The sequence below is a fragment of the Chionomys nivalis genome, chromosome 7 (genome assembly GCF_950005125.1).
Source record: "Chionomys nivalis chromosome 7, mChiNiv1.1, whole genome shotgun sequence".
NCBI classification, from domain to species: domain Eukaryota; kingdom Metazoa; phylum Chordata; class Mammalia; order Rodentia; family Cricetidae; genus Chionomys; species Chionomys nivalis.
In genome coordinates this window covers 85,890,914-86,035,092 of record NC_080092.1, presented here as the reverse complement: position 1 = coordinate 86,035,092, position 144,179 = coordinate 85,890,914, and the positions used below count along the sequence as shown (strand labels likewise).

General features: G+C 47.3%; 1 protein-coding gene across 1 annotated transcript; it reads left to right on the top strand.

The window, feature by feature from the left end:
- Nucleotides 1–46,110: 46,110 nt before the first annotated feature.
- Nucleotides 46,111–138,859, top strand: Marchf10 (membrane associated ring-CH-type finger 10). Its single transcript, XM_057773331.1, has 11 exons — nt 46,111–46,129; nt 52,108–52,214; nt 65,549–65,665; nt 91,558–91,729; nt 103,087–103,239; nt 110,599–111,955; nt 116,800–116,969; nt 120,018–120,127; nt 128,677–128,790; nt 135,222–135,264; nt 138,499–138,859. The coding sequence occupies exons 2-11, from the start codon at nt 52,125–52,127 to the stop codon at nt 138,552–138,554; spliced, it is 2,382 nt and encodes a 793-aa protein (XP_057629314.1). The 5' UTR covers nt 46,111–46,129; nt 52,108–52,124; the 3' UTR covers nt 138,555–138,859.
- Nucleotides 138,860–144,179: the final 5,320 nt, after the last annotated feature.

The following is a 144,179-nucleotide window of genomic DNA, read 5'->3' as shown; positions in this document are numbered from 1 at the left end:
AAGCCACGTGGTGCGCCTTGACTGAGAGCCGAGCACATCCTTGAGAATCTTGTGCATATAGTCACCTGAAATACACTGACTGGGGACAGTGTTCAGAGCAAGCCTGCTGTAACTCAGCAGTGCCGGCACTGGGCCATCTGGTTTACCTCCAGCATCATCTGGTCCCAAGGCTATCTCAGAGCAGAGATGGGGAGGGGAAAATGAGAACAGAGACATCCTAGTCTGAAGGGCACCTGGAGAGGAAGCAGCTCATAGCACATGGGCTCGATTTCCCTCAAAGCTCATAATATAACTGTCAAAAATGGCGTGGTGAACCTAAATTATAAGATAATTATGTTCAGTCCCAACTTCAACACAATAAAGGTTATTTGCTCTTCAGCCCTAGCAACCATCTCATAGAGGAGAGAAAAATACCATACAAAAACAAAATGTAAACCCTCAAAGCAGTAATAAAACCAGCACACAACTATTCATTTCAAGTCTATTTTGAAAAGCCTTTGATAATACCAGTAATTCCCTATAAAGCCATTCTCTTGCCACAATTCCCTTCTGAAGATAGAAAAGGGTTTTTCTGTTCTACAGCCATTCCTTTTAGGGAGATAAAGTCCACTTTATTTTTCCCTATTTTAAATGTTTGCCATTCTTTGTGAAGAGAAAAAGAAATTTTAAAAAAAAAATGAAGAAAGGAAGAAACCACCGATCACCTATTTCCAGCTAAGCCTACAGCATAGGTAGGGGCTTAGTGGGCAATAGCAATGAGAATTCTCCCTGCTTTGCATGACAGGATTCATTTAGTAGCCTTAATAATGTGCTTAAATGTAGCCCAAGAGCATTGTCCAAAAGATCCTGAAACAGCCCACTGTAAAGTACAAAGTACAATGGTCCATTCTTTCCAGATATTTTGATGCTTCCTAGCATGCCCCTGGGTATTAACTATCTGATAGCCTGACTCAGCGTCACCTGGGTACCACTGGGCAGGCCTACCACAACAGAACTAAGAATATAGGCGCTCGGGACTCCTTTGGTTGCAACTGAAATCTACTTAGATGAATCACATAAGTATGGGGTGGTTCCTAAGAACCCCCACGGACTCCACGAAGAAGTCCTTGTGTAGCCTTGTTTGGGAAGAGTGGGAAAGCAGGCCGCCGCTGTTGCTATGGGGGAAAGGGATGTGGTAGAAAGGGGCTGTGTGCAGGGGTACTCACACCTAGAAGAAAATGGGTGTGTGCACAATGGCTAGTCTCTCTAATGCAGTATGGCAGAGAAAACAGGAGGCTAGGTGGAGAAAGAAGTAAGATAAGGAGCAAAAGCAGGGGTTGGGCGATACCTCAGCAGGAGGAATGCGCACCTTGTAAGCACAGGTCCTGAGTTGGATCCCCGGGGCCCATGTGAAAAAGGCTGGGCCTGATGATTCACACTCTAATCCCAGCACTGGAGGAGCAGATTCCTGGGACTTGCTAGCCAGCCAGCCTTAACCTGCTTGCTAAGCCTAGGCCCATGACAGACCCTGTCTCCAACAACAAAGAGAATGGCTCCTGAGGAATAACATCCAAGGCTGCTCTCTGATTTCCACTTGCATACGCAGACACGCATCCACACCTGCACTCGCGTATGCGTGCACACAAACATGTATGCACACGCGTAAGATAAAATAAAAATTAAATGACATAGAGAAAAGAGGAAGCAGGTAGGGAAGCTGGAGAGCCACGGGATATCATTAGACTTTGTAGCCATCAGCAACTCCCTGGCATTGAAGATGGTCGCACCGTGCTGTGTAACCCGGCCTGTGTAATGTTGAGAGGTTTTAAACACAGCCTTTGGCTAATTTCTCGAATTGGTCATTCTGGGTTTGCACGGCACTGGGGACTGTTTTTATTTGAAGAGATAAAATTATATTCACTGAATGGAGATATACATGACCTTAATAGCAAGCTCAAGAAAGTCTGTGCTCTTTTTATACTTTCAAAACTTTAATAACATGGCTTATATATATGATAGAAATAATCTCTACTTGAATTTTGGACATTTAGATGTGTTTAGTTTGAGTCATCGGGTTTGTGTTCACTTTTCTTGAGCAAAGAAATAGAGCCTGAACTTCATAAATCAGTTCTGTATTTCCACTTTCATTTGTTATCAGAAAATGTTCCCTGCATACCTATGAGGGTGAAGACACTGGGGAAAGCGCTTGTGAGTTGACCTGAATAAGACAGAGGCTTCTTTCTCTCTGTATGGAATTTATAAGAGGGCTCAGGGAAATTGAACGGCATTAGACAATGGTACCACTTGTTTGGGCATAAAGGCTTGCATCTGTATCGATGCAAGCTGTTCCTGGGATCCGTCTCAGCATTGATAACATCTCTTCTAGACACACACACACACACACACACACCGCAGTTTCCACCTGAATCCTACCCATCCTTTCCATTCTACCCACTCCATAACCACATGGTCTGATCAGATTCTTTCCACAGCATGTGACTGCTTTGGAATCTCTTCAGGCTCTTAAATTCACGGAATAGACATCCTGACTACTAGCTAAGTGGGACCTGTGTGCCGTCCTAAGTCAACTAGCCCGGTGGAAACTTCTCAGAAAGACTATGGGCACTGACAGCTGCCTGAGCTACGGTGGACCTGGATCTCTCGTCCCACTCAGACACTTGCCCACTGTATTCTCATGTGGGACTCCATTAGGAACTTTGTGATGCAGCGTGTGTGTGTGTGTGTGTGTGTGTGTGTGTGTGTACACCACAGCAGGAAGATAACTCTAGTGGGCTAGCCAGCCCTCCTTCCTTCTCTTGCCTCCATGTTTCTTCTCAGTGCCCAGGTGGGAGACCACTATGTGCCATGCAGGTCGACAGGACTGTCTGAAATTTTTCCCACCAGTCCTCTCCTAGGATATTGTCTTAGTGCCAAGGACCGATGTGACTCGGTGGCTATGAAGTTGCTCCAGAGCTGACCTTAGAGTCATGCCAGACTTCTGTCGCCGGTTTAGTAGCTCCTACCTCAATTCCCTCCGCTCTGACTTCCAGTGGCAAGGGAGGCTGAATCTCCAGGAGGATCCTGGCAGGCAGCTGCCAGGGTTAGTTCTTGTCTCTTACCCATAGGTCCTCACCAGACATTTCTGGGCTATGGCCCAAGTGCTGTGTGTAGTGGTAGTCATAACCTGCTCTTAGATTTTAGATGACAGACACTTACCATAGCAGCTGATTTTCATGGTCCTCCCGCTGAGGGAGGTCGCTCAGGTCCAGCTTTGTTTAAAATTCTTTCTGTCACTGCTGCGTGAGTTCTGGGATTACAGGCCCTCAACCATCATGCCCTAGCTAAAGCATCGCTTAGTCGTTTCTTTTTGTTTGTTTGTTTCAAGACAGGGTTTCTCTGTGTAATAGCCCTGACAGTCCTCGAACTCACTTTGTAGACCAGGCTGGCCTTGAACTCACAGAGATCCTCCCAAGCGCTGGGTGTGTGCTACCACGCTGGGCTTTGCATCTGTTTCTTATCAGAGGCAAGGGAGACAGGCTTTACCCTAGTTCCTATCACCAGTTCTCAAAATCTAATTCATGTACTCCTTTATTCTAGGGTTCTGCCCTATTCTTAGGAAAAGTCAAGTGTCTCCTTCTGCAATGACTGGAGACATCACAGAGTGGTCTCAGGTGTGTACACAGAGCCCATTTGAGGTGGGCTCCTCAACTATGGCAGCTTGTCTGTAACTGAGAGGTTTCCTTGGTACCTGCAGCATTAAGCCCAGGAAACACCCAGGTAAGGCAGACCAAGTTGATCATACTAGCTAGAACTGAACACTGACCTCTTAGACCAACTCATGGGACCCTGTGTTCAAGAGACATAAAGAACTGAGTTTGAAGCAATAACAGCCTGTAGCTCTCCTTTGCCTTGTTCAGAGTGCTTGCTATATGAGTTGGGTGCAGTGGCACACACTATAATCCCAGCACTCAGTAGGATGAGGCAGCACATCACTGAGTTCTGGGCTAAAGAGCGAAAATCTATCTCAAAAAGATCCAAAACGAACATGCTCAGTTCCTGTACAACACGGGCCAATAGTTTGCCCCAGTTTTGACCTCCTCTGAGCATGAGAAGAGTGGGGCGAGAGTGGGGGAGGAAGGGGGGACCCACCTGTCCTGGAAGCCGCCATAGGACTGATGGTCAGTAACCTTGAGCTTCAGTGTCCTGAAAGACCTTTGTGATTGACAGCAACACACTTAATTCCTGATTCCTCACCTGTAAAATTGTTTGGGCTAACCTTTGGAGATTAAAGTTTCCTCTAACTTTATTATCCATCTCTCTCTCTTCTCCCTTCCTTTTCTACACACACACACACACACACAAACACACACACACACACACAATTCCACTTTGTTTTTTTTTGATTTTTCTCTTAGCACCATGCCAGTCCACATTGAAGCCTAAGGTAGAAGAGAAACCAGTTAACATTGGGCCTCATTTTATTGAAAATACTAACATTTTATAACATCAAGCAATTTGCATTGATTTAGGTTTTTAAGCAATGCAGAGAAATATTAATCTTTGGTACCCACTTAAACCGTGAGCATCAGCCTCACTCTCTTTCCCCTTATCCCAAGTCTAGCCTTCTTAGCCTTGCTCTGCACTGAGATGAGTCTAGCAAGAAGAAATGAGGAAGTCCCCCAGAGAGTCAGGAAAGAAACTAAAGTCACTGAGTTTGCAGAATCGCCTACGGTTGGTCATAATGGTAATTTTATGAACAACAAGCTACCTAAAATTTATAGTTGTTTTTGTATGTTGGTTTATCTCTGCCTGGATCAATATAGGGCCCCTCGTGTCTGGGGAATTTTATTTATTTAATTAATTTATTTATTTAATTAATTAATTATTTTGTTTGTTTTTGAGACAGGGTTTCTCTGAGTAGCCCTGGCTGTCCTGGAACTCACTCTAAGACTGGCTAGCCTCGAACTCAGGGAAATCCGTGGGCCTTTGCCTCCTGACTGCTGGGATTAAAGACGTACACCACCACTGCCTGGTATCTGGACTCGGGCTGGTATTTAGAACTCATGCTTCTCCTGTCAAGTGCCCAGGACTAAGCCACGTGCTGAATTTTTTCCAATAAAAGGGCAGGAGACAGCGAATCCTAGATCTCAGACCCTGCTCTGCTCTTGATCCTCCAAACAGCAGCTATTCATCACTTAAAAGAGGGGTTTTGTTTGTTTGTTTGTTTGTTTGAACTTCAGACAACAAAACATAAGCACCTGGAAAACCAGAAGAACCAAGCAGTTGTTTGGTGAAGCCTAGCAGATAATGGAAAAGGAATCTGTATTTGCTCTTTTGCCCCTACCCCACCCCCGGATTCCAGAGGAGCAGGGGGAGGTGTGACCTAGACAAACAATCCTAGCTGGCCTAGCTGGGTGCAACACAGCAGAGGATGCTTGTCTGCAGCGGGATCTGGGAGAAAATGCTCTCAGACCTGGGCTTGGGATGGGAGCAAAGGAGGCGATATGCAAATGTCACCGTGGAAGAATTCTGGTTTTAGAGGACAGTTCCAGCGAGCCACATTGCTTTCAATTAGATGCCTTAATAAAGACTAATAGCTAGAAAATGGATTCATGCTGTAGTCCTCGCTGGCAAGCCTTTATCAAGTTAATAAGCGAGAACTGGTGTTGGGACGCTGGTGCAAGCGAGGGAAGGCGCTGGCCGGGACTCTTCTCATCTGACCCCTAACTGGCTGTTGCCCTTGAGAGAATCATTTAACCCTCCCCACGCTTCCTTTTCCTCATCTTCAAAAGAGGATCCCTTCTGCCTCTGATGTGATCTTTCTACAGCGAGGCCTGGGGCTGATGTTTCTAAATGTCCCCTCCCTGCTAAGTAAGCCCTGTGACCTTTTTTCTATCCACATAGGGACTGTCACGATGTTAATTAGTAGGTTTCAATCCCTGCTGACTGCAGAGCTTTTATGTAGATTTGGGAAGACTGAAGGTTTCCCCTTCAGCTTGCTGAGGGTTCTAACTGAAGCGAGTCACACCCCCACATAAAGGAAATAGAAGCAGGAAGAATCCTGAAAATCTGGGACTCGGTTGCGAGCAAAGAAAGAGCGTCGTGTTGGTATTTTTAAAACGCTCTCCACGCCACGCGCAACACCTTTGTGCCTCCTTCATGGGTCGCTCCCTCCTTTTAGCTCTACAATGCGCTATTTTAGGATGCCGCTTGCCTTCGGTACAGCCGTGCAGTTGAGAGAGGCAATTTAATTGTCATCGCTCGTTTTCTTAGTCTTCCAAGACCTTTTGTTATGGTGAAATAATTTTAGGCATTCCAAGCACAAATCCATTAAATTCTTGCCTTACTTTACTAATGAACTACTGTGGGTGGGAAAATTAATTTTATTCCACCCATGATACATATCTAATAAATTTCTAGAGTGGAGAGATGGAGCTTGCAAATACCAATGGTCGAATGCAACTCTGAAAAACAAACTTTGTGTTACTAATGCCAAGGTGGAGCAGAAAAGAAGTCCTCAAAAATAGTTCACGAAGGGCTGGAGAGATGGCTCACCAGTTAGGAGCACTGGCTCTTTCAGAGGACCTGGGTTCAATTCCCAGCACCCACACGGCAGCTCACAACTAACTGTCTGTAACCCTCACACAGACATCCATACAGGCCAAACACCAATGCACATAAAAATGCTAAAATAAAATAATTCTGTTTAAAAACAGTTTGCAAAATAAAAGCGGTTCAAGAGGTCCCATCTCAGGTTGATACTGGGAGGAAATTTACAGGTTGCATATGGCTAGAGACTCAGGGGACCCTGCGTTAATGAACTGGAGGGACCGTGTTGAGATTGGATATTAACACATGTTGAAAGCATGGTGTTATCAGAGGTGCAGCTTGGAGGGAAAGCCCTTGCTTAGCATACACAGTACCCACAGTATGGACGATCTCGAGCCTATGGCTCAACCGATGTTGCTTACTCCACCACTCAGGCTGTAGCCATGACATGTTTCTGCTGGGTTACATACCTCTAAGCAGGGAGAGCAAGTGGGAAGGCTGTGCACGGGCTATGTTAACCAGGGACAGCTCTGTGGCATTGTGCTTTGGACAGGAAACCAGGCATCATCTCCCTCACACGGGGAGACAGGAGGCTGTGCTATGAAAAAGGAAAAGAAGGCAGTTCAAATGAAAGGGCTCTCGTTAGGGAGATGGGCAGACGTCATAAGCCTAGAAAGGTCAGAGTCCTGTCCCTAAAGACAAAAAGGCTTCCCAGTCACTGAGGACGCTGATGAGTGTGAGGACGCTGATGAGTGTGGAATTCAGACCGACTATTCCGTGCTTCCTCACTTCACTCAGTCCCTTTCAGAGCCAACTCATATTTACTTCCATTCACGTCAGTGCATTAGGTAGGAAAGTAGCCTGCTGATTTTCCTTCGGTCAAATTTAATTCCAATGTCTGCCCCCTTTTTTTTTTTTTTTTTTGTTTTTTGTTTTTTGGTTTTTCTCAAGACAGGGTTTCTCTGTGGCTTTGGAGCCTGTCCTGGAATTCCCTTTGTAGACCAGGCTGGCCTCGAACTCACAGAGATCCGCCTGCCTCTGCCTCCCGAGTGCTGGGATTAAAGACGTGCACCACCACCGCCCGGCTCAATGTCTGCCTCTAAATGTTTTCAAACTGCTCTAAAGAGTTCTCGGAGCCTGATGCTTTAACCTTCTGCTCAGTACCTTCATCTCATTTAAAAAAGAAAAAAAGAAAAAAAAACTCCTTTTTCATTTCTTCTCTTTCAAAACCCCAACCAGCAGCTAGATCAGAGGATACAATCCATGCGCGAAGGATGATTACTGAGAATTGTTCAACGGAGTTCACGTTACGGCCAAGTTTATGGCTTACTGTGAGGAGGAAGACCAGTGACACACTTTAAGAATTGGTGAGTAGCCGGGCGGTGGTGGCGCACGCCTTTAATCCCAGCACTCGGGAGGCAGAGGCAGGCGGATCTCTGTGAGTTCGAGACCAGCCTGGTCTACAGAACTAGTTCCAGGACAGGCTCCAAAAAACCACAGAGAAACCCTGTCTCGAAAAACCAAAAAAAAAAAAAAAAAAGAATTGGTGAGTAAGGGGAAATGATGAAGAAGCAGATGCATGTTTTCAGTCTATAAAATTATCATTGTATTTCTCTACACAGTGACACACACTCACGTGTGCATGTGCATGCAACCTGATCACCCCTCCTCCCCCATGAAATGGCAGCGAGCCATGAAAAACTGCAGAGAATTATAAGCGGAGTCTGGGTTTAAAAAAAGAAAAAAAGATCTCTCTCCTCAAGTGACAGAAAGTTGGATAAACGCTATTTTTAGATGAAATATATCTAATGTCCAGATGTGATTTCCCACATGAAGAGAAAAACAAAGCTATCTAAAGCCCCGCACAGCACTCGGAGACGTTGTGTAAAAGTTTGCTGGTGATAATGATTTATCATGGAAAGAGTGAGGCACGTGATCCTGGCCATCAGCCTCTGCCCTGGTTCCCTTGGGAACGGCATCTGCACACGTGGCTCCAGCGTGGAGATGATCTTGAGGTTTACATTCCTGAGGTAATTGCTGCTAACTCTCTAGGCTTGCAGCTTTTCTTTCTTTCTTTCTTTCTTTCTTTCTTTCTTTCTTTCTTTCTTTCTTTCTTTCTTTCTTTCTTTACACCACATTTCCTCAGGCAAAGAGAAAGAACAAGACACCAGGACCGCCATGCTAAGTCAGTCAGTTCTCGAGTGGATGTCACCTTGAGAGGTCACCTGCTCACCCAGGTAATCCTGCTCTGACAATTGGGAAGTCCCCCTACTGCTCAAGAAATAAGCACCTACGATGCCCCTGCTCTCTTTTCCATGTGAGCATCAAGTGACGAGCCCAGCAAATGTCGTCTCCTGGAATTTAGAGTCTAGTTTATAAATTACAGGAGAAAATCAATCCTCTTCCTTAAGTGACACGACTAATGGCGTCGTGTTTGATCACAGCCTCCACCACTGTCCCCGCCCTGACTAATGTCTAGCCATTAGGAAAAAGTCAATCCCTGAAACGCAGTTACAGAAGGTAATCAACATAATGTGATACAGGCTTAAAGAGAAGAGTCACGGACCAGATGACTGAGCCATGATGTCATCGCTGGAATAAAGGCATGGCTTCTTCAAGTGGCTCTGGAGTGTGTGCTTCTTGAAGGGCATCACTCACAGTAGCAGCAGTCACATGAGGCTTGGAGGAAGCGGTGAGGAGAGGGAGTGTCAGGAAACTAGAGGCAGCAAGTCTAATCCAAGTCCAGGCAGGTGCTAAAAGCTGGGGCTAAGGAGGGAGTGACCTTCCCAGGAGAGAGAGGATCACAAGAGAGAAACTTTACAAGAGCTGAGCCCAGATGGCTGGAGAATCTTGGCCACGTTACACAGGAGGATCCATCCAAGAGCTACACTGGGAAGAGCAGAAACTTGTCATGTAGCACCCAACCCCAGGGGAATAGAGATGTCCAGGCTACGCCAAGGAGCCTAGCTGCTAGTTGCTGGACGAGTGGTTTGTGTCTCCAGGAGTCCGAGCGGGAAGGAGCTGAGGAGCCTGTTCATAGTTCCAGGCAGAAACTAGCTCCCAATCTCTTGGTAGAAGTAATCACAGCTGTTTTAAAAACCTTCCAAATATAGAAGATGTGTTAGGAATCTGCTCCTCCTATGCCCCAAGAAGGGGAGGAAACTCGAGGATAACCATGAAGTCATTGCTATCCATTTTTAAGGATCAAGATGGAACAGAAATCAGGACTTTACTTGGCACTACTTCTTCTTAGAGTTTATTTATTTTAATTTTATGTATATTAGCGTTTATCTGAATGTAAGTCTGTGTACCAAGTGTGTGCAGTGTCTGTGGAGGCCAGAAGAGGGCGTTGCATACCATGACCTCCAATCACAGTCAGTTGTGAGCCACCCTGTGGATGCAGGGAATCTAACCCAGGGCCTCTAGCAAGCAGCCAGTGCTCTTCACAACTGGGCCATCTCTCTGGCCCGACTTGGCATTGTTTCATGGTCGTTTCTCAACTATCCAGCCGCCATCTGAACGTGCATGGCCAGGAAGGGATTCCCCCTTCCATGGTCAACAAGCTGCTCACACCGCTACGACTCTATTTGAGTATTGCACATGGATTTGCGAGTAGCCCTACAGACTGTCCTCCTCTCGATCCTTCATAAACAGCCAGTCTGGAGAGATGTTTAGCTATAGTCTGCGTGTGCCTCGTAGGTTTGATGTGGAGCTTATGGAGCTGTTATAAACATTGCTGCCTGGGCTCATCCACACTCGTCCATAAAACTGAACCAGCCACGAGCCAATGTTTCCTCCTTTCCCAGCTCAACAGTCCCCGGGAAGACAGTCTTTAGGCCTAGTCAGTCAGACATGCCCATCAGACGCCCACCTGATGCCAACCTGCTTGCCCCATTCTTTTGTTTCTAACTGTCAAGCTCTTCGTTTCTTTTATTTTGAGACAAGATCTCACTAAATGACCCAGGCTTGGCTTTGTTTATTCTATCCTCCAGGCTGACCTACAGGCATGTGGCCTCTTTATTTTTTAACTTTGTTTCCTCCACCAATCTTCATGTAATATTTTGTTTAATAAAACCACAGGAGCCGGGCGGTGGTGGCGCACGCCTTTAATCCCAGCACTTGGGAGGCAGAGGCAGGCGGATCTTTGTGAGTTCGAGACCAGCCTGGTCTACAAGAGCTAGTTCCAGGACAGGCTCCAAAACCACAGAGAAACCCTGTCTCAAAAAACCAAAAAAAAATAAATAAAACTACAGGGCCGGGCTAAGGGACGTTCTGCTTCCATCTTCCTACGTGTCTATCTAGACTGTGCTGTTCTAGGCCAACAGCTGCAGCCGTTTTAGCCACATGTGAATTCAACAGAGCTAGGTAACGGTAAGGAGAAACCTCACATGCCTGGCCTATTAAGCGCAAGGTGGAAAACTGGGAAACAGGAAAAGTAGTGAGAGAAAGGATATTAAAAAGTCAAAGAAAGGAGATCTGCTGTGGGACAAGGGTCTTCTGTCCTGTCACTTGTGTTATTTTTAATAAAACGCTGATTGGCCAGTAGCCAGGCAGGAAGTATAGGCAGGGAAACCAGGCAGGAAGTTAAGGGGGGCAACGAGAATTCTGGGAAGAGGGAAGTTTCAGCCTGCAGTCATGACCCAGATGCAGAGGACGCAAAATGTGACTGCCTGGCCGAGAAAGGTAGCAAGCCACGAGGCTACCACAGACAAGAATTATGGGCTAATATAAGTTATAAGTGTTAACAAGAAGCCCGAGATACTAGACCGATCAATTTATAATAAATGTAGACCTCTGTGTGATTTCTTTGGAATTTAACAACTGTGGGAACTGGGCAGGACAGAAACCTCAGTCAACAAAGATCAATGGTGGGAGTCTTTTGTCCAGAAACATGTGTGCCTATGTGGTCATTGAGTGCTTCGCAATTGGTCTGAGGAGCCTTTGGACACAAAGGTACCGGTGGTGTTATGATGGGGGGGACACGACACCCTGACCACACTGGACAGGACAGAATATGCCATACACACAGAGGTTGAGTGTGGAGTTTATTGAGAGGAGAAGAGAGGAGAGGAGGGTAGGGGGAGGGAAGGAAGAAAGAGACTGAGAGAGGGGGTAAGGGAAAGAGGCAGAGACCTGCTTGCCTCAGCAGAAGAGAGAGATTGGGAGTGGGCGGAGCTTGTCTCTTAAAGGGACCTTTGCACTGCATACAGTCAGGGAACTGTTTACCATGTGCAGAGCCAGATTCCCAAGGGGGTGCCTGGCTGCTCACAGGTGGAGGCTAGAGAGCTGGCACAATGGTTAAGAGCACTGACTGCTCTTTCAGAAGACTTGGATTCAATTCCCAGCATCCACAGGACAGCTCCCAACTGTCTCTAACGCTAAGATCTGACACCCTCACACAGACACAGGCAAAACACCAAGGCAAATGAAATAAAAATAAATATTTTTTTTTTTAAAAAAGGTTTAGGTAGGGACCTACATAGTAAAACATCACCCATCAATTCACAGCAGCGCCCCAACCTGCCGATGATTTAGGATCCATCATGAAGGTGAACATTTAGGTTCTTAAAATGTTTTTCAACACTTTCCAAATTTGCTTTTCAGTGGGACAAAGTTTGCTATTTGTGAGACAGAGTCTGGCCATGTAGCAGACTGGCCTTGAACTCAAGATCCTCTGGGATGAAGGCACTGAAGGCAGTCACCACCACATCCAGCTCACAGCCAAAGTTTTAAACATGAACCTTCAAATATTTTCATTTCCAACAAATGTTCTCCTTAATGTAATTAATAGCTGCTATTGGCTAATCTCCAATCCATATCTTGAGCTCTGTAATCAGAACAAGTCATATAATTGTCAGTTATAGATCGAGACCACCATTTGCCAAGTAGTTGCAAGGACAGTCTTGTTAATGGTTACTCAGGGGAGCTCTGGCACTTAGGTTTTTGCTGGAGACGTCCAAAATCATTTGGTTATTTTTATGTTCATAACCCTTAGCAAAGGCCTCCGGGTGTCATTCTTAATCCCCTGACACCTCCTGAGTCTCTCACTATTGACACTGAAACTGTTAATCAACCCTCTATTTAGAACCTTAAAACCAAGTAATCCGCCATGTCTCATAATCCTGTCATGCTTGATCATTGCCCAAAATAACCGTTGCCTTTCGGGCCATCCATCCTCTCTTGTACCAACAAAATACAGTTTAATTACAACGCAGATTTCCTTCCGACTTCTGGTGTCCCAGGTCCAGCATCTTCCTAAATCATCTCTCTGTGTGTTCTTAAGACCCTGTCGGCCAACGTGCTGAGATTGGACCCCTGCCTTACCTGCACCCACGTTGTACACACGGATGCTTAAAACAAAGGTCTCCGGCTTTTTCTTTCTTTCTTCTTGCCTGACACATTCAAAAGATTTTCAGATCTTTTATTTCTTCATTGTTAAGGGTTTAATTAAGGTCGTCTTCATCTTTCACCTTTAACCCCTGCCTTGTCTGTCAGTTTCCCGTCAGCGACCTTTCGAAGTTACAAACCCCACCTCCTAACTACTTCTGCCTAAAATCTGTCAATAGCCGTCTTTAGCTTTCAGAATTGGACCCAGGTTCCTAGCTTGGAATTCAAGACTCATCTTGGTGTTTCTCCCCTCCCCACCTCCCACCCCCAGGCCAACACTCAAAGACTGGGCCAGCAAACCCTGGGCTGTTCCTCTGGAGATGGCTCCCCTCTTGGTTAACACTAATTCATTCCCCAGAGCGCTGTTTTGGACCCTGACACGTCTAATAGTGTTTCTAATCCTCCCAAGAATCCTGTGAGACTTGTAGGAACTCCTGCGTCTGCCCAGGTTAATAGTTAGCCAGAGTAAGTACACTCAGACCCAGGCTTGCTGGACCCTGGGAGCCTACATTCTTTCCCTGAAGCCAAACTGCTTTACCTCAGATGCCCACTCACGTGTCTTCTTTCCCAGGGGCCCTCCCTGACCCCTCACCCTGCTGTTTTCAGAGCATCCAGCCTGGCTTTCCTCATTCATCCCCTCAGCCTCAGGCACAAGCTACCGTGCCAGTGTCTGTGTGTGTGTCACAGGCTGGGAGCATCTACCAGACAGATGTTGGTCCTTTTAATGGCCTGAGTAACACCTGTTCACAGACATTAAAGCTCCAATAATATATAAGGGCACAAGTAGCCTCCAGCACTAGTCCAACGTCGCGGTAGCCCCTGTTAACCAGTTCTTAGAGAAACATCCAGAAATGTTTATGAGTATGGAACTGTGTATCCATTATAGATTGTCGCCTTCACAGATGGGCTCAAATTACACACACTTGCCTGTGACGAATTCTTCTCCAGATGATATCTTAGACTTGTTTTTGTTTTGTTTGATTCAGTAAATGTAAATCTATTGCAATTTTGGTAGAAATAAATCTCTTTGTGTTATTTTCCCACAACCCATCTAAATGAATAAAGCTTATTGCTTTAAGACTATTATGTCAATCCGGGTGGGAAAATAGCTACCTGTTATGTGTAAAAGAAACACCCAAAACATGATAAAAATGATAAGACAGATTAAAAAGCCACAGGACTCACTGAGTAAGATAAGAATCCATGTGTCTATTTCCTTCTGTCTCTGGGTATTTGTGGAGAGAGTGAGAGAGACAGAGAAAGATGTGAACGTGTAAATAAGTAAACAAAAGGAGGTACGAGAGAAAACGGAGCCTTATAGGAGATCTAATGAAGAAAAGAAATGGGACACTGGAAGCAAGAAAAGGCCACGTGGCTCCCAGAGTATTAAATGATTCAGGCAAGAGTCACTACGTTCTGTTAAACCAAACAGCAAGGCCTTGAGGAATGATGGGATACTGGCAATAATTTCAAGATACATATACATAAGGGAGATAACGAATTGAGGAACTGCAAGGGGAGACAGAAGAGCTCTGCAGTGAAGCCACGGCCGCGACTAGGGGATCTCAATCAATACAGTAATTACTAGAACACAGCACCACCTGTGATACACCCAGAAGGACATGGCCCTGCTTCCTGAGCATCTCCGGCAGGGAGCAGAAGCTGCATTTAACCATGAGGGATCATCAGACAAGCCAGATCAAGGGGCCTTATGCAGAGAAACCAGGCTCCACCATGAGGGATCATCAGACAAGCCAGATCAAGGGGCCTTATGCAGAGAAACCAGGCTCCGCGGAATGTCGAGCTCATGCAAGACAATGCTCCAAGAAGGCGTCTCGAATGGAAAGTGACTAAGCAGAGGTGACAGTCGAGTGTAGCCTGTAATTGGGGACTTTCTTTGGCTACTAAGGATATTTTGGGTACAAATCCCAATGACCTTTCAGAATTACAAGTCTGGTCTTGTAGCCACTTCTACTAAACAATCCATCCACAGACACATTTTGCCTTCAAAATACAACCAAATCCTCAGCATGGGATTCAGTGTTCTTCTAAGCAGTCCTATCTGTCAAAACCATAGTACCTATGCCGAGACTTGCAAACTCTTTCCTGTTTGTCGGTTTTATTGTTGTTGTGGGTTTCTTGTTGTTGTTTATCTGTTTTGAGGCTGGGTCTTACTGTGTTGCCCAGGCTAGTCTCAAGCCCCTGAGATCAATTGATTTCTCCTGCCTCAGGCTCCTGAGTACTTAAGATTACAGGTAGGGGCCATTTCACAAGAGGTAGGACTATCATTGTTATTGTTATCTTTTCATAGCCTCATCTACTCCTTCCCAGACCCCTAACTTCCCGGTAACCACTAATCAATTTCTGTAATTTTCATTCCAAGAATATTGCAGAGATCTGAGTGTGGTAAGTCTCGTTATATTAGTAAATCTCAGCTAGTTACTCAGGAGGTAGGGAAGGGCCAACCACCTAAGTCCAGGAGTTCGAACCTAACCTAGGCAATAAAGAAACTCCAGTTCTTCCAACTTCTTCCCTCCCTCCCCTTCTCCTTCCTTTTTAAAATTTTCAAATTATAATTTATCTACTTATTTATCCCATGTGCTTGCATGAGGGTGGGGCACACATGTGCGGGTCAGAGGACAGCTTGCTGAAGTCACTTCTGTCCTTTCAACATGTGGATCCCAAAGACTGAACTCAGGCTTGATTGCAAGTGCCTTTACCTACTGACCAGTCCCTCTGGCCCAAGACTGTCCTTTAAGAAAAAGAACAAAACCAACAAGGAGAGGGAAAAAGTCAAACTATACAATATTTGTAACGATTTTATTCACGAAGCTCATAGCTCAGAGGAGTCATCCAGGGACTATTGGGTTTATCAACAACTTCTTTTGAAAAAGGACATAAAAGGTGAGATTAATTCTGTGGACAGAGCACTTATTCCACATGTAAAAGCCCTGGCCAGGCTCCAGGATCCAGCAGCACATGCTTGTGATTCCAGTACTCAGCAGGCAGAAGCAGGAGGACAAAAAGTGTGTCATCCTCGCTACATAGTGAGTTCTAATCCACCAAGACTACATGAGCCTCTGTCTCAAAAAAAGGGGGGCCGGGCAGTGATGGTGCACGCCTTTAATCCCAGCACTCGGGAGGCAGAGGAAGGCCGATCTCTGTGAGTTCGAGGCCAGCCTGGTCTACAAGAGCTAGTTCCAGGACAGGAACCAAAAAGCTACGGAGAAACCCTGTCTCAAAAAATCAAAAAAAAGGGGGGGGGGGCAGGGGAATTAATTATTTTCAATGTTCAGCCATGTTTGCGATATATTACTTGGTTTAGTTATCCATGAAAGCCATGTGGTTTTTCTCAGTGTTGCCTACTGTGAATAAGGCTATGATTAGCATTCATGTACAAGACTTTGTGTGAATACGGTCTTCATTTGGGAGGAATAAATGTCCAAGAGTCGTTGTTGGGTCGTGTGGTAGTTGTGTGTTCAGTGTTTAAAGAAACAAACAGATTGTTTTCCAGAGTGGCTGCATGCTATACTTTGGCCAGTCGCTAAGAGCAATCCAGTTCTTGTTCTTGCTGATCTCTGGTATTATCACCACTTTTTGTTTAACTCTTTATGATATGCATGCAATGGCATCTCATGTGCGCTTCCATTTCTACCCCCCAGTGGCTATAGCACTGAGCATCTGCCCTCTTCCGGTGCTGATCTGCCCATGTCTGTCTTTTCACTCTCGCTGGTGGAACCTCTGCTTGTTTTTCTCCTGAGTTTTGTGAATTATTGATATATTCTAGATCCCAGCTCCGTGTCAGGTACGGGCCTCCCAGGTATTTTTCTATGTGGATATATGCACAGAATGTATATATCTAACCCTCCTAAGGGGACCTTTTTAGGACAAAAGCTCTGAGGTAGTAAGATGACTCACTGAGTAGAGGTGTTTGCTGGCAAGCCTGGTGGCCTGAGTTTGGTCCCTAGAACTTACACGGTAAAAGGAGAGAACCGATGCCCTTAAGTCTTCCTCTGACCTCCATCCATGTGCTGTGGCATATACACATGTATATACACACACACACACATAAAAATAAATAAATACAATTTAAATTTTTCAAGACATAAGTTTCTAAACTGCTAACATTCAGTTTGCCAATTTTCCCAATATGGATGATACTGGGTGCCAATTTAAGAGCTCTTTGCACAGTCCTAATTTCAAAGATTTTCCTTCTTTTTTATTTTTAAAAATATATCATTTTATACTTCATGTTTCAGTTCCAGATCCTTTGCGAGTTAAATTTGCTATAAAATATGAAACTCAGGCTGAGCTTCTTTTTCTTTTGGAGCCTGTGGTGTCCAACACCCCCAGCATCATAAGCTGAAAAGACAAACCTCAACAATCAATGAGCGCCAGGTGTAGTGGTGCATACCTGTAATCCCAGCACTCAGGAGCTGAGGCAGGAGGATTGCTGTGCAATTAAGGCTGGTGTAGGCTACAGAGTGAGGCTTTGTCTTTAAGTAAATCAATACCAAAATACAGTTTTGTGTATATATTTTCTGTCTGTGGCTTGCTTTTGGGATAGGGCAGTCTTTCTCAATGTGGGTTACAACACCTTTGGGCAATCCTTTAAACAGGTTGCATACCAGATATTTACATTACAATTCATAACATTAGCAAAATTACAGTTATTAAGTAGCAACAAAATAATTTTATGGCTGTGGTCACCACAACATGAGAAACTCTATTAAAGGGTCATTGCATTAGGAAGGTTGAGAGCCACTGGTATAGGATAGTGCCAGCATTACAAAATGACCTGGGGTATATTGATCCCTTTTCTATTTTCTGGATGAGATGATATAGAATTGGTGCTTTAACTATTTGACCCAAGTCTCCAGTGAAGTGCTTTGGACCTGGACATTTATTTTTGGAGAGATTTTTTTTTTTAATTACAAAGTCTATTTCCCTTTTCCTTAAAAGTTATTTAAATGATATTTCCTATTGGGCAAGTTGTGGCACTTCTGTATTTTCATGAATTTATCTATTTCATCAAACCTGTCAAATTCACGTTGTTGTCTGCATTATGCCTTACTAGCCTTTTGATGTCTGTAGGGTCTGTGGTTTTCTGTTTTGCTTTTGACAGTGATGATTTAAATCTTCATTTTCTGGCTTTCTCCATCTCACTACAGGTCATCAATTTTATGTTGTTGTGTTTTATTTTTCCAAAGACATGGTTCCTTGGTTCCGTAATTGTTTCTGCATCAAATTTGTTTTTCTTTCTTATTGTGAATTTATTTTTCTCTTCTTCATCAAGTCTCTAAGGTGAGCACTTTGGAACATCTTCCTTTTTCTAATGCATGCATTTAATAGTCTTTCCTTTCCCAAATTGCTTTCTCTGTGTCCCATCAATTTTGACACATTGTATTTTCATTTTCATTAAGGTTAGTATATTTTTAAATTTCCCTTGAGACTTCCTTTTTCATTTATGTCATATTTTGTAGATATATTTTTTTTTTAATTTACAACTGGTTGGAAATTTTTCCTATTATTTTCCTGTTACTGGTTAGTTTGGCAATCTCAATTCCATTTTTGTTTATTTAGAAAACTTAGATCTGTTCTATTTTATGTGTGTCTATTGTTTGCTTCTATGTATATATACCATGTGCATGCCTGGAGCTGGAGGAGGTCACAAGAGAGTGTCTGATCCCCTGATACTGCAGTTACAAATGGTTGTGAGCCACCAAGTGGGGGCTGGAAATTACCCAGATCCTCTGTAGGAACAAGTGTCCTTAAGCTCCAAGCCATCTCTCTGGCCTCTCAATTATTTTTAATTAATGTATATAAACTACTCAAACTGTGATTGCTTGTGATTGTTTGATATATTAAGACTTACGTCTGCTAATTTAGTTTTGCTTTCTGCTCCATTTCATTTCTATTTTCTTTTTTCCTGTTTTTCATGTGTATCTTTTTTTTTTTTTTTTTTTTGGATTCCATCTTGACTTATCATACTATACTGTGTTAGAGTAAGGCTAAGGCTTTCCTACTGATTATCTGGATATTACCCTGCATGTCCATAACTCATCACAGTCTATTGGTGTTATTATTTTTCCAGTTCAAGAGAAATAGAGAGAAATTATCTTCTGGAGTTGGAGAGATGGTTCAGTTAGGAGTGCTTGCTGCTCTTCCAGAGGACTCAAGTTCAGTTCCCAGCACCCACTTCAGGTGGCTCATAACTTCCTATAACTCCAGTTCCAGGGAATTTAATGCTCTCTTCTGGCCTCCACAGACACCTGCACACATGTGTTACAGCCTCATACAGACACACAAAAGAAAAGGAAAAGGGAAATGATCTCCAAGGCTGGGTGTGATGGTATATATCTGTAATCTTAGTACCTGAATGGCTGAGGCAGAAGGATGGCAAGTTTGAAGACAGCCTCACCTGCATGGCAAGAACTGTGTGCCTAACTAAATAAACAAACATTATTGTCCTTTGCAGTCTTTTATCTCTTATCAGCCTCCATCTGTAATGCAACAGTCTGACTATTGTTCCTCTAGGCATCTGAAACCAAAGGTGAAACATCATTTTTATCTTCAGTATCAAATATAGTTTTAGAAATTGAACGATAGATGCAAAGGCTGTTTATTTACCAAATTTTTGTTCTTTATTGTTTCTCCACATACATTCCTTCTGTTCTTGCCCTTCTCTTTAGAGAACTTTCTTTAATCATCTTTTTAAACGGTTTTTCTGGGGGTAGAGTCTTATTTTTCCCTCATCTGAGAATGTCCGTTTTCTCTTTTTTGGAAGGATACACTCGCTGGCATGGGATTCTAGATTGGCATTCCTTTTCTTTCGGCACTTAAACATACTGCACACAGTAATGATGCACAGCTATGATGTCAGAGCTCAGGAGGCCGAGGCAAGAATAACGCCATGAGTCTGAGGTCATCCTGGGCTACATATATACATACATGTGTGTGTGTGTGTGCGCGCGTGCATGTGTGTGTATGCATGTGTGCGTGTGTGTATGCATGTGTGCATGTGTGTGTTTGAGTGCATGTGTGTGTTTGTATGTGTGTGAGTAGCAGTAGTATTAGTAGCCAGGACAAAGCTAGCCAGGGATGGATAGATAGATAGATAGATAGATAGATAGATAGATAGATAGATAGATAGACAGACAGACAGATAGACAGATAGGTTATAGATGATAGATAGATAGATAGATAGATAGATAGATAGATAGATAGATAGATAGATAGACAGACAGATGGAATATATGTGTGTATATCCTGCAGAAGGAGGAGGAGAGAAAACCACAACAAAACAGAAATGCTGATCCTCTTTCCTGAGCCCTTCCCCATCCGTAGTTTTTGGTGAGAAGTTCGTTGTTACTCAAGTCCCTGTTTTTCTCCAGCTACTTGGCAGAATCTTCTCTTGGTCTCCATCTTCAGAAATTTAACTATGCTGTACCTTGATGTGAATGTCTCTGGGCTTTTCTCCTGTTTGAGATTCTGTTAGTCTCCTGACTCTCCAGACTTGAGTCTTTCGCCAAAGTTTAGGATGTCGCGGCCACTGCTTAGGACCGTTCAGCCCTCTTTGCTCCTTCCATTCTCCTGGGACTTCAGTGACAAATCTGAGTTATTTCTTGTAGTCCACCAGACCTTGATTCTGTTCCTTTTCCCTATTAGGTTGGTTCTTGGTCTGCTGTCAGGACCGAGTCATTTCTGTTATTCTGTCTTCTATCCGTCTTCTCCCTGCCCTCCGTTCTGCTGCTCCATCTAGCCACTTCAGTCGATCTATCTTTAAACCTGAAGCTCCCTTTAGCCTCTTTGTTTCCCGGGGGCTGTTTACTTTTGCATTTATTTATAATTACAACATCCCCGTCAGCCGAACGTTGGCATCTAGTGATGGCTGCTTCTTTTTCCATTTAGTTTGAGATTGTCTTGCTGCTTGGAATGATGTGGGATCTTTGATAAGAACCTGGGCATTTGAATATTACGTTAAGACAATATGTATCTTACTATAACTCGGTGTCATCTGGCACCTCACGGTTTTCCAGCAGGGAAAGAGGTACCACTGCTTTGCTGCCAGGGGAAGGCAGAAGTCCTGGCCTTGCATTCAGTCCCGTTGACCTCTGAGCAGCAATTCTCACTGCTCCTGACGGAGGGAAGTCCGGGCTCCGCAGGCAGTCTCCACTGATGCAGAGGTAGAAGTTGCCTTGTTACCACGGGAGGATGTCAAAGTCCAGACTCTCCAGCCGGAATGAGAAAAGACCGGTCAGTTCTGCCGATTAATTGTAGGCGTCTAAGTTTTCCACTCTGTTCTCTAGGGCACCGGCACCGCGGGAGGTTTGGAGGACTCCGGCCTCTCTGACACTGCTGCTTAGTGAGTTGCCTCCCGCCCTCACAGTGTGGAATTAGAGGCTCCACACTCGGTCTTTGCCAGCACCGGGGAGGCAATGTCTCTGCTCTGGTGCTTGGCTGAGATAAAACAGTAATTGTCTGTGCCACTCAGATTGGGCCCTTGCTGCTCACAGTTCTGGGAGTTGGGGAAATGGTTGAGATGTTAGTCAATTTAGTCCCCAGGGAGGGCTCTCTTCCTGGATGTGATGGATGTGATGTAGGTAGCACTTTCTTTTTTTCTTTCTTTTTTTTTTAAACACCATCATCAAGGAAGGGCATCTCGGGCTTCTCTCCATCCTGAAGCTCTACCTGCGTTTATTATACCAAACATCTCTTATCCCCCTAGGTACCCCAAGGTGGATACCTCATTAATATTCTCTTTCTGGGGGAAAGGTAGCACTTTCTCACTGTGTCCTCATGTGTCAGGGAGTAAATGATATGCCTCTACTTATTCTTTAAATATTTATTTACCTATTTACTATCTGTGTGTGTGTGTGTGTGTGTGTGTGTGCCTGCACATGTCTTTGTGCAAGTGCAGCAGAAGCCAGAGCAACTGGAATTGCAGGTAGTTCTGAGCTACCTCATATGGTTGCTGGGAACTGAACTCCAGTCCTTTCCAAGAGTAGCAGTGTGCACTCTGTTGAAATAAGAGCGACGGGGATGTGTCCCCGGCACCTGGCCGCCCACATGGCTAGCTTATGCCCCGAAATAATTACACGGAAACTGTATATTTTTAATTACTGCCTGGCCCATTAGTTCCAGCCTCTTATTGGCTAGCTCTTACATATTGATCTAACCCATTTCTAATATTCTGTGTAGTACCACGAGCTGGCTTACCAGGAAAGATCTTAACCTGCGTCTGTCTGGAGTGGGAGAATCATGGCGACTCACTGACTCAGCTTCTTTCTCCCAGCATTTTGTTCTGTCTATTCCGCCTACCTAATTTTTTGTCCTATTAAAGGGCTAAGGCAGTTTCTTTATTTAACCAATGAAATTAACTCTTCCATCACACTCTGAACTGCCAAGTCATCTCTCCAGCCCATCTTCCAAAGCCACTAATCTCACGGTGAGAACCTCACACCCATGACTTCACTCAACTGCAATCGTTTTCCCAAGGCCTCACCTCCAAACAGCATCACAGTGGGGATTGGCTATCCACTGTAGAAATTTTGAGGAGACAGAATTCAGTCTATAGCATTACCAAAAATTTCCCATCTTGCTCAGCTGCTTTTTTCTTGGTCTTTTAGCTAGAGAGAACAGGTTTTTGATAAGGCTCTTTGTTTTTTAACCTTTGTTGACATTTCCTGGTGGCTTGCTTCTTCAATTACAAGTCAGAGAATCAAAAAGAAAAGCCACAAAAGATGGTAATGGTGGCCCTTGAGTCCCTTGGTCTCCAGACAGTCTTCCTTCTTTCTCCACCTCCAGGAGCCTTCTTATGATTGTTTTGTATGTAACACTGGCATTTATAATAGAAATAGAAAAAATTGTGTTGTGTGTCTGTCTATGTGTGTGTGTTCTATGTCTATGGTATGTGTATAATGTGTGTGTGTGTGTGTGTGTGAGAGAGAGAGAGAGAGAGAGAGAGAGACCCACTACTGAGCACCATCTACCAAATTTTGGTCCCAAGTGTTTCTCTGTGGCTCATAAACTTTAGTTGATGCATTTGTACACCTTTACATAACACACTAAATTTTTGAAAAATAAAATTATATTCTGTCAAGAATCACAGGGTAGGGCATAAACAAAATTGAGTCTGCTCAGTGAATGAGAACACCATCTTCGGTGTATGACATTCTTATGTACTCTGCAAATCCTTTCCACAGAAAACTAAATTGGCATTTCACATTTGGGAAACTCAGATTCTTTGTTCTATTTAATCTTACCAAGGTTTGAACTAAATAGGGTGGCCTTATTTGCCCTAGAACAGTGGTTCTCACTGGTCTCCATGAATCTCGGGTGTGTGCTCATAAATTAAAGCCATTTTCACAATAATAAGATATGGCATGTCTCACCCCTGTGTTACATTTGCACTGATACCATAGAATGATGGGTAAAAGTGCTGATCCCTAGCCGGGCAGTGGTGGTGCACACCTTTAATTCTAGCATTTGGGAGCCCCAGGCAGGAAGATCTCTGTGAGTTCGAGACCAGTCTGGTCTAAAGAGCTAGTTCCAGGACAACCAGTGCTGTTACACAGAGAAACCTTGTCTCAATGAAAGAAAGGAAGGGAGGAAGGGAGGGAGGGAGGGAAGGAGGGACTGAGGGAGGGAGGGAGGGAGGGAGGGAGGGAGGGAGGGAGGGAGAAAGGGAGAAAACGAGGGAGGAAAGGAGGGAAGGAAGGAAAAAGGGAGGGAGGGAAGAAGGGAAGGAGGGAAGGAAGGAAGAAAGAAAAGTGCTGATGCCTTAGCATAAATCAAACACTGTAGTACAAACCCATATACAATGTGTACGAAAGACCACTGGTTTAAATGAATTGAAGACAAGCCCCAGTCTGGGAAAATACTTGCAAAACACAAATCTTATGAAGTGTTAGTGCCACGAATATACAAAGGACTCTTAAAACCCAATAATAATGCAATTAAATATGGATGAAAGATGTAAATAAACGTCATGCAATATGAAGCTTATATGAATGATCCATTGATTTAAACAAATCAAAGCCACAGGCTGACAGGAAATATTTATAAACATACATCTCATAAAGTACTGGTACCAAATATGCAAAGAACTCTCAAAACTTTACAATGAATATAACCCACTTAAATAATGGGCAAAAATCATTAGTAAACACTGCATTCCTTTGAGGCAGGGTCTCCCACTGAACCTGGAACTAGGGTGCCTTCTGTCCTCTGTCCCCCCACAGTGCTGGGGTTGTGTGAGTGTGTGTGTGTGTGTGTGGCCACACCTGGCTGGCAGTTTATACCCTGACAAAGTAACTTAAGGGAGAGGGGATTTACCCTAAGGTGCAGTCCTTCATAGCAGGGAAGTCACAGCCAAGGGAGTGTCAGGCAGCTGGCCACATTGCCTCCACTGTGAGGAAGCAGACAGTGAGGAAGGCTGGTACTCCACTCACCTTCTCCAGGACCGCAGCTCTGAGAATCTCATCACCCACAGTGTATGTGGGGTCTTCCTACCCCAACCGACCTAATTAAAATAATCACCCACTAGCGTGCCCAGAGACCCGCCGTCTCCCAGGTGATTTGCGATGCCATCAAAATGACAGCTGAAGTGAAATCTCACACCATGAATCTGCACATCAGGAGGAAAGAAGCCTAAGGTGAACCGTGGGCTTTAATTGATGATACTGTGTTAATATTGGCCCATCAGCTGTAACAAATGCAGCGCAATAACCATGTGTAGCTGGCTTGGTGGGAAAGGCCTGCACTCCAACTCTCAGAAATAAGGAAGGTCTGTGGTCAGCCAAGGCTACGTCATTAGTTCAAGGCCAGTCTTGGCTACAACCGAATGGTAGGGAGAGGGGACAAGAAGGCTCAATGGGTAAAGGCACTTGCCACCACATCTAAGGACCTGCATCTGATCCCTGGAACCCATATGGTGCTGAAAGAGCTGACTCAGGAAGTCTGACCTCACATGCATGCCACGCATGAGTGCACCCAGCTCCTCTGCCAAGTAAATAAATGAAGTAAACAAAATTAAATCCCCACATAACATCTCAGACTTCACACTGTTCCTAACCTTTAAGAAACTACCACTAGTTGAAATTTGGTTGGAAATTCAAAAAGAATATTCGTAGTTTTAAAGGACATTACAACACTATTGTTCCCAACCACATGGCTCCGTAGGGGCAGATTTTCTCCCTATGGCCAAAGCAGTGTACTATAACAGATTAAATGAAAATGCGGACAAGAGAATCCAACTGTCTTCTGTTAAGTTAAAACCTAAAACGACGCTCTTCCCTCATGAAACCATTTGTTTCAGAAGGTACAGTTGTGTTTCAATGTTATTAGCATGTAATGGGTTATGACTATTTTTAAAGGAGCCAATAAATGAACATTTAAAAATATCTTGGTTTTCATTTCTGCTGTTTTCTTTGTTTTGAGACAGTGTCTCACTATCCAGCCCCGCTGGCCTTACATGTGCAGTGGTCTTTCTGCTTCAGCCTCCTGAGTGCTGGGATTACAGGTGTGAGCCACCACACCTAACTTCTTAACTTTATGTGCTCGCTCTCTCTCTCTCTCTCTCTTTCTCTCTCTCTCTCTCTCTTGTGTGTGTATGTGTATGTTTATATGTGTGCAGGTGCACACGTGTGTACATACATGTAAACACCAAATGCAGGCATCATTCCTCAGGGGCTATCCACCTTGTATTTTGAGATGGACTCTTCTACTAGGACCTGGGTTTGCTAAGGAACCCACCTATCTTCACTTCCCCAGTGTTAGGATTATAAGTGTATGCCGTGTGCCTGGCTCTCACTATGTAGCTCTGCCTGTCCTGCAACTCACAGAGATCCACCTGCCTCTGCAGACATGACTACACCCTGCTGTGCCTGGCTTTTTTTTTTCATGTGGGTTCTGAAAATCAAACTCCAGCCTTCACGTTTGCATAGCGATCTCTTTACCCACTGAGCTGTATTCCCAAGCCCCCTAATTTCATCTACAGGAAACACAGATAGACAGAATCCACATGAACAAAAGACTTTTATAGTCTTCCAAATGTTTTGAGCATAAAGGGATACTGAGATCAACAAGTTTGGGAACCACTGCCGTAGGTGGTTGGGGTCAGTTAGACTTTAATCTTTAGGTCCCTTTTTAGACACTATATCGAGTGAGCCCCTAATAGCAACTGCATCCACCCAGCAGAGAAGCTGCCACTATTCAGAAAGTGGCCATCAGGTTGTCCCCCATGCATCTCAGCATTTTCTTTTTCAAGTATGAATCTGGAATTTGTTCAATTTTCATTCTTCTGTTATCTCCTTTTAAAACGAAACAGTTCAAAAATATAATAAAACATGAAGGTAAATAAAAGACAGTGAAGTTAAATTTATGGTGTGGGAACATAAGGCTTGCTATTACAGCTTTTAATGGCAGATAGTTTACAATAAACATTGGGCTTAGCCTGGTAGAAAATAGTCAGACAGGAGGTAATTACATGTCCATCTCCAAGCGCCAGAAACCCTGGACTCCCTCCAGCTGAATAATTCAGATCTGCCAACTGTCACTCATTGCTTTTTGTTGTTGTTGTTTTAATTAAATTGAAAGAGGGGAAAAAAGGGGAACAAGAGCTAACCCTCTCTTTGAAAAGCATCAAAATGCCATGGAAGGATAAATCCTTGACCTACCTTTTACAGTGTCTTTATCAGCCCTGAGTAGGCGCAAATGGAATGTATACGTACGGGCCGCGAGGGCCCGCTGCCAACAGATCTGAATATTACCGGGGTTCTATAAAGAGTGAGAGGAGAGAGGCTCCATCCCCATGCACATCGGCGTGCAGATGGACCTCTTAACCGGCCTTGCATCATCTCCGACGAAATAATAAATACACCCAAATAGAGAGAAAGAGAGGAGCAAAATTATGCAAAAATTCTGCTGTTAAGATATGTGGGCAGAGCAGCTCAAAATAGAAACCCAACAGCTTTCCAAAGACTTGAAGGGTTTAGATAAAGAAAATATAATCGCTCTAATTCTTGTTTAATCCTCCTTCCTCCAGCATTCTTTGCGTAATTTTGGTCAGAAACTGTTAGCCGTCTCTGCTTATTCGATGGCGGAGGGACTGCTCTGAGAGATACCTGAATTAGAGTCTCGCCAGTGTGCGTTCTAATTTTAGAGTCTTTGCATTTAGAAAAAGAACCGTGGCAGAACTCAAGGTCATGCATGGGGAGAGAAAGCTGACACTCACAGTGTATACTGTGCATCCCTAGTGTGGTTCGAGAATGATTGTTGTTTATCCTTGCTATATACGCGTTCCAGATTAAGAGGTGATTAGGCACCGGCTCCAGCTGTTAACTAAGAAGGTTTACCTGTGATTTATTGATACCTTAGATTATTTCGCATCAAGGGCTCTCGGTGGCATGCTGGGTGCTTACTTATACAGTGTGTTCCTTGCTGAAACAAACAACGCATGGAATTCTTCTTTTGATGTCTTCATTGTTTCCCTGGCTAAGGGGCTGTGTTTGGAACCACAGTGGAAACTTCCGCTTTATCGTACAGTAGTGTATGAAAACAGGTTTTCTTTACAGCTCTGTTTTAGCAAAGCCAGCATCTATTCCACAGTGATGTTAGCAAATCTGACTCATTTAATGCTCAGAAGGAACTTAAAAATAAATTAAACGACATTTCAGGAACTGCAGCAAGGTTTCGCCCTAACTTCCTTAGGAAAATGCATGGTGCATCATAAGGCCTGCCCCCAGCAGACAATGATAACGTGGGGAGTGAGGAGATGGATAAGCTTCCGGGAACTGAGGCATGGCGTTGCTGTGTGGCTTCCTTCCGGTGCTAATGCTCACGCACATCTGTCAGCCTCACAGGGCCTAGCGCAGGCGTGGATCTGATGGTATCTGGTCAGTATTTCAGAAACCAGCGAGATTCAGTGACAGGGCTGGGGAGACGGTACGGTCAGCAAGCGCTTGCCACACAAACATGAGGAACTGCTTTGATTCCCTAGAACCCACGTAAAAAAATTAAATGAAAAGATAAAAACAAAAAGCTCGGTGTAGTGGTGCAGGCTTCTAATCCCAGTGCTGAGGAGGCAGAAACAGCCAGATCCTGGATCTTGCTAGCGGCCAGGTTAGCCTAATCAGCGAGCCATCAGCAAACCCAGGCCAGGCTGACCCAGAGGCCCTATCTAAAACAAGCATTCAAGCAAAAGACTCCAAGGTAGTGGCTTTTGAAGATGATACCCAAGGTTTCTGGTCTCTACACACGCTTGTACACACAGGCACCCGTAGAGAAATGAACACACACAGCCCTCGGCGACGAATATGAAGAAGTCTTAGAATGTAGAATATAGTTCATAAGGTCTACTTTCTTTGACCCTTACAGCTTTTTCCTAAAAATTGAAAAACTTCACACAACACAATATTTCAGAAACAAAAGCAACCAAGGGATCTAAATTTGTACCTTCTCCACACTTCTGGAAGATCTAGCCACTCTAGACCTGCCATGGTTCACTAAATGTCTAGAGGGAGGAGAACTGACCAGACTGCTCTGCTCTCTGAGACACTCAGCTAGCCCTCACCTAGCCTGCCTTTCTGTACATGATATCCACAGGGTTCCCTGGTGGAACGGCCCAAGATGGAAAAATTCACTGCGCTGCTTCTCTGAAGGACAGGTGGACTAAAAGTGTCCAGGACCAGGCCTGCTCTACCTCACCCCTGCGTAGGGCCAATGTGTCTGACTCTTTGAGAGGAAATGCAGGCATCAGTACATTCCAAATATTTGCTAAAAGACCCTAACACACTGAGAGGGGAAAGGCATGATTTAATATGATCACAGAGATTCCTTTCCCCTCCCCCAATTCTCTGATCTTCATAACTTGAGACAAGTGCCAGGAAACTAGGAATATCTGTTCACACTGGGAACAGCTTATCTGTCAGAATGCCAGCGGGGACGGGCATTTCTGTCCCCACCCCATCTCTTCCAGAAAGGGCGTGGCACGGTTCTCACCTTTCATCATTTTTTTTTTCTTATTGTTCATGGCTGCTTACACCAAGTTATCTGGCCCACACGTTTCCAGCAATTCTCCTGTCTCTGCTTCCCATCTCCTGTGGAGCACGGAGGGATTACAGAGCCATGCACTACCACATCCAGCTTTTTGTCTGGGTTCTGGGATCCAAAACTCAGGTCACCAGGCTGGTTGCAGCCAATGCATTTCCCATTGAACCGTTTTCCCAGCCTCTGAAACAAATGCTTGCTCTGTAGTCCAATCTGATCTCAAGCTCCCAATGTAGCTCAGGCTAGCATGGACCTCACAGGGGTTCTCTAGCCTCTGCTTCTGGAGTGCTGGAATTACAGGCATGCAAACCGCCGTGTCTTATTTTTTTTTCCTTCCATGTACTTTAAACCATCTGTAGCCTTCATATGATACCTAGTGTGTAAGTGTTATAGAAACAGCTGCCAAGAGGTGCTGGTTCAGGAATGATTACAAGAAAACTGTCTACATGTTCAGTACGGATACGTCAAAAAATGTTTTCTATCTGGGGCCGTATGGAGCTCAATAACTTGGCAGAGTGCTTGCCTAAGAAACAGGAGGCCCTGGACTTAATTTCCAGTACCGTGGAAACCTAGCATGGTGGCATACACTGATAATACCAGCACTCTAATGAGAGAAGGATTAGAAGTTCAAGATCACCTTCAGCTACATAGCAAGTTCAAGGCCAGCCTTGAACTTTGAGACAATATTTTTTGTCTCAAAAAATATATATGTATAATGCATATTCAAACACAGACACACACACACACACACACACATATATATATATATATATTGTGTATATGTGTTTGGGGGAGTTTGGAGGGTGGACTTCCTTTGACCTGCCTAGACACTCCTGCATACTCAAACAAAGCCCCGAGGAAGGGGTGGGGGGCACCACAAGACACAATGAAGTGGACGACCACACACCAATCTCAGGGGCAACTGCGAGGAAGAGCGTGCGTTTCTCCCTTCTTTCCACCACCCTGGAGTGTGACTTCAGCACAGCTACCTGCTTTCACACTTCCCACACGCACAGGCTCCCTTCGCCAGTCCTGTCCCTAAATAGGAACCCACAAACGCTGAACAAAGAGCTAAATTAGAGGATTGCCTTTGGAGACGACAGCATCTAATTGTGTCTTCCAGCAACTGCATTGTCGCTGGTGCTCTCCAAGGCTTCAAAGCAGTTGTTTCTCCAGCCCTGGGGGAGATTTAAGTCAGGCAGTTAGGTTAGCAGCCCCCACCCTGGCCTTATCGGGGGCCGGGAGGGAACAGCCTGTTGGGCTGAGCTCTGTGGAAACAGGGCCAGTTCCAAGGACAGAAGAAAGTCGGCTACAGGCCAGGATGTGTGGATCAGGAATGGCAGGAGCCCCCAGCTCTCCCAGGAGCTCTCCTCCCTAAGCCAAAAGAGCTATAGATACCCTGATGTATGCGCATGCTCCCGGTGCACCCCAGAATCCGTCACCATTTTCTTACTACAAATACTGCCTAGTTTCAGATCAACTCCACTTCATAAACATGAGCTGACTACGTGTGGCTGCCCTAGGCGGCTTTTGATAAAAATGTTTGGAGGCTTCCTCCAGACAGGGCGGGGAAGGAACACGTGAGGAGGAGGAAGTGGGTGCAAAGGCTGGCAGAGATGGAGACTAACGCCACCCAGGTCATGGTCTAGCCAGTGTCTGGCACTGCGGAGAAATATTTCCACGGGAAGGGAACTGCCCACCAGCAGGCACTGGGGCAGGCCTGGAGCAACCCTTAGAGGTCTGTCTGCTGTCCGCTGCACCGTGAGAACCTTCCCGTTGGTCCTGCCTCCCCCAGTCCCACACCTACCTCTATTGTAGAGCGGACTCCAGTCTTGTTTATCTACCTTCCGCCCCCGCAAGCACAAAGGCTACGTCTTAGTCCTCTGGGAGCCTAGCCCTCGGCCCCTAAGTGCTTGTAAACACTTGGTGAACGATCACAACCATAGGCCTTCCCTTCGTGTTTGGGGGTACCAAAATAATGTCACCCCATCATGGCAGGCAAGTGAAGGAGGTTGCAAGTTTCTGCTTCAAAATCTAGATATGTTTTAAACAAAGATGAAGGAGAAGAGGTGCAGGACATGTCGAGACAGGAAGATATTACCACCCGTGTACACACATACCCTTTTAGAGGCTGCCAGGATGCTTTTTGGCCCCTGCCTGTGGGCTTGTGTGCCCGCCTCACCGTTTTACCCTCAGAACCAGGGGTCTCTGTGAAAAAGATCATTAGAATAACTTGTTTTCCTCTAAAATACAGAAAAAGCAAAACTATCAGAGGGTTATCATTTTTTTAAAAAACAAAATGACCCGTCAGTGCTTCCCAGCATTGGCGATAGCGCCGCAAATGTGTGCCAGGCAATCAGAAAGCTCAGGGTTCCAGCAGCAGTTGTGCGCCCTTGGGTAAGGAGTACAGGGAGACTCTTTGTCCTCTGGCTGCTTCAGGGTAAGAGGGAGAGATAATGGTATATTCAATGGGTATGAAAAAGCTCACCATTCGTCTGCACGGAGCTCTTTGAAATGCACGAAGGGCGTCACAGAGCCTCAGTTCCAACACTCATCCTAACGTCCACTCAGAGCCTTTTCTGGGCATGTGTAAAAAATAAAAATCTCTGCATGGAGGTGGTGTATACACATACACACACACACATTTTAATCGGCATAATTGCTTTTAAAATTTTTCGGTAAACACATTGGAATGGTTATGAGGCATCTGTGCCGCGTTCTGACTGCAAGTCTGCCATGATAAGAGCTGTTTGAGAAATGAAATCGCATCAATGAAAGAATAGCAATGAGTCAATTGATGTAAGATTGAATTAGCTGTGGCCTCTGACCCCCATGATGCCAACCAAATGCTTTTTCCTTTCTCTGTAATTTAATCATATTTTCAATTAGATTAATTTCTTAAAAACCACGCAGATAAGCCACTTGTGTTACACACGTGCGCACACGCGCGAGCACACACACACACACTGGGATATAGATAAAATAAAGGACAGACTACAGCTATGTCTGACTTTCGATTGCTTTATTATGGAAATGAGTACTATCTCGGTTATTTCCCCCATCTAACAAGACTTTTTCCAAAACTTATTAAAGTATGAAGTCAAGGAGCGCCCCCTCCCCCTCCCCCCAAAATAACCCCTGATGGCAGAGACCCAGCTACCACAACACGAAAGCATGAAAACACAGCTAAGAGGCTCCACAGTACGGCCGCTGGACATGCTGACTGGCTGTCTCACTGCAGACTAACCAGCTGGAAGGTGGTTTGGGGAGGGCAGCTGGATGACAAGCCCGCCCCACATGCCTGGCTTGCTGGGAGAGCGCGCTCCGCACACATCCAGGAATTTGTTTGAGGATGGAGCATGGTTAAGTCATGTTTTAAGAATGTTCTCTCATTATCCTGACTCAGAGGGTGCAGTGAGCCACAGGAGAGATGCTGTACAGTGATACCTTGGGTTGTGTCTGGCTTTCAAGAACTGCCTTTCCCGCGTCACTCACCGGGGTTACCTCATTCACGGAAGTTAACCCTGGGGCGTCTCTGTCACAAGCTGGAGGAAGACTGCTTTCCCAGACTCCTTTAAGCCCCTGACCTGGGGGGGGGTTACACTGAGGAGGGTGGGTAGAGGGGAGAAGAGAGTTGGGAAGAGACGAAAGAAACCTCAGTGGAAGGAGAAAACCAATCACAAAAGTCTACAAAACTGGCCAAGAAATTTGTTTGGGAAAGAGAAATCTAAGATCTGTGGTTTGGCAAGTAACACTGACTTGTGATGAGAAAGGCAGAAAAGGAAAGGGAAACAGGAATGAGGAGGTGGGGGAGGGGTAAAGAGGCAGGCAGGCGAGGCAGAGATGACCACAGCATCTCATAAAGGGACACGGAAGGTTGGAAGGACAGTTGGGTCAGTAAAGGGCTCTGTGCAACCATGAGGACCTGAGTTCAGATCCCCAGCAATCATGTAAAAACAAACAAACAAACAAAAAACTTCAGCAGGCAATGAGTGCCTGTAATCCCAGCTTTGGGGATGTGATACAGGAAGATACCTGGGCTCATTGTCTGCTTTAGCTGAATCACTAAACTCGAGGCTCAGTGAAGGACCAATCTCAACAAGACCCAATGATGTCTGGCCTTGTGCGCTTACGTGTGTGTGTGTGTGTGTGTGTATGTGTGTGTACGCACACACACACAACAAGGAAATCCACGGTAAGGGGAGACTCGGGGAAAAAACTCAGGATATAGCAGCCACAATGCAGGACATAAGGTTGTGTGTCCGCGTCCAGGAGCTAGGAGAAGCATCTAATTATTTATTCTTGCTTGTCTTTTCTCGTATCAACCAAGACACACTTGGCTCGAATGACAATTTGAAGTTTCCTTTAAATACTAGACTAGGAGTCATTAGTGCATAACTACCATTTCTGGTGACGAACGTCCTTGGAGAACTCAACAAAATACTCCCCAGGAAGTACACACTTGTGTGCACACATGCATGCACTCAGATGCTGAGGAACACAAACAGTTAAACATCATGGCATGGAGAAGGGAAGAGAAATAAACATCGCATGAATAGTTAGGGATGTAACTCAGTGGTGGAGTGCTTTCCTAGTGAGTAAAAGGTGTGAGTTTGATGCCTAACCCAAGCCTGATGACCAGAGTTCGAACCCTTAGCCCCATAGGGTAGAAAGAGAAAACCAACTCTTGAAAGTGGTCCTCTGACTTCCACACCTAGATGCTATGATATACATCTACCCGTGTGTGTGTGCACTAGAACACAGACACTAAAGAAACAAATAAATGTAATATTTTTAAAAAATAAGCAAAACAAACAAACTCAAACCTCTCCTGTGGCTTTCTGTGGTACTTATAATAATAAAATCCAACCTCATCTCTCAGAAGAGCCCTTGTCACTTTTCCTTCCCAACCATCCTCCCAGCGGTCCTCCAGCAGTCCTCCTCCTCCAGCGGTCCTCCTCCTCCTCCAACAGTCCTCCAGCAGTCCTCCAGCAGTCCTCCAGCAGTCCTCCTCCTCCAGCGGTCCTCCTCCTCCAGCAGTCCTCCAGCAGTCCTCCCAGCAGTCCTCCAGCGGTCCTCCTCCTCCAGCGGTCCTCCTCCTCCAACAGTCCTCCAGCAGTCCTCCCAGCAGTCCTCCAGCGGTCCTCCTCCTCCAGCAGTCCTCCTCCTCCTCCAGCCGTTCTCCTCCTCTAGCAGTCCTCCTCCTCCTCCAGCAGTCCTCCAGCAGTCCTCCCAGCAGTCCTCCAGCGGTCCTCCTCCTCCAGCGGTCCTCCTCCTCCAACAGTCCTCCAGCAGTCCTCCCAGCAGTCCTCCAGCGGTCCTCCTCCTCCAGCAGTCCTCCTCCTCCTCCAGCCGTTCTCCTCCTCTAGCAGTCCTCCTCCTCCTCCAGCAGTCCTCCAGCAGCAAGGCTTCCCTCTTTTGCCTGAAGGCTTTCCCAATCTGATCATCTCCGTCCCTGGAGTCCTCCTCATCTTTTAGCTCTGAGAGAGAGAGAGAGAGAGAGAGAGAGAGAGAGAGAGAGAGAGAGAGAGAGAGAACATTTTCCACCACTGAGTCGAAATAGCTTCCCACCCTCCCTGCTCCCATTACCCCCTGTCACTGCACCCTGTTAATGAATGCTGTTTACCACCTGTTGGTATTTATTGATTTTGTCTAGGCATAAATTGTCTTTGACACTTAGAGCCATTCAATAATTATTTGCCAATTAAACAAACACATTTGGTATCCACAGCTTTGGACACTGGCAGCAGGCTCCAATAATCCATCTTTATTATGTCTCCTCCGGCTCCTGGCTACCCTAGGTCTAGTTCCCACCTGTACCTGGGAGACATCTGTGAGGCCTGCAAACACCTAAGCCCAGGTAAGGGGAGGAGAACAGCTGCGCTCAGGTGGGGCCGAAGTGAAGCATTAAAGAGAGAAATTGCAATGAGTCATCCGGTGTCATCTGTCACATACAGACACAGAAAGAGAACCACTAAAAAAAGATGTCTGGGCTGGAGCAGGGATGGAAGCCGGTAAAATCACTTGTTGGGCAAGCATGAGGATCAGAGTCTGACTCTCCAGAGCCCATGTAAAGCCTGACACAGTAATGTACATCTATAAACTAAGATGAAATAGGAGGCAGAGACAGAGGAATGCTGGGAAACTTGGGCCAGCTAGCCTGGTGCACTAGAAGCAAACAATAAAGAGTTTGTTTCAAACAAGATGGAAAGTGAGGACCGATACCCAAGGTTGTTCTTTGACCTCCACACACGGGCCATGGCACATGTGTGTCTTACACTCACACAAGACAATACATTACATACATATGTGCGCGTACATCATGAAATAATAATGGTGATAATAAAAAGACAAGAGGGCCGGGCAGTGGTGGCGCACGCCTTTAATCCCAGCACTCGGGAGGCAGAGGCAGGCGGATCTCTGGGAGTTCGAGGCCAGCCTGGTCTACAAGAGCTAGTTCCAGGACAGGCTCCAAAGCTACAGAGAAACCCTGTCTCGAAAAACCAAAAAGAAAAAAAAAAGACAAGACGGCAAGCATAAGAGATGCTTTGTGTCAGGGATATATATCCATCTATGTGTTTGGTCCCTACTCCATCCCTGGGAGAGTAGAGGGCACGCCACAGACCCAAAGCTTCATGAAGCAAACATTTCAAGACAGGTGCTTAGAAAGAAGGCTACCCACCCTGTTTTCCTCTGTCCTGCCTGCTTTTTGCAGCTCTGGTCTTCTCTTGCTCTGCACTTTTGCATGAATAAAATGCCATAGTATCATTCACGATAGGCCAAGACACACTTGGCGTCTGTGTTCCCAGCCTTCTTGATAAAGGTCTCCTTTGTTTGGCTTGGCCTGAGTACTATTTGTTCAGAAACATATTTCATACTCATGTGATATTCTTTCTTTTCTTTTTCCCCACACAGTTATGAAGATGTAACCCAAGAACTTGAACACACTAGGCAAGTCGCCTACTGCTGAGCTACACCACTATTCCCCATGTGGGATTCTTGATGCTCTCTTAGCTTCTGAAGGGAAGGCTGAGCCCTATGCAGTCAGGACTTGAATATCAATCCACAACTTGCACTCTTGGCAAAACATGTATGGCCAGAGTTTATCCAAAGTCCAAACAAATCAAATACTCCTTCTGGACGGAAGCCAAATCCTTTGGTAACCATTTTTCAGAAATTAAAAAAAGTAATATATTCTCTCAGAGTTTTATAATCATATCCAATCTTACATCAGAGACATTAATTGCCATAATGAAAGATTCTGAATACTCCAACTCTTCCAAAGCAGATAAAGCAATAAAAGCTTGATGGAACTTCTGAGAAGCATTTCAGCACTGGGGGACCTACGCCCTCTTTTGAATCCTTTTCCTCTTTGTAAAACAGAGCGACAGAGCAGCTACGAGTCCAAAGGAGGGAAATTCTGAGAGCCCGCCGAAACGACATGCTTTGTTAAGAAACCAATTGTCGGGAGTCTGACAATCTCTAACAGAGTCTACTTTATCCCACAGAATAACTGGATCTGGACCGTCTGATCTTCAGAAACCCAGCCAGCTTTACTGAGTTCCATATCGTTCACGGATGGCTGCAAGCTCCAAACAAGAGCCACCCTCATTGTTAGAGGTGAGATCCTAAACTGGGTCTCTGAAATGCAACCTAAAAATCAGCCACAACGGTGGTAGCAATGTTCTTTGAAGTTGTGGATGATGTACACTTGGGTGTCCTCAGACTTCGAGGGGAATGAAATGTACACATGTAATGTGATCAAGGCTGGTACGTACCATGTGTTGAGCGGTAGTGACTGCTTTGGAGGCTCAGCCCCAGAAACTCTGCCTTCATTGTTTCATCCACTCTCGCAGCATGCTGTTTGGGAGCCTCTGATTAGTCTCGTTCTCATTATGGGGATTTTAAGGTCTGAAACGTGATAAGAAGCTGTTTGTTATCACACAGCAAATGCCACTGCTGGAATTTAACCTAAGTCTTCTTGAAGCCATGCTAGGCTGCTAATAGAATAAATGGAGGAGGAACGGCCCCCATGAATCTGAGCAGGAGGGGACCTAACTGAAGCATGATGTTGCAATGTCTCCAGAAGCTCCGAGAGGAATCAACCAAATCAATCATCAGATGGCGAAAGTCCCTGGCTAGGAGGAAGGCTATTCCTCAAGGTCTCCCTCATCCTGCAGGGTAAATCTCTTAAGAACACACAATTCCCTTAAACCTAACTCTATATGCACCAAGCCTTCTGATCTTTAATTCAGTCTCCTGGGAGATGCCTTTCCACAGGAGAGAATGCCTTGTGTACCTAGCAAGGGTCAGTCTACCAGCTTTATTCTCGGGGGAGAAAAACATAAGTTGATAGTAAAATTACTGAGAATCAGTTCCTAAAACGATTGGTTCTGAGTTAACAAAAATAGATGCCTGGGACTAGGGAGATGGCTCTGTCAATAAAGTGGAGATCTGAGTTCAGCTCTCCAGACCCCATATTGAAAAGCAGAGCACAGTGGTCCATGTTTGTCCCAGCGATGGCGAGACAGAAGAAGACGGGTGAATCCCTGGAGTTTGCTGGCCAGCTAGGCTTACCTACCTGGCAAAGGTGTAGGCAGTGAGAGACATGATTTCACATAAAATGTGGATGGGACCTGAAGAATGACACCTGAAGGGGCTGGAGAGATGGCTCAGTGGTTAAGAGCAATGACTGCTCTTCCAGAGGACCCGGGTTCAATTCCCAGCACCCACATGGCAGCTCACAACTGTCTGAAGATTCAGTTGCAGGGGATCTGACACCTTCACACCAATGCACATAAAATAAAAGTTAAATAAACTCTAAAAAAAAATATTAAAAAAAAAAAGAATGACACCTGAAGTTATTCTCTGACTTACGCACTCTTGGGTCCCACCCGACTTATTCCTCCACACTTGGAGGGAGAGGTGAGGATTAAGAAATAGACAGGAGACAACAGATAGAATCGGGAGAGCATCCAGTGAATACTGTGATCTGCCCTAAGTTTACTACTCAAAGTTCTTAAATACTCAAATCCAAAAAGGAGGAAGGCAAAAGACTTCGTTACCATGATACAAAGAACAAATAAATATAATTACCTTCTCACATCTCAGAACATTAAGAAACCACACCCTAGGTCAAAATATCTTTTTATCTAGGCAAAACATCCTGTAGCCATGCCTTAGGTCAAGCATCTCATCATATAACCTCGAAGGAGCAAGAATAGGTATGAACTCTCTGATCTTTAGACAAGGTGGAACAGATTCATTTCTAAGGACCTCCACAATGCACACAATTGTACATAGGTTCATACACACACACACACACACACACAACTGTAGAAGGCATGAGGCGCTTGTGCTCACAGATAAGCATTAGGGAAATCAGGAATGTTAAACATGCAGGCTTGTCTCTTCGACAGGAAGGATAGCCTGGTGTCTTAGTTGGTATCGTTTACTGTGAAGAGACACCATGACCATGGCAACTCATATAAAGGAAAACATTTAATTGGGGCTGCCTTACAGTTTCAGAGGTGTAGTCCATTATCTTCATGGTGGGAAACATGGCATTGTGCAGGCAGACATGGTGCTGGAGACTCCAGGTAGCTGAGAGTTCTACATCTTGACCAACGACAACAAGAAGTAGTCTGGGATACTGGGTGTTGCTTGAGCAGCTATGAAACCTCAAAGCCCACCACCACAATGACACACTTCCTCCAACAAGACCATACCTACTAAAATAAAGCAACACCTCCCCAAAGTGCCTCTCCCTATGAGCTACGGCAACCAATTACATTCAAACTATCACACTTCTGACCTGTGCCATCTGTAGGGTCCGGTCACACCTGAATCCCCCAAATTAGTGTGTTTATTCCAGACTCTTCCTCTTTTGTTTTGAGCATTGTTTCTCAGTCAATAGGACCCACCTTTAGAGAGACGTCACACATATTTGGGGTTTAGTGACCTCTGAACCCCACCTGGTTCTCCCCTAGGCACTGAAGCCACAGAACCAATCTTTATGGAAGAGGTTACATGGACTTTGCAGGAAAGTTTTGATACAGTCACACCTTAAGCTCTGTTGTGCACAAGAGACTGAGATAATTGTTACCAGGAACCTTTTTTCTCAAAACTGGAGTGTGCTTAAGTGCCTAAAAATATAAACTTCTCGGTATCGGACTCTAGAAGTTTGAACCAACACCAGCTACTAAGTAATTTTGAACCTGATTTCCTTCTTGCCTCTCTCAGATCCTTCCTCTGCTGGCCTTGGAGTTTGCAGGGACCCCATGAACAAACGTATTCCTGATCTTATAAAACCTGAATCTTCAAATACCTACTAGGTACTCCACTCGTGTGTTTGTGTATGTGTGTAGTGTATGTACGTGTGTGTGTGAGTGCTGGACACACGCCTGTGTATGCTCACAGACGTCAAGGCCTGGGGTGGATCCCTGTATCTTCCTTGATCATTCTACTGCCTTGTCTTTGGAGACAGGGTGTCTCACTGAAACCAGAGTTGAGAGATTGGCTAGACTGGCTGATAAGTGAGTTCCGGGGATCTACTTGTCTTCACACTGTACCTGGTCCCATCTTCTCATCATGCTAAGTTACAGATGCTTGTGACCATGCCTAGCTTTGCACACGTGTACTCGGGAAGCTAACTCAGGCCTGCATGCTTGCACAGAAGGCCATTTGCCAACTGAGCAAGAAGGGACTTGCTCTATCCGATCCCTTCTAATCGTCTACCTTTAATGGGTGACATTAACACATTGCCACGATGGCACCTGTCTAATGAAACATGGCTATAGGGTGAAAGAAGACTATCACAACAGCCCATAACACTCTTTGTCATTATCTAGTTCTAAAATTTATTCAGGGACTGGTAAGATGGTCCAGCTGGCAAAGCCGCCAAACTTGGTGACCAAAGTCTGATCCCTGGAACCCACATGATGGAAAAATAGAACAGACTCCCCCAAATTGTCCTCCAGTCTCCCGACACACACTATGGCGCATGCTCCCCACCACACACAAAATAACAAAGTAAAAACCATTTTTAAATTAATCAGTTTACTTCCCAAGGAATTCTAAAAGCCTAAAGTCCCCACAGTCCCATTCCGGGAAAGCTTCTCCTAAAGGCATTTTTCTTTGTTTGGTGATTGTTAATTAATTTTTTTATTTATCTGTATTTGTGTGTTTACATGCTGTGTGTTTGTGGGTGCTCTAATAGGCAGAAGACGCTGTCAGATCCCCAGAGCTGGAGTTAGAAGGACATGTGAGCTGTTTGACATGAGTATCGGGAACTGATCTGGGGTCCTCTGGAAGAGCAGCAAGTGCTCTTAACCATTGAGTCATCTCTCCAGGCCCCTGTTTGCTTATTTTCTGAGACAGGGTCTCATTATGTAGCTCAGGCTGGCCATGAATCTTACAGTCTTCCTGCCTCCACCTCCAGAGTGCTGGGATTACAAGGGTGCACTGCCACACCCAGGCTAGAGGGATTATTTTTGTTTTCTTACAAACAAACAGGCATAGTTCATGCCAGGCATGAATGAAGGCAACACCAACACAATGACCTCAGCTGATGAGAACAGGAACTCATTAGTCATGGGAGGCTCAAGGCAAAATGACCCTGTCTAAGCCCTTGCGAGGGAGGCCACTTGGCACCAAGCTCCGTGGCCTGTAGGAGTGCCTGATTGTATACTGACAAGGACCTAATTACTCAGTAGTCTCTCTCTCTCTCTCTCTCTCTCTCTCTCTCTCTCTCTCTCTCTCTCTCTCTCTCTCTCTCTCTGTGTGTGTGTGTGTGTGTGTGTATGTGTGTGTGTGTGTGTGTGTGTGTGTGTTGAGGGTTGGCTATTTTAATGCCATTGAGTACCTGGACCAAGCGTCCATGGAGACCCTGTGTCCTAGAAGAGCCACACCCCTCCGAACAGTTTATATTTTGCACTGAATTAAATACTTTTAGGTTGTTTTTAAAACTTCATAGGCTTCACCTGCAATGTTGCCCCTTGCAGAACTCTTAAAAAATTTCTTGGGGGCTTATTTGCAAACACAGGACATCTCAACCCATGCCTACTTCAGCCTTTTTCTTCTTCAACTCCTCGTTTACCAAGGACATCGGGCAAAAGATAATGGGAGACTAGGAAGCTTCCTTCGGCGGAAATTGTTTCTTCTTCCCTGCTTTCGCGTTTCTCTTCGGTAGCGCTTTGCTTTTTAGTGCTGGCAACGATCTGCTTTGTAATCTCCATGTCAAGGTTAAGTTTACCCATGAATCGCTGATGGTGGGACTGCTTTGTAGCTTTTTTTTTTTTTTGAGCTGAACTTTGGCACCATCACTTTCTTTCAAGGGCACACCACCTTATTTTCACGGAACTGAACTTGCCAAAACCACGACAGAAGGGATCAGGCGTGTTAGTGCCTGTAACCCTAGTACTGGGGAGGAAGAGGTAGGATCATCATGAATTTACAGTTAGCCTGAGCTATGCAGGGATGACACACCACCCTCCCCCGTCTAAAAAGTGCAAAATAACAACAAAAAGTATGCGAAACGGAGGCAAGTTTCAAACTGGGATGAGCAACTTCTCCAAGCCTCCTTTAAAATTTAAAGTGCTCAGCATTTGCACCGGTTTGTGCTGTCGTAGTAAACTATGCCTTGGAAAACAAAACCACCAAGTGATGTTTTGTCTTCTCTCACTTAAACCCTGCAACAGTCTTATGAGGCAGAGTATTTTTTCTATAGCTCTTAAACTAGACAAATCAAACACCCACCCCTAATATGTGCCGATATGTTTCTTCTTGCTATTGGGCAGCATCAAGTCGTTGGGAATGGGAGTCTTGCCTCTGAGCTCTGGGTCTGTTCCTGTGTCATTCCTGTCTGGCCATGTCGCTTAGGCTTCAATGTCCTTCTTTGTTAATCAGTAATAATTATCATTTTGAGGTAAGGCCTCAAGCTCACTATCATTTTACTACTACAGAGTTTCAATACCCCCACCCCCAGGGTTAGAAAGTTTCAGTAGTCTCGCGCCTCTGTTTCCTCTAAGCACTGGGATTTCAGGAGTGTTTCATGCCCACTTTATGTGGTGCTAAGGTTAAAATCCAGAACCCCGTCCATGCCAGGCAGGCACTGAGCGAAATCTCCAGTGTCTCAAATTTGGCATCCTTAATGGTATATATCCCTTAAAGGCAACGTCCACGGAGAGAGGTTCCGTTTTATGTCCTTACAGTTAGTTAATGGTTTCATAGAGAATATTTGATAGCCAGCTGAGAAGAACAGAATGTGATATTACAAGATGGCTCAGCAGGTGAAAAGTCCCTGTCACCAAACCAGACAACCTGAGTTTGGTCACTGGAACCCACATGGTAGGAGAGAACAGACTCCATCAAATTGTCCTCTGACTGCCTCATGCATGCACTGTGGTGAGGTTGTCCTCACACACATCCAATAAAAACACAAAGGGGTAAAAGTCTTTGTTTAAAAAAAAATACTAGAATATGGATGGAAAGGGGAATGTTGTGAAGGTCAGATGAGAAAGAGCCCAAAACAAAGACTTCCCTGGAGCGTACTTTGTCTAGACTCTGTGCTGCTCAGGATATGTCTTAGGAATCAGTGTAAAAATAGAGAACGGGGCTCAGCATGTGATAGAGGAGTTCAGCATGTGATAGAGGGGTTCAGAATGTGATAGAGGCCCGTCTGGGGAGGGATGACTCAAGAGAATGAATAGGGACAGCCACATTCGAGTCTGGGGCTCACTTCTCAGACAGGGAGGAGTCTCGGAGAGCTTCTTGTTGGTAACCGAGCACACTTGGACCTAGGCTGCTTCTGTGACAGGGGAAGCAGTCAGGCTAGGGAATGGCCCACAGGGGCTCAGAGTGTCGTTGCAAGGTCCATTCATTAATCCAGTTCAGAGACCATGGCATCCCAAATTAGGGGCCTTGGTGATAAGAGGAGGAAGAAAAGGTGCCATACCGCCGACGAACAGCCACCACCTGAATGCGGGGGCTGCCCAGGACCACGCTTGGACGCTGGACATAGGGAGACTGGACACTGGTGAAAGTTTCAAGAATTTCTATTTTCTTTGCTCTCCACCCAGTTTAAAATGCCTTTAGGTGACATCAGTCAGCAAGTCACTGAGTGCCTAAATACACAGAAGAAACAGAAGAACCTCAGAGGGAAAGAAACCCAGGCCAGGGACAGTGAAGTGAGCCAAGGACCTGGTGGGCACTGGCCTAATCCTCCAAGCACCTCTTTCCTGGAGAAACAGTAATGACCACTGCTAACTAAGAGGCCGGCTTCCGGTCTCCCTTCTGACGGGTGCCTCTCTTAATCATTTATTCCTTCTCTTATGTAGAACTGGGACATTTTACTTGAAGATCCCTGTACATCAACCATCTCAAGAAACGCAGTATCTTTTCTTCTTTCTATGTACTGCCTTTAATATTTTATTCAATCGATTTTTCCCCCTACCGATCTCCTTTTAAGAAACAGCAAGGCATCTGGGCGTGAACACATGGATAAAATCAGCGTGCCTCTTCCAAGCCAGCCGCCATCGCTGCTTTCCTTTCCCAACTGTATCCCTTTTCGTTCCCACGGCAACCAGTGGGCCCGCCCACGTGTGGACTCAGGACCCCGGGGGGCCGCAGCCCTGCCCCACCCCCACGATCCACGCTCGCGGCTAGCGGCCCAGGCTTCGCGCGAGGAAGGCGGCCCGGTTGCCAAGGAAACGGGAAGACGCCAAGCAGCCGCCCCCACCGTCTCCGCCCCGAGTAAGGCCGGTGGCCGCGGCGGACAGCTGCCTCCAGGAGGAGAAGGAAGAGGGGCCGCAAGTGGGAGGGAAGACGTGAGACGTGGGGGAGGAAGAGGAGCCCAGGACCGGCCCCACGCACGATTGATGGGCGGTTCCTCTGCTGTGGGCCTGCCCACCCGCTCCGCCCCGCGGCCCCTTTAGCCCTTGGCAAGGGGCGAAAGTGCTGATCCCAAAGGTAACGGGCCACGCCCCAGCTTTTCCAGGACTGAGGGTCAACTTAACCTTTTAAACTTAAAAGATTCTAGAGGGAAATCAGGCCTGGAGCTTGGTGGCCAGTCTCTCTCTTCCTCCGGCTGACCCCAGCTCCAGTTCATTGCTGCCTCAAAGGAATAGATTAAAGAGGAGTCTGGTCATTTTTTGCGCATTGACCCTCGCACAGCTGTGTTTCTTCTCCGTATTTGCAGTTGGGCTTTAAGTCCAGGAAACAGCTTTTGAGTGTGAAAAGATGATATTACTAATGCTAGAAGCCAATGGCTTGTCAAACTTGTGGTGGTCTTGCCCGTTTCCCATTACAACCTCTCTTCTGGGCTTAGTGGTCAGTATTTGTTAGCCAGGCCTCTCGCGCCCCCCACCTGCATTTCCTAAATTAAATTGGAAGAGGCAGAGCCTCTCCACCCTGCCTCAAGCCCTCTCAGCCTCTGAAGTATAAAATGGGCCTCGTCACTAAACTATACTCAACACAAGTTTGTGAAGTGGGATTTTTTTAAAAATCTCAATTTTTTTTCCTCAAGCTAAAATGGAAATAAATCATGGAATCCTTGTCATTACAAATTAATTCATCGTGGAAAGGTTGAATTAAAGGTTTCTCAAATCCTTCTTCCAAGCACCCAATCTCAGAAAAGGAGGAATTTATAACCCTGACTGTCAGGCAGAAACACAGCTACTTAAAATTTTGTTTCAAATGAAGCTTCATTCTAAAGAGGTTAAATTTACATTTTGCTTATTTGCCAAAACCAAGGCAGTATCGTTTTAGCGAAACTTCACAGAGAAAGCACAGCGAGAAAATGGTAAGTTTAGCTTAAAGCATTCCTTTCAGATCAGGGTTTTTCGTGGTTTTGTGGGTTTTTTGTTTTTGTTTGTTTTTGTTTTGTTTTGGACAATTATGGACATAGAAAAGGAGAGAGCGTGTGCACATGAAGGTAGTCTGCATTTGTATGTGCACATGTGTGGTATCTTTAGGGGATGGAAAGAAACGTAGTCTCCCATTGAGTCCTGTTCTTCTTAGTCAGGGTACCTCACCCTGAATTCCCTGGAAATTTTCAACAGAGAGGAATTCATATGTCACAGAGTTCTTAGAATATTCCTCATGGAAATTTCACAGATGTGTAGAATTTTGAGGCCTGGCAGAAGCACTCACTTCCTCTCCTCCTCTCCACACCTCCTCATCCTGGCCCTCTCCCTCTCCTGAACATGGCTTCTCACTCTGATTTCTAAAGCAAACCCGGTCCAGTGCTTTGTCACTAGAGGCTCCCAACAGACGTGTGCATGACCATGTGCGAATTTCAGAGTGGGAAGCGGTTCAAAGGTGAGAACGGAGGACAATGCAGGCTGCTATTTTAGAATCGCGCCTTGCCCACGCTTTATTGTCTGCCCCCACACGGCACCCCAGCAATGGCTTATATCTGCTGGGGGGTGGGGGAAGAAAGCCCTTGGCTTCAAATGGAGTAAGCCCACAAAATGGAACTCTGAGAATGAAGCATCATTATCTCTTGTGAATTTATTCCCATACACTTATTTCTGTTTCCTGTCCACTCTGGTCAGTTTGTCAAACTTGCCATGCAGAGTAAAATCCAAGTTCGTGTGGAGACTGTTTTCCTAAGCTGAGATAACCGCCTGGCTCCTTGGTCAGACACCAAGGAAACAGATTGTTCGATCTCATAAGGTCTTGATATATTTAAATAAGGAGCTACACATGGCACTTCGGTGCTGGAGATTTTTATTTTACAGTCAAATGTAGGGTGACAGGGGCTTATGGTGGGTGGGAGAGGGTCTCCTGCGAGCGAAGTCCTTTGTTTTGAAGGCGATTGTGAAGTCAGTGAGCGCCTAGAAAGTTTTTCAGTGGTGTTGGTTCTACCCTTCAAGCCCGGTTATTTCAGGCCTCCTGACTAAGAACCTTCCTTCCGTTATACCACCCTGAAGTCATGCTAGAGCAACGGGCTTTGCTGTACACCTGCAATGTTTCATCCCGCTGGGCTGTGGGCTGTGCGCTTTTGTGGCCATCAACATAATCTGGTTATGAATCCTGGTGTTCCTGCCTGATTAATACTGAGACAGGCTTCTTTCTCTTCCCAACAGGAGCAGCGGGGGTCCATCTTTCTGTTTTTAACCCCACCGTTTTCTGAAAAGGGGGGAACAGACATCATTCTATGCAGGTACAAACTTATATGAAAAGTTAAAAATGATACTTTTAAATATGGTCCATTAATGTCTGTTGAAATGCACACACAAACACACACACACACGCACACTATGATGACTTGCCTTAGGTATTTGTTACAGTCATAGAAAACTAATACAGTTGTGGGTAAATGTATGAAGAAAAATAAAAACAGGTAATGAGGGTGTAGCCCTATGCTGTGCAAATGCATGATGGGAAAGTGCTAACCCAACCATCCTGGGCCAAGTGATAGCAATGCCCTGAGTAGTCAAGAGTGTGGTGTGTGAGGTGGTGGAAGGGTTCCATGGAGCTGGATCAAGTTGATCTTACAGGACAAAGGTTGGCGTGTCAACCTGACTCTTATAACAAGGAGAATTAGGGAATAGCTTAAGACGGGAGAAGCACGATCCTGGTTAGGTGTTTTACCAGCTATAGAACTATATATTGTAGCTTCAGATCCTAACTCACCAAAGACCCACCGTCTACCTTGAGAGAAAACAGTCCTCCCAGGGACCAGGAAGTTCCCCCAAGTTGCTCAAGGGTAGACAGAAAACCTTGCAAGATTTTATAACCCCTAGACCAGACACTGGGTCACCGTGAGTCAGGGACAAGCTGAATGTCAGTATCTACACACACGAGAAAAGCAGAGGATGGAAGAAAGCCACGGGGCACACACACCTGAGGGTTTGGTTGGTGACTGTGGCCTCTGCCGTTTCTGAGAAGCTGAGAACATGCCGTAGTCACTAAGAGTATATGCAGCAATCTATGAAAGAGCTTCGGTCAACAATGAGCTGGAATCGATTGTGTGGACTTTGATGATCTGTTGATGAGATCTGACAGTCTTTGCATGCTATAATATTGTGGTCATAAATTAGACTGTACCAACCAAGTCTAATGTATTGAAGTCAAGACGGGTTTGCACAGCTAACACAGTGGAACAGCAGCCCTGTTGGTCCCATTCCTGCCCTTGCTAAGGGTATTCACAGCCTCCTCCTGGAGACTTCCCTTCAGCATCTGGACCGGCCATCCACTAGGCTTCCCTCCTGCCTCTGAAATCTTTTTCTGAGCTCCTCTCCAACTGCCTCTTCCTTACATTTTATTATTAATGAGTTTGTTCCATGTTCGTTTTCTCTGTTTAGTGCCCATTTTTGCTTCAACTTCAGTTGTTAGCAATACGCCAGTAATGGCCAAATCTTTACCTGTCCAATCAGCTCAGAGTCTTGCACATCTCTGTAGCGGTCTGTCCTGTCCCTTTAAGAGACAAGACACACACACCCCTCCTCTGAGGCAAGCTGATCTTCAGCTTCCAGCTTGAGTCTCTTCCTTTTCCATCTACCTCTTGAAGAGGCAGCTTCTGCCTCTCCCCACTTCTCCCCTTTCCCCCCTTCTGTCTCTCCCTTCTCCCCCCCCCTGCCTCTCTGCTTTTCTCCCTTTCTTCCTTTCCCCTCCATAACCCACTAAATAAATATCCAACCTCACTCTGCATGGCATGCCTATCAGTCTTTCTCTCACCCACTGTCTGGGACCAGCTGCCTTCGGAGACCTGTGGCATGGTCCCGTGGCATGCCCATGGGTCTGTTTTCCTTGTGGCCTACTGCAGTCACTTGGGGAACTGCACCATCCCTGCCTGGGCCTGGCTGCTCTCGGGACCTGCTGTTTGCTGCCTGCTGCCACATGGCCTACTGCCGCCGCTTGGGGACTTGCAGCGTTTCTGCTGCTGCAGCCGCCGGGATCCTCAGCAATTTTGCTTTTACCATTACAGTCTCCATTTGAGTATGAGACAAGAATGGTGTCTAAAGTGTTTACAGTTCTGCACTTCAATCTCCACATTCTCGTCTCAAAAGCTGCCCTTCCTGACTCCAGGCAGGCAAAGTGTCAAGGACCGGCCTCGACAAAATCACCTCTTGCCAGGGTAGGGGCGTGGGAACTGAAGAAATATAAGTAAAGAATATGAAGACACATAAAAATAATAAGACAGAAAACATAGACTGGGAGGTATTCCAGTGATTACTGAAATCACCTGTGTTTGTTTTTCCACAGCTTTTATACCCAATGTAAAGGGGAGGGGGGAAGGTAACAAAAGACTTTATTAACATGATACAAAGGTTAACTAACACAATCGCTTTGTCACTCTGAGACATCAAATCATTAGCATTCTGTTGTCTAGGTAGCAAAGGTGCTCTAGGTCAGATGTGCTGAAGACTGCCCTTCCCCAGGTAACCTCACAGTTACATAGGAAGGAGCAGAAGTGCATTTACATATCCTGACCATCTGTCAGGTGGCATGGAGCTGTCTTAATATCAAAAGAACCAAGCAATCACATCCTGAGTGGGACGTGCAACTATGCTTGTCAATCTCCAAACTCTCTGACCGGCAGACAAGGTGGAAATGGGCCTGCATTTTTCGGCCCCCACAGCAAAGCATTAGATTGGAGGTGTACTGTGAAGGAGCCTTAGTTGGGGATATGCCTCCATGAGATCCTGCTGTAAGGCATTTTCTCAATGATCAATGTGGGGAGGGCCCAGCCCATTGTAGGTGGTGCTGTCCTTGGGCTGGTGGTCCCAGGTTCTATAAAAAGGCAGTCTGAGCAAGCCATGAGGAGCAAGCCGGTAAGCAGCACCCCTCCATGGCCTCTGCATCAGCTCCTGCCTCCAAGATCCTGCCCTGTTTGACTTCCTGTCCTGACTTCCTTCAGTGGTGAACAGCAATGTGGAAGTATAAGACAAATAAACCCTTTCCTCCCTAACTTGCTTTGTGGTCCTGGTGTTTTGTAGCGATAGAAACCCTAACTAAGAAATTGGTACCAGCGTAGTGGGGTATTGCTGAGACAGACCTGACCATGGTTTTGGTAGAATTGTGGAAGGACTTTGGAACTTTTGGGTTAGAAGAACCATTGAGTGTTAAGAGCTGTGTGGGATGTTCTGTGGTATCTTGGAAGATAAGAATATTGAATATGAAGTTTCAGAAGGAAGATAAAGACTCTTATCGGGGTCATTTATTATTTAAGATTCCGTGATTCTGGTGAGCTTGGGCTGAAGAATCAGCTGCCATTAACAAGAGTCCAGAACTACTGAAGTGACACTTCGCTTTACTGGGACACTTGATGGTCAGCTGGAGCTAGGAAATTAGCAGTGATTAAGAAGAAACCAGCAGCCTGGTGGTGGTGGCTCACGCCTTTAATCCCAGCACTCAGGAGGCAGAGGCAGGTGGATCTCTGTGAGTTCAAGGCCAGCCTGGTCTACAGAGTGAGTTCCAGGACAGCTAAGACTACACAGAGAAAAAAAACCCTGTCTTGAAGAATGAGAGAAAGAGAGAGAGAGAGAGAGAGAGAGGAAGAAGAAGAAGAAGAAGAAGAAGAAGAAGAAGAAGAAGAAGAAGAAGAAGAAGAAGAAGAAGAAGAAGAAGAAGAAGAAGAAGAAGAGAGAGAAGAGAGAGAGGAGAGAGCGCAGCATCACTGAGGTGAAATCTTCTGGGAAGTGTTTCCTCAGAGCACAAAGAAGCTGTCTTCCAGAGGCGGCCGCCCTTGCTGGCAGCTGGCCGTGGCAATGTGTAGGCATCACCCAGGTGACTCTTTGAAGGCATGAAGGGGTCATGGAGAGCGGCTGAGGTTTGGCGCTGAAGAGGTCAGGAGAGGCCATTCATGAAAGTCAACCTCAGTGGCAGTCGAAGGCCCAGGACTGAAGGGGTCATGCAGAGGAGCAGAGGCTTGGCACCATGATAAGAACTTATGAGAGGCTGTTGGTGAAGAGGGTGGCCCAGTCACAGCAGAAGACCCCGGTGTTTTGGAGATGTCAGCACCATGGGGCGACCACCATGAACAGCAGCCGCAGTGGAGTGGAGTCAGCTGGAGCCTAGAAGACGCAGCTGGAGAAGTGACCCGGGCCCTGGGAGGGGTCCAGAAGATCGTGAGTAGAATCCAGACACTGGACTGCTGGAATTTTGTTTTGCTTTGGATTGATTGACTATGCCCTGATTTTTTTTTCCCTCTTGAAGTAAGAAAGTATTTTACTAGAGCCCACCGCTGAGAGACTTCGAATTTTGAAAGACTTTGGATTTTTAAAAAGATTGGCTATTTTAAAAGGACTGAAATTTTAATGTATCTGAATTTATAAGGACTGTGGGACTTTTAAAGTTATTTTTGTTGTTAATGTGAGATCTTGTGGATGAATAAGAAAGGAAGGGTTGTGGCTTGCTAGCGCTGTGTTTGTGTGTTAAGATAAAGAGTCCCTTGTGTTGACTGGCTTTGTGTGTCAACTTGACACAGCAGAGAAGGCGGAGCCCCAACCGAGAAATACTGTAAGGTTCTGCTATAAGGCTTTTTCTCAGTTAGTGGTCAGTGCGGGGAAGGCCCAGCCCTGAGCTGCTGGTCCTGGCTGAACAAGCAAATAAGCAGCACCCCTCCTGCTTCCAGGACCCCGCCCTGTTGGAGTTTCAGTCTGGACATCCTTTGGTGATGAACAGCACTGTGGAAGTGTGATCTGAGTTAACCCTTTCCTCCCCAACTTGCTTTATGGTCACTGTGTTTTGTCCCAGCAATAGAAACCCTAAGATAGGAGGTCACTGAGGAAAACCTTGGTTGTATCTTGGCTGTGTGTCTCCTGATGGTCAGAATCCCTTCTTTCTCGTTAACATCACCCTTGAGCAGTGGTTAGGTCTTTGTCCTGTGTCAGAAACTATGTTGTCTGCCTTGCAGCACTTGTGACTATGACATGAGTTAATCTAGGTGGACGCTCAGAGGGGCACCTGGCCCTCCCACAGGCTGCTCCATGGGAGCTACGACCCTCCCCACCCCCACTGTCCTTCTTTTCTGCCTCCTCTTCCTCCTCCTAACACATTTGCTACCCAAGCCTTGTTACCATCTCTTCTCCTAGCCCATCGGTGGTCACAACTCCGCGTAATACCCCACCCCATCCTCCAAACTACAACTTTAGGAGCCTTTTAAAGACACAAATGTAAAGGATTGGGAGATGGCTCAGTCGGTAAAGTGTTGCTGTAGTGAGCATGAGGACTTGAGTTCTGGACTGACCCCGCCGGGCAAGCAGAGACAGGAGGCTCCTTGAGACTTTCTGGTCAGCTATTCTTGCAAAATCAGTGAGCTCTTGGTTCAGTGAGAGACCCTATCTCAAGAAAACAAAGTGAGGAGTGATTGAGGAGAAATAACAACTGATGTCCAACTCTGACTTGGACACGCACACATACGCACACGCACACACGCGCGTACACCGTGAAACACTTACTCCCTGGGTTAGATCCTATTATTAGCGCCATGTGGCTTCTCATTCTGACCTGCAAGGCCCCACAGAAGCCCTCACTGCTCCTCATTCTCCTTCATGCCCTGAGGCACCCGCTGCCCTCTGCCAACTCTTGTCTAACTCATGATTTACCAAGCCCAGTGTTGCAGGCCAATCCTTCCAGTCACTCTGCTCTTCCACGATGCCATTCCCTCAAGGAGCCCAGACCCGGCTCTGTGCTGGCTTTTCCAGCTGAACTGTCTAGCGATGGTTCTCCACCCTAGGCCGTCGGCAGCACAAAGGCAGAGACTGTGTCTGCCTGCCTGGCTGCTGTACCCAGCGGCTGGCAATGTCTGGCTTGAATTAAGGGCAATGGTCACATCCGTGAATTTAAGCAACCCAGGACTTAACAGTTTGGCCACCGCATATCTGGGTTCTTGTTTACTCCTCGGTCATGTAGTGGAACTGCTACCCAGTCAGGTGTCTGTCAACTTAACTCCCTGTGAGTAACCAGGATGGGATCTCTGAAGCCAGCTGATGAACATGTCTGCATTATTTATGGCTGGAACAGAAAAAGGTATAAGAACTTTGACACAAATACAAAAAAAGGAACGTTTGTACCTTTCAAACAGTGGGGGAATAGACTAATAAACGAACACATGTAATTCTACTCAAATGAACCCAAATATGATGGCCCGCAGAAACATCTGTCACGGTATGTTTCCTTCTCTGTCTTACCTAGATCGGGAACTAAGAACCATGTTGCATGAAGCAAGGGACAGGCAGAAGTTCGTCAGTGATGTTCAGTATCTGCGGGACATGCAGCACAAGGTGGACTCTGAATATCAGGTAATTACAGAAAGCAAGAATTGTCTTTCGGGGGAATAGAATTTTCAGGATGGATCGGTGTAAGCCCACCCCGAACGTGCCACTCACTGGCTGACCGCGAAAAGTCACTTGTCTTTCTGACTTGTAAAATGGTTGGTGCTGGGGGCTGGAGAGATAGCTCAGTGGTTAAAAGCACTGTTCTTCCAGAGGTCCTGAGTTCAATTCCCAGCAGCCACATGGTGGTTCGCAACCATCTATAGTAGGACCTGATGCCCTTTTCTGGCATAAAGGTGTACATGCAGATAGCACATTCATATACTTAAATAAATTTTTTTAAAAAAGAAAAAAAGTAAAAAAAAAAATGTTTGGTGCTAAATTCACAATACTGTCGCAGAAGTGAAATGAGCATTTTATCCCAGTGGTGGTCCCGACTTTGTGTTTTACAGCACTCCGTCCTCCATGCTGCAATGTTAGGGGGCTTCTAAAAAACCCAAATGTCGGGGCTGGGAAGTGGCTCAGGCAGTGCAACGTTGCTGAATAAACATAAGGACCTGAGTTCAAAACTCCTGCAGCCACACAAAAGGCTAAGCATGGCGTGTGCGTCTGTAACCCAGTGCTCCGCCAGGCAGAGACGGGATCACTGGAGTCTGCTGGCCACCAGCAGCTCCAGACTGAGAGACCCTGTCTCGAAGGAGTCAGGTAAAGAACCCAACACCTCCCACTGGCCCACCATACACACACTCATGCCTCCACACATATCTAATGCAGTGTTTGGCCCACAGCCCTTGAGCTGAGAAGCAAAAAGACCTTAAGGGGTTAACTGAGTTGCCCTATAGCATGCCCTTCTGTTGTCATGGGCACCAGATAAAGGTGGTTAGCCACTCCACAACAAGCAAACTTCTGGTCTCCGTGGCTACAGTGTTTGCAAGCAAAAACAAAAGTGATGGGGTGCCTGAGGGGTCATGATGCAATTACCTGGGGCTGGCATGGGACAGACTTGCTGGATTCGGTTGTGGGATTCGCAGAGCCTTTAGGATCTGTCCTCACCTCCCCCCTACCCCCGTGAGAAGCCCCCCTCACCAATCAAGGAGACACATCCTCAGCCTCCATGGAGCTTGGAAAACAGTCCCTCCCTAAGGAAAACACAGTTCAGCTATCAGGTTCTTCTCTTTCTTAGCAATTTTCAGATAGAACTGAGCCTTGTGAGTCACCAAGGAAACCAGACCCGGCTCAGTAGCCTGGCTTCACCTGAACAGTGACACTCTGCTCTGGGGTTGGGAAGGATCGGCAGTTTTTTCCCACAGTCCGCACCCAGGAGGACTGCAAAGGGGGAGATTTGCAGCAATTGGGGATGGGTTACTCAGGGAATCATCTGCTTTTCACAAAGATACCTCCTCCACCTGGCTGGCATGTGGAAACACTTGTTTAATACTGTTTCTCCAGGGAGTGCAGAAGGCGATTGTCTTGCTATCAGTGGTCCCTGGTGAAGGAAATGCCACAACCATGTGTCCTGGAGCCGTTGCAGTTTTATTGTCTAAGATCACTTAAGCTTTCAACATTGCCAGTTGTGTTTTATTGGGTTTGGTTTGGTCATTCAACCGATATTTAATCCACTCCATGCCTGCTTTGTGCTGAACAAGGGCCCTGCTCTTCTGGCCTTCTTACCCTAGGTTTAGGAAATAGAAAATGTGCACACAGTATAAAGTTATTTCGGTTACTGCTCCAGTGTGGCTCCAGTGTGGCTCTAGAATGTTCCCTCATAAGCCCATGTGCTAGAGGCTGGGCTCTCTACCCGGCACTGTGGAGAGGGTAGAACCTTTAAGGGGCAGGTTCTAGTGAAAAGTCTTAGGTGTTTGGAGGTGTGCTGGCTGAGGGAACTATGGAAATCCAGCCCCTTCCTCCCTCTCACTTGTTGGCCTCTGTGAGCTGAATGGCTGCCGCCGCCATGATGTCCTCTACCAAGAGTGCCCTTTCATCAGAGCATCTGTCACAATCAAGCCTGCAAGGCAGGGACCCAAAACAAACCCTCCGGGTCTTTAAGCTAGCTTACCTCAAGGAAAACTGACAAAGACAGCTGCTGATCAATATAGGAAAAAGACAACAAAAAACCCAGAACAAAACAAACAAAAAAAATCCCAGCATAATAAGGTGAGGGGCATCACGCTCCTTGAGAGCCAAAGCAAAGTGTCTGACCTGAGGAGGTGGAAGAGTTCTGTAGAACCGGATCAGGCTGGCTCTTACAGGAGAAAGCAGGACGTGTCATCCATGTGAATCTCATCACAGTGAGAATCACTGGATAGTTTTGGAGGAAAGAGACATGATCTGGTTTAGTTTTTTTTTTTTTTTTTCTTCTTTTTTAAATCACTTTGGCTTCTGTGAGGGGAAAGGGCTGGGAAAGACAAGAGAAAAAAAGCAAAATATTTTGAAAGTATAATTGGCGTTTAGCAAAGATGATATGGTGAATTGGATCAAGTTCATAGGCATGGAGGTGGCAAAAAGTGGTCCAGCTCAGGAGCTGGAAGCAGAGCAGGTGATGGACAGAGATGTTCGTCGGTGGACAGACAAGAGTGACTCCCGTCAAGGCATTTCCTGTCCATCAACCCTTCTGGTTATAATCTTGACTGAAAACTTTCCAGTTTTTACATCTGACCCTACATTTCCAATTTCCTTTCAAACAAAACACCCAAGCAGGGGAACCTTCTCAACCTCTTTCCCGCCCATCCTAGGCCTCACAACCTTCCAGACCTCCAGAGGGCAAAAGTGTCCACTGTCCTGCTAGTGACTGGCGGAAGCCTTGGCCCAGTCCAGCCTCTGCCGTCATGGGACTCTGCTGTCTGTGTTTTGATGCCTTCTCTTCTTGCTCTCTTTTTCTCTATTTTATTTACTTGTGTATGTATCTTTTGTATTTTTTTATTGGCTTATCTATGTATCATGTTGGAGACAGGATCCAAAGCCTCCTGCGTGAGAAGCAAGCCCTCCACCAACTGAGTTGCACCCTCAGCCCAATCTTCTGTCCTTAGCGGCTCCAGTCTACAGCTATGCTGAGGTTCGCATTCTTAAGAAGCCAGGCACAAAGGATTGCTGCTCTGGCAGCACCCGGCTTCCTCCTGTCTGTCTCAGACTGCTCCAGCCTGTCTCATGTCTGTCTCCACTTCCTTGTCGGCTGTGTGTGGATTTGTAAATACGCACTTCTTCTTAACCACTGCTGAGGTTGGTGACCCAATTCAGTGACACCTTCTGAGTCTTTGTTTCCCAAGGCTGCTTCTCTCTCATGTCACGGTCTCCTGACATACTGTCTCCCTCGTGTTAATCTCCGTTTTTCTTTGCTACTCCCGCCTCTTCTTTCCACCCTTCATTGCTGAGTCCCGGGGTCCCAGCCTCAGCCCCCTTCCCCTTCTGATATACAAGGCCCTCATCACTTGTTGGCTCTTCCTGTTCTTAACCCCTACTTCATACAGCTGGCTTGTCCCCGGAGTCTCGCAGAATGCCAGAGCCGTGGGTGCATCCGCTCACCTGTTGCTTTCGTCTGGAGGCTGCACAGGCGTCACTAATCCGACATGTCCATCCCTCACCACCCCTCCTCCCCTCAAACCCTTCCATGACTCCTTAATTTCTCCCCCACAAAGTTTCGGCTGGCAGACTTTGCCAAGCTCACCTAAGGGCACCTGAGCCTATGCCACCCTTTATCCTGTGACTCCCACCATGGTTCCAAATACCATAATTTCCACCTGAGACTACCACGATATCCTTTAATGTTTAGCTGGCCTCCTCCTTGTCATGGCTGACTTTGTCACCTTCCTGACTTTTGTCATATTCTAGCCTGTGCCATGGGGATACTTAAAGACCTTCAGTAGCTTCCCCGCAGTCATGCTTCAGACCCAGGGACCTAAGCAAGACCAACCTTAGCAGGAACTGCTCTTTAACCATAACCCCCACCCGCCCCACCTTGCTTTTACTGCCTTCTCCCTACAGAGATCGTAAAGATCACAGTTTTAATTTAGAACTAAAGGGAATCTCTGACTCACATAGTATCTGGGTTCGGGTTTTGTTTGTTTTTAAGAAATTACTGGTGGCAGTTTACATAGCATGCAATTCAACCTGTTTTACGTGTGCCGCCGATGGCCTGTAGGAGATTTGCAGCTTTAGGACGCTTCCCTCCGGCAGGAGACTGCACACAGTTCTCATCTGCGTCGCTTCCTCTCCCTAGCCTCTTGCGGTCATGAGCCTCCTGGCCCATGCTGAACCACACACTGTAGTGCCTGAAAGCCAGTGCTATCTACACTAACCACCAACTTGTCAGACGTAGTCCAGCTAGCGCGTGACTATTCCTAGAACCAACTGCATCATTACTGGCCATTTTCAAAGCCACTCATCAATGGGGCTGCACGAAATAACATATGGTTGCCTTTAGATATAGATTGCTGTAAACGGTGAAACATTGACCGACAGTAGCAACTCCAAAGGAACAGCAATAACTTTTCCTTTTAGACAAGGTTTCACGATGTAGCCCTGGCTAGCCTGGAACTAATTATGTAGAGTAGGCTAGCCTCAAACTCATAGAGATCCACCTACCTCTGTCTACTGAGTTCTGGGCTAAAGGTGTATGCCGCCACGCCCAGCCCTGCAATGTTTTTTTTTTTTTTTAATGATATGTCACCTGTCATTTGCCTTATTCCAGAAAGACTTTAAAGTTGTGGCTTAAAAATCACTTGCAGCTGGGCATGGAGGTATACCTCAATCATTCCAGCACTTGAGAAGCAGAGGAAGGAGGACCATGAGCTCAAGGTTTCCCTGGGCTGATCAAAAGACTATGTCTTAGAAAAGAATCAATTCCACGACTTGAGTGACTGGTGATTAACTTGGTGCCATCCAGTCAAAGTGTGCTGAGATCATTTACTGAGGGGAGTAGTTGTGCTGGGTAGGTACCGATACCTTAATGTGTTGTGTTCAACCCGTCCCGTGTGGCTGAGCTTAGCTATGGATGCGATCCAATACAAATCCATAAGCTTATTCAAATACTATGAGATTGTTTTGTGGCTTGACGGCACGGTTGTCGCGTGTGGACTTTGCAGTGACAGCATGTTACGGTGTCAGAAGGCTGGATGTGCCTGCTGTGGGGCTGGCCCATTGCACCCTGTGGGAATCCAAGCGTTCGCTCTCCCTGCAGCCATCTGTTCGGGACACCTGGGGTTTCCCATTGCAGGGCATTGGGATGGTGTAAGACGTAATCACTACACGCAGCTCCCAAGTCACATACACTTGCCACACATTCCTTCCCACGCTAGGCTTGCCTTTAATGAACTGGCTCAGATTGAAGCCCTTAGGAACCTCCTAATTTTTTTTTTTCTAGACTTGGGTTATTCCTGTTCTGTCCTAAAATACTCTAAAGGTTGGTATGCAGCAAATGCAGCCTTTACAGGTCTGTGGGTTAGCTCTAAGAGAAGGCTAAACCCACCCTGCATTGTTTGCTTCTACTCTTTTTGGTGCCTGGGTGGGGCTCTTTTAAGAAAAAAGAGGAAGTAAACATCTATTTGGCATATTACACGCTATTTCAGAATCGGGTAACCAGTATATAATTATATTCTATCTTAGACCTTGGCTCTGTTCCTTCCAGGGTGTTCATATTTCTCCTCTCTCTGTCCCTCTCCATATTCCCCTCCCTCCCTCACCTCTTACTTCCCTCCCCAAATGTATTTATGTAACGGGAGGCAGAATTTAGCCTTAGCCATTAATGCCCACCGGAAGGCTAGAAGGGAAGATTACACTTGGCATTTCGGAACAATTTTCCACAATCTCTCAAATGTGTTCAAATTGGTTTCATTTCGTGTCACTTGCTCATCTCAGTTCTTTCAAGTGCAGATCAAACAACGAAACATGGCGATATAAATGTGTTGAAGGCCATGCTGGTGGCTTCTATACCAGGTGGCAGTGGGCAGGAGGGAGAGATGCAGGTTGCGCGGCTCTGATCCAAAATCCCAAATCTCAAATACTTAAGGCTGTGAAGGTCCCTGAGCACCAGTTTACTGCTACACCAGGGAAACGTCTCGTGCACAAAATTATTTCAAACATTACATAAAATACCCTCAAAGTATGGGCCTAAGGTCCATGGTTTTTGTGTTTAGACTTGAGACTCATCTACCAGAGATCTCCTTGTGAGATTTATGCAAATACCTTAATATCTGAAAAAAAAAAACCAAATTCAAAACAAATCTGGTCCCAAAGCATTTCAATGGATGATTCTCAGCTGTCATTCAGCTCCTCTTGCCACGGGAGCCTGGGAGAGAGTCTTACTTATTTATTCGTTTATTGTACAGTGCTGGAGATTGAACCTGGGTCCTTGCCCAGGACAGGCGTGCACACAGCTATATCCCCAGCCTCCTCCTATAGCCTTACTAAGTTACCCTGGCTACGCTTGAACTCACTCTGTAGCCCCGAAAGGCTTTGAGACGACCATCTTCCTGCCTCAGCCTCTCAGGTAGCCGAGGTTACAAGTCAGTACTGAGGCCCAGTTTTGAGGAACGTGCTTCTCTAGAATTCTCAGGCAATGAGGGAACTATCGTGCCAGTCTTTTAAAGTGAACTTTAATAATGTCATCAGTGATCACGAAAAACCCCAACTCTGAGTTAGGTGCGTTAGACCCAAGTAAGAACAACAGCAGAGATGTAGGCAGTGCCCGCTCCTCCCTCCAGGTGCCGACCGCAACCATGCAGGTGCCATTGTTAATTGAGATGTAAACACAGGGATACAGTTCAGTGTGTAGAATGGTTGCCTTGTCTTCTAGTTTGCTTTCTACCGCTCTGCTAAACACCATGGCCAGAAGCACCTAGGGGAGGAATGAGTTTGTTTCCGTGCACAGCTTTAATAGTCTGTCACAGGAACCGAAGCAGAAGCCACAGAAGAATACTGCTTATGGGATCACTTTCCATGGCTTGCTTAGTCTTTTTTATACCCTTCAGGATCACCTGCCTGGGGGCAGCAATACCAACAATGGGCAGAATCCTCCCACAGCAACCATTAGTCAAGAAAATGCCCCCATAGACCTGCCCAGAAGTCAATTTCATGAAAGCAATTCCTTAACTCGAGGTTCCCTCTTGACAGATGACTCTTGTTTGTGTCAAACTGAAAAGAAAAAAAAAATTAACCAGGACAGCTAGGCTGCATGAAGCCCTGGGTACCATCCTCAACACCGTATAAAACCAGGTGTGGTAGCAGCACCTGTAACATCAGCACTAGGCAGTAGAGGCAGAAGTTGTCAAGATCAAAGTCAACCTGGGCTCCATGAGACCTTGTGTCAAAAACAAAAACAACAAAAAAGGTAGACTGGCCATGGCCACATTCATGTGTGCGGGCTGTCTCTACACCCGTGAAGATGCATTGCTGTGATTGCTATAATAAACTGAATGGCCAACAGCTAGACAGAGGTAGAGGTGGGATTTCCAGAGAAAGGAAGGGGAGGGGGAATCTAGATGCGCAGAAAATGCCAGGAGACAAAAAGGAGCCAGGAGGTGCAAGATGGAAGAGAGGTAACGCCAGCTGATGGAACGTAGATTAATGTAAATGGGTTCATTTAAGCTGTAAGAGCTAGGGGGACAAGCCTAAACTAAGGCCAAACTTTCGTAATTAATAAGTCTCTATGTCATTATTTGGGAGCTGGTGGTACAGAGAAAAACCTGTTGCATTTGTTTTTGTTTTTTGGTTTTTTAATTTGGGTTATTTTTATGACAGTTGTTTTTATAACAGAACTGGAAACTGCTCATATGCAAAACGGCTTCTTAGGTCATAAGGAGTCTGGATGATGACAGATAATAGAGAATCGCTGAGCCTAACTATGGGCTCGGACAGCTGTAATGTTAAAGACAGAGTGGGGTACAGTGTACCTCAGAATGCCAGAGCACAGAAGGCGGTCGTCAGCTGACTGGCTGAGTTCTGTGGGTTGAGAGACAAGACTTCTCCGTCAGGAGATGAGTGTGCCTCAGACCCACACAGGAGGACTCTTTCATTCGTGACCAAGATCACAGTCACATGCTCGCCTCGGCAAAGGCTGAGTTTGGAAATAAGTAAACCAGTAAGTGGGACGGAAAACAAGAGCTCGCTAGTGATGATGGTGAGGCGGAGGGGGCATTGAGCCCTCGCTGCAGGCCGGTCACAGCTAAGAAGACCCTGAGAGAATCCCCTGCTCTCCTAGCAACCCCGTTGACACGGGAACTTATCTCTCCCACAGCTGAGGGATGTGGCAGTCAATGGAGTCAGCCTTGCCTAGGTCTCTGCTAGAAAGTGGCAGAGCTGGGGCTGGGTTTGTTTACCAGGATTGAGTTACAGTGAGTCACAAAACCCACGCCACCCCCCACGGGCAGATTCTGCCATTTGCTCCCACAGTAGAAGTTTCTACACGGAAGCAGCCTGAGTGCATGTGGAGGGGGAACTGCGCCGCCACCAAAAGGGGAAGAGAAGGAGGACACAGAAGTCACCTGATGCTGCCCTCTGACGGGCTGACCACAGACCAGTTAATCCTGACAGGCAGGGCACAAGGGGACTAATTGAGAAGCCCAGAAGGACAGGCAATTGTCCTTCTCCAGCCAGCTGGTCACTTTAGGATCCCCACCACAGAACCAGCACCATCAAGGACCAGACTAACAAATCTTCATATTTACCCAGAGAAAGGAAATGCATGCTGGGGTGGGGATGCCAGGTTTTGGCTCCTCTACGACTGGACTCCTGGTAGTTGTGTTTCTGTGTTCCTTCACAGCAAAGCTGCGAGTCTTAGAGGATTGGTGTTTGATTTCCACAGAAAGATTGCTCGGCCATCTCAGGCTGAAAATCATTAAGTATCTGCCCTGCCATGGCTTATCTTCCTCTCACTAATCTGAGAGAAAGGAGCCAGAGAAAAATAATGTTCTCAACATCGCAAAAAAAACAAACCTATCTGTCCTCTCCTTTTGATAAAGAAATATTTAAAGCTGGGCGGTGGTGGCACATGCCTTTAATCCCAGCACTCAGGAGGCAGAGGCAGTCGGATCTTCGTGAGTTCGAGAGCAGCCTGGTCTACAAAGTGAGTTCCAGGACAGTCAGAGAGAGAGAGAGAGAGAGAGAGAGAGAGAGAGAGAGAAAGAGGAGGAGAAGAAGAAGAAGAAGAAGAAGAAGAAGAGGAGGAGGAGGAGGAGGAGGAGGAGGAGGAGGAGGAGGAGGAGGAGGAGGAGAGGAGAAAGGGAGAAAGGAGGGAGGAGAAAAAAAGAAAAAGAAAAGAAACATTAAGTCATAGTCATATGTATTCTTGAAGAGAATTTCAAATAAATAAAAACACCCAGCCTACGAGAATTCTGTTTAAAATCTGCCTTGGTCTGGCCTGTGTTTGCTCTACTGGCTCTTCCGCTTTCTGACCAGCAGCAATGACCTGAATACCGGTTAGGGGAGGGCACCACTTACACCTGTAGCTGTAGGAGACAGATTTCCTTGCCTCGGTCCCCACACAGCAGGTGGTCTGATGTGAAGTCATGGTGGGAAGAGTGCACCCAGATAAACAGCTCAGGGCATGTTTGACTCAGCTGGTAACGTCTCTTGCTCTCAGGCTTGGCAATCAGAGTTTGAGCCCTCTGACCCACACAGCGGGGGGAGAGAACTGGCTTGTCCAAGTTGCCCTGTGCCCGCCACATGTGTGTCCTGGTGCCTCCTCTACATACATTCACTATCTTAATGTTTGGGGGGCTGGAGAGATGCCTCAGAGATTAAGAGCACTGGTTACTCTTCTAGAGGTCCTGAGTTCAATTCCTGGTAACCACACTGTGGCTCACAACCACCTGTAATGAGATCTGGTACCCTCTTCTGGTATGCAAATATCATGCAGGCAGAACACTGTATACATGATAAATAAATAAATCTTTAAAAATATGTATTTTAATGCTTTTTTAAAGCAGCTCATATTTATTCAAGATCCCTGGCTTGTTTTTGTTGTTGTTGTTGATCTTTTTTGATTAGGTACTGTTTATTATTATTTGGCGCGTGCTCGCTCTCTCATGTGTGTGTGTGTGTGTGTATGTGTGTGCGCGCGCGCATGCACACACGTACTTTCCGAGGTCAGAAGAGGTCACAGGATCCCCTGGAGCAGGAGTCTTAGCAGTGCTGAGCCACCCGGTGCAGGTGCTGGGAACTCTTCCAGAGCCTCACAAGGGCAGCAAGCACACTTAAGCCTGAGCCAGCTCTCCAGTCCCCTCTTTGGGTTTTCTTGCTTACATTATGTAACATACGGATCCTGGCAGCACTTCCCAGTGTCCATTTCTGTGATTTATTGTGACAGAGTTGTTCAAAATAAAAGACGGCCCAGGGGACAGCAGGGAAAACGAGAACACTTTTTCTGGAGAGTTCTTACTTTCCAAGCCTGGTGGGGTGAGACCTCACCTGTCTCCGGGAGTCCAGAAGTCCACGGGCTGCAGGAGACCAACTGGGAGCTGGGGTGGGGGTGAGGGGGTTCTTCACCTGCAGGGCGACTAACTCTTCCCAGGCGGTTCCTGCAGCACCTGTTCACACACACACACACACACACACACACACACACACAGTCAGGTCATTTCTATTCCTAACCTTGTAGCCCAGCCTCCCAGGCTTCCCCCCAGGATTCAGGAAATTCTGAATCCTGCCACATTAAAAAATGAAATGCTTTCGCTAATGGAAGTGGAGAGGGAACACGAAGGAAATCTTTCTCTGCTCAACCCAGCCAGGCAGTGGAGAAATGGCAAGTCTACTTTAGTAACAACAGTGTTGTCTTTACACCAGACTTCTGAATGATTTGACCCTGGTAGGTCGCAGGCCAGTGAGGGTCTGAGTATAGAAATGTTCCAAGTGCTTTTGCTGCTGGGGGCGGGCAGTATTTAAAATATCAGTTGAAATCCCTAGTGTCCTTAGGTTGCTTCAGTACTAGTGCAGGGGGAAAGAGTTTGGCACTAGATTTTATTTTAATTTTGCTAAGAAAATGGTGATGGGGGACTAGTTATTTTATTTTTATTACATTGCATTTAAGGACTGATATTTTCTGAAGCAAAAATATGATTCAAGCCAGACTCAGATACAGCGCGTTTCCTCTCATCTGCAGGATTTAAATTAAAGTGCACACATACAAGACCTGCATAGTGACCATACCAGTTGGCATGGTAACATGCGCATCACGAGACTTTACCCCAGATGAGGAGTTAAAGTCAGCGGCTGCTGAGGAAGGGAGAACCCACTTTCTCCACCAATGAACTCCCCGATACGTTATCCAATCCCAACTGGTCTGCCCTGAACACAAGCAGCGCTAAGTGTACTTCCTCCCTCTCTCTCTCTCTCTCTCTCTCTCTCTCTCTCTCTCTCTCTCTCTCTCGTTCATTAATTTGAGAAGGGTTGGGAGGACTTGGAGTGAGGAGGAAGCAGATATTTATACAGTACTAAGTATGAAGTTCTCAAAAATAATAAAAATATTTGTATATTTTACTAAACTATTTAAAATTGTGTGTGTGTGTGTGAAGGGAATGACAAAAAGAAGAGTAATGAGGTGATTATGATCAACATACAATGCTCCACATGTATGAAAATGTCAGGATGGAATTCATTCCTTTGTGTGCCAGCTTTAAAACTGATAAGGAAAACAGTGCAATTCAATGCTAGAAAATGAAAAAGGTGAGAAGTGGTTTTTACTCTTCAAGTTCTCACTGGCCAACTGGGAAAATGAGCTGTAAAACAAACCCAATTATAGTGGAATCGGAAAAATAGACAGTTCAAACCACGTGCGTTAGCGTCGTGTTCACGCATACACAGCAGTCCCGTCTTCATTCACAGGGGATGCCCTCCCAGACCACACCTTCCAGTAGTTTCAAATGTCAACGTGTCACAACCTAAACCCACCTGAGAAGGGACATCAGCTGGTGGGCACGGCTATGGAGATTGTCCTGGTTATTTACTGAGGAAGAAGGGCCTCATTAAGTCTGGATGGTACCGGTGCAGGGGCTGGGCCCTGTGTGAGAGAGGAAAGCTAGCTAAGCAGAGGCAGGCAGCAGGCGGGCAGGCAGGCATGCGTGCCCTAATTCTCCCTGCTCTTGACTGGCTATGATCTAACTACTTGAGTTCCTCCTGGGATTTTCCCTTTCTAATGGACTGGAACCTGGAATTGTAAGCCGAATAAACCCTTGCCCCTCCCATCAGACTCAGTAAAGGATTAGCACCGCTGCCTAATTGTGAGAAGAACAGTTCTGAGGATGCAGTCACAGCTGCCAGCAGCACGGCTCTTGCCCTTGGGGGCCGGCAGTGAATAACATGAGGATTGTTTCAGCAACAGTGTTTTGATAATGCCACTGCAGGGCTGATAAATGGACGGCTACAAAGTGAGTAATCGGAGTGCAGCTTGCAGAGTGTGTGTATGCCGGACAAAGAGATAATTCATGTCCAGGGCAGGAGAGAGTGGGACGAAGTGAGATTTTATCACAGAATTCAGAATGGTGCAAGATTCAGAACTTATGCATTATTTATTCCTGGAATCTTCCATTTCATGTTTGTGCACCAAAGATGACCATGGGCAACTGTTGACGCTGCAGATGGAGGCAGGCGGCAGTCTGCTGCTTCATTAGCCATTAATTCAGCCCCAAGAGGAGTAGGTAGACAGGGAAAGAGGAGGTGTCACCCTGGCTGGATCTCAGTGACTAGCAGCCTCAGCTGCTGGGGACATGGGGAGGCTATTCCAAGCAGAGGGAATAGCGTGTGGCAGACATGTAGCATGACCCAGGAGTTGGTCAACCCAAGAGGTGGTAAGAGGGGTGCCATGGAGGGGAATAAGACTGGAAGGAGCTGATAGGGTATTTTGGGCACGGCCTTCCTAAAAAGGCAACTCTTCTAGGTGTTAGAGAGATGGCTCGTCAGTCACAAACACTTGCTGCTTAGCCATGAGCACCAGATTCAACTTCCCCAGCCACACAGGGTGGCTCACTAATGCCTGTGGCTCCAGCTCCAGGGGACCTGATGGTGTCTTCTGACCTCCTCGGCCACCTGCACAGACATGTGCTCTCACACTCAGCACTCACACGGATATGGGCACACAGACATGGCATATTTTTAAAAGAAGGAAAGCACTGCTCTTCCTAAAGCATCCCATGGTGTGCTTAGTGTTTGTGTTTATTAAAGCTGCAATTGATGGCTTTGATCCTCGCGTTTTGGGAAAAAGGAGAAGAGAGCAACACCTGGTCTTTGAACCTGGTGACAGCTATTGCATGAACAGCTGGAGACGAGTATCATTTTCCTTGTGCCTCTCAAGTTGGTATTAAGCCTGAATTTGCCAAAACTAGTCACAGACCCAAGAGAATGCAACCATTTTCTCGTCTCTCTTGTGTGTTCTCTAGGCTTGTTTGAAACGACAAGAATACAAAAAAGACCCAAATGAGAAGAAACAGGATCAGCTATGGGGGAAAGACACGAGTGACAGATCCCGGTTTTCAAGCGGGTCATCATCCAAGCAGGTATGGAGAATTCAAGTCTTTTGCCTGTGTGTGTGTGTGTGTGTGTGTGCATATGCACACATGCATGGATGTGTTAAGAAAAAGTCAACTCCAAAAGGAACGTGTTGGTGCTCTCGGCTGCTAAAGTGCGTGTTCCACAAACATGAGAACCTGAGGTCAATTTCCAGGACCTGCATTTAAGGGCGGGGAGTCAAGTGTGGCGGAGTGCACTTGGGATCCCAGAGCTGGGGAGATGAAAAGAAGATTCCTGGAGCTCACTGGCCAGATAGCCTGCCAGAACTGAGAAAACCCCAAGCCAGCGGGAGACCCCGCCTCAAAAGAAACAAAGGAAAAGAAAGAAAAAACCTGGGTTGTGATGCCCAAGGTACAACACCTCTGTTGTCTGGACAACTGGCCACTACATGCATGCACACACACATGAACACATACAGGCACAAAAATGGATAAAATGGAAGTCTATTACGAATCCTAAAGGGCAAGGCAAGAGAGACTTGAGCCAGGTTTTCCTGTTCTGAACACCACCCGTCACTCCCAGCCATGGCCTTGCTTGTTGGGCTTCACTCTTGTCCCCTGGTGGTGAAGGACCTGATGTTCATAGTCTGTAAGACACGCATTGATGTTAGAGCTGGAGGTACTGGGCCTCCATGTTTGTGGCTTCTGATCTAGTCCTTGGCACCGTTGTCTCTGGCTTTAAGTTAAAGGCAAGAATAGAGTTAAATACAGTGATAACAACAGATACAGTAGCTGGCAATTGTTTAAATATTTTTGTGTAACTTGATAACAAATAGTTAAGAACAATATATTATTATAACAATATGATATATGATGGTGTTCAAAATAGCCGTTATTTGAGTATTTGTATCACTGAGAACACTGCACTCAGCTCTTTATGTGTATTGACTCATTTCATTCTCATAGTTACATATATGTCTATTATCTATCTATTGTTTTGTTTTTGAGACAGGGTCTAATGTGTCTCAGGCTAGCCTCAGACTGGCTATGTAGCCAAGGCTGGCCTTGAACTCCCAATCATCCTGCCTTTACCTCGCGAATGCTAGGATTGTAGGAATATGCCACCATACTTGGCTTGATATGTACATATTAAGATCTATAAACAGGCCAGGTGGTAGTGGCACACACCTTTAATCCCAGCACTCAGGAGGCAGAGGCAGGCAGATCTCTGTTTGAGACCAGCCTGGTCTACAAAGTGAGTTCCAGGACAGTCAGGACTGTTTCACAGAGAAACCCTGTCTCAAAAAACAAACAAACAAAATATAAATAGGGTGTGGTGGCATATGCCCATAATCCCAGAATTTAAGAAGCAAGAGGATCAGGAGTTTGAGGCCAGCTTGAGCTAACAGCACCCCAACCCCACCCCAGTTTACTTGTTATTGATGTGATAACACCATGAGCAAAAGCAACTTGGGAAGGAAAGGGTTTATTTCATCTTCAGTCCATCATGAAGGGAAGTCAGGGCAGTAACTAAAGCAGAGACCACGGAAGGACGCTGCTGACTGCCTTGTTCTCTGCATAGCTCATTCAGTTTGCTTTTTCCTTCTTTTTATACCATCCAGGACCACCTGCCCGGGGGGTGGCTCCACCCACAGTGGCCTGGGCATTCACACATCGGTCATTAATTAAGAAATGCTTCCCCTCCCCCAAACTTACCTACAGACCCATCGATGGAGGCATTTTCTCAATTAAAGTTCCCTCTTGCCAGATGACTCTGGCTTGTATATCAAGTTGACAAAACACTAACCAGTATTCTCTATGAGCCCAAGAATGTACACATATGCACACGTATGTACATGTACGCATGCATGCGAGCGCGCGCGCGTGAGCGCGCGCACACACACACACACACACACACCTTGGCCACATTACAGATGGCAACTTGCTTCAAGTAGCCCTGAAGAACCTTAGCTATAATTTGACAGACATTTGCAGTGGAGTGGGTTTTCCATCTCAGGCGTGCTGACCCCAGAGCAGAGCTCTGGACTGCTGAGCTCTTCCTCCGTGTTTCAAGCTTGAGGTCATCTCTGTCTAAGAATTTCGCTCATTCTGTGTGAGAACTAACGACCACAGACTGCATCCAGCCCTGGCTGTTAGCAAGGCGAATTGATTTAAGGTGAGTAAAATGCCCCTTATGAATTCCTATTTAATATTTTATGCCTGAAACAGACTCCAGAGGAGGGGCTGTCTCTTCCCTATCAGTAGTATGGATCTCTGAGACAGATCTTGGATACCTGATATCAATCAAGCTCTTGATTTCTTCTTTAATCTACGATGTTCACACAGTGATTATTTAATGTTCAAAGGACACCTTAAAAACATCAGTGATTGATGTTTATGGACGTAGCTGCTTCTCTGGGAGAGATATATACTCCCTATTAAGGGATATAAAAGTGCACGATAAACTATCCCACCTAAAGGCTGAAGGTGAAAGGGAACCCCCTCACCATGTTGGCAGCTGCCAGAATGCTTCGCCTGGGTCTCTTCCTGCTGGTCAAGGGCTACAAGTAAGGCCTGATGCTGCTGACACCAAGGGAATGAGGTCAATCCAGAAATTAAAACTGGTTTGACTAGAACAGTTTATTTTTAGCACTAAAATAAACGCTGTCACTTTTATGCTCAGAATTTAAAAAAAAAACAAGGACAGATAACAAAAAAAATGTGATACAATTTTAAGTCAGACAGCAGCATGTAGCGATTCCTAGCCTGGGATTCCCGAACAAACAGACACCTGGTCCCGCTGTTTTCATGTAGAGGCTAACACACCAGGTCACAGCCATGCTTTCCCAGCAGGGGTCACACACCCCTCGGGAACACTCGGGACCTGCCTGTGGCTCCTCTCTGCTGGCACTGCAGGACAAGCTGCTGTCGCATTCCTATAGCTTTTCCTTCCAGACAAGGACACGGCTGTCCGTTCACAAATGATTAGGGGAAACAACTTCTGTGATCATAGATTCCTTAGACCTGATTTTCTAACTCAAGTTTGTATTTACTTGTACCCAATACAAAGTAATAATGGCCCTTGCATAAGATTGACCATTTCTATCAGAAGACAAAACCCGGAGGCCAGGAGTAGTGGCACATGCCTTTAAAACAAGTGAATCTCTGACCTGGAAGCTTGCTTGGTCTACAGAGCAAATTCCAGGCCAGCCAAGGGTACATGGTGAGACCTGTGTCAAGAAAAAGGAGGAGGAAGAGGAGCAGCAGGTAGATGACGGCAAGAACAGGGATTTTCATGCTGCATTGGGCCACCATGCCTATGAAACAATCCTTGCAAATCAACTTAACTTCTTCAAATGCTATCCTGAAGGCTTGAGACGTACTTGTATAGTATCTCCAAGGTCCCACTTTGTCATCGGCAAAAGAGACAGAATCTTAATTTTCCACAATGTTTGCACTTCTGCTTTACCCTCATCATTTGAGGCCCTGGGAATGCTGGGGTGTTTGGCTCTGGACACAAAAGCAGAGGAAGATGATGATGAGACATGGCAATACTGAATGTATAGTGTGTGTGGTTGCATGTCTGCCCTGCTAGGCCTGATACTTGAGCTTGGGACAAAGAAGAGAGAGAGAGAGAGAGAGAGAGAGAGAGAGAGAGAGAGAGAGAGAGAGGAAAGGAGGGAAGGAGGGAAGAAAGGAGGGAGGGAGGGAGGGAGGGAGGGAGGGAGGGAGGGAGGGAGGGAGGGAGGGAGGGAGGGAGGGAGGGAGGTAGAACCCAAGGTCCCTTAGGAGACTCAAAACAGATGCAAGAAAAATTTTAAGCCTCGGGATTACGCAATAGTTTGGATAGTCCCCTCCCAAGTTCAAGCTTTCCCCAGATTTCTACAGCAGTCTGTTTGTTGATGCCTTGGTCTGCCCCACAGTATTTCCGATCCCTGAGGGAATGCATGACTTATCAAATAAACCTCCTTCTAAGGGTGCACAATACCAGGGGGTGCTGGACCTATTCTCCTAGAGACTCTAAGAAGAAGAAAGTTGGCATCTCCCAAAGGAGAACCAGGTCAGACTGATCCAATTTCCAGAGTGTATTAAATGTCACACCAGGCAAAAACATCCTTGGTCAATCAGAAAAGGGCTGGAAAAAGATAGATCAGAGTGACACTGTAAACCAGACAACCCCTCCCAGGTGGGGGAGGTGTACCCCATCATTTCCTTCCCAGAAATTGCTGGGACCTAGGACTCTGGGTAACATTTTGCATCTGATTTGTGAAGGCAGGTCTGTCCTCTGATTGGGTGGCTAGTGTGAAAGTCAATTGCTGAATTCATGGAAATTTCCCCAGCGTTCTGTCATTCTCTGAAGCATGCCACCACCAAATTTTGACACTTGTGTTGCAATTTTCATCACTTGTTCATTTCTTAACCCCGACTCCAATTGTCACAGTTCTGATGAGCTTGGAACAAACCATCAAGTATTAGCTCCAGTGTCAAAGCTATCAATTCCAGACACCTGCCTCAGGGTGGGCAGATCTCCTCCCAACACAGTTAACCCAGCTACTGCTCCTCAGCACTCTCTCTCTCTCTCTGAAGCCAGAGGCTTCCCTAGGGCTGCAAAGGTTGTGTTCAAGTCCAGAAGGAAGCACTCTCTGTCGAGCCCGTTACTGAGACGTTCTTTAGTATGGTACATCTCAGTCTGAGACTTGCCATCATAGAAGACATAACCGAAGACCACTCCGGCCCTTGCCACCTTGTGAGTTTAGACAGTGTTTCAGGGGACACTTACTATGTTATGCTTATTTTGCAAGATCATCGTGAGGATGAGGGAACTTAAGCGATGTGCTAACATTAAATCATGTCTATAAACGGCCTTGTTAGTCAATTCTACCACAAGCAATGCCCCAACAGGTATCAGTGAAGAAACAGGTTCTGTGGCTTCTTGGACACATTTCTAAAAGCCAACCTAATGTAGCCACTTATCATAAACCATTCTAGAGGGTTGAGAACAGCATGGTAAACCTTCATCTGATTAAAATTTGCCAGGGAAATAGATGGTAGTTCTACATATTCAATCAGAAGTCGAATAATTAGCCAGGTGGTGGCGGCACATGTCTTTAATCCCAGCACGCTGGAGGTAGAGGCAGGTGAATCTCTGGTCTGCAGAGCGAGTTCCAGGGCAGCTAGGGCCGTTTTTACACAGACAAACCCTGTATTTAAAAACAAAATACAAAACAACAGAAAAGCTGAATAGTTATAAAGCAGTGTCCATGGAAGAAGACATTCGCGTTTATCTCCCCTAGCCCGTCACCACCGCCGGGATTCACAGGGGCACTGTCTTAGGTTTCTATTGCTGTGAAGAGACACCACAACCACGGCAACTCTCATAAAGGAAAACATTTAATGGGGTGGCTTACAGCTCAGAGATTTAGTCCATTTGTCCTCATGGTGGACATGGCAATGTGCAGGCAGAGATGGTGCTGGAGAGGTGGCTGAGAGTTCTGCACCTTGTGCAGGCAACAGGAAGTGACCTGAGTCACTGGGTGATAGCTTGAGGAGAGGAGGACCTCAAAGCCCACCCTCACCCTGGCACACTTCCTCCGTCAAAGCCACACACACTTCAACAAGGCCCTTTCTCCCATTGCTGTCATTCTCTATGGGTTTATGGGGCCAATTACATTAAAACTGCCACAGACACCAAGATATTTTATCCTCTCTAAACTTAACAGTGAATAGACATGACTTGATTTCCCCATAAAAGATGAGAGAAATAATTGATTTACCTAGAATGATGGGAGGGGGGACAGAGCAGGGGAAGGCGGCAAGCTGTATGAAGAGATTCAACATGAGCCTTCCTCATCTTCTGGATCCTGGGTCCTTGTTGGAAGGGTCATTGTTCCAGAGGTACTAAGCTCAGGGACTGAAGACAAGCAGTCTCTGTGTATCCTACACTAAGAAGGAAGATGGAGAGGCTGGAGAGAGGGCTCCGTGGTTAAGTGTTGTTCCAGAGGACCAGAGTTCTGATCCCAGCATCTGCATTGGGTAGCTCACAACCACCTGTAATTCTAACTCCCGGGTCTGTGGGTGCCTGTACGTTTATGGTATACACACACGCACATGCATACACACACATGCATGCTTACACACACACACACACATAAAAATAAATGAAAAAATAAGGAAGAAAGATAGGATTCAGCTCAGCTTTTGAAGAGCATTCTTCGCTTGGCTGAGAGTAATGGGCTTGTCGTCCTTCAACTCTCGGCAGCCGAGCAACTAAATATTTAGATTTCAGGTCACAAAGACCCAAAATTATACTGGGAAATGGTGTCGGCAGTTTACCTGATACCAAGACGCAGCTGGTCGTGGCCCGGGCCTGCTCACTGTGATGTTTGCTTCAGTGAGGTCACCCAAACCTCCCAGCAAGCAAAGTGAGCCTCGGAAAGAAGGCTGTTACCCAACATAAACACTGTAATCGTTTTGTCCATGAGAATTCACACAGACTCAGGAGTTTCAAAAACAAAGCCTCCTCAAGTAACCTGCAGTGTCTTAAACAAAACAAAACAAAAAAAGGCCTGTATTGAGGCTGGCTCGGTGCCAGCTGGGCAAGCATTCAGATCAGTGCTCGGACCTCAAGCACCCAAGTAAAATCCAGGCATGATGGCACAGGTCTGTGGGGGAGGGTGGCTTGCCATTGCTCCCTAGTCAGCCAGTCTAGCTAATGGGTGCCTGAGAGACCCTGTCTCCATACATAGGGTGGATGGGCCCTGGCATGATGGCACACACCTTCAATCCCTGCACTTAGGAAACAGAGGCAGGTGGATCTCTGTGAGTTCCGTGCCAGCCTGGTCTATGTAGGTGGTTCCAGCCCAGTCAGGACAGACAGTAAGACATTATATTGAAGCAAATAAATAATATGAAAAACCAATTGAACATGATACCTAAAGTAGACCTCTGGTCTGCATGCACACATGTACGTACACACACACACACAAACACACACACACATCAGTGTCCTATCCCCGAATGAGGATAGCAAAGATCCAAAACTATACTGAGCACACCAGCAGTGGTCTTGGTACACACGTAATCTCAGCACTACGGGGAGGATGAAGAGTTCAAGGTCATTCTCAACTACTTAGTGAGTTCAAGGCAAGTCTAGGCTACCTGAGACACTGACTGAAAATAAATAAAAAGCAGAGTCAGAGATAGCTCAGTAGACAAAGGCACTTCCTGTACAAACCTGGCAACCTGATTTCAAGCCCTGGCATCTTACATACATTAGGGTGAAAGGAGAGAACAGAATCCAGAATTGTCCCCTGGCTTCCACAGTCTGGGGACAGCAAGCACATCATGCACACACAATAATAAATAAATTTACCTTAGTTTTATATGTATGAGACCCTCCATGTATGCATGTCCACTACATGTGTACCTGATGCCAAAGGAACCCAGAGGACAACACCAGATCCCCTGGATCTAGAATTACAAATGGCTGTGAGCTGCCATGAGCCACGTGGGTGCTGGGAACCAAACCTGGGTTCTCTGAAAGAGATTGCTCAGTGGTTAAGAGGACCGCTGAGCCATCTCTCTGCCTCTAAATAAAAAAAAAAAGTGTAATTTAAAAAAAATAAATTTCAAATTTACTTCCACGTGCTCAGTAGCCACGCAGCAAATGGCAGGCGCCGTGGATCACCGAGATAAATAGAATTTCCATCGTGACAGAGATGGACAGAAACAGCTGTTCCAGACATTCAAATCCAGAACAAAACAAGACTCCATGGGAGCTCTGTCTCCCAGAAGCTGGGCCTGCACAATCCACACTAAGGAAGGGGCAGTCCAGGGAAGGCTGGCAGGGATTTTTTGCAGTATGTGTGTGAGAGGGGCGTAGGGGCGGGGTGTGGTATATGTAGTGAGGTGTGGGGTGTGGGGTGTGTGTGTGTGTGTGTGTGTGTCCGTCCGTCCGTCCGTGCCGGGTACATGGCGTATCTCCTCCTCTCACCTGCTTGATTATTCATCCTGTGAAACTCCAGTCTCCTCTTTCAGAGGGTTTTTTTTTTTTTTTTTCCGAGACAGGGTTTCTCCGTAGCTTTTGGTTCCTGTCCTGGAACTAGCTCTTGCAGACCAGGCTGGCCTCGAAGTCACAGAGATCCGCCTGCCTCTGCCTCCCGAGTGCTGGGATTAAAGGCATGCACCACCACCGCCCAGCTTCAGAGGGTTCTTGGGTGACAGTTCTCTCATTAATCTATTAACGTCAGCTTACTGATACCCTGAGCGGAGTCGTGAGAACAACCGCAGCTTGCGATGTGACATCTGTGTCCCCTGAGTTACACTTTAAATTTTCTCTGAATTCTGCTTGTCCATGGTGGGGTTCCTTGAGGGCCAGGAAGCAGGCTGGAGTGCCGATGAGGCAGGTCACACACACACACACACACACACACACGTATGGGGCTTTTAACTGCCCAAGGGCCCCACCCTAGGAGGCTGAGTCATCCCTAACACCTGGTATGGTGTTTGTCTCAGCTGCCCTTTTAACTCACAGATCTCGCACCCCAGAAATGTACCTGAGCGACCAGGGGCTCCGCACACAGCTTCTGCAGCCGACCTCCGCCTCCCCCAAAGGGTGTGCCATGGAGACCGAGTGTGCACCCCACAGTCTGACAAGCATAGATCTGTGGAGATTTTCCTCGGAGCTTGTTTACCATCTTGGCTGTGGATTTGTTCACCAGAGTGCCCTCGAGCCCCCCACCCCCGGTTCATGTGGCTGAATGCATCATCTCCCCTCAAGCTAGTTCTTCTTCCTGTGTTTTTCTAGAATCCTGAAAGTTGTGGTACACTCCTCCTTGTTGTCTAGTCCCTCCTCCCCCACACTTCACAACAGACACCAAAGTCTTACTTCTTCCTTAGAATCTTGCTGGACACTTTCTTTCCGTCTGGATTATTGTAGTAATGGATTCCCTGGCCATCTCGACTTTACCTAACCCTTCCCAGTCAGTCACTATGGAAGAGTAACCACTATGGATATCGATTATTTATTTTTATTTTTTTATAAAGCTAGATCTCTATCTATCATCTATCTATCTATCTATCTATCTATCTATCTATCTACCTATCTATCTATCTATCTATCTATCTATCTATCTATCTATCTATCTATCTATCGTGTATACAGTGTTCTGTCTGACCAGATCTCATTACAGATGGTTGTGAGCCACCATGTGGTTGCTGGGAATTGAACTCAGGACCTCTGGAAGAGCAGTCAGTGCTCTTAACCTCTGAACCATCTCTCCAGCTTGACAACCATTTATTTAAAATCCCTCTGTCTTTCCCCACTGTCTTTGGGATAGAAACCATAGAGACATCTCTGCATCAGCTCTCTGGGGCACCTAGTCTGGGGAAAGTTCTATAGGTTCTCCTGGAAGTCCAGGGATGGTTTACTCTTGTGAATTCTCAGAGCACCCTCTGGGTTCAGGTTCACCATGCAACTGAGACCCTTTGGCGGGGGGGGGGGGTGAGACGACCCTTTGAAAACCATCAGAAAGCACAAATATTTATGTTACAATTCACAACAGTAGCAAAATTACGGTTATGAGGTAGCAACGAAAATAATTTTATGATTGGGGGTCACCACAACATGAGGAACTGTATTAAAGGGTCACAGCATCAGGAAGGCCGAGAAACACTGAGCTAGATAGAGAAGAGAAAACACTGTTTATCGATGCATCTCCAGGGGCCATCATGCATTCAGTTGAAGCATTGGGCTCATTTGATGTGTTAGAAATAACCATACAGCTGTAAGGGCTAGAATATGGACCCTCAGTTCATATTGGACAGCAGGATGCCCTGTGAACTGGTGTGAAATTAGTCACAGAAGGGTGAAGCTACCGGTCTTCCATTCTTTTCCTGGCATACCACTTGCAAAGGACCAGGTAGCTTTATCACAACACTGGGTACGTTCCATTTGCCACAGGTAGGCCAGCAACCAAACACAAGAACAGCAGGCTGTCGACCTTAGAGGATGGAGAAATGTCAGAACAGCCCCCAAGTGACTCCTCAGGGTTCACCTGGACTTTGCAGCCAAGGCTACCTCTTATGGCTGCGGTTATCTGGTCCTTTCCAGAAACCCACCAGGCTGAACTGGTGCTTAGCTTAGAGACCTGTCCCATTCTGCGTGCAAACCTGAGGGCCGAAGGTCCCTTGCAGCAGCCAGGTGGAAGTGAATCGGCAATAGCTGCTTGGCCAGGAAAGGCGGCAGGGCACTGCTCATCCCCCACTTGTGCGTTCCGTTGGAGTTCCACCAGGTGATTTAAAAATAGGGCATGACATTAAAATGGGGCGACTGTCAGGATAAATTGGGATGCTCTCACAAAGCTGCCCTGCCTCTCTCAGAAGATAAGCAAGTCAGCCTCGTCCTTCCAGGAGGCCAGCTTAATACCGACACTCATAGTCATCCCTGCTCAGGGAAATTGGTGGTGCCCAAAACGGGTGGCCTCTGACCCAAATAGTTTCTCTGTGTTAATTGGACATAGCAGCTCAGGAACTGCAGAGGAGATTATAATAAAATGTCCTTCTTTCCCCATTTGTAATACTGTGTATGTATCTCACTGTACTTCGTTTTAGTAAAATTATCTGCTTTTTAAAAACGATTCTAATTAATTCCTAAAGCAACAACAACAAAAACTTGTTAGAAACCAATTAAAATTAAGATATCAAAATCTTAAATTTTTTTCAGTTGCCAAAGACTAGTATTCAGATGGTTCCTGCATTAAATAGATTTTATAACACAGCACTTCAGCCTAAAATAGCCTTTCATTTTGTTTTCATAATGCTTCATTCATTAAAAAATAAAATGCAATTATTTATCAATTAAAAATAAAACAAATTTAAATTTTAAAATAATAAACACAAATGCAAACATTATAAATCCCTTCTGTACAGCACCATGTGTTAGATTCTAGGAACGCAGGGCCATGAATAAGGCTTGTTCCTCAAGTCGCCAACAGTGTGATGAAGCTGAGACCTTGTACAAAATCAAGATAGCATCGGTCTGGAAAACAAAGTCAAGGGGAGTTGGCTGTGGTAGTCCACACCTGCAATCCAGGTGCTCAGCAGAGGAGGCGAGGATCGTGAGTTCAAGGTCAACCAAAGCTACATAACGGGTCCTTAAAGGGTTGAATGAATGAAACAAAAATCAGGGCGAAGCTTCACAGAGAATGAGAATTTTAGACTTCGTCGGGTCCTGCTGTGAGGAGTTGGGGGCAGAAGTGATGAGCTTGCTGTCAGGTTCCAGGAAATGGATTTAAGTTCCTTCCCAAGAGCTTCTTTCCCATCTTAGTGTGGGGAAGATGGCCTCTACCTGACACGGCCCCTGCAGGACTGTCCTACGGGGGGCGCTGTCTGTATCCCTTCAACACCACCCTCTCAGGACCAAGAAGAGAGGGTTCTCTCCCTGCTGCTGCTCCCAGAGCTTGGCCCCACCTTCTCCCCTTACGTCGCTATAGGTCTCCTGTTCACACCCCTTTATTCAGTGTGGCTCTGGCAGGCTGCTCACTCTACCTTCCCCCTCCTGATCGCCAAACACATTATCTAATGACTTCAGCGTCCACTTAGATAACCCAGCCACACCCTGGCTTCCCAGTTCCTAATGCATCTCCAGTGCCCTCCTCCTTTGCACTTACACACACACACACACACACACACACACACACCACCCATCCCAAGGGCACATCCTGCATCTTCTTGTCACCCCAAAGGATTAACGATTGCTGCTCTAAGGCCTCTCCCAGTTCTGCCCTTGGTCTTTCTGGTGCAGCATTTCCTCAGCCTCTTGGGGGGGCCCTGCTCAGATACAGGCCACCTCTCCCCCAACTGACGCTCCCTTCCTCAGCAGCCCAGGTTCTTTGTAAGTCTTTTTGTCTTTCTCACACCTGCCATGTAATCCTGTCCATTCATGGTCTGTGAGCCACATCCAGGCCGCTAACTACTGCTAAAGGAAATGTCGCCCCAGCAACCTCCAGGCTTTTCTCAAAGCTGCCCAATTTACTGTTCACCTCTTTTACCTTTAACCCCCCGCCCCCGCCCAGTTTTCAGCCCACCCTCTCTACCTCACACCTTATTCCCACCTATTTCCGACATTCCCACCTGGGCTTAGGCCCCCCTCTCTTCCCAGCACCCTCAGGACGCCCCTTCCCTGCTTGCATCAGCCTGCTCGCAAGAGGGCTTTCCCGTCAGCGTTTAATCATGATCTAAAAAGAGACCTGCCTCCCCTACCCTGTGCTCCCCTCCGCTCAGTTCCTCTCCTTCACACCCCAAGTTCCCAAGAGAATTATTTACACTGCCTGACTCGGTTTCCCCACCTCCTCCTCACTCCTCAGCCCACTCCAATCTGCTCTGCACACACGCCGTTCCCCGGAAATGTTCTCTGTCAAGTGACTTCTGCATCTCTCAGTGGACCAGATCCCTGTCTACCTATCCAGTGGCAGCTTTGTGGGGTGCTGGCCACACTGCCACACTTCCTCCCAGGCATCTACAAAGCCACCTTCCCTTGGCTTCTCCCCATCTCTGGAGACCTTGCTCTTTCTCATCCCCCTCCACCCTCTTCCTGAATCCTGGGATTCCCCGAGGTGGGATTCTAATCTCACTCTCTACCTGGGTTTGGGGGAGAAGGGCCTTGTTCTTAGCTTGTGTTTGTGCTGTAAACCTCTTGGGCCACAGGGTAAACTCTGTAGGTCCCCTCTCTTAGAATTGCTTTCGCGTGCATAAAACAAGACCCAGGCTTTCAAAGGAAACCACTTTTATCGAAACAGTCATCAAAATATTTTTAGAAAGTTGTGATTCAGTGATGTATGAGCTTCCTTATTGACAAGTTAAATAGCCAGCCATGGGCATGCAGGGTATTTTAAGACATCGGCAGAGAGCTCACTGAGAAGTGAAAGTGGCTGTGAGTTTTGCTGGTGAGAAAAGCCGAGGGTCCTGCTAATTCTACTGTGGCTGGTGCCTGCAGCCCTAGCTCAACACAGCTTGCGTTTTAGGTGGAGATGAGCGGGCTTTTATAGTAAAGACGTCACCTGTCCCTATCCAAGTTTATGCCTTGCCAAGGCTTGTTCTCTCTGTGCTGCGTAAGGCTGTCTCAGGAACATTTTAACGGCCAAAGTTGAGGGGTGAACTGCCGGTGACTCCCAAATCTACGCATCTAGCTCTAATCCCACTTTTGATCCCCAGATTTAATAGTCTACTGTTTTCTCACTCCCTCGACTTGGTTACACCTCATGCTAATCACAGGCCCCAGGCTAGCACCCCCAGCTTGGCCCTGTATTCTTCCCTCAGTGGGGTATTATTAAAATCTGTCAGTGTCTCACCTCCCCTGCCCCATGTTCAGTTCACATCAGTCCCACACATCTTACTGCCCTGGTATGATTTTGTTGTTGATGGAGGTGGTTTGGTTCCTATTGCCCAAACTCTCCTCAGCTCCTTATCCAGCTGCCTCACCCTCCTGAGTACTGGAATTGCAGGTGTGTGCCATCGTACCCTGGACCCGATAATGTTTTGATCCATCTGTATAGCTGCCTCCATGACAAAGTTATCTCAGTGGTCCCCTAGCCATTCTCCTCCCCTTGCACCTGCCCCCAAATCCAATTTTCCATACCTTCATAGGGTAGAGTGTTGTTGACAGGCGAAACATCTATATGCCTGCTGGAGCCGCTTCTGTGGCTTTTAAGATGGGGACCAAACTTGCTCCTGAAGCTAACACAGCCCCGTGGAACCTGGAGCTGCTTGCTGCTCTGGCCCTGGCCCACGCTGGCCTCATGCCCCCCAGCCTTAGCGATTTCTCTCATCTTGCCACATGGTCCACCAGTCCCTCAACCGAAGCTGACCGTTCCTCCCCTGGCTACAGCAGAACCCTTTGGCGTGGTTCCTGGGGATGGAGCTCAGCTTCCTTATGTTTGCAAGGTGAACTCCCCTGAATCATTGCCCCAGGGCAGCAGGTCTCAACCCTGCTAACGCTGTGACCCTTTAATACAGTTCCTCATGCTGTGGTGACCTCAACCATAAAAGGATTTTCGTTGCTGCTTCATATCTGTGATTTTGCTACTGTTATGAATCATGATGTGAATATCTGATATGCAATCCCCAAAGAGGCCGAGAATCGCCGCCCTAAGCCCTTAATAAGGGTTTGATCATGCAATCTACTTCTTTTTTTCTTAGGATTTTTTTCTTTGTATTGTTATGTTTTGTTTTTCAGACAGTTTGTTTCTCTGTGTAGTCCTGGCTGTCCTGGAACTTGCTCTATAGACCAGGCTGGCCTTGAACTCACAGAGATCCACCTGCCTCTACCTCCTGAGTGTTGGGATTAAAGGCGTGTACCACCACCCCGCCATCGATAAATTCAGTTTTGTGGGATCCAACGCCCTCTTTGGCTGGCAGCGCTAGCTTGCCAAAATACGTCCTTTCTCCCTAAAGCTGCCTTTGTCATGATGTCTTACTACAGCAGCAGGACGGGAGTAAGACACCCACCCATCTACTCTGGCAATCTCAACCTGTGGAGACCCCTTTGGGGATCGAATGACCTTGCACAGAGGTCACCTAGGACCATCAGAAAACACAGATGCTTACATTTTTATATTCATAACAGTAGCAAAATTACAGTTATGAGATAGAAACAAAATAATTTTGTGATTGGGGGTCCCCACAGCACAAGGAACTGTATGAAAGGGTCAGAGTAGCAGGAAGGTTGAGAGCCACCAGCCTACTGCCATCCATCCGTCGGCTGGTCTCCGGCAGGTTGGTATGCTCTCGTTAGCTCTGAGGTCAGAAAACTGCATGCCTAAACACTTGAACACATCTCTAGAACTGGTTGCTTGGGTTTTGTATTTACTGGGGGGTTTTTGTTGTTTAGTTTTTAGTTGATGAGCCCTGACTGATTCATAGATCTATGTCACCCAGACCCCCAGTGAGTGTCTGCCACCCAGTGACATTCCCTCTGGCTCCTTTCTAGACAGTCCCTGCCCCCGGGTCTGTTGTCCTTCAGAGAGATTATAGCTTGTTCCTGAGGTGGGATTTCCCTCTGAATGCTGTAATTTGTTCTTGAGGTGGGATTTCCCTCTGTTGGGGGGATGGGGAACTAAAGTGAATGCTGGGAGAAAGAAGGGCGGAGTCAGAGAGAAGCCATGTAGCCCCACTGGAGATAGACACCGGAACTTTTCCCAGTAAGCCTCAGCCTCGTGGCAATACACAGATTCATATAAATGGGTTAAATTAAGATATAAGAGTTAGCAAATAAGCCGGGCGATGGTGGCGCACGCCTTTAATCCCAGCACTCGGGAGGCAGAGGCAGGCGGATCTCTGTGAGTTTGAGACCAGTCTGGTCTACAGAGCTAGTTCCAGGACAGGCTCCAAAGCTACAGAGAAACCCTGTCTTTTTTTTTTTTTTTTTTTTTTTTTTTTTTTTTGGTTTTTTCGAGACAGGGTTTCTCTGTGGCTTTGGAGCCTGTCCTGGAACTAGCTCTGTAGACCAGGCTGGTCTCGAACTCACAGAGATCCGCCTGCCTCTGCCTCCCGAGTGCTGGGATTAAAGGCGTGCGCCACCACCGCCCGGCGAGAAACCCTGTCTTGAAAAACCAAAAAAAAAAAAAAAAAAGAGTTAGCAAATAAGAAGTTAGAGCTAATGGGCCAAGCAGTGATTTAAATAATATAGTTTCTGTGTGGTTATTTTGGTTCTGGGCAGCCAGAACAAACCACCCTCTTGCAACATGTTCCATCTTCGAAATCTGTTTTTGGAATTGTTTTGTCTTTGAAGTTTTTGAGAGGGTCTTACTATGTAACTCTCAGTCCTCCTGCCTCAGCCCTCTTAATACTTGGATTACGAGTGTGTACAACCACAACCAATAAACAGCTGTTTTCTCTGAATTCCATCTTTTTGGTCATCTTGGATTCTGTTTTGAAATAGGTGGGCCGTCGACCTGCTCACTGAGGTGGTCCAGTGGCCAGGGGCACTTGTGGAAGTTTGGGCCCTCACATTCACAGGGTGAAAGGTCAGAAACCAGTCCCATGCCCCACCCCAAGTCACAGACACACAAAATAAACAAATGAAATGTAAAAAAAAAAAAAACTAAAAAGGAAATGGGGCAAGTATATATTTGAAATAAATTAGATAAATAAGCCTGTGAGTAAATTGGTAAAATCACATAAAAGTTACAGATTAAAATTAAAAACTGACCCAAAATGAAAGCATTTTGTTATTTTTAAAGATCATGGTTATAAAAGTTGCACAGAAAGTTCAGTTTCCTTAGACATCTTTAAATATAAACTGCTGTCATGTCTCTCCAGGATGATTCAGGAACAAAAAGAATGTTAAATCGTGTGCTGCTTTTAATCTAGAGAGATAAATTCCCACTTTGAGGAGCTTAAAGACTTAACTGGAAAGCTCACATGCTCATCACAGCACCATTTCTCTTAGGAAAAGTTGGAAGCACTCACGGCGGCCGACGCAAGAATTATGACGTTCATCCATGGAGCAATAGATTCTGCAGACAAAGAACCTAGGAGAATCCATAAAGTTGTATCTCACAGATTTATTCTTAAGAGTCAGATTTGAATCATAATCTTGGAAATATTTCATATTTATTGCAGGGTGAAACAAATGAATCAAAATTGTAATATAATTAAAAAGCAAATATTTAAAATAGGCAAGGTAAAAGTATAAAAGAAAACCGATTGTGTCGCTAATGCTGTGAACTCATGATTTTTATTTCAAAGAAAGGGCTTGTAAGCATGTCCCTTCGGCAGCAATGGGTTACATGGGGTCCTCCTTCATCCCCACCGTTCTCTTCTCTTCTCTTTTCTTTCATTCTTTGCCTCTTTTGCCTCATTACATTGCCAAGGCTGGTTTTGAACCTTTGCTCCTCTGCCTCAGCCTCCCAAGTGTGAGAGTGTCTGTCACTTTCTAATAGCTTTCTCAAGCCAGGTGCCGCGGGGGGAGGCCTGTGATCACAGCACTTGGGAGGTGGAGGCAAGATTAGGAGTTGTGGCAGTCAGGACTACATGAATCCCTGTCTCAAAAACACCAAAAACTTAAATAGCAATCTCAGACAACAGAATTAATATTTCTTGAGAAACAGCAAAGGCAGGTAAGGTCTGTTCGGTCTCAAACCCGAGACAACTACCTGACATGCCAACTAACATATCAAAGAAAACTCTGGCCACCAGGTTCTCCCAGAATCCCACAGCCCCTACCTGTCAGAGAGTCCTCCAGTAACTGACATACCTCTCCCCAGGCCTAAACTCTCCAGCCCCTGAACTCTCTGGGCTTTCCATTCCCCCAGCTCCTTTGGAGCCTGTATAATGCAGCCATTTTGACTACACCAGTCTCTTGGCCTAGGCTTCCCTACCGGGCCAGCGACTCCTCTCTTGCTCATCCTCCCCCACTCCTCACGTGGCCCAGCTCAGTGAAGTAAGAAGCAGGCCACTTGTTGGTTCCTAGCTGCTTAGCCCCCAAATAACCACACAGATACTGTATTAATTAAATCACTGCTTGGCCCATTAGCTCTAGCTTCTTATTGGCTAACTCTTACATCTTAATTTAACCCATTTCTATGAATCTGTGTATTGCCACGTGGCAGTGGCTTACCCGCAAAGTTTCTGCAGGTCTGACTCCAGTGGGGCACCATGGCTTCCCTCTGACTCTGCCTCCTTTCTCCCAGCATTCCCTTTAGTTTTCCCCACCTAGCTCTGTTCCCCTCCAGCTCTGCTATAGGCCCAAAGGAGTTCCTTTATTAACCAATGGTATTCACAGCATACCAAGGGGAATCCCACATCAAGCTCAGCCTGGACAGGTTGACTCTGGACTCTCCCAGATGTCTGTCTCTGTCCCTTTCTGTATTCTCCATATTTACAGTAAACCTCCTTGGCTGTACCTCAGAGCAGTCAGGTCCTTCCTTTCCTTTTTTCCTTCAAGGTCCAAGGCAGACTGAAATGTTTTATTGTACTAGAAAGCAATGGAATATGTTAAAGACTAAAACACAGCTTCAGTGGATTGCCATCATTTTCAATTTTATTACTTTATTTTGTGCTTGGGGGTGTGCCAGAGCACCTATGAGGAAGGCAGAGGACACTTTGGTTCTCTGCTTCCACCATGTGCATGCCAGGGAATGAACTCAGGTCATCAGGCTTGGTGCCCTTACCCAAGGAGTCATCTGCTGGCCTCACTTTCCATTTCAGATACAAATTTAAGCATCAGAATTTTGAGAGACTTGATTGTGACATAAAGATCACATTGTAAGTAAGCAAATAGGCATGAGGAAAAGAAGGCTATGTGTGCACATGCACATGTATGCTCATGGAGTGGATCCCAGAGATCACAGCAACTGTCTTCCTTGTTTCTCCACCCATTCTTTTAAGTCTTTCGCTGAACCTGGAGTTCAAAGATTGGCTAGTCTGGATGGCCAGCACACCCCGGGGATCCCCTATCTCCAGCTCACCAGTATAGGCCCTCTCTTGCTTTTTAATGGGTACAGGAGATCCGAACTCAGGTCCTCATGCTTGTTTAACACACACTTTTTTTTCTTTTCTTTTTTTTCATTTGGTTTTCAACACAAGGTTTCTTAGTAGCTATGGAGTCAGTCTTGGAACTAGCTCTTGTAGACCAGGCTGGCCTTGAACTCACAGAGATTCACCTGCCTCTGTCTCCCAAGTGCTGGAATTAAAGGTGTGCCACCACCGCCCAGCATAACACACACTTTATTGACTAAGCTGTCTCCTCAGCCCCCAGAGAGCGCCTTGTCTGTGGGTGTGTCTGGAGGTGTGGGGGTGGGGTGTGTCTGGAGGTGTGGGTATGTGGGTATGTCTGGGTGTGTGGGTGTGTGGGGGCCATGTGTCTGTTGGGGGCTCAGGGGTGACTGTGTCTGGAGGCCAAAAATCAGTGCCCAACGTCTTCATCGGTTACCCGCCATTATGTTTAGAGTCATGTTAGAGTCACGGTCTCTCACTGTTCCTGGAATCACTGATGGCCTAGGCTGCTTAGCCCACAAATTCTGGGGAGCTGGTTATCTTTGCGCCCAGCCCCAGCTCCTGGGATGCACAATATACTATTACACATAGCTTTTTGTGTGGTTGCTGGGATTTCAATTCATTTTGAATTTGAATTCAAGTCCTCATATTTGCATAGCAAGCTCTTAGTCATCTGATCCATTCCACAGCCCCCAGAAAATACTTTTTTTTTAAAGGAAAGGTAATTAATAATTGGGGAAGAAATGTAAAATTGTGAAGTAATTGTACAACCTTAACATAAGTATAAATTTAAGCAAAACACATCAAAAGGGACCAAAATCATGCAAGAGATGTAGTTCCGGAACAGGCTCAGCTATTCAACAAGTGTCAAAGAATCATTCCACAGTCGATCACAAATTACAAAGGCAGAAACATGGGCCTTTCCCTTGGCGAGCTCTGGTGGTCCAGCTCTTTCTGGGCATCAAGCGTGGCTGACTATATGAGGATGCCGTAGTCATGTGAGCGCTGGTCTGGCGTTACAGAGATGGACATCACAGCCCCTGTGAATATTTATACTCCAAAGATGGAACTGGCTTTGGTTATGAGGAAGTACCCAGAAGATAAACGTGAGGCATCTGTCTCTGTCTCTTCAAAATTGTCCAAAGTGTAAAAAAGCAAAAAAGGTCCAAGAAACTAAAGGGACACAACTCGCCATGCAAGCCCATCAGCCCCAACAAGTAGCTGAAAAAAAGTGTGGACACATACATGTAGGTTTAAATATGCTCTTTATATCTGATTAATATTATGGAACTATTAGGATTATTTTTTTCTTTTAGGTTAGAGAAGTAGTATTGTGCCTTAGTGGAAATGTGTTTTAACAGGAAGTGCACTCTGAAGTGTTTGTGGGTAAAGTGCCTTGAAGTCTGGCCAATTTGAAACTATTCAGAAACAGAATATTGAATGCTAAGGAGATGGCTTAGTGGGCAAAAGCACTTGCGTGAATGCCTGGAAAATCTGAGTTCTGTTCCTGGAACTGACTGTGGAAGGAGCGAAGCCACAGCACGAAGTTCTCTCTGGCCTCCACGTCCACATTGTGGCACTCACACCGCCAACCACCTCACGACAGTGGCGGTGGTGATGGGAAGAATAGAGAGACTCAGCAACTTGACACAGAGATAACAGCTGTTAATGCAGATGTGGAGGCACATGCCTTTAATCCCATCACTCAGGAGGCAGAGGCAGGTGGATCTCTGTGAGTTTGAGGGCAGTCTGGTCTACAGAGTACGTTCCAGGACAGCCAGAGCCACATAGTGAGACCCTGTCTCAAAAGCAAATTTTAGAAAAGCTGTTACTTATATTGTACACACAGGATAAATTTCAGCATTGTTCTCTACTCAGAAATGGCCTGAAGGACCATATTCTAACACAGTGACTCCCAAACCTCTGCTCTAAGAACTAGCGAGGGGTCAAGAGCTGGCTCAGTTGGCAAGGGCATTTACCACACATACCTGGTGACCTGAGTTTGATTCTCAGAGCCCACAGAAAGTTGGAGGAGAAAACCAATCCCACAAAGTTGTCCTCTGACCTCTCTATGAAACTATTGGATGTGGGCCCATACATATGCATCTTGCACACACATCTCTCACACACACATATGCACAAACACACACAAAAATAAAATTTTAAAAGAAATCTGGCTGGATGTGATAACACAGGCCTTTAATGTCAGAACTCAGGAGACAGAGTCAGGCAGATCTCAGTAAGTTCAAAGCCAGATTGCTCTGCACAGTCAGTATCAAGACAGCCAGGACTACACAGTGAAATCCTGTCTCAAAGAAAGAAACAAGGAAGGAGAGAGAGAGAGAAAACAAAAGGAAAGGAAAATAGAAGGAAGAAAGAAGAAACAAAAGAGAAAGGAAAGAGAGAAGAAAGGAAGAAAGAAAAATAGATATGTATGTATAGCATGTGTCAAAAATATAGTCAATTGGCAATTTCAGTAGCTGTCCACTCTGGGCTTTCCCCTGAGTCTGTTCCACAGTGGAATGGAAAATCATCTCAAAGAAAATCTTGAAATTTTACTCACTTCCTCCTCCAACCACCGACCAGTAGTGGTCAAGTGTCATGAAGACCTGACTCACTAAGGACATTGTTGCTCTAGCTAGGACCAGAGCCTTGGACGGGATCCTCCAGCCTGGTGGCCTGACCATCCGAGAGCAGGCTGCAGGCAGGAAAGCCCTGTCCTCAGAGCCCAGGGCTAGGGACAGAGGCCGTGATGGCCATGCAGACAACAGCCCCGGCCGACTCCCGAAAGCACCTTGGAGCTGACGTGCAGATCAGTGTCTCCTCACACTGATCTCATCTTAGCACCGCTGGCAGCCATGTTTTTATGTGAGGGACAAATGAATTGAAGGGACAGTTTGAGTTGGGTATGTGATACCCATGCCCGAAGAAATCTCCAAAAGACCATCAGTCCGCATTCCTTACTGTTGTTCAATTTTCTAAAGACTTCACGTGATGGCCTCAAAATGTCCTGAATACACGGTAAAGACTTGCTGGTCTTAGGCTCCTTCACTCTGCACAAGAGAAAGGTTAGCCTGCCTTGAACGGTAAGAGCATCCGGCTAGAACACGCTTGTACTTACTTGTATGCATCTGTTTACATCGCATCCCTGAATCTGCTTATACAAAGCGACCCTTCATTCCCAGGCATGGCTTTTATGCATGAGGCAAAATTTGATGTAGACCTTGGGGACAAGCACTCTGAAGACACTCATTTGTTCACAGAGATTCCCGGCCAACCTCCATGTGTGTTGTCCCTGTTGACTGTCAAGGTTCATTGCCTTGATCACGGCTTTTTATAATCTCCCAAGACTAAATTTATTCCCAACATAATAGAGCCCCAGTCACGCTCTCTCTGGCACCAGCCTGTCAGTGCTCTGCCTCTTCCCTGCTCCCGATAGAAAGTCCTGCCCCATCTCTGCTGTGTTAGGAGAGCCACTTAGCTCAGCACATGGCAAAATCTGGCCTGGTGCGCATCTGTCAGCCTTCAGTCCCACACTCCAGGGAGGGAGCAGGGGGTGGACAAGTGAAAACCGATTTCCTGGGTCTTGGAAAGGCGTCATCAGGCAAGAGTTGGAAAATAAGGCTTTTTGGTTCCTGGCTACGTGAGTCTGCGCGTCTTCTGGGCTCCTCTGTTGTCACCTATTTCACGTCCAATAACGCTAGGTCCGGGATTTTCATCCCTCTTACATTCTGTGGGAGATGACTTCCCGCTCTTCGCCTGTCCTGTGTCTCCACCTTCCAGGAGCTCTGACTTGAAGCCTTCAAAACATACCAAGTTAAGACTATGGGTGTAGCTTAGTGGTAGAGCTACCTGACCAGTACACAGAGGCCCTGGGTTCAGTTTCCAGCATGGGGAAGGGAGGGAGGGAAGGAAGGAGGGGGAAAGAGAAGGGAGGGAAAAATTTAAAAAAAAAAAACAAGCTGTTATGTTACTAAATTGTTCCCCATTGCCTGGCGCTAACCTTCCCTAATTAACCAAGTTCCATTGAATGCCTTTCTCTGGACCAGTGGTTCTCGACCTTCCTAATCCTGTGACCCTTTAATATAGTTCCTCATGTTATGGTGACCCCCCAACCCTAAAATTATTTTCATTGCGACATCATAACTGTAATTTTACTGCTGTTGTGAATCATAATGTAAATATTCGATGTGCAGGATATGTGACCCCAAGGGGTCACGACTCACGGGTTTAGAACCACTGCTCTGGAGTTGAGAGTGTACTGGTGTGATCTCCTACGGTCTACTTTATTATGTACGATGCCAGAAGAACAAATTGGGCCGTCCTTGGACAACCTGAAATCCACAGTTAATAATACTTCAGAAAAAAATAGTCTTGTCAATCAGTTTGAGTTAACACAGCTTCATTAGAATCCGTATCACGTTCCTTGTATTAGACTGCGCTCATAGAGGCTGCGTTTTAGTTTATTTGCTTGCTTGTTGTTTAGCCTCGTCACTGTTGGGACTTTGGCTTTGAAAGACAGAGCTGGTTTTCTGCTTCCCAAAGAATACAGCTACTTCTGCTGTCATGTGACATTTCAACTTCGGAGCATATGGAGAAGAAATAGAAACTGTAAATTTCAAGATTATAACAGGAAAAGACAGTTCTGAACTCCACTTGACATTAAAAAAAAATCATTAGGGTTGATCCGATGAACCTCCAGACATTGCTAAATATTTGCCATTAGAGCTTTGCTATCTGGAAAAAAAACTTAGACCATATTTTAAGATTGCACGAATCTCAGCTGGCTAGCATGACAATCATGCGTTCTATGGTCTGTGGACGACACCAGAGTGCCGCATAAGACGACGTGCCTCCCTCCCCCCGCCCCGTCACATGTCCGGGATTGGGAAGCATCTGTCCAATAGGGTCGCTTGCACTGGGACATTTGGCTTGGGTTTCACTGTGGAGACGTTTGTCCAGTAGCTGGCTAATTTTGAAAGTGGCAGGAAGTGAGTGACGAAGCATGAGCTGACACAGGACACCGGGACGGGAATGCAGTGTCATCGTAAGTGGTGTACGCGATGTGTCTATCTCATCGGTCATCAGGAAACACGGAATGTAGGTGCTGTTGTTCACAGAGGAGGATGTCTGAAGAATGACAGAATAATAATAACCAACAAGCTACAATAAACCTACCTCGCGTCGGTGGTTACTAACCATAAGAACCAGACCCGCCGCCCAGAAGCCTCACGTTGGAATTTTAAATGCCATACATTAGCGCCAGAATGAGTTCCTATAGACTCTCACACTCTCTCTGGAAGGATGATCCTTACCCACGTGACGGCAAGTGGGTTTTCATGACAGGAGCCAGGTGAAAGTAGCTAAGGGTCTGAGGGAACATAGCAAAGACCAAAAAGATTAAAAAATAAAGTAAAAATTTAAATGCTGAAGTGACAGGTTTGAGATTGCTCATTGAGACGAGAGGGAAAGGCCTGTCATCACACCCAGGAGTACCGCAGGCCTTGCTATTGGACCCTTCTATTTTCAACCAACAAAAAACAGCCCCCTCTAGGTGCTGGTTTCTGGACTGCCGAGAAGGATGTCCACATGGTAGTAAAGATGACCAGAAGCCAGAGAAGGATGTACTCCGCTCCCAGGGGCACGGTCCTCTTTGACAGGTTAATTGGTCAAACTTGGTTGCAGCTCTTCTGTGCTTCTAAAGAACGGTGGGTGAACAGGCTGAACAGCCACCCAATAAAGAGCCCTTTACCATATCCTCCCAAGTCCCTGTGCCTGGGGCAAGCGAGGTGTTGCAGCCTGGATGAGTGTAATGGAGGCAGATCCGGGAGTCTTTGCTGGAGTCTTGGGCGCTTTGCTGCAGACTGGAGATGTATGGGCTAAAGTACAAGGCCTCCTGTGAGCAGACTCCTCAGTTCACTGGACGTTTGGAGGAAGAAAGTCTGTCCCGGGCTCCCTGCTACTCTTGTGGGAATCTAAACCCATGACTCCGGCTTCCATCACCCAATCATAACCACAGCATCCAACATCAGAATTCAAGTTTGCCAAACACCCATTTTGCTGAGAATAGAGAGCTCATCTCATGTTCAGATATGACCTCATGATTCATCTTTGACATTTCAGAATCCTTTTCAAAGACTTCTATTAAGCCCCAGAACTGAGAGTGGAAAGAAGAGCAGATCCATTGTCTCCTTCTCTGTCTGTCCCTTTACCTGAGGGTGGTCTGTTTTCCAAAAATGGATGGAGCGACAATAACTATTTGTTTGAAAGCTGTAGCCAAAACCTAAATTTAAAAATAAGATTTGTCCTCAGGGAAAATAATGGTCTGTCCACCTGTGGATATATAGACTTGCCCGGAAGACTGTCAAGTGGAGATCTTTTTTTTTTTTTTTTAAGAGTTCCATTTGTCTTACGTTGCACCCAATAATTCAAAGCTATTCAGCGTATTTTCCTGAGTCAGGAGCCGCTGAAATGAAAATGCCACAACTGTCAGCAAGAACGAGGAGCAAGATCAATACAAATTGCGACAGTTGGGGAGGTGCCAGGGGTGTTAATTTGGCATTGCCTCCCTGTAAAAGACCGCACTTTCAGAGAGGTTTCTCATGCTGGGCTAATGTGCCATGCAGGGGACCCTCCCGAGACCCAAAGGTGGACAAAGCCCTCAGGATTTTGCTTGGCAGAAGGAATGGCCTCGCAAAACATGCCAGAGCCAGGACCTGAAGCCACGAGGCTGTACTTAGATCACACTTGGAGGCAGGTGCTCGGCTGTCATTCATATTGTTTGCGTCATTTCTTTGATGGGGAAAAGTGTGGCAAAGTGTGAAACTGTTGAATGCTTAGATAATTTTTATCGCGTCCGTTCGCCTGGGTTGAGATGCTCTGACACTGTAGGAATTGTGACTTGTCCTCGTGTGGATTTATACTGCCTGCGTTTTTAGAAGACAGAGAGGAGGGGCTTCTTAGGAGATTCATCCCTCTTGTGCAATCATTTAGAGTATTGAAGCTGAGATCAATCAGTCCGAACTACACGATCTAAATTTCCTTTTCATTGTCAAGCACATGAACTAGCATAAGGGACATTTTCCTTCACCCGTCCTCCAAAGAGTTCAAATCTCAAAGAGCAAACACTTTAAAAGCGCCTCCTTTCTCTACAGCTTTGAGCATGAGCTGTTTATTGGTCATCAAATTACTTAAGGGTCAGAAACGTATTCTGTCATGAATGTCCCACAATAGACTCAGACGTGCAGTCTCTTTGATATGTTGCTGTTATGTTGAAGCTGGTCCTCCCTGCCCATCGAAATCTCCCTGCCCACAGATGGCATTGAGTGATAAAACCCAACAAGAGGCTCTGAGCTGCTGCTGGAGGTCCCACTGCCTCTCCTGTCTCTGTGCTTAGCGAAGGCGACGCCTCTGAGACTTGCACTTACTTCTTCTGTTTTCCGCAGAGTTCTAGTGAGGAGGACTCTCTAAGTGAACCCAGATCATCTACCAAACTACCTACGGCTAAGTGTGAGCCCAGACTTCCAGCCATCGACCAAACTTCAGTCAAGCAGAAACACAAAAGTACCATGACTCCAAAGAAGCCAGAGAAAGCGAGCCCCAGCAAACCCTCTCCAGGTGAGTGGTTTCCTTAGTGAAATCCACATCCAACATTTCCAGCTTTAATGATCACGATGGGCAGGTGGAACTGACTGACCCTAGGGCTTGCCAAGCGGCCAGTTTAGGTCTGGAAGGCCAATGACCCTGTGCAAGTGGCAAAATGAATCTCGCAGTACAATATGCCTCCATATATTCCGGCCCAATTTTCCACTTCCTGTGCCACTCCTAACAAACGCTGCCTTTTCATCTTGGTCACAGTTCTGAGGAGGGGTAGATAAAGGCGTTTGGCCCCAGGTATCAAGTTTTATGACTCAGCCAAGAGGAACTTTCAAAAGCGTCTGAGTGACATAATTTACAGCTGAGAGGAGAGTAATAAAGTCCTCCAGTCCCAGGGAAGTCCTCTCAGGGAGAACTTGATAAATCCCCCTTTGTGTGATTTGGTAAATAACTCACTCTCAGGCTGCCTTTGAAGCTAAGACCGGCTTCTTCTTGGGCAGGAGAGATTCATAGTATCCAGCAAGAAGCTAACATCGACAGAAAGTTTAGAATGCCTCAGGCTTGGCCCATCCCATCAAAGCCCACATCTGTGGGACAAACCCGTGTCCTCTGGGAACCACACATACATCGGGGTAGCTAGGCGGAAAGGCCCGCCTCCTGGGAAAGGAGCCAGACTGACTGTTGAAGAATTCGTAAACAGCAAACACCAAGTGATTTGTTGAAACCCCAATCGCAGCTTCTCCCTAACCCTAAATAGCGACTGTCATGCAACCACCCGTCTGGTTCCATCAGAATGCATTTTCAGAAAACGGCACCTTTTACTCAGATTAAGCACCCACATTTTCTTGTTTTAATAAAGTCAAGACCAAATTGACTTCTAAACTGTTGTCCTCTCGGACACAGCGCCAGCTTCTGCTCCTCCTTTGATCATGGTGGCAGGGGGTGGGGGAGTGTTTGAAAGACTTCTAGTAGGGATTAGGTTTGTAATCCAACTACGTTAAGGCCAGAATAGAACAGGTGAGGTCACCCAGCAAGCACTGTGTTGAGTTGAGGCTGGGTTCTGATCGCTGTGTGCTGAGGGTAAGCATAAATCACGCAACTCTGTCCTTTCGATGTGATATTTAGCCTTCTCACTAAAACCTGGTAGCTGATGTTCCATCAGCCATGGAGAAGAGTCCTCAAAATGAACCTCTGAGGTCCTCTTTATGGCTCAGTTTGTCTGAAAAACAATACAGATGTTTTTCAGACTGAGTAAGCTCCGTGAGGAACTCAAAACACTGACAAACGGAATGAATTCACTTTCCATTTTATAAAAAATCAAACTTGAAGAATTATCACGTTGAAGAGCACCAAGGTTTAGGCAAGAGATTCATGTTGGCAGAAGGATGGCTTTTTCAGCACACAGGAGATGGGATTTGTAGCAAAACACATTTTCCAGCCACTATCTTTATCATCCTGTTATGTTCCAGGTAGCACTCAAGACTCATAGAGCTAGGAGCTGGATGGGGCCGGCCACCCAGTCAGCACAGTGGGCCTGGAGGTTGATATCAGTGCTGAGGAGGCTGAGAGGGCACAGCAATCTGAGTATAGCCCCAGCGGCACAGTGTTTGCCTTCTATGCCCGAGGCCCCAGGTTAGAAGGGAGGAACAGCAGCGAAGAAGCTAAGACCAGCTGCAGCAAACACATCTGTAACCTCAGAACTCAGGAGGCTGAAGCTGGAGGGTCAGGAGTTCAAAGCCAGCCTGGGTTACAGTAAGACCTTGTCTCAAGGAGAAAGTTTGATAAAAACCAATCACTGGAGAGATAGAAATCATTGGTTTAAGGAGTGTTGACTCTTTCAATTCCTAATTAGCAAAGTAAAAGCCTTCGGATTTAAGCTGAGTCTGTTGAGGAAAACTTGGGAGCTGAGGATGGTCACAGCACACAGTTTAATTCAGATAAATACTTGCTATGACAGAAAAGAGGATTTGGCAGCTGAATTATCTGGACACTGATCTAATTCACGAGCTGCATCCAGTGTTCTGCTTCATATTTCTCAAGATTCGGGAGTAAACCAAAACTGACATTATGTAACATTGAAACTAACTTCCACATGAGACTTAAGCAAGACAGAAGCTGGGGACAGGGTGAACCCCCTTTGGGACATCTGCCTCCCGGGTTAGCCTTTCTTGGTGTGGTGTTACACCAGCCTTTCCCAGGTGAAAAACGTGCTTGAGAGCAGGACTTGCTTTACCCTAACTCTGTGTGCAGACAGCCTGTGTCACAGAGTCTTGCTGGGTGTCACCTGGAAACCGGGGCACGGCTATCGAGAACCTAGGCCCACTCTGTACAAATCAATTCCTCACCGGGAAGACGCTTCCACTGCTCCGCACAGTCTGTCTGTTCAGGGGAGGTCGCACGGTTGAGCTCGGTGCTCCACACAGCTGTTTGTGGACAAGCTGACCCCAGTAGTCCTCTTCAGCCCTCTCGGGATGGTGGCAAGTGCAGCTTAGGGGACAGTGCTTTGGAGACCCAATGCCTGGATTCTCACCTGGGCCCCATTTCTTACTCGCTGTGTGTCTTTTGGCAAGGAATTCCTCTGTTCCTCGGTTCTGTCACCTGTGAAATGGGGGGACCAGAGATAACAACAGGATCTGGCTGCTGGGTAAAAATGTAGACTCAGCGATACGCTTGTGCTCAGCTGTCGAGCAGTGCAGACCCACGCAGTAGATTAGCGCAGGCGAGTCTATGGTAGGGAGAACGGGCTTGAAGACTTTACTTTCTGTGCCTATGGCCTGCCCTCTCCTCCCTGTACACACTTATTTTCTTCACAAAAATTAGAGGTGTATGCTCAGACACTCTCACAGGGGACTGGAGAGGGGGCTCGGTGGTTAAAGCACATGTTACTCTTGCAGAGGACCTGGGTTCCAAAGCCGGTACCTGTACTGTGGCTCACAACCACCCATAACTCCCCAGTCCCAGAGCTCCAATGCCGTCTTCTGGCCTCTCTAGGCAGCAGGCACGCGCATTGTGCACATATGTACATGCAGGCAAAACACTCATACACATAAAAATAGGTAAGTCTGAAAGAAAAACGTTAATCTCTCACGTACACCTGAACACCAATAAGAAAAGCCAGCTAATCAGACATGGCTTCCCCAGCCAGAGATAGCGACTATCTCTCAGAAGACATGGAAAGCTTAGGCAGCATGTCAAGCATGTCTGACACGCAATGGATTCAACGATCTTCAAGGTGAACTCTGATGTAGAATGGGAAATAAGCCGGGCAGGGTTGCATAGCGGTTTGGAATTCCATGACACCCGGAGCAATTAGCAGGGCCCAGCAGGAAGCACAGGGTGCAGGCTCTGTGCACCCTTGGAAACTGGGGTTTCCAAGACCTGTTTGCTCCCAGCCTGGCTGGGAAAGGAGTTGTGTCTCCTTCCCAGGACATAGAAAGGCAGCCAGAGGTCACTGTGATGAGGGTCACAGCGCCTGGAGTCCTGGGGCTCTCTACTCCAGAGCCAGACCTTGGGCAGCCTCCCAACTCTCTCCTGTCGCTTTCACCTGGCGCTCAAGCAGAGCCTCCTCCGGTTAGGTTCCAGGAAAATGGATCTGGATGCAGTCCTGGGAGCCTGCTTCCAAAATCCTGCCCTTTACAACAAAGCCAAGTGTTCGGAAATGCTCCGCACTTATTATTAAATGTGATGTGTAGTCATTACCAGGCTCAGATTGGTAGGAGGAGCAAGACCCCGGTGTCCTTATCACGGCTTATCTCGAAGGCCTGTTCTTGTAAAACTCAGCGAAAGCAGTGAATTCAGGTTTTAAAAGATAAAAGTCCGAAATAGCTGTGGTTGCTTTCGGATTAGGAAATGTTTATTCAAAGAGCAGTGTGGAAGACGAGTCTCAGGGCAAATCCTAAATCTTCATCATTTGCCTTGCAAGTAAATGCGCTTGAAGATTTTCTCAGAAAGGCCACGGTTAATGGGTTTCTCAGCAAGTCCAGCCTACGCCCGATGACTTTCCAAGCTGTCTATCCCAGCCAGAAAAAACAAAAACAGTATAAATGAATCCTCCTGGCTTTATAGAGAGCATCATAATTTTCAACCCATTATTGGTGATTATATGACGTCATGGCTCAAAATGCCAGCTCTGCTTTGGAGCCTTACAAATGTTAAGCTGACAACTTCCCTGAACTCGGTATCCTCATCCATAAGATGGAGTTGCAGTATCGCCTACTTTAGCAAAGAGAGGAGGGTTAAGTCCCTGAGTGCTAGCTACACCTCAGGGAAACGTTGGACATCTAGGTGAAAAGGCCAGGAAGCCTCTGGATGTCCGCGAGTAATGAGAGTGCTGTCCACTGCCAGAAGGACCCCAAGGACCTTCGGGGAGCAAGTGGTATTGAAATTTGCAAGAACAGCAGAGACAGAGGACAGCTAAAGGAAGACCAGAAGATAACCACACATAGAGAAAACCAAGAGAATTACAGAGTTCTCCACCAGACCTTTAGGATAGGCAGTGTGTACGTGGATCCTGTCTAGCAGAACACTCTTGAGCGTCCACTGGATTGAGACCCCCACCCCCCGTAGGTGATGTTTTCTGTCAGATGGTCGCAGTTTTCACCATTCAGTTTAGAATCAGAACTGATTTTAGCTGCGGCATTTCACAACTGTCGGGCTCTCCGGTCACTGGGGAGATGCTTCTCCGAAGTCCCAACTCTTAGCTTCCCATCATTGTGATGGAATACCTGAGGCAGCTGACTTCTAAAATATTTACTTGTGGGGCTGGTGAGATGGTTCAGTGGGGTAAGAGCACTTGTCACCAAGTCTGGTGACCTGAGTTCAATCCCAAGGACCCACATGGTGGAAGGAGAGAACTGATTCTTCCAAGTTGTCCTCTGACCTTCTCTCTCTCTCTCTCTCTCTCTCTCTCTCTGTCTCTCTGTCTCTGTCTCTCTGTCTCTCTCTCTCTCTCTCTCTCTCTCACACACACACACACACACACACACACACACACACATTCTCCCCCTCCCCAGACTCACACTAAATAGATTTTTTTTTTTTTTGCAAAATTCATTTGGCTCATAGTTTTAGAGGTTTCAGTCCAAGATTATATGACCTGCTTTGGGGCCTTCAGTGAAGTCACACATCACAGCAGGAGTAGCTGTTGGGACAAAGGGCTGCCTCATGGTCAGGAAGCAAAAGAGGAGAGGACAAGGCCCTATCATCTCCCTTTGAGAACATATTTCCAATGACCTAAGGACCTCCCACAAGGCTCTGCCTCCCAGGAGCACCATTCTAAACCCTAAACTCTTAACCTTTAGGAGCTCCAATCCAAACCCTAGAGCACTGGAATCTGGGGGTGGGGTTCAGTACTGTTCTGAGCAGTGTGCACAGAGGTGTCTCAGGGCCGAGGTTTAGGCATCCTCCCCCCAGGCTTACTTTCCAAATGCTAAAACGTACAGCTTCTGATCCCATGGATTTGGGTGAACTGCGACTGTATTTCTAAGTCCTGGTCTAGGGAGGAGCAAGGCTACAGATCTCAGAAACCATCTGCCTCAGACTATAGATGAGGAAACAGGTTCAGAGACTCTAAGCCATGGATTCAAGGTGACCTAGCTGGCTGGTGGCAGGTGTGAGAGAGTGACTCGGAATGCTGGCTCCATCAGGCCTGCACACTCTGCCTCCGGGGAGGTTGGCAGTCAGAGTGAAAGGTTAATCAAAGAGTCATTAATTTCCCTTGAACGCCTCTCTGGCCCACCTGCCTTCCCTCCATGCTCTGGGTTCCTCTCTGTCCCCTTGAGCCCACCAGGATCTCTCTGTTTCCTTCTCCTTTCCCCAGCTTACCCTCCGCAGTAGAAAGGCCAAGGTTAGGGCATATCTGCAACCTCCTACCAGGGGGGCAGCTGGAAAACCGGAGGGAGAGAACTTGCTGGAAGGGAGACCCTGCAGACCACCATCTGTTGCTGCCAGAACAGCTCGTTAGGCTGGCTGTGGGCGATAAGAACACAGCCGAAGCTTCCACACGGCTACCTCAGGACGTTCTGAGGCGCTGGCCTGGGAAGCACTTGCCTACATCTGCCAGGGCTGCATGAAGCTATTGCCTGGAAGACACTTTGAAGGTGATGCCACTTTGAGTAGCTCACTGCTGTTGACTCAGACCTGAGCAAGATGCCTCCTGGGCAGGAGCCAAGTCCACTCACACCTACAGCACGCAGACACAACACTCCCATCCCCCAGAGAACCTTTTTTGGTGGAGTTTTTATTCATTCACAGACTTTTTTAAATGTCCTCCTCCCGTGAAGGCTGCTTCCTGATTGCTCTTTTTCTTTTGTGCAGGTGACAGCAGCGAGCACCCCCTGTTCTGTGTTGAATATTCCCCTTACTGCTCCGTCTTTGCTTTCTCCCCCGTCCTGCCGCCCAATGCCAGCTACTGCTGCCTCCTCCTGCCGCTAGTTCCGCCCGTCTCCCAAGGGGCCCAGGGCCCTTCCCCTGCCCTCCCGCCTGTCGTCTTCCCCACCTTTACCAGCCCGCCATCAGCCTCGCCAAGCCCCTTGCCTGGGTCTCCAGCATCCCTCTGCTATTTCCCGGTCTCCCAACCGACTCCAGCTGAGACCCCTGTGCTGTGCCTACCCGGCCCCAGAAGGCCCAGTAAGATTTACCTCATGTGGTAAGTCACCCCTGGCAAGGCACACGGCACAGAAGAGTCAGGGAGAAGGGGGGACAGCAGAAAGCAGGAGGACAGGAGCAGGGCCAGAGCAACACCAGGAGGTGTCAGGGAGCAGGAAGAGGAGGACAGAACTGGCACCCCCCCACCCCCCCGGAGATGAGCGTCTCCTAGCCATAACAGAGCGAATGATCAATAAAATCCCATCATCTCTGGAGAAGCCTCTGATTTCTGAACTCTTGTGTCGTACACTACTTGGGACATGACCATCACAGGCTCTTCTGGGTCTGACCATAGCCGTGGCCGGTGACAAGGGTGACACCAGGCCGGTGGTTCTGAAAGCACACACTCTGAGACAGGGAGATCCAGCCAGGACCGTGGGCGAGGAGGGCGGATTAGAGGGCGCAGTTGGTATTTGCAGTTCCCTCTCCTGCCTGCATTTCCTAAAATCGAAAACTCCCACCTCCTGACTTCCAAAATAAAACATATTTATGGTGCATAATTAGGCTTTAATTAAAATCTCCTCTGGGTATATGAGACAGCATACACGTCTAGCACACTCAAACAGGCAAATAGATGTGACCTATTATTTATGATGTATAGAAAGCTGCCTATTAAACCCAGGCAACGCTGGCTCTGGCTGCAAAGCTGTAATTCTGCCCATGGCCCAAAGGGAAGAAGAAGTTTCCCGAGAGGCATCTCATGGCGGAATCCTGGCCCCTCTCGGGCACCAGTCAAGGTGCAGTCAAGGGAGTAGTGGGGAGAGAGCGCTCAGGGATGTATTTTCCTCTCTGTTTGCATATTCCGTGTGCCTGTCAAGCACCGTGTCTGTATATATAGCAGGTGACATGAGGAACGGGGCAGTTATAATGCGCACGAGCCTGACACCGACAGCTGGGTGGGCTTGGTTCTCAGGTGTCAGTGTCCTGTATAACTATGAGACTTCCACTTTTTTTAACCTTTCCTGATCTAATTCTGAACTGTTATCAATGACAGTTCCATGGCTGTATCAAAAGAACGGAGGCAGATGCCTTTTATCAAAACAGCTGTTTGGTTTCTGGGTTCCTGGATGCTCAGGTACTGGAAGATACATGGGCCGTGTGCTGTCCAGAACAAACTATGTGCTTTCCTAGATCCACTGGCAGACTGGCTTTGCAGTTACCTGGAAAACAAATTCTCCTCTTTGCCGCCAGGTGAACGGCCTGTCTCCCAGGAGAGCTATGGCTTAGATTTCCTTCATGATTAATATATGACTCTGCCATGCTAAGGTCCCATCATAGAAAGGCCCCAGAAGACTGTTCAAACAGATGAAAGGTTTAAGAACCTGGTCTACATAGCACCTGGAACTCTTACATCTATGTCTACAAACCATGTCATTGAGGTCACCTCCTTTGTGACTGACTGTACATGTGGCAGAGAAAACATCTCCCATGAATGCTTTCTTCTGAATCTCAAGGGCACTGCAAGGCAGAGGTTTAGGGTGCAGCCATATTAGATCATAGCCACGAAGCTCGTGACTGGAATGTCTTACTCATCCCTGTGAACCCTCAAATTATCCTATAGCCGAGACGCAGAGGTATTTGTTGAACAAATTATAATAAAAGGAGTTTCTGTTTGCCTTTTGGATTTTTATTTTTTTAAAAGAAGGCTTGTGGGAAAGAACCAACAAGAGGAACAAGAACAAGGAACACAAGCTGCTGAATAAATTATTCACACATGAAAGCTCAGTAGCCAAGAGTTTCAGTGTTCTTGGGGAAATGACTTCCAGTTTTCCACTTAGTGGTACTATATGCTCTGTGAATGAAGCACCTGCCAGTTTTAATAGCCAATAGGCACCAGATACCTGATCAGCCCATGTATGTATAGTATTGCTAATTGTTACAGTAACCTAACAAAAGAAGACAAATCCCATTTTACAGCTGCAGAACCTGAGGGCCAAATTGCCAAAGGGGGTGGGTGGGTTCTGACTCTACAAACAGTGGTGGGTTTTCTACCAATAGGCCTGGTAAAACAATCTCTAGATGTTCAGTCTGTGTGCATGTATGTGTACATGCATTCGCATGTGCACGTGTGTCAGAGTTTCCTGACACCATGTGTGTGCATGGACCCACAAGGGTTGGAAGAGGGTGTCGATCCCTGGAACTGGAGTTAGACATGGTTGTGAGGTTCCATGGTGGAGGCCAGGGTGGAGAAGGTGCTGGAAGCCAGACCTGGGTCCTCTGCAAGAGCAGTCAGTACCCTTAACCACTGAGCCATCTCTCCAGCCCCAGATACTCAGCTTCATTACTTTAGTTTACTGAGAATTCGAGGAAAAATAGTAATAGCTTGGGAAACCATGTGCACGACCTGGCGCCTTGAATAAAGAAAGCGGATTTCCGAACACCAAGAATGACTTTTAGATCACATGAGTGCTTTAATTTTAAAATCAATTCTAAATTTGAAGTTCCCCATAGTTTTGGGCTGAGTCATCTTAAGCCCTGCCAATCCTTTCTAGGCAATTATCATTAGTCCTGGACAGCAGTGTGCAGCATGCAGGCTGGCTAAGAGACTGGCTTCCTTAAGGAATTTACAGTCTACTGAAAGAGATGAGAGAATTATGGGAGTCTACAATATTTAAATATTAGAGATGACTTATTTAAGGGCTCTGGAGTGGAAGCGCCTGTGGACATAAAACCAGCCCTGGGATGTCAGGTTGGTGCTGCCTGGGGAGCAAAGGCCCTGTGGGAGGACGCACTCTCCCTGTGTCGGTGTGGACGGAGGCAGAGTGGGTGTCAGTGCTGTGGCCTTCTACCTCCCGGCTTGCGGCAGAGGGCTGACTCTCCTGCTGACCATCAGAGTGAAATCTCTCTAAGAGCATTGGACCAAGTCCTAACTTACTGGACTTGGCGTGAGCCCCAGGCCTTCCCCTTCTTTCATTTCTGTCTCTTCCTCGGTCTGGAGAGGTGGCTCAGTGGGTAAAACGCTTGCGTTGGAACCTGACAGTGTGAGTTCAATACCCAAAACTCAGGTGAAGGTGGAAGGAGGAGAGGGCTGATTGCATGAAGTTGCCCTCTGACCTCCACATGCTCACTGCACACATACACCCCCCCCCCCACACACACATGCACACACACACACACAATAATAAATACAGTTTTAAGTAAACTTAAAAAAAAATACAGTTCCTGCCTGTATGAGCTGGGAGGTGGTCTCTGAAGGCTGAGAAGAGAGACGAGGCCTCTGGTGACAGAGTCCTCTGGCTTCAACCGACGCAACTCTGGGTGCAGAGAAACTCTACCACAGGCACAGATTCTCCCTCCCGCCATCCTCTCCTGCCCTGCTTAGGGAAATCATGTCTCAACACACCCCACGCTCTTCAAGGGACACATTCTCATTTCTAGAGAGCTTCTACTCCCCTTCTCTGGCTCCAGCCACAGCCTCACTTTGCCCTAAGCTGACCTGTGCCACCATCAGCTCTTCTTCCAGTGGGTTCCCCAAAGGGCACGGCCCTCTGTCCTAAAGCCCAGGTCCCACTGCCACCTTCTCCTGGGGCCGGTAAAAGTAAGTTAGCTTGCTCGCTGGATTAAACTGAGTTTCACAGGATGCCAGAGAGAACTCCATGTCTTCCTGAGTCTGGGTGGAAACTATTCACATAACCACAGACTATACTCAGGAACGTAAAGCCAGTTTTCTTCATGTGCCAAGAAAGCCTGGGCTCTCACACACTAGAGGGGTTTGTCCCAGCCTCAGCCCTGTGCTGACTGCGTGGAATGTCTGAATCTTCCAGAGGGGGATGAGCCTGAACAGTTCTCTTGGGGGTGTAGCGTCGATGTGATTTAACTGCCATGCGAACCCAAGAACTTGTAGAGATGCTTGGAAAATAAGAAGCTCTCCCCACATCCACGGGCACTGATGCTGGATACATGTGAAGAAACTCGGCACTATCCAATGCCAATTAGAAAGCCTGGTTCCTAACGAGAATTATGAGACAGGGCTCGCTGGGAACTGGTGCATGGTGATTAGTGTCTTCCATGGAGGTGGGTGGCCATATGCAGGGAAAAAGATGTTTCCAGGTCCTTGGGACCTTCTTACAGGCCGTGTTTGATGCTCATATACAACCCGTGGATAGAGGTACACAGGTACAAAATATGTGGGAGAGCATCACGTTGTGTACCCAGAGAACCTACTTAGCAGCAGCATCACCTGTGGATAGGGAGGGAGGAAAAAGGCAAGCGGGGCCAGAGAGACGGCTCAGCTTTAAGAGCACTTGATGATCTCCCAGAGGACACAAGTTCGGTTCCCAGCAGCTACATCAAGTGACTCACGACCATCCGTTCCGGGGCATCTGACACCTTCTTCTGGCCTCCATGGGTGCACAAAAACACATACTCATACATATGTTTTTAACGGTGGAAGATCCCTTGACCCACCCCACCCCCACTCCACTCCCATCCCACCCTCACCCCCAGGAATCGAGGTGCTTATGAAGCCTTGCGAAGTAGCCATACTGTTTCCATCTTTTGGGTAGGACAACTGAGGCTTGGAGAGATATGCCCAACCTTCATGGCTACAAAGGGGTCAAGCTAGAGTTCAAGCCCCTGTCTTCTCTGGCCTCTTGGCTCGCCGCTTTTACCTCCCCACCCCCACCCCCACATACACACCACCTTCTATCTTCCTCGATGATTATTTTTATACAGAAAGTGTTTTCCTATTAAAAACATAGACATAGTTATTGAACAACTTTTGCACCTTTCAGCAGCACAGGCACCAAAGATTTTATCCAGGAAGAGGAGGCCAAACCTGGGGAGACTGACGGTCAGCCCGGAAATGCACAGCCCGAGAACATCTGGGGAGAGGAGCAGACAGAAGCCGCACCTGTCAGCAAAGACGCCGGCACTCCTGGGAGCAGGTAAGGCCTGTGGCTGCCATCTCGGTCCGTGCTAGAACCCTGTGGGTTTCCGTGACTTTCAGCCATCTCTGCTAGAAAGTTCCCTTTAAATGAAACCCTTGAAAGGTTCAAAAAGTAAACTGTCTAATAAAATAGCATCTAATTATTTTCTCCAAGAGAGGCCGGTGGGAAAAGGAGTGGGAGGAGTCGATCTTTTTTTTTTTTCACCATGAGAAAGACAGCATGGTTCTGAGTGGACTCAGGGCTGGGGGGAGGCGCGTACCCAGTCCGCAGTTCTGGGGAGGTCCCACCTGGCTGTCCTGCCCACGCATCCATCGGGAGGCGAAGACTGATGTCCGTGGGCGGCAGGCTGATCACCTTCCTCGAGGAGCTTTCCGCTTGTGATCCAGGGCAACCACCGCAGCCAGATCTTTTAATGTGAAAGAAATAGCTTCAAAATGAAAGTCGGCTTCATTTCAAAGCAGTAGCTAAGTGGAGCCTTCCTCTCCGAATTTCAGGCCTGAGCTGGCATCAAAGGCCCATACCACGCAGTCAGCTGACCCGGCCACCCTTCCATGAGAAAAACCATGAGCATTACACCTTGTTATTGATCAAATACAGCAACCTTCCTATTTAAATGAGATGCATTTAAACATGGTGATGAACACTTATAGAAGAGCCTAGGGATGCTTGGATGACTTGGTACTACAAGCAACCAGAGTACAGATAAGCCTGAAAAGGTGACAGGCCTCCAGGAGAGAGGGGCATATGCCCTAGAGCAGACGGACAGTCTGAAACTCTTAACTCCCCCCCACACCCCCGTCATCCTAACTCTGGGGTCCTGGGTGGTCACATAGCCCCTTCAAACTCCAGCTCTCTCATCTTAAAATCGGGGTGACAAAGCCTACTTTACTGCATTGTTAGAGTGACAATGCGAAATAAAACAGACAAGTGTCGAACACACAGGAGGCCCATCTAGAGGGCAGAAAGTGACCGCTAGCTCTACCTGCCCTCTCCCCATGGCCATTGTCAATGTCAGCGAACTTTAAGATATGATTTGAAACATGTGGTTGTCTGTGCATGAAGCAGAGTTTATACAAACCTCCGCCCACACCCAGGGTGTGTCTTCCTTTATGTGGGGTCCACAGGGGATTTGTTCCAGCTTTCTATTATAGCAAGATTCCTTATCAATCCTCAGTTATGGTGTCCCCCTAGTTCCTTTTCTCACGTTCTTACATAAACTGGAGTATGAGCCAGTGAGTTGAGCCATCTTTTTTTTTTATTATTATTATTAATTAATTAATTTAATTATTAAAGATTTCTGCCTCTTCCCCGCCACCACCTCCCATTCCCTCCCCCTCCCCCAATCAAGTCTTCCTTCCTCCTCAGCCCAAAGAGCAAGCAGGTTTCTCTGCCCTGTGGGAGGTCCAAGGACCACCCACCTCCATCCAGGTCTATTAAGGTGAGCATCCAAACTACCTGGGCTCCCACAAAGCCATTACGTGCAATAGGATCAAGAACCCATTGCCATTGTTCTTCAGTTCTCAGTAGTCCTCATTGTCCATTATGTTCAGCGAGACCGGTTTTGTCCCATGCTTTTTCAGTCCCCGGCCAGCTGGCCTTGGTGAGTTCCCGATAGATCATCCCCATTGCCTCAGTGTGTGGGTGCACCCCTCGCCGTCCTGAGTTCCTTGCTCGTGCTCACTCTCCTTCTGCTCCTCCTTTGGATCGTGAGACTTCAGTCCAGTGGAGTTGAGCCATCTTGGGGTGAGGTTTGGGACAGGTGTGATTAGATACTACACAGAATCTCTGAGAAATCAAGTTTTTAAAAAATCCCCTTGTGAACACATAATGAAAGGGGGGAGGGGCATAGCGGACCGTTTCACATAGTCCACTTACGTGTTTATACTACATGTAAGTGCAGCCTCGATAAATAAGTTCACCTGTGGGTTAAATGCAGCCCACCAGATTGGCTAGGGCCCTAGAATAAGAGTTGATACTGGCAGGGAAGCAATACTAAGCCTTCCTGGGCACAGATGCTGGTGACCTAGAAGGCTTGTGACCCTGCTGACAGAGATGCTTTCCTGTCTTACCGCAGGGCAGTGTGGAGTAAACTGTTGGCAAAGGAACTTGGCAACAAGTGTCAAGAGCGTCTGGAAGGTTCATACCTTCCAACCTGGCAATTCTATTCTCATGTCATCAATCTATAATAATAATAATAATAATAATAATGACATGTTGTCCAAGATTAGTGAGCAAGGCTCTTCACCACAGTGTGATCTGATCTGTGGTACAAAGTCTCAAAACAAGAAAATGTGTATGTGTGCATGTGTGCACGTGTGTGTGTGTACGTAGTAAAGTGCTCATTCTGCAAACTTGAAGATCTGAATTCTATCCCTCAGAACCCACATAAAAATCTAGGTGTAGAAGCATCAATCTGTGATCTCAGTGCTGTGGGTGGGGGGGAGTAGAAGGGAGGGATGGCAGAAACCAGGTCCCTAGTCTAGCTGAATCAATGAGATCCCAGTTACTGTTCTTTTGCTGTGATGAGACACCATGAGCATGGAAACTTATAAAAGAAAGCATTCGGGGACTGGAGAGATGGCTCAGTGGATAAAGAAAGCATTTACTCAGGGCCTTGCTTACAGTTTTGGAGGGTGAGTCCATGGCTGTCATGGTGGGGAGCGTGGCAGCAGGCAGGTAGGCATAGTGCTGGAGTAGGGGCTGAAAGCTTGCATCTTATCCGGCAGCACAGGGCAGACAAAGAGAGACTGGGCCTGGAGTGACACACCTCTCTGACAAAGCCACACCTCCTAGTCCTTCCTAAACAGTCCACCAACTGGGAACCAAACATTCAGATATGCAAGCCTACGGAGGCCGTGCTCATTTAACCACCAGAGACCCTGTTTTTATAAAGAAGGTTAAGAGCCAATTGAGGAAGATACAGGACATCAACCTCTCGGTTTCACACACATGCACACTCATGCACATGTGTGCACACACATTCACACAAAGATTAGATAGATAGATAGATAGATAGATAGATAGATAGATAGATGATAGATAGATAGATAGATAGATGATAGATAGATAGATAGATAGATAGATAGATAGATAGATAGATATAGATGTACATATATTGCCACAGATTTACATATATCAATGTATGTCCATATATGTGTGTCTTAGGGTTTACTATTACTGTGAAGAAATACCATGACCATGGCAATTCTTATAAAAACACATTTAATTGAGGGGGCTCGCTTACAGTTTCAGAGGTTCAGACCATTATCATCATGGCAGGGAGCATGGCGTTGTGCAGGCAGAGGTGGTGCTGGAGCTGAGAGTGCTCCATCCTGCAGGCAACAGGAAGTCATCTGACACACTGGGTGTATCCTGAGTACACGAAGCCTCAAAGCCCACCCCACAGTGACACACGTCCTCCCACAAGATCATACCCATGCCAACAAAACCACACCTCCTAATAGTGCCACTCCATATAAGAGTATGGGGGCCAAATACATTCAAACTATCACAATACGTACATGTCCATATTGAGCACATATACACACACACACACAACCAGCATATGCATATACACACAGCAGGAGAAGAAAAGTTGAAGGCATTATGACATATTCATGCAGTGTGCCCTTTCCCTGTAATTATGATAGTATTCTTGAAAACTAGCAACAACAAGATATTTAAGGAAAGGAAGTAGGACATACACTTGACGTACAATGAGCCACCTTTGCCTCCAGATGAGGGTTACAAGTTCACGTCTTCAGGAAGCTGGTGGGCATGAGAAGAGAAATATAAAATGAGTATTGAGGCTTGTGGTAAACCACAACACACGTGTTTCCAGCTCAAGTACTTTGCTCCATGTCCAAACCCTGAGCCGCAGCGCGACTGCAGGGGGAAGGTAACCTGGGGCTTTTGCAACCCATCCCCAAAGTCCAGCGCCTGAGTGATGTCCAACTGGGCTTCTGGTTATGGGAGCCTTGGACCACTTCATCTTCTATGGTTCCTGAGTTTTCTCCAATAGGCAAGGACCACATTTATAACCCAAAGGGGAAAGGAAAAAGTAAAAGGCATATCGTTAGAATTCAGGGCAGCACTGATGCCGCCCACAGGGAAGTTTAAGACCAAAGGCAGAGTCCTAGGCCCAACACTCCCTCCAGTCTCACTTCAATGAACCTGGACCTCCTGGAGGCAGCAGGCACTCAGTTCACAGCTGGAGCCAAGGCAGGACCTCTGAGAAGCATCCAGCAGCTAAGAGGCTGAGGCCAGGGCTATGAATAGCATATCCCTGGCATACCAACTGAGTATTCTCGGCCCACAGCTACTGAAGTCTGCTCCCTCTTTGGTATATATACACATGCAGACACACGAACATGCACACACACACACACACACACACACACAAAAGGGTTAAAATAGCATAAATATAGAGTGGCACAGTCTGACACCTTTAGGGAAAACACACAGGCATGTACACACACACATACATGCACACACACATGCACACACACAACACACACACATGCGCACACTTATGTGCAGCTCTGGTTGAATTTCAAAGATGAAGGAGATTGTGACGAGGAGTGTGTGAGGCAGTCTCAGGACCTTCAACACAGCGCATAGCTGAGACTTCTGCCCCAGGGACCCATGTCACACCATGACAGCTCAGCAGCGTCCGTGAAATGATGTCAGGGTTGCTGAGTTTCCCCCATCGCAAGACTGAGCTCAGTGGGCTCTTCGCTACATGGGCATGTTCAGAGAGAGGAGGCTCGGGCTCCGCACTGTTTGCTAATTTTGGAGGTCCTTCTCAAATTCAAAATGTGAAATGATCAATCGGATCCCACACCTTGGCTTTGCGCCACTTTTCTTCTTTAAGAAACAGGACGTGGGGGTGTCAGTTGGAAAGCATTTGCAACTACATGACCTGAGTTCAATCCCAAGAATACATGGGGGGATGGGGAAGGTGTGATGGCATATACTGTTAACCCCGGGGCTGGGGAAGTCGGGATCCACTGATCCCTGGAGCTCACTGACCACCTAACCTACCTGGTGAACTCCAGGGCAAGTGAGAGACTCTGCCTCAAAAAAAAAAACAAAAACAAAAACAAAAACATGGGCAGCACCTAAAGCTGTCCTCTGGCCTCCATGCACACACATGCACACACACACACGCACTCGCGCACACACAAGCAAGCACGCATGCTTGCACCAGAATTCAGTTGGCTGTACCGTAGATGGCATTAGTTCCCCAAACATGGATCAGCCCAGTGCCTAGTAGATTGGGTATCCGAGCTCTGCTTGTGTTCAGACACAGCCAAATGCTTAGAGCGTCCTTGAATTGTTGACACATCTCTTGCTGGGGTTTATAAACCCCACGAGGGGCCCAGTAGGACAGTTTAACTGATTTCTGGAAGGGCTGATGAGTAAAGATTCGCACTGTGTCGCTGAGTGTCCCACGCAGCTAACAATAAGAGAAGCTTACAGAGTATCAGGACATTAGAGAGGCGAGCTGGCTCCCTGCGAGGCACCTCAATTAAAGCAGTATTGACTTGGCCTCAGCCAAGCCGGCTGCTCAACGGATTTGCATTTCCCCCAGCAGAGCTGTTATCAAGAACCTTTGGGACCCCGTGGCATCCTGGCCACTCAACAGGCGAACTGAGCGATAAGGACAGTAGAGCTTCATCAGATCTGCCCAGGAGCAGAGAGGGTCACAGAGGGGGTTAGCTGTGCCAGCAGAGTATAAGAAGAAGTGGAATCTCAAAAGCACTTTCAATTTTTCACCCACATGGGGTGGAAATCCCTTAACCACATGCGTGCATCCCAATAGATGCCATTGGTCCTCGGTTTGTGAGTGTGTGTGTGTGTGTGTGTGTGTGTGTGTGTGTGTGTGTGGAAATTGCAAAGCCTGGGGAAGGTTTAGGGCATTGCTCGGGATAGTGGTAAAGAATGCAGGCCTAGCAGGCCTTGGTTCAAATGCTCACTACCTATATCACGTCACTTGGGCAAGTCATGTGACCTCCCCCTAACCTCGGTACCCTCTGTTGGAATATGGTGTGCTTGCAATATCTATCTCCTGAGTAGATTGGCTGCATGGTTTGATTAGTCAGCACACTTGGTGAGAAGCGCTTATTAAATAATAGCAAGTATTAAACAAAGAGATTAATGGGTGTGTGTTTGCCTGTATGCAGGAGTATGTGGAGGAGGGTCTGTGTGGTGTGTGTGTGTGTGTGTGTGTGTGTGTGTGTGTGTGTGTGTGTAGGCCAGAGGTCAACATCGGGTGCCATTGTTGGGAACATAACCCAACTCCCTTGAGACACAGGGTCTCTCAAAGGCTTGGAACTCACCAGTTAGGCTAGTGAGGTTAACCAGTGAGCCCCAGGGATCCTCCTGTCTCTCTCTCCCCAAATCCATCCCACCCCCAGTGCTGGGATTACAGGTGAGTGCCACCACCCCTGGCAATTCTACTTGAGTTCTTATAATCCAGCTCGGGTCTCATGCTCTTGAGGCAAGTGTTCCACGGCCAGAACTAAGTGTGAGTCAGCATGTCACCCATAGAAATGGACTCGCTGGACCCTTCCTTCACCAATCCCTTCCCTCTCCATCTCCTCGCACCCTGGACTCCAAAGGCAGGGATTCTGTGGCAGTCAGATGTTCTAGAGGCCAATGGCAAAGAAGAGATACTAATTTCTTGGGAGATTTATAACTTTTATTTACACTAAATAGTGAACTTGATCACAATCATCGTGTACCCAGGCACTAGCTTTGAGAGCCTTCTTCCCTGTCTCCCAGAGTGTTTGAAAAGCTGTGAAATGGGGGTGTCATAAATATTATTTGTGGGGTTGATTTGGATGAGGAAGGAGCAGTGGGATTTATGTAAGTCACTCCCACACTGCTGGTTTTCCTTTTTGCTAAATACAGAGAAGGTCAGCTCCCCTGGGTCGAGCTGGCTGGAGCTGGACCAGTCTTCCTGATGCTCCTGCACAATCTGTGGATTCATGGTTACCATGGTTACCCCTTCTCCTGAACCACATTCCACGTGCCACAGATGTAAACCTACACACACGTGAACTCACAGGTGTGAGTGCTGCAGGTACAAACCCACACACATGTGAACTCACAGGCATGAGTGCCGCAGGTGTGAATCCACACACACACACACACGTGAGCTCAAAACTCAGAGACAGTAAAGAGAAACCTACCACGAGGTTTTCCTCCCAGGCTTCTGTACCTCCTGCCCTGGCTCTGCACAGATTTTTCCAGGGCTTTTCCTGTTGTGGTTGCCTTTGGTAGACGATCATGCTTGGCATAGTCTACATATTTCTATATACCTTTAACAGAATTTGTCTCTTCTCAACACAGACCCAGTCGTCCAACAAGACAACCTGATGTGTGCAAATGAGACCAAGCTAAAGAGGCCAGCTCGAGAGAGCAGAAACTTAGCCTCATCCTCAGAGCTCGTGAGAACAGCTGGGAAGTCCCTCGAGAGACAGAGAAAAGGAGATCCAAGTGTGCGACCTCAGAACGAGCCCCACGCTGCCCTCTTGCAGACCTTCCAGCGGATGAACGGTTCCCAAGTGCCGAATGAGCCCTTGGGACCTCCACTCCTACCCACCACCGTGGTGGGACCAAGAAGGGTACCATTCAGGTTCCACGATGAAGATTTTTACTCAGCTTTATCATTAAACAATGAACAAGAAGACTATGACACGGAAGAAGAAACCCACATGGAGGAGGAGCTTCTGCTGGTTAGGATGCGGTCTCCGCCCAGCCATAAGAGAAGCCGATTTCTTGGCACATCAGCCACTCAAAATAGGAATGTTGAGGAAAACGCTGAAAATCTCAGAGGAAATTTTGCGAGATGGGGCGAGGCCAGTCCTGGATCTCCAGGAAAAAGCAGAACCATGGAGCCAGCAGCAAAGCCGCCTTCTGCTGAGCAAAGGATGCTTCAAGCTAGCAGGCTACGTGGGGAGTTGGAGGAAGAGAACCCCAGTGGAGACCAAGAAGACACCATGACTACTCCTTCAGGGGACGCCAAATCTAATGATGTCATCCGAGACAGCGCTGAAGATGGATCCAGTGACTGTCCTATGGAAGATAGGCCTACGGTTCACCATTATGAGAGAGACTGGCAAAATTACTTAAGTGGTTCTAGGAATTCGTTTGACTGCTTACTCTCCGGGAGACCCACAGCTCCCAGACCATCCTTGAGTACATCTTACAACACCCATGGGTCACTGCTGCATTCCGCTCTCATAGATGACATCCCAGCAAGCTTGTCCATGTCGTCTCTTCTAGTCCCCAGTTCAGATATGGAGGAAAACCTAAGGTTCAACGTACGCCGGCCACTCTCACCGATCAGAAACAGGAATCCACTGGCCACTGCTGAAAACCACAGTGATGACATGGGGGGAGCAGAGGAGACGGCTTCAACAAGCCGAGCTCAGGAGTCTCCACTATTGGCAGGAGATCTATCAAACCCTCAAAGCGGCGTGACCTTGGGGAATTCTCCCAGTTCTTCTGCGAGAAGACATTTACAAGGCCACTTCTACATGCCTGGGTCCCTGCAAGAAAACATACCGTTTACTTTCTTTGCAGTGTCTGATTTTCCGAATCAAAATGATCATGAGGCCACCTTTAGAGTCTCTGCTGTCATGGATGAAAAGGGGGCCACAGAGATAAAGACAGACCCTGAGAAACTCCGGAAACTACAAGAAAGGTAAGAGTGTGTGATAGCCACACACTTCCTCCCTCTTCCACACCCCCCACCCCAAACTGAGACAACCTTGCTTGCTTTAGAGGAAGGTGGGAAAGTTAAATCGCAGACAGGTTCTTCCTTGACTTGTTAACAAGATTGCTCGTTTTGAGAAAATTGTCCCATTTCATTACCTTGAAAAGTTATGTATGCACAAAGAAAAAATGACAGTCACACTCAGTTTTATCCATAGATCCCCAAAGTATCTTTTGCCTTGAATACTATATGAAGGGCACCCAGGCGATGGTGGTACACTCCTTTAATCCCAGCACTCTAAAGGCAGAGGCAGGCGAATCTCTGTGAGTTCAAGATTAGCCTGGTCGGGGCTGGAGAGATGGCTCAGAGGTTAAGAGCACTGGTTGCTCTTCCAGAGGTCCTGAGTTCAATTCCCAGCAACCACATGGTGGCTCACAACCATCTGTACTGAGATCTGGCTCCCTCCTTTGGCGTGCGGGCATACATCAAGGCAGAATGTTGTATACATAATAAATAAATAAATAAATCTTTAAAAAAAAAAAAAAAAAGATCAGCCTGGTCTACAGAGTAAGTGAGTTCCAGGACAGCCAGAGCTGTTACACAGAGGGGGGAAAAAAAAACACAAAACAAAACAAACATAAAAGAAGAGGCAAGGTCTGGCTGGCTGGCATCCTTGGTAAAGTGACAGAACTTAGGAGCTGAATTCATCCCCAAGACCCCACAGTGGAAGGAGAGAAATGACTCTCCTAAGTTGCCCTCCAACCTCCACATTTACACTGTCAAGCACACACACACACAGACACACACAGACACACAAACACACAGACACACACACACACATACACGTGCATGCAGGTGTAGAGTAAACAATTTTTTTTAAAGGAAAATAAGGGGGAAAATAGAAAGGCAAATTTCCAGGGATGCAAGGACACCTGGTAACACAGGGCCCTCGCCCCTCTCCCTAGCAATTAGCTAGGATTTTTTTTTTTCTGAAAAGGTTGCCAACTCCCCAGAGACAGAACCATTCGGCTCTTGAAGTTCACAGGTCTCCCTCCTGAGACTTACTGCAAATCCAACCAACAGTTCTAGAATTTAAACCTTCCAAACCCAAAGACCGTTCCCAAACAGTTACCATAGTTACCCCAGTTCTCTGAAGGGTGGGGCTGGAGTAACTACAGCCTCCATTTTAAGTTCTCTCTCTCTCTCTCTCTCTCTCTCTCTCTCTCTCTCTCTCTCTCTCTCTCTCTCTCTCATGCATGAGAGAGAAAAACAAGATCCTTTTTTGAATTGCCCTTTTCTTTGATCTTTCCTTTCTCTGGAGGTGAGTTTGGGATATTTCACAGCTATGAAACAGGATACTTTTTAAAGCCTTCATTAAACACTGTCAGAATCCTGCCATCTCTTTTATGATGGGTGTTTACTGTGCCCAAATCTTGGCTTAAAGATCTGGAAATTGATTCTTGGAACATGAGCTCTCTTTGTGCCTGTTAGTATGGCTTCTCTGGGCCATCAATTACCCTATTGATGTCCATTTGCAAGCAGAAAAATTTCACCACGATGAATTAAAAATGGAGAAAGAAAGGGAGAATAAAACAGACTGTATATACTCCTCTTCAGAAAGAAGAGCTTGCTTTTCTTTGTTTCATATGTGTGTGCGTACATGTGTGTGCATGCAAGCCTGTGTGCGCACATGTGTGTGCATGCGTGCCTGTGTGTGCACGTGTGTGTGCACATCTCTGTGTGTACATGTGTTGCCTGCCTGTGTGCGTACATGTGTGTGCATGCATGCATGTGTGCGCACATATGTATGCATGCGTGCATGCCTGTGTGCACGTGTGTGTGCGTACATGCCTGAGTGTGCACATCTGTGTGCACATCTGTGTGTGTGCATTGTGTACCTGCCTGTGTGCAGACATGTGTGTGCATGCATGCCTGTGTGTGCACATCTGTGTGTGCAAGCATGCCTCTGTGTGTGTGCACATCTGTGTGTGCACATCTGTGTGTGTGTGCGCATGTGTGCCTGCCTGTGTGTGCGTGACCATGTAGAGGCCTTCACTTGGTATCAGGTGCCTTCTTCAGCATCCCCTCTTTATTTGTTGGGGCAGGTTCTCTCACTAAATCAGAGTTCCTGCTGGTCTACTAGCCACAACTTCCCCCCAAGGTCCCCATCTCTGTCTCTCGCGTACTGCAATTACAGGCGACTCCATGTCTACCCTGCTTAGTAAGAGCTTTCTAGTTGCCAGTGTCTTGTCTTAGTTAAACGAGCTACAAGATCACGATCCATGGTTAAGACCGAAAGACGTCACACCCACCCATCTTCACCAGCCCCAAAATATAGCTTCAGACATGCTTGCTTATCAGATGTCTGGACTCCAACCATCCTGACATAATGTCCTTGGGTTCAGTTTTAAAATGGTTTGTTTTAAAATGCATGTGCTTGTAGACTTGGGCCTCTGTATTAAACAGTTATCATTCATGAGTGTTTGCACTCTCTTTTTCTGTACATAACAAACCTTAATATTTATCTTTTCAAAAATGTCCATTTTAGGAAATGTTTGTAAATGAAGATTTGTCTATTTATGTATTTTGAGATAGCATCTCACCATGCAGCCCCGGCTGACCTGGAAGTCACTCTGTAGATCAGGCTGACCTCAAACTCATAACTGCTTGCCTCTGTCTCCCAAATACTGGTCATTTGTGGGGTTCCCCCACACACCCCCACAATAAGTAGTTGTCCTTCTGATGTAGTTTGGCAAAAATTGTCCCTGCTGGTCTACACGGCTGCCTGTGTCACACGTCCTGTGCTCGACAGATACTGAGCAGATCCATCTGTGTGGCGGGGTCTCTTCTGCTCTGTTAGTCTTGTCTGCCTTTCCCTGTCCTGGTGACAGCATCCTAATGTCTGCAGCATTGGGAGGCCGTGACAAAGGACAGTGTAAGGCCTTCCTCCCCACGTTCTTCAGAGAGTCCTTGACTACACACTTAAGGGTCTGCTTGCTGGGGCTCTTTCATTGGGATTACACTGAACCTACATGCTATTTCAGCAACGCTGACAGCTTTGAAACACTAACTCTTGCTTTGCATGGCTGCTCTCTCCTCTGGGTCTTCACGCACTTCTGTCATTTTCTTTACAAAAGCCCTCCGAGTCATCTCGAGTTCTTCATTTGCTGCTGTTTGCTATTGAAATGATATTTTCAATTCTAACTCTTTGTGTCTCATGTATAGAAATGCAATTGACTATAATTTTTATTTTCTCTGTGTTTTGTTCGAGTCTCTCATTGTGTACTTTGTCTCTACACTGCTCTGGTTTTCTATGTAGAAAATAATTTTGACTAGGAACATTTTCATTTCTCTCCTTTCAAACCCTATATTTTTAATGCTGTTTTAAATCTTACAGTGTTATATCAATTTTTAAAGGATGGCTGGTTTTATATTAAATGTTTATTGCCTTTTGATGAGTTTCCTTTCAGGGCATAGCCCCACTTGCTTTGCCTTTAATAGCATCTAGAAACACACACCTGCGGATCAAAGGGAACACGCAGCTCTAAGGTTCATAATGTGCATTATAAAGTCACTTTTCAAGAAAGTTCTAGATCTGGGAAGACACTTTATTTGGTACGGTGCTTGCTGTAGTCTTATGAGGATCTGAGGTTGGATGCCCAGCATCCTCATAAAACTCTAAGCTGAGGCAGGAGAATCCTTGGGACTTGCTGGCCAGCCAGTCTAGCCAATTGGTGAGCTCCAGGTCCAGTGAGAGACCCTGCCTTTAAATTAAGGTGGGGACATACAGCATAGTGCCACATGCATCCAACCCCAGCACTCAGGAGACAGACGCAGGCCAGTCTCTGTGAGTTTGAGACCCAGCTGGTTTATGTAGCAAGTTCTACACCAGACAAGCCACACAATGAGACCCTGTCTCGGGGCCGGGGTCGGGGTGGGGTGGAAGGTAGAGAGTAATAGAGAAATACACCCAACATCAGCCTCTGGCCCCCACAGACACACATCACATAAACCCTGGAATGTCATCCCTTATAGCTCTTGCATTTGCTGCCGTGCAAAGACCACTCAAGTAATCATAATTATTTTCTTCTAGTATTTTTATATTCTTATTTTATACAGCGTAGAGCAACAGATCTCAACCTGTGGGTCACAACCCCTTTGGGGTCGCATATCAGATATTTATATTAAGATTCATAACAGTAGCAAAAATTACAGTTATGAAGTAGTAACAGAATACTTTTATGGTTAGAGAGGTCACCACAAGATGAAGAATTGTCTTAAAGGGTCGCAGTATTAGGAAGGTGGAGAGGTTGGCATAGAGATTAACGACATGGCTTTTTAAATTTTTAGTTCTAGCTTACATTTCTGAACATAGCTCTGAAGCTTTTGCGCTAGTTTTGAACCCAGGAACTCTGACTATGACTCTCTGAGTTTCCAGCTTACACAGCCAGCTTCCTCAAGGTGGCTAAGCCCAGGGGGTGGGGGCTCTCCGGGCCTAATCCCTAACCCCACCACCTCCGTTTTGTACTGCTGGGAACTGAAGCCATGGCCTTCCGCATGCTAGACAAACACGTGACCACTGATTTACACGCCCCGTCTTGCTGCTGACTTCTTGACTTGTCCCTCCCATGGAGCTCACACTTATTAGTGACTGCAGAGGAGCCCAATATAAGAATGTGTGCCTCAGTGATCAATAACTCCATCTGGAGAAATCCTCACAGGGTCAGAAGCCCAGGCTTGTAGATACAGCGTGGGGAGTTGTCCTCCCTCCTCCCATGAACACCTCAGGAAATGTGGGGGCTCCTCGTCACGAGGCCTTGTTTTCTGTTCAGTCTCCTGGAGGAGGACTCGGAGGAGGAGGAGGGAGACTTGTGTCGCATCTGTCAGATCGCTGGGGGTTCCCCAACCAACCCCCTCCTGGAGCCCTGCGGCTGTGTGGGAAGCTTGCAGTTCGTTCACCAAGAGTGTCTGAAAAAGTGGCTGAAAGTGAAGATAACGTCAGGTAGGTGGGGAAGGAAGAGAGGCAAGCCTGCTGCAGGGGATTAGTCCGAGGTGCCAGAGCAGGCCGGGGGGCCTTGTCAATGGCTCACCGTCAGGGAAATGTGGCCAAGGCCAGGATTCCTGTCTCTAAATGCTGTGCTGGAGGGTAAATGGATGTGGGGTGTGTGTGTGTGTGTGTGTGTGTGTTTATATCTGAGAGACTCTTGGAAGCACATTCTCCTCCCACTTGAGGCCTAGATAGGATGGTAAACTCATCTCCTGTGAGGAAAGAAGACCACATGGGTGGCCAATAAACCCTCAGCAAGTGTACAGTAGCCCTGTCTCCACACACACACACACCTACTTCATCTGCAGGAGGCAGGGTGTTACTTTAAGAACCCAGTGATGGCTGGAGAGATGATTCGGTGATTAAGAGCACTGTTGCTCTTGCAGAGAGTCCAACTTCGGTTCCTAACACACACTAGGGACAGCTTATAACCGCCTGTAACTCCAGCTCTGGGGAATCTGATGCCCCCTTCTGGTCTCTGTAGGCTCACACATGTATGTGCACACACATTCTCACAAATAAAAATCTTTCTTAAAAAACACTCGAGCGAAGCTGCCTGTTTGCCAGAGGGGTGAATGGCGTGTCACTCTGGTTTTCTAGATCTGTGTCAAGGAGCCTCGCATATGACAGCTTTCGTAGCTGGGCGTGAAGCCCCCTCTCCATTCTCCCAGGAAGTGACAATCTCAATACAGACACATGGAGGGTTGACTATAGTGTGCTTGGCAGAGAGTAGAGCTTGCCTTGCACAGTGAGGGAGGAGCTGGCATATCTCGGCTGGGGAGGGTACCGGAAAGGGGCTCCATCAGCGTGGTCAAGTAGAAAATGGCCACTGTGTACTTCAGACCTCCCTCCCTGGCATTGGTACTCCTCAGCCAGATCCTGTTTCTCCCCTCTCCCGTATCCTTATCTGTCTCTGGCCCAGGTGGCAGATCTAGGGCTCTCCCCTGCCCCATGGGTTGTAGCCATATGCCCTCACCATGTCATCAGAGTAGTCATATTAGCTGACTCCCTCCATGGGTGCATCCTCCCCCCCCCCCCCACACACACAAGAAACACAAAATCAATCCCCAAATGCTTAAATCCATATCTACAAGCCAAGAACGCAATCCAAATGGGGGGAGGGAGGAAGGTGCCTGGGAGAGCAAGCTAATAGTGACGCTGCCGTCGCTGTGGCTGCTCCTTCCCTGGGGAGACACAATGTCTGCCTCTTCCTAAGGTGACAAACCAAAGTATGATTCCACCAAAGTTTAACCTGGAGAACCAATGAGTTTATTGTGCTTACTCACGGAGCATGAATGAGGGGTTATGGGCAGGATCGTGGGGGACCCCAAAGCAGCTGCACTGGAACCCCTCTTCACTTCAGCTCCCCCACACTGTATATTCTAGGACCTCTCTAGACCCTCAAGCCACCTGTGGTCAGGGCAGAACTGTATCCAGACAGTTGGGAGGAGTGCCTGAAAGCCCAGTGACTCTCCCCACTACCTCCTGTCAACAGACCACAGGCCCTGTCTACTGTGATGGACTCTTGCAAGCAGGCACAGCTAATCTGATAACCATGTGACTGTGTTGTTTAGAGGATCAAATTCTATAACAGCCGTGCAAAGGCTCTCTCTTACTAGAAATCCAAGCCAATTAAATATTTAGCAGAGGCAAAGAAAGAAAGAAAGAGAGAGAGAGAGAGAGAGAGAGAGAGAGAAGAAAAAGAAAAAAGTTAAACACAATGCTATTTTGGAGCTTGAATATGTTCAGCAGGATTAGAATAGAAGATACATGGGATGTCCAGTCACCAATAGCATTGCTGGTGGGGGAGAGAGGGGGGGAGGGGGAGAAGGGAAGAAGAAAAGATGCAGGCAAACCAAACGCAGCACGGGGAAATGGACTGTTGTTTACCCCACCCTTAACAGTCTCTGTGATCCTCTTTCTTCATATCCTCAGTAGATGGCTGGAACCAGGGTTCTGATCACTAAATAGATGCAGGTAGCCGGTATGTTTCCTAGTAAGAAACATTTATAAATGCTGCAGCTATACTGGTGGTGGTGGTTGGGCGTGTGTGCAGCATTTTTATTTCCACAGAACAGCCATGGTTCTGCAGCTTCTGTTTTTGCCTTGGGGAAGCAGAGCAAACCAGACATAAGCAGAGCTGGTCATGCGGTCTCATAAGGGCAGCAGCATAGGGAACCTTCTAGTCCTTTTCCCAAATGGGCCTAACCCAGATCCTGCTGTGCCTGGAATCCACACTTGGGCCCTTTCTCCCCACTCTGTCCCTTTCCTCGGGTGGGAGCAAAGGTAAGGCTGGTAGCCCGAGCTGCTGGCTGAGGATAGTGTCTCCTGTGGATTTGGTACTAATTGATTTATTGCACAGCTGTTGGGTCTGCAAGGGATGGGGGAGACTACAAGTCCAACTGTCACTCCTCCTGCAAAGGCCTGTGCCAGAGAGACTTCGCTTCCCGGTAGCAATTCCAATTTTATGAACCATTATGTTTACATATTTAGATAGAAACAAGACCTATTATTTAAAGGCCATGGAGAGTTCACCTGCCTCAAACTCCAATAATAAATGACCACAAAGGGAAAAAGATGTTCAGAGCTCAGATTCAAGGTCATTTTCTCCAGAAGATGACTGACTCGGAAAATCACCCAAGCTTAGGATTCGTAACACACACAAGCTCAGTCTCAAAAGACCTCTCATCCAAAGTTCCAGCACAGACAAAAGGGAGGGGTGGAGGGGGCTGGGTGGAGAGGCGGCTCAGTGGTTAGGAGTACTTGACTGCTCTTCCAGAGGTCCTGTGTTCAATTCCCAGCAGCCGCATGGGGGCTCACAACCATCTGTAATGGGATCTGATTCCCTCTTCTGGTGCGCATGAAGACTGAACACTCATATACATAAAACGCAGGAATAAAAAAGTGTGTGTGTGTGTGTGTGTGTGTGTGTGTGTGTGTGTGTGTGTAGAGAACCTCTGAACTATCCTCTCTGACATAGGATTCTATTACTCTTGATTCCAGGAGCAGATCTGGGTACTGTAAAGACCTGTGAGATGTGTAAACAAAACCTGCTGGTTGACCTGGACGACTTCAACATGACCGACTTCTACCGCAAGCATCAGCAATCCCGGGTAAGACATGTCCCTGCTGCCTTCTCCCTGGTCTAGGACAGGCAAAGGGTCTAGTAAGACATGTCCCTGCTGCCTTCTCCCTGGTCTAGGATAGGCAGAGGATCTGGAGAGATGGTCTAGTGGCTACGAGCACTTACTGCTCTTCAAGACAATCTGGGTTTGATCCCAGCACCCATAAAGTGGTTCACAACTATTTGTAACTCTGATTCCATAAAGCCCAATGCTCCCTTCTGGCATGTGTGGGCACCGGGCACAGGCTCATTCTCAGAAATTAAATTAAATTAAACAAACCAATCTTTAATAAATTAAAAAAGTAGGTTAGCGGTTCCAGCAGAAAGCAACTTAAGCCTTGGTCTACGGATTGTAAAAAGCCCAAGCATGGTATGGGTTTGAGTCTCTTTGTTTCCTTTCTTGAGAAGGGATGTCACTAAATTGGGACACTAGAGAACTGAGAAGTCTCGGCCATTCTGGTTGACATCCACCTGCGATTAGGGACAAAATGGGGAGGCTGGTGTAGCCAACTGGACCCGTGGAAACAGCAAGGAAGTCTGGGCAAGTCCCATGTCCAAATTTGCTGAAGTAATTTAATAACAACAACAGAAAATAGACTCAAGGTCTTGGGGGAAATGGTCCCCAACTTAAACATCAAGTATTCTGGGTAATGAGGACCTGCTAATAAGCATGAAGTAAACGCTTACGGTGTGCTTATGACACCCGGGGACCTGGGGGATGGGATAAGCGGAGGAAACTCTCCTGGGGCATTCGGATTACATTGCTGAGAACATGGGAAAGTTAATTAACCTCGGGTGGAAGGTGATTTATGCCCAAGGCAAAGTTAATCACTTAATTCTCAGCAAACAATCTCCTATTTAGAACTCCACTCTCCAATGGAGAAGCCACAAGCCACTTGTGACTAATGAGGAGGTGGCTAGTTCTAATCAATACATGTTGTGGATGATAAATACCCACCAAATCAAATACTAGATACCAAAAAAAATCACATCTTTATATTAAATTTATACTTACTGTCATGGCTAGTTTTATGTCACCTTGACCCAAGCTAGAATCATCTGAAAGAAGGGAACCTCGATTGAGTAAAAGCCTCCATAAGATCCAACTGTAGGGCATTTTCATAGTTAGTGATTGATATGGGAGGGCCCAGCCCATTGTGAGTGATGCCATCACCAGGCTGGTGGTCCTGGGTTTTATAAGAAAGCAAGCTGAGCAAGCCATGAGGAGCAAGCCATGGCCTCTGCATTGGCTCCACCCTCCAAGTTCCTATACTGTTTGAGTTCCTGTCCTGACTTCCTTCAGTGATGAACAGCAAAACAAACGTGTAAGCCAAATAAACTCTTTTCTCCCCAGCTTGTTTTATCGGCCATGGTGTTTCATCACAGCAATGGAAACCCGAACACTTCCTTCATCTGTTTGTCAGTATTATAACAAAATCTGTGAGACTGTACAACTTTATTAAGGAAACAGGCTTTAAGCTACAAGGGCGGTGGCTGTCATGCGGAGCACACACAAACACACACAGAGAAAGCTTATTGTGTAGGTCATGTTCTTAGGGTCAAGGGCCCATATCTGGTGATGATCTTCTTGCTGGCCGATTCCTGGACACGCATCACATGAAAAGGGAGAGGCAGCATGTGTGTGCACATGTGTGTGCACATGTGTGTGCACATCTGTGCAGGTGTGTGTTCTGATCTCACTCCTTCTTGTAAGTCCACCAGGATGCCATCATGGGCCCTCGTCTTGTCCTGATTTAAGCCTCTTCCCTCCCAAAGACTCTGTTTAAACAGTAGGGTTAGATTAGCTTCCCAGCTTTTTGTGGATTTTTAAGTTATTAGTATTCTTACCTGGCATAAACAACAGCTGGAGGCTGGAGAGATGGCTCAGGGGTCAGAGCACTGGCTTCTCTTGAAGAGAACCCAAGTTCAATTTCCCAGCACCCACATGGCACCTCAAAACCTTTTGTAACTCCAGTTCCATGGGATCTGACCTCCTCTTCTGGCCTCTGTAGATACCAGGCATGCATGTGGTACACAGACATGCATATGGGCACACACACAAACACATAAAATAAAAAATTTTCAAAAAGAAATAATGGGTTTTATTATGACATTTTCATACATGTATGACTGTTCTTTGGTCATATTCATACATGCCGTTGTGGAAGTCACAGAGGTCTCTGTGCTTGTGATGGGCACTAGGGGAGCCTGGGATGGTGGCACAGGGTTGTTCCCTCAAGGGAAGGAATGCAATGTTGGTCATCCACCCAGAAGGCTGGAGCAGATGTGTTTTCTAGCCTGGTGACCAGAGACTCCATCTGCACCCGACCCTCCCTAGACCCTGACGGGAAGCTTGTTTTTCTCATCTGTAGAGCCCATCTTTATGGACTTTACAGAGTTTTGATGTAGTCACTACTGATCTATATTTAGCTTCCTTTGTTCCTCAAGGAGATTTGTGTGCTTTGAGGCATGCGGGATTGAGTTAATCATTACCAAAAAATGTTTTACCAACTCATGCTGTCCTTAAATATGCCTACAAAAATAAACCACTGGGGGGTCAGACTCCAGAAGTTTGAAACAATACTGGCCACTGAGTCGTCTTGAACTGAGCTGCCTTCTTGCCCCTCCCAGGCGAGTGGCTCTGCTGGCCATAGGCAGCAGAAACCCCTGTGTACCCTGACCTGTCCCTTCCTCCCTCACTTCTCACTCATCCCATCCTCTCCCTAGGTAAGGTTTCCACCTTCATATTTCACAGTGGGTATGTCAGTCAGCTTCCATCCCTGTAATGAAATACCTGAAGATTTGCTTTGGCCTCTGGCTCTGGAGACTATGGTCTCAGGTTGAATGAATTCCATTAGTTGGGGCCTCTGGTGAAAACAGCACACTGAAGAAGTGTGGGAGAGCAAACTGCTCTCCTTTGGAGCCAAGAAGCAGAGGGAGAAAGGAGGCAGCTCTGGTATTCAGCATTCTCCTTCAAGAGCAGCCCAGAGTGGCCGATGACCTTCCCTAGGTCCCACTTCCTGAAGGCTTCACCTCCCAACGGTGTGGTCCTGGGGACCAAGACTATTAACACACGTGCCACAGCAAGGGAGATTCGGCTTCCCAGAAGAGCCCTTGGAGTAGCTCTGCTCTTTCAGAGGACCCAGGCTCGGTCCCCAGCACCCACATGACTGCTCCTAGTTGTCTGGCTCCAGGGAATCAGGCTCACTCTTCAGGCTACCATGGGCACTTCATGTATATAGTGTACATACATACATGTAGGCAAAACACTCAAACACATAAGTCCGTCTTTAAAAAATTAAAAAGCAGAGACTAGAGAGATTGCTCAGTGGTTAAGAACACTGGCTGCTCTTCCAGAGGGCCTGGGTTCAATTCCAAGCACCCGCATGGAAAGTTTACCACTCTGTAACTCCAGTTTTAGGGGATCCGACACCCTCACACAGACATATTTGTAGACGAAATACCAATGCACATTGTGGTGGTTTGGAAGAAAATGGCCCCAAAGGAAGTGGCACCATTAGGAGTAGTTGTGGTCTTGTCGTAGGAAGTGTTACTGTAGAGGTGGACCTTGAGATCTCAATATGCTCAAGCCATGCCCAGTGTCTCAGACCACTTCCTGTTGACTAGGAGTCAAGATGTAAGGCCTCTCAGCTCCAGCACCATGTCTGCCTGCACGCTGCTATATACCACCATGATGATAATAGACTAAACCTCTGACATTATAACCTACCCCATTAAATGTTTTCCTTTATAAGAGTTGTCATGGTCATTGTATCTCTTCACAGCGATAAAAACCCTAACTAGACACACTTAAAATAAAAATGAATCATCTTTAAAAATTTAAAAGGCAAAGATAAACCTTATACCAACATCTCAGGGACCATGTAAGAGTGGAACGAAATACTTAAGAAGCCTAGAAATCTATACCTGCTGTGGGATAATGCTCTTGTACACTGTAAAGATTTTCCACTTGTATTAGTTTATTAAAACGCTGATTGGCCAGCAGCCAGGAGGAAGTATAGGCAGGGCAGCCATATTAAGAGAATTCTGGGAAGAGGAAAGGCAGAGAGTCAGTCACCAGCCAGACATAGAGGAAAAAAGATGAGAATGCCTTACTGAGAAAAGGTACGAAGCCATGTGACTAAACATGGACAAGAATTGTGGATTAATTTAAGTTGTAAGAGCTAGTTAATAATTAGCCTGAGCTACTAGGCCAAACAGTTTATATTAATATAAGCCTCTGTGTTTCTTTGGAACTGAACGACTCAACTTCAGGACCCAGAGGGACAGAAACTTCCATCTACAATACCCTGTAAAATTCTTCTTCAAAACTAGAAGCAAGATGTAGACTCTCTTGGAGAATTAATATAAAAAAAAAAAACAAAAAATAAAACAAAACAACAACAAAAAACACCCCAAAACAAAAAGCATACTCTGCGGCCAATGGGATGTCTCATTGGGTAAAGGGGCTTGCAGCACAAGCCTGGCAACCTGAGTTCAATCCCCAGGACCCATGTGGGGAAGGAGAGAACTGACTTCCAAAAGTTGTCCCTGCCTCCTTCCTGTGTGCTGTGGTACACACTCCCACATATATGCTGATGAGTAAATAAATGTCACACTGATCATCTGGATTCTAGTAAATAAATAAATAAATAAATAAATAAATAAATGTCACACTGATCATTTTGGGTTATGTCCCCCTCCCCCCGCCTAGTGCCCCTTCAGCAAACACTAGGTTTGCATGTGTGGACTGCATTCCAGGAGGCCTCCATGTTTAGCATGCTATACCATCTAAGTTTCTGTAAGTACACTCTGATGGTCACACAATGAAACTGCATAGCGACACATTTCCCAGAATGTGTCCTGTGCTTAAGCAACATATAGCTATAATTATGCATTGGAGTAATGTTTTGGATATACTGGGTTAACAACACAATACCTTGTTCATATTAATTTCACTGATTTTAAAAACTTTCACATGAGTGCTATAATTTTTCAAATTGCATATGTGGCTTGCATTTGTGCCTTGATTTGTATCCTAATGCGTGGTTTTGATCTAGAAACAGTCAATAATATTCGTTATTATAAAGTAAATAGTCAATAAATATTTGTTACATGAATTGTCCCGGAATTACCATTATAACTTAAAACTGCCCTCCCTTATAACATGATCCAAAAAAAAAATTATAACCACGATTGCAAAGCACATAATTTTAAAACTATAAGATCATTGTTAACCCAAAAAAAAAAAAAAACCCTAGGGGGGACTCGGTTTAACTCTTAGTCATTAGCCTGTATCCAGACCTTTATCTGCAAACATTTTGTCAGCTACGTAGCAGGTTTGAAACCAGCGTGGGCTACACAGACTGTCTCACATAAACAGCAGCAACAACAAAATCAGGCCAAAAGCCCCCATGGACTGCCACTCCACACACCAGCTTGTAACCTTGAACTGCAAGGCTTCCTTCCTGTTCAAATGCTGACTACCAGGTGTAACTTGGGAGTGAAACTCCCAGAAGTTTCCTTGGCCTGGGATGGAGACAGGTCATTTGTTTTCAATAGTGGGAAAATATCCACCATACAAAAGGTTAGCTTTCGGAATGGGGCGGCTACCGAATGCCCCGCACAGTGCTGGGATTGAGGGTACCCGGAACCAGCACAACCAACCGCCTTCCAAGGAGGAAATGAGTGAGAATCTTATGGCATAGGAGGGTCGGAATGAAAGTCGCGGAAAAGCCCAGGTTGCATCCTTACTTCACCTGTGTGTATGTTTACCGAGCACACACTGTGCCCCAGGCACCGGGCCAGACACCGGGAGTCCAGGTGCAAAGGGGCTGTCCGCAGACCTCAGACGCGGTGCCCATGAAATCCCACTTTCGGTTCTTGCCTCCTGCAGGATGTTTGTTTTGCAAAATATCAAGGCCACCTGTGTTAGCTCAATTTGCATAACGCCTGCAGGAAACAGGCAGAAGAGAAGGTTACCTGTCCCCTTTTATGAACTGGAGTCACCCTGGCAGTGTACAGTTAAAATTGTTTACCTAAAGTCACAGTGTTGGATGGCCCTGGGCTGCCATCTTACCTGCAGTCCCGGAACCGCACCATGGTCTCCCAGAGCCACGCCCCTGCCATGTTTGCTCTGGCACACAAAGCCTCGCGGCCTCTGGCAGTCCAATCTCTGTAACTCGGGCTTGACCTTGCTTCATCTCAGCCAAGGACAGATGTCCTTGGACTCGTGCAAGGCCCCAGTCACTTTTAGACCCAGGGGCTGACTTCTCTAAGGCTTCGGGAAACACCAGCCAGGCATCAGCTTCTGCTGCACTTTATCTAGATGCCGACACTCGCCGTCAGAGCAAATCTCTAGACCACGAGGATTGTTAAGCAAAGGAAGGGCAGGCTGGGTGGCTCATGGTGCTTGTCTCTCAACCTGAGCTACCTCAGCTCCACCTCTAGATACACACAAAGGTGGAAAAAGAGAACTGACTCATAGGATTTTTCTCTAACCTCCATATGTGTGCCCTGACATGTGTGTTCACGTGCACACACATACCCCCCCACACGGACAGACAGATCGCCTGTCCATAGTGTCCCCACCCCCTCTTGCAGTTCCCCTGCCCCCCTTCCTTTCAGACTGGTGGCAGAGTGAGATGTCATTGGGTCAAGGGAAGAGTGGGTCAAAAACGGCACGACAACATCTCGCTCTGCCCTCATACGGAGTTCCCTGAAACCCAGGGCAAACACACCGTTGCAGGGGCCAGGAAGACTGGCTCCCAGTCACCTGCCACCAGGCCTCTTTGATTGGTCAGCAGCAACCGTGTCGGCAGCTCCTTATGCCAAGGATATCTATGGCTCACATGACAGGTTTCCTTCCCGGAACAGAGGAGAGGTATGGTCTACCAGAAGTGACTTTTCAAATTATCTGCAGAAAGCAGTGGGAATTTTCCCATCTGCATGCCTCCAGGCCTCATTGAGTCGTAAAAAGAAAATGATTTTCCTGAATGCTTTGGCAAACCCAATCGCTCACTCTAGCTGGTCGCTCTGCCATTTCTTGCCAGAGAGTGCTCTGGAAAGCCCCGTCCCCTGGCAAAGAGAGAAAACCCTCTAGCGGAGAGAGGAGTAAGGTGGTGTGACTGGGATGGAGGAGCACACACTAGGAAGGCTTCCTGGAGGAGGTGGCTCTGGAGATGGTCCTGAAAGGAGGCAATAGGCACCGGCTTGCAGGGGGTGTGGACAGAAAATGGAAGATGTATAAAACAGAAAATGGGGGGGGGGGTGCTGTTTTGGGTCAAGGTCAGAAAAGCACATGTGCATGCATGTGCATGTGTGCGCACATATACATACACACACACACTCAAAGCCTAAAAATAGGAGTCTAAGTGCTTTGAACAGTGAGTCTCAGTCTTGAGAGACAGTACAGTACAGTACAGCCTTGCACAGTGACCTTGAGGCCACTCATCACACCAAGAACCGGAGATGGCCAGTACACAAGGAAGGGCACGTCGGTCCCTGCTCAGCTTCTGAGCCGGCCTTTCCTGGAGGCCACTGGGTCCTGGGAGACTTGAGTTCTGCACCAACTTCCTGAGTTGCCCTTGATCAGCCGGGAACAGGGGGATGGCTGGGAGCACATCTGCAGCTGCAGGAAGAAGATGAGCTGCCCCAGGTGGCCGCCCTGTCAGCCTAGGCGCGGTCATCAGTTCCCACCCTTCCCAAGGATGCTGCAAAGGGTCCTGACCCCCGCAGAGGAATTCTGTCTGCAGGGTCTGGCTGGCCCATCCTGGAACCCCACCACCCATGGGATTGGGTGGGAAGGCGGAAGGATGTCTCCCTCCTCCCCTTGCAGAGGGGAGTCCTTACTAGATCTCCCGGGAGGGACCACTCAAGAAGGGCCGCGTAGCACAACTAAGGAACAGAAGACTCGGTGGGTTATAAAAGATAAATAAAAAATTTTTAAAAAAGGACATAAAGCTGGGAAAGGGGTATAGGGAAGGGTCTGGGAGGAGGAGAGTGGGGGATGGGCATAAGCAAAATATATTGAATACATGTATGAAATATTCAAAGAATAAATAATTTTTTTAAAAAATGCAAAACAAACACCTCCTAACATACTGTAGTCATACCAACCAGTAGAGAATTTTGCTCTACACACACACACACACACACACACACACACACACACACACCGTCATTAACACCCTCCCACTACCTGCCATCAGGACCTTCTCCCTCCAGTGTGGCTCAGCCCGGCTCTCTTGCCCTCAGCGGACCTCTGCCAGAGCTGTCTGTGAGCTCTCTCCCTGACATGGGGTGATCGGGTCCCACCAGCAAGCTCTGAGGCTTTCTGCCCTGTGCACCCCACCCCACAGCTTCAGTGAATCCTCTCAGATGTGGGCAGGATGGGATTCAGCCTCCTCCCCTGGCTACCAGAGAACTGCAGGAGGGTGGCTGTGCTCCTTTGCCCCAGCCTGGCCTCCTGCTCTGGCTGCTGGTCCCTGGGCAGGCCTTTCTCCGCATGAACTTTCGGGCTTTCTCTTGCACACGCAGGCACAGAGTGAGCTGATGAACTCGGGCTTGTACCTGGTGCTGCTGCTTCACCTGTACGAACAGAGGTTCGCAGAACTCATGACGCTCAACTACAGTCGGGCTTCCAGAGAGAGGGTAAGTCCAGCTACGGGAGGAGCCCGGCAACACAGCCCAGAACGCCATCTCCTGAAGTCCTCACGGTCACTTGACCAGGTCCAGGGCTGTCACTGTTAGGCCTAAGATTTAGTAGCTGCTAAGTGTATGTTCAGTGACCTCTGGCTGAAGGCAGGTATAATCACATCATTGCTTACTGTCAAATACAAACAGTAATTAAGTGGTCGTCGGTGGCCCTGTAAGTGAAAGAGTCTCTAGGGAGACCTGCCCTGCAAAATGGAGGTGTTCGAGAATGCTGCTGTTAAGGGTGTGCTCCGTGAGGGTGTGTGCTCTGCTCAAGCAAGGAGAATCTGTGCAAAAGCAGGGCATTCCACACCTGAGACCTAGTGAGCGGTTATACTCCGAGATGTCAGCTCTGCCTGCTGTTCTATACCCCAGTACGATATGCCTCTGTGTGTGTGTGTGTGTGTGTGTGTGTGTGTGTGTCTGAAGGATGCCATGGGTACAATATACCTCTGTATGTGTGTGTGCGTCCCTAAGGCTGCCAGGAAGTAACGGTGTTGATAATGACCCCACTTGGCAAATGACCATGTATGTACTGAATGGCTGTTCTTTAATAAGAGGGTGGGGCCGGCAATAATAGCACGGGATGAAGGGAGAAGCCTGGCCCTGCCACTTAGCAAAGTCAGCACTGACTGGACCTCTGACGGTTCAGCAGTTTGAGCCCTAGGGAACTTCCCACTTCATCAAATGGCTTCCTATGCCACATGAAACAAGAACCCCGTGAAGAAAGGGAAGGTGCCCAGTCATGCCAGGGGCTGAGGGCAATGCTAGTGTTGGGACTTCCAGGACACCCCTGGAGGCCTTGCTCTTGACCTCTGCTCCTGTTGGGGCCTGACAGGAGGGTGAGCCAGTGTGGCAGTAGACAAGCCACTGGTGGCGCTAGCGGTGACTTCAGTCGTTGGCCCTCCAAGCCCTGAACCCCTCTTTCTCTTTGCTCCCTTCTTTCTCCTTCTCTTACCCTGCCGCCTCTGCTTTTGTCTTCCTCGAGTGGATTCCCGACATCTCCCTACACCATCACTGCCGAAGGCTGGAGAGCAGCCATTCTCCATACTCTGTACACTACCCCTCCCACTAAAAGCCCTGGATGCAGGGCCAGGTGTGGTGGCGCAAGCCCCTAATCCCCACACCTGGGAGGCAGAGGCAGATGGAACCCTGAGTTCAAGGCCAGCCTGGTCTATGTGGTGAAGCCCCATTTCAACAACAAAACAGCAAAACCCACATTGGATTTGGAGGCTTGGGATGCAGCTCAGCTGGCCGAGTGCCTGTCTAGCTTCCATGAAGCAAAGCATTTGATCCCAGCACCACACACACGCAAGCCAGGACTGGTGACACGTGACAGCATTTGGGAGGCAGTGACAGGAGGGTCAGAAGTTCAAGGTCATCCTCTAGGTACCTAGCAAATTCAAGGCAGGCCCAGGATGTGCGGCCCTGTCTCAAAAGAGACAATGCTGAATTCAAACCGCTGGTCACAGGAATTGTAGACCTATTTATTTATTTATTTATTTATTTATTTATTTATTTATTTTTGTTCAGTTAAATTCTTCCCTCATACCCTGCGTGCTCAATGAAGACAACAGTCCAGGTTTTTGCCAACCTGTCTCCTGTCGTCACCCTCTCTGTGGTCCAGGCCTGCCTTCCTGAGCTTCCTCAGGGTCTGAATGGTGACATAAACCCTTCATAGAGATACTTAAAAAGGGTAGAAAAGAAAAAAAAAGGAAAAGTACTAGAAGCAGGAACTGGTCCTTTGTTAATATTTCTGTAACTTCATGGTCATGCTCCTGCATCTTTTAATGGACTTTTTAGTTCACATTGAACTTCAAAGCCTCAGGGTTGATGTGGGTTACCGATGGCCCTGGCGAGCCAGCAAACACGAGCAACATCAGCCAGCGGGGCTACAAAGCACACACGAGAATACAGACAGCACAGTCCCACGGATAAAAACCGAGGTCCTACAGCATTGCCACCCGGGAAACTCCTGGCCAGTCTGTTCTGGAAAAGGAGTGAGCTACGCCAGAGGTGTGCTGGGAACCAAAGCAGAAGGGTTAGAAGGGGGCAAGCAACTCTCTGCTCTCACCCTCAGCTCGCATATAACTTGGGAAACCCTGGAGCACGCCTCGCCCAGTCCCAGCACAAAGCAGTAAGGGTTATAAATAGCCAGCGAAGAAGAGGCTCCGACAGGGGCTGCAGAGAGGGCTCTTGCAGAGGGCCTGAACTCCGTTCCCAACACCAATACCAGGGGCTCACAAAGCCTGTAACTCCAGCATCTAGAAGATCCGCGCCCTCGCGCCCTCTTCTGGCCTTCATGGTTACTGCACTCACGTACACATGCCCACACCCAGACACACATACATGATTCAAAGGCTCTTTTTTTTCTAATCTTTTAAAAAAGAAACGTCTACATGAAAGCTGGAGGCAGTAAAAAGTGTCAAATCCACCTCTTACCATTTTTGTCTCAGGATTCCCAGAACCTGAGGGTAGCGTTTGCTAAAACAGAAGCACTGACCTGGAAAAGAAACCTCAGCCCTTTGCTAGCAGCATGGGAGGAGCCATTCCCATCAGGCTTCTTGTCTGTGTCTCACGAGAGACCTTATGACAGGCGCTGTCAGCCGCGGTGGCCGTCAATCATCCCTCACTCCAGCATGCACTCGCAATACCAGGGGCTGAGGTGGTTACTTTAACATTGTGATACAGCACATTTTAAAAAAAGAAAAAAAAAGTCAACACCTGAAGGAAGGATTTACTTTGGCTCACAGTTTGAGGGGACATGCATCGTCACAGCAGGAAAAGTGTATTAGCGCGACCAGCTTGGCTGTGGTGGTGGGATCATGAGGAGGCCCGCTCACATCTCAGCAAACCAGGGAGCATGGAGATGAATGCTGGTACTCACTCAACTGGATCTCTCTCTCTCTCTCTCTCTCTCTCTCTCTCTCTCTCTCTCCAGAACTTTCTGTGTATTCCCAGCTGGCCTGGAACTCAATATGTAGACCAACCAGGCTGGCTTTTGGCCTCACAGATATGTCTGCTTCTCCCACCTCAAGTGCTGGGAGTAAAGGTGTGTGCCACCATGCCTGGGTTCTCCTTTTCTTCTTCTTTATTTAGTCCTGGACAGCAGCCCATGGGATGGCTCCACTCACAGACACACCCACGTGTGCCTCATTAATGCCCTATGTGCTCCTCCTCCTCCTCCTCCTCCTCCTCCTTGGTTTGTCGAGACAGGGTTTCACCGTAGCTTTGGAGCCTGTCCTGGAACTCACTTTGTAGACCAGGCTGGCCTTGAACCCACAGAGATCCGCCTCTCTCTGCCTCTCTCTGCGTGCGCCACCACCACCCGGCTCCCTATGTGCTTCTTAATGTGATCAAGCTGACAACGGCAGTTACCTTTCAAGATGGAACTCAATCAAAGAAAGTGACTATACGACTTGATGTGATACCATGATGTCCCCTTTCTTTGAGGAGCTTACAGTTGAGAAACAAGATTCACATATTTACAAAACCAAAATAATAATAATAACAATAACTGGAAAACAGCATATGAGTAGAAGAACCCACAGGTCCAGTGAGCACAGACAGGCTGTGAAATAAATACCACACCTTCCCTAGTTGGGACTTGGTGGGTTTTCAAAGGTCCCAGCAACAGACAGTCTCCTCATTGAGTTTCTGTGCTGTTTGAAGATAAAACAAAGCCTCTGGACCTGCCTCTCATTGAGACATAGGGTGATTCGTGTCTGACTGGAGAGCGTGCACTGGGCACTATGGATTCCAGGGACATTGGGTGCCAAACAAAATGGTGGTGTGTGCGTGTGGGGAGTGGGGGTGGGGATGAGCTATGGTCATTCTTTATTAACTTAAGCATGGAACCACAGTTCTGCAGTGCCTGGAAAATGTCTGGTGCACAAGAAATGCTCAGACGGGCTTCAGTGTCAAGGAATCCCTGAATCAAATCTCTTTCTTTCACGGAGCAAATCTTGAGTGTCGTTTTAGAGAAAGGGACAGTACAAATCTGTAGAGAGAATTCAAAGCATACTCATTTATCCTGCACACCTACTGTATGCTGGGCTTTAAATCATATCCTGGGAATGCAGAGGTGATGAAGACAAATGCTGCCATATTGGTCTGGGCATCTGCAGAGAGAACGGTGAGGCTGGAGATAGGGCTCAGCCCTGGAGTCTTGCTCTTGCAGAGGACTAAGTGTGGTTACCAGCGTAACCTGTAACTCCAGCTCCAGAGGATCTAACACCCTCTTCTGGTTTCCAAGAGCACCTGAATTCATGTGCACAGATACACGCGCGCGCGCGCACACACACACACACACACACATACACACAATTTAAAAATAAAACAAATCTTTAACTTAATTGAGAGCACACATGTGTGACCAAGGGGATCCCAAACCCATTTGTACTGTGATAGAAAACGGAGCTGGAGGAAGTGCAGGATGGGGAGATGAGATGAGGTGCTCTCATTCCCTCCTCCAGGGCAGAGCTCGGCCAGGCTCTTCAGTGCTGCTGCTGGAGAAGCCCCGCCTTTGATCCGGCAGGGGGTTTGTCCTTTGCCCTCAATCCTTGCTATTGGACAATGTTGCTGCCATGATGGCTTTGGTCAGCTGATCGGCAAGGGAGGTGATGCTCACACTGAATCTTGGAGAGTGGCAGATGGACTAGGGTGGGTGCTGAGGAACCTGTACTCCACACAGAAGATATCGCGCCATGGAGATGCGTAAAACGCCACACATTCAGGCTGCCGAGAAGGTTCATGGCAGAGGCTGGCAGGAAGTGAGCCCGAGGTGTAGGCAGGGTGCTGGCTGGAAGGCTGGGGTGTGGCTCTGGAGGCTACTGGACCGCTTCCAGCCTGGGATTGACAAACAAGGACATTCTGGTATTTGAGTGATAAGGGCAGTAGACACCTGGAGGGGAGGTTGGAAGAGCCAGCTTGTGGCTGTTGCAGTGGTGTGAAGAGATAAGGGCCCAGCGTGGAGCATGGATGATAATTACCCTGCCCCCGGCGTGTGCGCGTGTGTGCGTGTGTGTGTGTGTGTGTGTGTGCCTATGCATACGTGCATGAGTGTGTAGAGGACCAGTGGAAGGAGGCACTGATATTAGTCCATGAAGGTGCCTGACAGCCAGCTGGCCCTTCCTTTCCTCGTGTCAGGTGCCTGTGGTGGGAGCATCTCCAGGGACCACTGGCTTTTGCTGCCTAGTTCACCCTCTAGTCTGATGGGCACTTCATACCCACATGGGATGCTCCATCATCTAGGGTCAGCTCCCCCAGAACCCCCTTCATGACGTGCCTCCTGGTCTGATTCTTGTCTCTGGTTATTGGTGTCTTCAGGAGAGAATGCCCTTCTTCGTCCTCTGCCCCAGGTGTGCTGTTAATAGTCAAAATGCCAGGCTAGTGGCAGAAGTCAGGGAGCACAGTGACCGGCTTAGGAGGCAGGTAGGGCGCCATGGGTCCATTCCTGCCTCAGTGGGCCATCCCCATTTACATTATATCTCTTGCCTCAAGGGGTCAAATCTGCCCAAAACATGGGAAGCCCAGGTTTGACCCTTTGACCTCTGCTCACCAGGACAGGGATCCCTAGTGTCGTGTGAGGGCTGATAGACATGAGCACCTGGCACAGAATCTCGAGGCAGGGTGAGGTCCCCCAGTGGCCCAGAGCATGTGGCCCTGGAGGTTAGCACAGTCCTGATGTATAATTCAGAGAGCCAGGACCTGCTACTGTAGACGAAATCCTGTCTCTCCCCTGGCCTCCCTTGGGCACAGACAAGAGCCTGTGGACAACCTCCGCCCAGGCCAGGGAGTTGGCCAGTAACAGTGTCCAGCACCCCTTGTTTTGTCCCAGTCTGTCACAAAGTCCCTGTTCTTCCCAGGGGGAAATAGCACCAGACCCTATACAACAGGGCCCACAGCCTTGCAGCCTGGCACAATGGGCTCCCATGGAGCACACAGCGTTTCTTATTGTGGCATAAAATGCCATAAAGTCAGAACAAAGAGAGCCCAGGGCCTGGATGGGTCGGCAGCTTCCTGCCAGGCAGAGAATACAAGCGATTGTTTAAAAGCCAGTGGTGAGGCCAGCGGCCAATTAGCACAGCCTGGAAACTGTGCCGGGACCATCAGAAAGGGATTCTGCTATTCAGATCAATTGCTAAAAGGAAGCAAGTCTGTTCACACTGCCAAATATAGAAGCCCCGAAACAGCAAAGGTGACCCGGGTTATCGCTGTGCTGTCCTCGGGACAAGCTGAGCTCCACCAGTGCAGAATACCAGCCTGGTCCTGAGCACCTTAGTGAGAGAGGCAGGGAGCCCTAGGGCATTCTGAGGCCAGGGAGTTGTGCATCTGTTCACAATTGCATTGTAAAAACAATTCATGTCTCATTGTCTTCTCTCTCTTAGTTGTCAAGAAATTACCCACAACCCAGACCGGAAGAAAATGAAAGTAGGTTTGGGGGTCCATCCTGTCCTGCCCCCTTTAAGGGTGTCTGCTAAGCCATTTCTGTTCCTGTGTTGAGCCCAATGCTGTGGAAGGAAGTCATGACCACCACCCAGAGGCAAAAATAACACCACAAAGCTTGGGAAACGCTAGCCTTCACTAACAATCAATCAGGAAGGCTGGATGTGGAACAGATAAGAATTTTAATTCATCCTGAAGCCAAGGAAAAGGGTCAGCTAGGAGGAAGGAGTGTTTTCCTCCACAGGATCCTGTGCCACTCAGCATTTGATGAGGTTTTCTGGGTTTGTTTTTGTTTTTGTTTCCTGCCAGGATCCTGTCTGGGATTTTCCTTCCCAGATCCTAAAAGCAGGCTGCTTAGCCATTACTAGGCCAGCGTTTTTGATTGGATTTCTGATGTCATTGAGTACCATCAAGCAGGTCTGTTGGATTTCGAGGTTGGACAAAGCCAACAGGTCTCCTGTCTCCTTCAGACAGGTTCCTTATTCCATAGAAAGTCTCCCTAGAGAAGACGAGTCTAATTAAAGCAGGGGGCGCTGAGGCAAGCCTTAAGACTCTATCCACAGAGAAAGTGTCGCATGGATGTGACAACTGCATTTCTCTGGGTTCTCGGAGGAGAAATTTTACCACAGCCTACCCTGCCCAAAAGCTTAGGAGAGTGACTCCCACGCTGACATCAACAATCTCGAGAACTTACCCTAAACACAGATTCCTGGGCCCTCCCACAGACTCCACTCCAGCGATGGGGTGGGGCTCTGGAATGTGTCTTTCACGCACAGCCCACGGACAGGATTGATGCAGCCCATTGCAGGGATGCTTTGTGGGCCCCTTCCCCGCGCCCCCCCCCCCAAATAAATACCTGACCAGAAGAGACATTGCACCAGTCTAGAGCTCCCAGGGTGGGGCTCCGACTGCAACCCTAGAGAAGCCAGCTTGCTATTCAGGGCACGCAGTCCTAGGGAGCCAGGCTCACTGTGCTCAGAGATGGGAAAGGCCCTTTCTTCTCTATACAAAAGGAGCTGCTGGAGCCCCAATACCCGCGCGATTGCGGGGTCCAAATCAGCTTGACCGACGGCCTGGAAGCCCCAGGAGTGAAGCCCCAGGATCGCTCAAGCAGTCGTCCCCAGACCCCAGCTTGCTGCCTGGGTGCAGCAGGGTGCGGTGTCTAAAAGACCTTTGTGTGCCGCCCGCACGCACCGCCTCCTGAGGACCGCACCTCGGCCAGGCGTCCGCACACGGGTTACCGGCGTGGCCTCGGCGAGGCTCTTGTGCTCATACAGGGATGAGACAGGCTGTGGGGCTTGGTCCCCAGCTGGGAGACCTGCAGACGGTCCTGTCGCCCGGGGCCCCGCCCCGCCTTGGAGGCGCCCGCAGCGCTACCCGGTTCGGAACCTGTGAGGCCGGGCGCGTCCGAGAAGGTTCGGCTGGGCAGGGGCGCCCCCTAGTGCCCCTTGCCGACCGCTGTATCCTGCAGCCGCGGAGGGCTCCCCCAGACCCAGGGTCTGTGCACTGATTAGGACCAGAAGAGCTGCCCTGGCTTCTAAACTTGCTTCACAGGAGGCTGCTCTCCCTAGGGGATGTTTAGAAAGGAATATTGACCGGTGTGGTGGCCCATGCAGTTTGCCGCGAGTTCTAGGCCAGCCAGCATTGTATAGTGAGGTTCAGGGCGTTTGTCTCAACCACTAACAGCAAAAATAAGTCTCCACCGAGAGGGAAGGGGATTTGCTTCTCTCTCCGTTGTTCCCGTGCAGATGGTCCCTCTGATTGTCTGCCACTCATTCTCTATCTCAGTTGGGAGCTGGCCCATCTCCAGAATCGACCATTCGCAGGCAGGACCTAGGGCGGCCGGTTCTTTCCTGGAAATACAGGCCAGGTTCCTTCTACCTGCCCCTAGTCCTGTCACTCCCCAAATACTGGAGGAAGGTAGCTAGTCCAGGCTGTGCAGAGCCCAGGACAAAGAGACCAACATGCTGTCCTCAATGATTGACCACTGGCAGCCCTTACCCTGTCTCTGTGCCAAAGCTACTATCAAGACAAATGTCAGGCATGAGAAGCAGAGCCAGAGGAGGCCAGCCCTCACCCTTGGCCACACACTTCTTCTTTGGCCCCCACAGGCAGGCGTGACTAACCTGGTTGGCAGCATTTGGTTACCATGGCCTGCCAGCACTGAGTCATGGCTGTGACCTGCCACCCCAGTTCAGTTCAGGTAAACACAGAAGGACAGGACAAAACATCAGGCACAGAGGGTGGCACAGAGGGTGCCAGCTGCCTTGTGGCCCTGTGGTGCCCATGCCAGCCTTCTTCCTGGGTACCTTTCACTGAACCAAAGACCAGCCCCCTCCCCAGTAACACTGAGGTGCGGGCATTCAGGCAGATTCTTAGATGTGTGAGCCAACCTGTTCTAGGGCTCCTGACCCAGCTTCTCCGACAGCTGCATCCCAGCTGGCACAAATGACCATGACCATAGCCAAGACTAAGGCCAGGAAGAGACCGCGTCACCTGCTGATATGCATAAAGGTGATGAGCGGGAACACAGACAAGCCAACTGGTGCAGCATGGGTAAGGGAAGCTGGGGCGGCCTTGAGACCAGAAGCAGTGATAAGAAGGTCCAGGTATGCATGGCAAAGTGCCATTCCTCCTGTCCCTTGCTGGCACTGCTTCAACTGTGATAAGGTTTTTTCCCATATTCTTGGAATGCTTCCTCAAACCAAGACCAAAAGAAGCATCTAGAAGAAGGGTTTCCCCCAGAATAAGGGAGCCCTTCGCCTGACCTATTTGCTGTACTTGGACCTTTTGGCCACTCCCTCCCAATGCCACCCTGCCCTGTTCCTTGCCATCACACCCCCACACTCCCGATCACATTAAGCAGTAGAGTTAACTTGGAAACCTCGTCCCGAGAAAAGGCAAAGGCTCTGCCAGCTCTTCAGCCTACAAGCGTTATCACCAGACTGGCTGGCAGAGACGGCTGAAATAGATTCATAAAGCAGCCTGCCGTTCAGCTGCCCCTGACCCAGCTGGAGCCCTGGTGCAGCCGTCCTGGAGATTCCCCAGCCCCGGATTAAAGTGTCTGTTCCCCCATTCTGTTCCATATTCCATTTCCGTGTGTGTGGCTGGCCCCTGGGGCCAGGGTAGGAGAAGGAAGGGCGGTGGTGCCATGGCCCGTGTGGCAGATCCTGAAGTCTGCTGTGGCCCTGGAGCCTGAGAGATGGCCTTGCTTTCTAGGTTCCGAGACGGGAGACGGTAATGAAAGCAGTGTTTACCCGGGCCGGGTCATCTAGGAGGGAGCTGGTCATGGAGCTCAACAGAGACCCCTCCACCCAGAAGCCCTTCCTGTGCCCCCCTGTGCCTCCCTTCTTCCCTCCTCTTTACTGAAACTGAAGCCAGTGTGCTCATAGATACCGTTCTCACCTGCGCCACTCCGTTCAGGGGCAGCCACAGGGACTAACCTCGTCCCAGCTAAGACAAGCAAAACTGCCAAGTCCCGAGTGGGCTTCCCTGTTGCTGCCCCTCAGCCCAGCAGCCCAAGTGGACCCGGCAACTCTAGCAGCCCAACCGCCTGGGCTCCTACTGCTGAGGGTCCCTATTCAGGCCTCAGCCCACCCTGCGTGGAGTGGAGCCTTGCGTTCAGTAAACTGACTTTATTCTCCCATTCTGTGCTGTGTTTATTTCCCTCCAAGGCTGACAGTCTTGAGCCACACCTCACCACCCACCCCACCTTGTTTCTGTTTGCTGCCCACCACCAGAAGCTGACACATCTCAGGCTCCCATGGGCTGGGGCAAGCTGGATCCCATTTAGGATCAGTTGTGGGTGTGGACTCTGTGATCTTTCTCCTCATTGCATCTAAGGAATCAAAGACCAATGAGACTTGGGGTGATTTAAAAAGAAAATCAGAGATGGGTAGGGGGAAATTGTGTGTGGTGCTGGAGGGCATGAAGAAAATATGAGATGGCCAGCTGAGCCTGGAGGTACATTCCTGCAGTCTCAGCACTGGGGCGGGAGGGTTGTAAATTGGCGACCAGCTTAGGCTATTTATATATAGCAAGACCTAATCTCAAAAATCTAGAGAGAAAACCAGACAAAAACAGGCTTTAAAAAGAAATGGTGGAAAGGAGAGTGTGCCATTCAAAGATGCGAGCTAAGTGAAAGAAACCACATCCTGAAGACTTCTCAGTCTGTGATTTCTAGGAAACGCAAAACTACAGAGACAGGAAGCCGATCTGTGAACTCCGGGAGATGAAAAGGAAGTTAGAGGCGAGGAAGGTGTCAGAGAGTGGTCCCGTGATGACAGTTACAGAAGTGGACAAATTCGCTGAAGTTTGTTGAACTGCCCGTTTGCCGAGTGGGGGAGCGTGACAGCCCCATTAGGACAGGTGTGCATCCCTAAATGTCCTCAAAAATAGGAGACAGGCCAGGAAAAGGAGGAGGAAAAAGAGAAAGTTAGATGAAGAGACACGAGGATTGGGGATAGAACCACTGGGTTCATCGTCTGCACCACATGAGTGATGTGTGATTATGCTTGTCTGTGAGCCCAGCATTCAGGAGGCAGGGGCAGGACCAGAAGGTCAAAGTCATCCTTATTACTTAGTTTGAAGTCAGCCTGGGCTACGTAAGACCCTGTCAAAAAACAGACAGTCAGGAGAGAACAGTCTGGAAACGAGAATAAAGTGTAAATACACACGTGTGTGTTTGTACATACATGTGCATCTGTGGAATAGCACCATAATGTACCCATCACTTATTGTCTGCTTGTTTTTTTGAAATAGGGTTTCTCTGTAGCTTTGGAGCCTATCTTGGAACTAGCTCTGTAGACCAGGCTGGCTGCAAACTCAGAGATCCACCTGCCTCTACTTCCCAAGTGCTGGGATTAAAGCTGTGCACTACCCTGCCTGGCCCATCATTTATTTTTAATTTTTTAGATTTATTTTAATTCTATGAGTGTTTTGCTTGCATGCATGTATTGTGTACCACGTGTGTACCACATGTGTGCTGGTGCCTGCCGAGGCAGAACAAGACAACCAATCCCTTGGGACTAGAGTTATAGACAGTAGTGAGCCTCCATGTGGATGCTGAGAATCAAATCCCAGTCCTCTGCAAAAGCAACAAACACTCTTAACTGCTGAGCCAGCTCTTCATATCTAAGTAAGTAATATTTGGAAAAAATTGTTTGAATGATAGGTGTGGTCATTTGGATTCATATGTTTGATCGTTTGACCCATAGGCAGTCGCACTATTAAGAGGTGTGGCCTTCTTGGAGTGGGTGTAGCCTTATTGGAGGAAGTGTGTTCCTTTTGGGGTGCACTTTGAGGTCTCATATGCTCAAGCTATACCCAATGTGGTACACAGTCTCCTTCCGCTGCCTGTGGATCAAGATGTAGAATTCTCAGCTCCTTCTCCATGTCCCACCTTGATGATAATGGACTAAACCACTGAATCGTAAGCCAGTCCCAGTTAAATCTTTTCATTTATAAGAGTTGCTGTGATCATGGTGTCTCTACACAGCAATAAAACCCAAACTAAAACAATAGGTTCATGGTGGTATTGTCATAAATAAACAAAACTTCGATCAAACAAATGTCTTCTTGGCTGGTTCCCAGCCTGGCTATCTCCTGGGGGCTCTTGACATGCAGCCTAGAGATGAATAATGGGAGCAATGATGTTTTAGGAAAACCAGTCCAGGCTCCCTAAATTCTGACCCATTCCTCTGATGCGTTCCGTTTAAACAAAGTGATAGAACCCCTGGGAATAAATGGCTCAGCCAAGCGGCGAAGACCCCACATCAGAGGCAAAGATGAGCATCTTTGCTCGTTAATATAGCCTAGACAAACCCACCGAAGTTGACAGTAGCTCCACGACCTAAACAAAGTGCAAGGCTCCGAGTGCTTAGGTTCGTGCATGGAGCTCCGAGCTGCACAGAGAAACGGGCCTTTTAAGGTTGAGTGAGGATTTGTCTAAGAACTGGTACTGAGAACCATGGAGGAGGGCACAGGCATGCTTTAAAACAAACTAGATAAGGGTTAGAGAGACAGCTCAGTGGTTGAGTGCTAGCTGCCTGCCTGGAGGACCTGAATTCCCAGCACCAACCATCTGTGACGCCAGTTCCAGGCTATCCGATGTTCTCTTCCAGAGTCTGCTGGCCTCTGTGGGTACCAGCCATGCATGTGGTACACGAACATATGTGCAGGCAAAGCACCCATATACATTTTTTTAAGGTCCTGGAAGAGAGAAGAGATAACAGAAGGAATTTTTGGTAGCTTGTGGAGTCCAGGAAAGGGGAACTAAAAAGAATGAGAAGGCCGTTGAGCAGGGAGAACACATGTACTAGCAATTACTTAACACATCTGAGGGAAAGCAGACTGTACGGAACACTACATGGAAGACTATATAATACATCTTATACAAGGGACTTGGGCATCCTTGGATACAGATAGCAGCAGCAGGGCCTGGAACAGCAAGGGAAGAGCGTGCTTATTATTCTGTTGTCCTTACCATGGAGGACACCATGCGTGTTCCCCGGACTCCAGGGAGGGAACCACAGCGTAAATCTGTAGACAAGAACTGGGAAGCACAGTAGCAGAGGGCCAGGTGTCCCCACACTGCTCAGCTAGACACCCCACAGATCTCAGAGGTGTCTGGAAGTGAGAAAGACAACATGGATGGGACTGGAAAAGAATCACTGACTGGGATCCCCAGAAAAGGCTAAATCTGAAGTCTTCTACCAGCTGATAAAAGAGACCAGTATTTGACCCTCTGAATACATAGCCTTGAACCCTGACGCCACACTGACCATAAACAGCCTGCCAGTGACTCCCTCCTCTCTCTAGTGTTGGTAACTGCTTGTTTTCCACACCAGGAAGGTGAGGATCTGTCCCCTCCCCCTGGATGAAATTCATTCTGAAGGGAGATGGCCTTTCCCTGGGGCCCCTTGGCAGTACCCTCCGGAGGAAACTTGGGCCTGCAGGAATGCTGAGCACTTTTATCTCAGGCCCGTCCCCCAGCCCCCTCTTCAGCTCCTTCGTTCCCTTACCATCTTCCTTGCTAGTCTCCCCCACGGTGCTGGTTCTTTACCTTGTGTCTGCCAGAGTTTCCTGCCCCACTGCTCCAGGCAGCTTGGCCAGGTTTGGGCAGTTCTGTTCCAGGATAGCCATGTGGTGAGGCTGGCTGGCTCCTCGCCCCTGCGGCCTCAGAGAGCTGCCCACTGGGCCAGTCCAGCTCTGCCAGGGTACCTGGGAGGACGTCATTTCTGACGACTGGGGGATGCTGTTCTCTGGAGAGCCGCCCTGTCTGCCCGTTCATCCATGGATCCGTTGAGCTGTTACAGAATGTGCAGGTGGCCAAAGCTGGACCAGTCCAGGCCTTCGAGTGTTTGGTAGACAATGCCCTTCGCCCAGGCCTGGGACAGGTCTTGGGACATCTGCCACACAGGAGGCTCAGCAAAGAGCCTGACACATAGAGGAGACACTTGATGTTTATTGAACTGAATCCCGCCAGAAGATAGGAGACTGTCACATGCTCCAGAATAAGAACCTGCGTTCCAGAGGGCAAGGAGCCAGGCCCAGAGCTTTCTTCCTGATCCTTCAGAGAACTACAGGAACACTCTAACTCGCCAATGGGCAGACAGGGCCATCAGGAGGGAGGCTTAGAACATGGTGTCTTGGGAGCCCTAGGGCCCAAGACACCGTCGGACAAAGTTGCTTATTAGTGTGGGCTCTGGCAAAACTCCAGTCACCAGAGAAAGAAGAGAAAAATTAAAAACAGAGGTAGGTAGATTTCTGGGGCTGGTAGGGCCAGTTGTCTTGCTCACCCAGTCAAATGCTGGCGCGTGCGTGCACACGCGCGAGCGAGAGCACACACAGATGCACGCATGCTTACATGTAAGCAGACATGCACACGCGCACACACACGCATGCACACTCGCACACAGATGCACGCATGCATACATGTAGGCAGACATGCACACGCACACTCACACACATGCACACACTCATGCTCGCACACAGATGCACACATGCATACATGTACGCAGACGTGCACACGCACACATGCATGCATGCACACTCGTACACAGATGCACACGTGCATACATGTAAGCAGAAATGCACACGCACACTCAAGAAAATAAATGTCAAACACCACCCTCGGCCGGCCCTGGACATTTGGGGCCTCATTCCTTCAGCTACTCAAAGGACCCACCAGATCCCACAAACTGTTTTTCACAACCCTGCTTTCTTCTTTCTCAGGACAGGGGTCAGCAGTATCCAAGGGGAACCTCTGCCCCCAGAGTGGCCCCCAGCAGCCTGTCAAGCAATCCTTGAGCCATGGCCAATGGCGGGCAGAGTGCTTGACTCATAAAGGGGCTATTCTGGCCTCAGTTTGGAGAGCAACTTACTTGAGGGTAAAGTGGGTTAATCATTAAGGACCCGAGTTTGGACTAGGGTTCCCTTTCCTAAGTGGCTCGTCTACCCACCTCCCATGGGTCTTGCTGTTAGAGCTGCAGAACAGGGTCAGCTAGAGAAGGGTCCACTCAGGGAAGCCCCCTCTCAAGCAGCAGTCCTCCTTCACCCTGGAGACCTAGATGGAAGCCTCTGGAACCTCCTGACACCGCTGCCTAGCTGGAGGCACATCTGATCCCCCAGAGAGCAGCTGACACCCCCTCAGGCAAATACAGCACTCGTGTTTCCTTGTGTCTTTTTTTAGTTTTTTCCTTTTTATCTTGAAACACTGGAAACCAACAGGGCAGAGGGCTTCAAGGTTGGGGAGGACGGGGAATGAGGGAGAATGCTCAGTGTGTGTCTTTATGCAACCTTCTCTGTCCTTTAGGCTCTGAACCACAAGACCGCATTGCCTATCCAAAAAAAACAAAAACAAAAAAACAAAAAACAAAAACAAAAAAACCACAGAAGTA

Coding starts and splice junctions, on each gene's coding strand:
- Marchf10 (XM_057773331.1), top strand. CDS start 52,125: ATGTTGCATGAAGCAAGGGACAGGCAGAAGTTCGTCAGTGATGTTCAG. Junction 111,956..116,799: donor CTCCGGAAACTACAAGAAAG/GTAAGAGTGTGT, acceptor TTTTCTGTTCAG/TCTCCTGGAGGAGGACTCGG. Junction 128,791..135,221: donor GTCGGGCTTCCAGAGAGAGG/GTAAGTCCAGCT, acceptor TCTCTCTCTTAG/TTGTCAAGAAATTACCCACA.